A 144,179-nucleotide genomic window follows, 5' to 3' on the forward strand; every position below is an offset into this window, starting at 1 on the left:
CCGGAACTAAGTCGGGGTCATGGCGAATTGCCTGCAACTCCTCATAGGAAGGTTAAAAACACATAGAATGAAATTCCCCTCCGAGTCCCCTGACCTGCCCAACTGCCCCAGAGACAATGCACCAAAACCTAAGTGTGCAAACATGCCTGAGAATGAGGAAATTCATGGTTTCATATAATCCTCACATTCGAGCAGCAACGTGGACTGGCACCAGGCTCTCCCCCATGTCACAGATGCAGAACCCGAGGCCTTGGAGAGGGGAAGCAGCCTGTGGAATATCCCCTGGCTGGGCCAGGACTGCGATGGGGTTTATGGGGTGGGGTGGGGGGGTGGCGGGGGCCGGGGGCGTAGGGCCCAGGCGTGGCTCTTGATTCTACTGAACAGTGCTGGGCTGGAGCCTCTAGTAACTTGCCAGACAGACCCCCATGGTTCTGGAGACTCTGGCCACAGCCCTTTATCTTTCCTCCCCATGACCTGTGCAGATCTGATGGCTCTCGTTCTGAAAGATCTGGACTCTAGAACTCAGCTAAGAGCTGGTGGGACAATGGAAATGTGGGCTTTGGAATGTATCTAAACAACCCACAGCCCTGTCCCCTCCTCCCCAAAGACTGACCAATGACCCCTAAACCCCTGGATTGTTCCTAAGAAACCTAGTGTGGCTTTGGCAACTGCCTGGATTGTCACCATTTCCACCCTTCAGTGCTGGAGTATCTTCATCTTAGCCTGTACTGCCATGTAAAAGAAAACGCAACCGAATCTGGAGTAAGTTAGGTTGTAGAGCTAATCATGTGGAGAGTCACCTTCTTATGACATTAAGACCTCCAGGAGAGCCACTGAAAAGTCTTGTGAGGTCTGCTAATTCCTCTGCCAGTGAGGAATGTGTTTATTCTTCCAAGGGGCAAAGATCCCCCACTCAAAGTGACGCTGCCACATTGTGTAACCAGGAACACGGGTTGTTGCTGATGTAAACAGCGGCCGGGGGCAGACCTGCCGGGAGCCTGGGCTCCTTTTCCCAGAGGTGTTTCTTATGAATGGTTGTGTCCAGTGAAGCAATTTCCTGCCTTGTAAATTTCTGCCCAGCAAACCACATCTCCTATCTATCTGCTGCCTGGCTCTGGGTCATAAAACAATTCCCCAGAGACCAATCAGAGCCCGATCAGGAGTCCTTGAGTAACAGGAAAATTACCCTCCACCTGCAGACGTAATGACACTCTGCAAGCTAGTGGCTTTGCAGTTTCTGAACGTAAACATCACATGCCTTATGCCATGCCTTACCTCTGCTCATCTGAAATGGGGGGCCCACATATTTGATTCTCAGGCCCTGGTTCACTCCTCAGAGGCACTGGCTGGCTAGTGACCCATTACCTTGACCTGAGGACCCTGCAGCCTGGAGAACATATTTCACTGTGTCAGATCACGATTTGCAGAGCCGGGGCAAGAGAAGTTCAGGCAGGGGGTCTCAGGCACAGAGGGGACAGAAGATTTGGGCTGAAACTACATTGGAACCGATTTGGACATTCACTTGGCATTTTATGGGTCCTCAGCCTGGAATGTTTTCTCCCCACCCCCTCCCCCATCTGCCTGGTGAACTGACATTCATTCTTTCTATTTTATTTTATTTATTTATTTATTATTTGGCTGCTTTGGGTCTTTGTTGCTGCATGCGGGCTTTCTCTAGTTGTGTCGAGCAGGGGCTACTCTTCATTGCGGTGCGCAGGCTTCTCACTGCGGTGGCTTCTCTTGTTGTGGAGCACGGGCTCTAGGCGTGCGGGCTTCAGTAGTTGTGGCACGCAGGCTCAGTAGTTGTGGCTCGCGGGCTCTAGAGCGCAGGCTCAGTAGTTGTGGCACACGGGCTTAGTTGCTCCGCGGCATGTGGGATCTTCCCAGACCAGGGCTTGAACCCGTGTCCCCTGCATTGGCAGGTGGATTCTTAACCACTGCGCCACCAGGGAAGTCCCCTGACATTCATTCTTTGTGATGCAGTTCAAGTGTCCTCCAAGGAAACTTCTCTGACTTCCACCCAGACAGAATTTCCTCCACTGTCCTACCACTCTACCTTCTAACACCAACACAGCACATTCATTGCAATAACTTGCAAAATTTTCTGTCTCCCTGGCCAGGCTGGGAACTCCTTCAAGGCATCTTGGAATCCCCAGCACCCACCGCTGTGCCTGGCTCAAGTCAGTGTGCAAAAGAGGGTTGTTGAATAAATGAGTGAATGGGCATCTATTATGTGTCTCTCTACCACACTTAGATGCTTTGCATATGGAAAATGCACAATGGATATAGTCAAAGGGATGAAGCTCTGGGTTAGGCCAGTAAAGACAGACATAACCTAGGGCTCCTGTCCTGGAGAAGTCTGCAATCTGGTTATGTTTCTATGCGTGATAGGAATATTTGCAGACAGGGTATAAAGATCAGATTCACAGATAGACAGAAGCGGATTGTCTTTGTTGTTGGTTTTCCTTTCTGAGGGCCAGCTCAGAAGCCAGAATGGGTTCCAAGCTGGTCTATGTAACCCTAGTACTGCACTAGCCATAAAGAGATACCTAGGACCTCCATTTTCATCTCTTTCCTTTCTCCTTGTCCCCATTTATAGCAGATATAACAGTGACTTGCTCCTTCCTTTGAAGCTTGGGAGACCCCAGACAGAGGTGCTGAGGGTGGTGGTAGCAGGTGCACACTGGGGTCATTTTCCAGTTGTAAAACTAGTAAACTCCATGACACACATACACACATGCATTCACTCAAAAAATATTTACTGAGTGCCTAATATGTACCAGGTACTAGATGCTGGGGACAAAACAGTGAATAAAACTCCCAGGTCCCTGCTCTCATAGAACTTACACTCCAGTTGGGGGCAGGCACTCAGTGATGGCGGGGATGGGGCCCATCATGTTCTCTCTCACATAGTCCAAAAAAACTGGACGCAAATAACTAATATTTAGTGCACACTTTCTCATGTACCTGGTGAAGGACTTGATCCACCTTGTATCTCATTTAATCCTTACAACAGCCCCATTTTCAGAGAAGGAAACAGGCTCAGAGAGGTTAAGTATCCTTCCCAAGATCACACAGCTAGTAAGTGGTAGAGCCAGGATTTGAACTTCGATTTGCCTGACTCCCCCCAGCCTGAGCTCCTCACCGTGACTCTGTATGGCAGCAGTAAATATTTACCAGGTGAACAAAGGGGTGGATGAATGGTTAACCGTCACTACAGTTGCAGCCTGTTGTTTTGCTTCCATGATACAAACGTGAGCACCACGTTTAAGTTTTTCATTTACTTATTGATTCAAGCTTTTCCAAAGTGTGGCTCCCATAGAGAGTAGATTTCATAAAGATGAAGAAACAAGCATCTTTCTTGTTATCATCTGTGTTTCCCGGGCAAGGCAACCTATTTTACACAAATAATCATGAATTATCATTGAAAAAGTTATGCCAAAGAAACTATCACCTTCAGTTCTCTTTTCTGGGTTTGTGGTAAAGTCTGTATTAGGCTGCATAACGACCCCCAAAGATAGCAGGTCTGAATCCTTGGAAGCTGTCAACCATTATCTTAAAAGGAAAGAGACTTTGCAGATGTGATGAAGGAAGAATGTCCTGGATAATCTGGGTGGGCCCTAAATGCAATGACATGGATCCTTATGAGGAGGAAGAAGAGGGAGATTTGACACAGGAGAGAAGGCAATGACACCAGGAAGGCAGGGATTGGAGTGATGTGGCCACAAGCTAGGGAACCTGGAAGCCACCAGGAGCTGGAGGATGCAAGGAGCAGATTCTCCCCTATAACCTGCGGAGGGAGTGTGGCCCTGCTGACCCCTGGCTTGGGCTCAGTGATACTGACTTTGGACTTCTGGCCCCCAGAACTGTGAGAGTATATATTTCTGGTGTTTTAAGCCACTGAGCTTGTGGAAATTTCTTATAGCAGCCACGGGAAACTAATACAGTCTTCTACAGAAGGAGGCAGCAGGGAGAACAAGTCTTTGACCACCAGCGTAGGTGATTCAGAAATACACTCTCTTTTAAAACTAAAAATAGAATTACCATATGACCCAGCAATCCCACTCTTGAGCACACATCCAGACAAAACTCTAATCCAAAAAGATACGTGCACCCCTACATTCATAGCAGCACTATAAACAGTAGCCAAGACATGGAAACAACCTAAATGTCCATCGACAGACAAATGGATAAAGAAGATGTGGTACATATATACAATGGAATACTACTCAGATATAAAAAGAATGAAATAATGCCATTTGCAGCAACATGGATGCAACTAGAGATTATCATATTAAGTGAAATAAGTCAGAAAGAGAAATACAAATACCATATGGTACACTCATATGTGGAATCTAAAATATGACACAAATGAACCTATCTATGAAACAGAAACAGACTCACAGACATAGAGAATAGACTTCTGGTTGTCAAGGGGGGGGGTTGGGGGAGGGATGGAGTGGGAGGTTGGGATTAGCAGATGTAAGCTTTTATATATAATAGAACGGATAAACAACAAGGCCCTACTGTATAGCACAGAGAACTATACTCAGTATCTGACGATAAGTCGTAATGGAAAAGAATACAAAAAAAGAATGTATATATAAGTATAACTGAATCACTTTGCTGTACAGTAGAAATCAACACAACATTGTAAGTCAACTATACTTCAATTAAAAAAAAAAAAAGAAATGCATTCTTTTTTTAGTCAGGATGCCCCCAAGAAATCCCACCTTGGAAAGCAAGGGGATCCCCCTACAAAAATGAATCCACCTCCTTCCCAGCTCCCATCCCCTCTCTTGGCTTTGTGTTTCTTTCCATTGCCTGTCAATCAATGCCCGGCATACTGTATATTTGTTTATTTCGTTATTGTTGGCTCCCTCCCAGTTGAATGTAAACTCCATGGGAAGAGTAACATTTTTTAAACTGCTTTTCTTTCCATACCTAGAAGTGTATGTAGCACATAGTAAGCACTCAATAAACACTTGTTGGATGAATGATCAAATGTCAGGTTACTGCCACCTGGAGAGTCCTGACATCATATCAGGGACATGATAACAGCAGACATCACAGCATGACATACTACCCAGATGCTTCCTAAAGTACCACTTTACAAGATGCCTGAGATAAGAGTCTTTGCCCAGGTAATATCGTTTTCCATTTTCGATAACATCAATTTCTATTTCCTGATTTGTCCAGGCCTCAGACCTTGGAATCCTCTTTGATGCCACATCTAAACTATCGGAAAACCCTCGTGCCTTCAAATCCTCTCCCTTTAAAACCACATCCACGATCAGACAGCCTCTCGTCACCTCCACCCCCACCCCCTGGTCTCAGGCTCTGATGATGTATATCGCTTCCTGATGGTCTCTTTGCCGTCACTTTTGGCGCCTCCCTACAACTCAGCAGTCAGAGGGATTCTGTTAAAGCGTAAGCCAGATCTTGCCCCTGCTCTGCTCACAACTTTCTGATGGCCTCTAGCTCCCTCAGAATAAAAGTCCTTCCAGTAGCTTATAGCAGTCCTTACAATGGTGACCAGGTCCTTGTCATCTGTCATCACCTCCCCGCACTCTGCTCACACCCTGACTCCCACACTCCCGCTCACTCAGCTCTATAGCTACTTGAGCCTCCCTGCCGAATTTTTCATAGATTTAAAAAGATCATCTGACATGCACATACACACGTTCACACATTTACTACCCATCTCCTTAACCAGAATGTAAAGCTCACGAGGGCAAGGATTTTTATCTATTTGATTCACTGATGTATCTTCAGTGTCTAGAACAATGGTGCCTGGCACACAGTAGGTGTCAGTATTTCTTGAATAAATAAATGGGAAATATTATTTTGGACTAGATGATATTTCCAAAAGCAAAGGGATATACAGAAGGCTAAGGCCTTTTGGCTCAGGAAATCAGGCATGCTTTCCTTAGAGTGCGTTTTTTTTTTTTTTTTTGTCTTTTGAGAACTAGCTTTGGACTTCCCTGGCAGTCCAGTCGTTAAGACTCCACGCTTCCACTGCAGGGGGCACGGGTTCAATCCCTGGTCAGGGAATTAAGATCTTGCATGCCGTGCAGTGAAGCCAAAAAAAAAAAAAAAAGAAAGAAAAGAATACTAGCTTTATATTTTTATCTCTTTCATAATTAATTGGGAATCATTTAATATAATTGGTTTATTAAGGATGTCTGGACAATTGGCCACAGGAAGGAAACCTGCCTTTGGGGACTATAACAGTATGTATCTATTGAGAAAATTAAATGTGTGGAAATGGAGAAGAAATTTCGGGTGATCTGTTGGAATAAACATATTTATACATATGCAGACTGCATGAAACCTGCTCTGAGGATTTCTGCTTTTGATGTTGTCTCCCCTCATGTTTGTTCTGCTCATTCTTCCTTAGAAAGTATTTCCTCTATATACATGCAGATACCATTTTATATACACCAGGAAAAAAATGGTCATCCAGGTGTGTGAGAAGCCCTGCATGCCCCAAAGATTCATTTATAAAATACTGTCATGTTATAAATCTTGGCTGACAATCTAGTATTTGCCCAGCTGGAATGACCTCTGTACGAAAGAGAGACAGAGACAGGGAAAGAAAGGGAGGGAGGGAGACAGGGAGGGGCTTTATAGGCATTTGGTTTAGCTGATTGCAACTTCTCGTGAATATTCAGTCTGTTTGATACAACTGGGATGTGTTTAAAGTATTAAAAAACATGGATTTGTTATATGCCACTATGTGGTCCATTACTGGCAATCTCTTATTTTCCAGAACAGATTTCAATGGCATTTATTTGAATTACTTCCTCATTCAAAGGGGACGCATCAGCTCTGATTGTGCTTGGGAAGAAGTTCACTCCTGCCTCTTCCTGACCCACCCCCTTCCTTGCTCTCTGTATTCCTCCTCCATGACCGCCCCCTCCCCAACCTTTAGGGACATGAAGCCACCTTTAGTCCCAGCCACCTGGCTCTCTGTGGTCCTCCCACTCATCACCACATTTTTTTTTTTTTTTTTTTTGCAGTACGCGGGCCTCTCACTGTTGTGGCCTCTCCCGTTGCGGAGCACAGGCTTCAGACGCGCAGGCTCAGCGGCCATGGCTCACGGGCCCAGCCGCTCCGCGGCATGTGGGATCTTCCCAGACCCGGGCACGAACCCGTGTCCCCTGCATCGGCAGGCGGACTCTCAACCACTGCGCCACCAGGGAAGCCCCATCATCACATTTTACCTTCTTCTTTCCCTAAGGACACAGACTCCCCAGTCAAGCCTTTCCGTTCTCCTCAGACCTCTCCTCCCTGACTCACCTTCGGTTCACTGCTTGATTGGTCATATACCATAGACATGAGCAAAATCATTTCACCAGCGATTGGCAGTTTTCTTTACCAAGCGTCACGCTGGTGATGAGGGTGTCTGGAAAGATCAACCAAGTCCAGAAGACTGCATGAGGAGGCACTCTGGGATGAGAGGATGCTAACACACACGCTCTCACAACGTACCAGGCCCACGTCTAAGCGTTTAACATATATGAACTCAATCACTCCTGTGTACAGTAGGTACTACTATCACCCAGTGTTATGTAGGCAGACAGTGAAGTTGGAGATTCTAATCAAGGCACTCTGGCTCCAAAATGAATATCAAAGACCTGCCCCCCAGGCTTCCCTGGTGGCGCAGTGGTTGAGAGTCCGCCTGCCGATGCAGGGAACACGGGTTCGTGCCCCGGTCCAGGAAGATCCCACATGCCGCGGAGCGGCTGGGCCCGTGAGCCATGGCCGCTGAGCCTGCGCGTCCGGAGCCTGTGCTCTGCAACGGGAGAGGCCACAAGAGTGAGAGGCCCGCGTACCGCAAGAGGAAAAAAAAAAAGACCTGCCCCCAACCCAAAAGCTCAGTTCCCTGGCTGTCTACGCTGTGTTCTTATCCACCTGAATCCAGTAGCTAACACTCCAGTTATTTCTGCCTTCGCGGGGAGATAATCCACTGTTTGGCATGGACAAGTCAATCCATTTTAAGGTAGGTTTTCATTACCGATTTCATTTCTTATCCACGGGTGTGAAAATGAAATCTGCCTTCCTCGGATCTCACCCTAGAAGACGGAGGCAGATCATGGTAAAAACAGAACCATCTGTCTGTTAGCCTAGGCTCAGGGTGTAAAGAGAGACCCCGGAAATGTTGGTCCATAACATGCTGGAGGAAGGTATGCGGAGGTTTTAGTTGCAAATGAATCTTCAGAGTGGGTAATGCCTGCCTGAATGCACACGCAGTGAGCCTCCTTGCCCCTCAGAGCCAGTGGGAAGGGAGATTTGATTTAGAAGGGAGGTGCTCTCAGCTGTCAGGGTCACCTTCTACAAGTCTTGGATCACGTAGGGTTTGGTAAAGAAAACTCCCTAGAGATTTCCCCCTACCTGCCCACCCCCCAACTCCCAGATGGCCTCTTGGATGGTTAAGACCTTCTGGATTCTCAGGGTTATTGCAATAACACAAGATCTAAAATCTATCAAATGCAGATACTAGCTGTCCCAGAAACAACGTGAGTCCAAACACAGGGCTTCAGTTGAGGCTTGAGCTCGAGACCTATATTCCCTTCCTCTTCCTGGAACTCACAGGAGCCAACCAACAGGACATCTCAACCAGAGACAGCAAATCTTGGCCTCTCTTGATACATGGTGCTCGGCCTTGGCCCCAGTCCTTTTCAACCCAACCATGAATTTTCTCTTGACCACTTTAGCCCAAATTACATTGTCTGGGGGAGCCAGGAGCCAAAGGAGGTCAGCGTTTCCAAACCTACCCATCCCTGCCCTGGGGACTCAGTACATTTGCCCGGCTCACTAAGAATTACGTCTTCCACTACACTGAGATTTTGAAAAACCTGTTGCTTGGGGCCTCGTTGGCATGATGCCCTTGCTTACACCCAGCTTGGGAACTGCTCTGTCTAGAAGCCAGAAACCACATGCTGGTAGGTCTACGCTGCACGTAAGAGGAGACAGCAAAGAGGACAGGTCCAGCCTCCTTCTTCCTGGAGTCAACACTGGATCATCTGTGGCAAAGTCCCTGCTGGCAGAGTGTTCAGGCCTCTTTTGGCTTTTCACCTTCCTGCCTGGGAAGGAAGAGCCATTCTCCTGACTAACAGCCCTATGGAAGGGAAGAGAGCTGGAGTTAACACTTAAAAGGAGGTTGAAAATGTTACCCACGGGGATTCCACTTTTCCTACTTTTTCTCTGTTCCTGTGACCAACAGTCACCAAGAGTTCGCTCCATGTCTACTTCTGTGAGTCGCAGAAAGACAAAGGTATTGGAGTCTGACTGGGGTTACAGCCTTTTCTTACCTTAGCGGTAAAGCCGGCCTGAAGACACTGGGGCATGCAGCAGCGAGCCTGGTGGAGTAAGTGGAAAATTCCAAGGAGACCATGGGCCGGGGGTTCTTGGAGGAACCGTGGCAGGGGAAGAGTCAGAGACAGACAGAAATATGAGACTCTGGGCAGTGACAAAATAAATTGTTTTAATGGGAGGTTTTTGGAAAGGGCAACTTTTCTTTGTGCTATCAAACAGCCAGTGTCCCTGTCTTGGGGTTTCCTGGGGAGGTACTGGCTGATCCCCCAACCCCACCGGAAGCGAGGACGTTACTCTGACACTATGCTCAGCCCTTCCAGGGATCCAGAGGTGTGTCTTAACATCAGGAGATTGGAGTGAGCTAGCAGACAGTCCAAAATACACAGTCCCTGTGTGTGCCCGGGCCCGAGGAAGGGGGCAGGGGCTTCACTTCCACCTTAGATATTTCTCCGTGGGGGAAGACAGAGGGGGCAAATCACTTTGAAAATTCAACTCTGACCTTTACGAAGAAAACGGATAGACACTTTAGTATTATACACAGGGCAGAGGGGAGAGGAAGTAGAGGGGAAATTGCACTTAATTACAGTAGTTTATAGTTTACATCCATTGGACAAATTTACTTCTTTAAAAGAATCTCCAGATCAGCCGGGAGCGGGGGGGGGGGGGGGGGGGGGGGGGGGGGGGGGGGGGAGGTGGCTGATGTTTACAGTGCGTTTGGCTCAGTTCAATAGCACGTGTCCTCCTCGCCTCATGTCAGTAACAGATTCAAGTCTTCACATCAGTTTGTTCGATGAAGGAGCATAATGTAGACGCTCCGGCTTTCTCTCTTCCTCTTCCTCGGTTTCTCATCTCCCGCCTTTAGGACAGACCAGACGGGAGAGCTTGACGTCTTGGGAGAGGCATCGTGACAATACTGCATAGAAGGGAAGCTGGGCTCCGGGCCGCGCCTCTCAGAGCGGATTGTCCGAGGCGCTGGCAGGACGTCAGGTGAGCAGGGACCTCTCGCAGGTGCTGCTTGTCAGGTCACTGCGCTTTTCCGCGACAGCTGCCTGGAGGGTGATGGTGTGGAAAATAGGGTCCTTGTTGCTGTGCACAAAGTAAGTGATGTGTGGGCATCACCAGGCTTGGAGAGGACACTGCAGAGAGAGAGGAGAGACAGCTCAGCTGTGTACATCTGCTGGGACCTGGGCCATTAGTCTGGCTTCTCTGGGGGAGCTGAGACCCAACTCAGCAAAGAGCTGAGGCTGGAGGCCTGGGGACCCCGTGCCTGCTGAGCCTGAAACACGCTCCCTTTAGGAAGACCTAGGTGCCGGCTTCCCTGGCTACTTCAGAAGAGAGAAGTGAATTGCCGCCGACCTTGAAATAGTCATAACTCGCCGACCTTTATCCTGAAGTCGGGCTCCTCTTCCTGTGAGTTTATAAATAAACTGCTCAGTTTGGTGGCAATGGCAGCTGGATGGGGAGCTCTTGCTTCTGGTGGAAATAAGGATCTCTTCCTAAGTCCACTAAGAGCAGGGGTTCCCCTAGACCCCTTCCCAAACTGTAATGGACCCGTGAGTAGCAGAGATCCTGTTAAAATGTACTGATAGATTCTGATTCAGTGGACCTGGGGTAGGCCTAAGAACCTGCATTTCTAATCAGCTCCCAGCTTGGGTGGATGCTGCTGATATATTTTGAGCCACGGGGCCATAAAGCGCATGAGAAAATCACCACGTACTCACAAACGATCCATCAGGGAAGAAGCATGGGGAATTGCAAAGTGCTTTCTACAACATTTGTTACCGTCAGGACAAGAGCTCAGAGGACCAGGATCTAAGGGCTGAAGGCCTCTGACGCCAGGCTTCCCGGTGCATCGGGGCAGGAGACCTACCCAGCATGGAGGAGCCTTTGAGAGGAGCCAGACCCCCATCCGAGGCAGCCTCTGCTCCCAGAGCCCTGGGCCTTGCTCATCTCAGCTGTCTTGGAACACCACTGCTCGCCCTTGCCTTCCAGGGAGTCCCTTTTCTCCTCTCTCTGTCTCCTTCTTCTCTTTCCCCTTTGTTGTCATCTCAGGGGAAGGTTCTGCCCTTTGGCTTCGTGGCTTATTTTCTCAAGACCTCACCCAATACACACACGTGCCGCGCGCGCGCGCGCACGTGCGCGCGCACATACACGCACACCTCCCACTACTATTAAAGGCCTATTATCCCACTGTTATCTCATTAATCAGTGCTCCCAGCCATAGCCTTGTATGAGGCTGCCATTATGTCCATTTTACAGGTGAGGAAAACAAGGTCAAAGAGAGTCCGTGGATTGTCCAAGGTTTCAGACCTAGGAGAGTGTGGGGATTCAAACCAGTTCTGGGAGACCTCCCAGCCTGCGTTCTTTCTATTACGCTGAGGTTAGGAGCCTTCTACTAGCTTTCTTCTTGGTCAGTCTCCTTTCTCTGAGCCTTGGTTTCTCCACCTATAAGATGAAGGTCGTTGGGGGATCAGAGGGGCTGCTCTGTGTGCAGTACTCCGCACGGTGCTTGGTGTAACTGTCCTTGGTGACACTGGGCTGCCCGGGGTGCCCCCTTCCAGAGCTCCTCGGAGCAGGACTGAGCTGTGCGTCCGTGGGAGGAGACAGCTTGCTGGCCCTTCTTCATTCTTGAGACCCTGGTCAGGGTCCTTTGATACCCTTTGCCTCCTCTTCCTTCCCCCACCCACCCCCACTCTCGAGTTTCTTTACTCCCCACTATCAGCCTTTTTCCAATTTTCAGATTTCAGGTGGAGGAGAGAGAAAATGGCTTGTGACCTTGCAGGTTTCAATAGAAGAGCAAACACCAAGAGCAGATAAGGAGACGCCAGCAAGATTCTATGACCTGTCATTAGGGATGGGCTTCCCAGCTATCAAATGTTTGCTCACATAATAAAATGGTGGCAGAGCCCTAAATGTTGTCAAAGGAACTAGGGTTATTTGCCCCCTTCAGAGTCTAAACACAAACATCTGATAAGGGGTGCACTGTGCTCCCTCAGAACGGAGGCCTGGCTCACCCAGCGGCGCGGGGGCCTTGCCCGAGGACCTCTGAGTGACTACAGAGCCCTCGTCTGGAGGGTGTAGTGGCCGGGGGATTGTTAAGGACGTCCTCACCCTAAGAAGATTTGATCCGTAATGGGGAAGAGCTGACACTTATTGAGGTCCTACTGTGTGCCGGGCTGCACCGCTAAGTAAGGGCTTGACACGCATCATGGCATTGAATGCTCACGTCAAGCCTCTGAGGTAGGTAATTCATTCATTTCACACGGTTTGGAGGTCCTTCCATATCCTTAGCCCTTTTTTAGGCACTGGGTGTGTGTGCAGTTGTGAACAAGACCCTGTCCCCATCCCCACTGAGATTAAATTCTAGTGAGGGTTTTGAACAATGAATGAGTAAAACAAAATGCATAACATAAAAGTTTAGGAGGAGACGAACACTCTAGAAAAATAAGCGTGGTAAGAGGTTTCAGTGACTGGAGGGAAGAGGCAATAAATTAGGGAAGGGGATCGGAAGGTGATCCCCCCACTCTTTGAGGTGGTGATGTTTGAACTGAATGAAATGAACACAGGTAAAGATATGCATTAAAGAATATTCCAGGCAGAGGATACCACAGAAGCAGAAGTCCTGTGGTAGGATTGCTTCAGCTCTGGTTCAGCTGAGGCTGAGTGACAGAGGGAGAAAGGGCCGTGGTCTGACCACATAGGGCCTTGGAGGTCCCTGTTTCAGTCTGGTTGCAACGGGAAGCTAGTGGAGCATTTTGACAGGGGAGCGACATGATGGATTTCCCTTTTCCAGAGATCACTCTGGCTGCTGTGTGGTGAACAAAGCACACCCACCCCTGTGGGGCAAGACCGGAAGTGGGAAGTTAGGGGCCGCTGCAGGAGCGAAAGACTGATGGGGTGGTGAGAAGCGGTCAGACTGAGGATGCATTTTGAAGGACCCCTAGCAGAACTTATTGATGGACTGGATGTGGGATGCGGGGTATGAAATGATCAAGGGTACACTCAGGAATCTCACTGGAAGAACCGGTATCATGTTTGGAAATGGAGAAGCCCAAGGAGGAAGCAATTTGGGTCAGGAGGAATTGGGACAAAATGAAGAGCTGCAGGTTCACTTTGAGAGGCTTGTCAGGTATGTTAGGTATGCATCTGTATGTGCCAAAGATGCATCAGGTTTGTGAATGGACCCTCAGGGGAGAGGTCTGTACTGGAGACAGAATGATAGGATCCATCTTTGTGTACACTTGATCCAAAGCCCTGGGACTGGAGATGGCCCAGGGACAAACATGGAAGAGAAGAGGCCAAAGAGTGAGTCCCAGGGCCCTTTGACAAGTAAATGTCGCAAAGACGAGTTGCCAGCCAAGGAAAGGAGGAGTGGCCAGTGTCATAGGAGGAGAACCAGGAATGGGTAATGTCCTAAAATCCAAGTGAAAAAAGGAGGGAGTGATTCGCTGTGTCAGAGATAGAGCTTGAGAGATAACCACTGGATTTGGTGACAAGGAGGTATTAGTGAGCTGGCCAAGAGGGGTTTCAGGAACGTGGGGACAAAAGCCAGACTGAAATGTTCTCAAGAGAGGTATATATACAATGGGGGGGGGTATATATGCAATGGAGTACTCCTCAGCCATCAAAAAGAATGAAATTTCACCATTTGCAGCAACATGGATGGATTTGGAGGGTATTATGCTTAGTGAAAGAAGTCAGACAGCGAAAGACAAATACCGTATGATATCACTTATATGTGGAATCTAAAAAATACAACAAATGAGTGAATATAATAAAAAAAGTAACAGATTCACTAGAGAACAGACCAGCGATTACCAGTGGGGAGACGGAAGGTGGGTGGAAAAAGAAAGGAGATTAAGAGGTACAAACTACTATGAATAAAATAGATAAGCCACAAAGATCTGTTGTACAGCACAGATATTGGAATACAGCCATTATTTTATAATAACTATAATGGAGTATAACCTTTAAAAATTGTGAATCGCTATGTTGAAACTTATAGAATATTGTAAGCCAACTATACCTCAGTTAAAAGAAAAGAAAGAAAAGAGAACTGGGGGTGAGGAAGTAGAGACAATGAGTACAGATTATTATTAAGTTAGATTAATTATAGCTCTATTAATTACAAGTAAAGATCATACTTCCAGTTTTGTAGATGAGGGAACTGAGGCTTACAGAGATTTTAAGTGACGTGCGCAGGGTCTCAGAACAGAAAATTCTGTGCTCTTACCCACTACGTAAGTTTACTGCCTTTTCTGCGAATATTCTCGCTGTTCTGATTTTGTAATAATCAGGGCAGGCTAAACATTCACTATATTAAGACCATGCAAGTGTCCCCAGACCTAGTTCTTTTCCTAGGTCTGGTTTTATAAATGCTGGTGATAAACCAAGTCTGATTTATGTGATGAATCTTATGTGGGAAATGTCTGTGACTCTAGGTATCCAATCAACTTTGAGAAATGGTAGCACAGCTAGTGTAATAACTTTTGAAGATAACCATTGCTAATTTGATGATTACCCGTTGCCATTAAATGAATTGTAAAATTTTAAAAAAAGAAAGATTACTGCCTTTTATCTTGAGTGGGACACCAGGGAGAAATAAATGCCCTTTGCCATTCAAAATCCTCCTTCCTAAGCTCGAGAGACACTCAAGGTTACCAGCAGGGAAAGCCAAGATTGACCCAGCTGCCACGGACTGGGTGTTTCCAGCCAAGCGCTGAGCTGAGTGTTTTACAAGTTTTATTGTGTTTTGTCCTTTCAATGATCCACGAAGGAGGAATTGTTATCTTCATATTAAAGGTGAGGAAACTGAATTTCAGAGACGCTAGACTTTTCTCTTTGGTCACACAGGTAGACAATGGTGGAATCTTGAGCCCGGGTCTGCCTCGCGCCCACGTCGGCTCTTCATCAGCCCACACTGCCAGTGGGGAAGGTCGGGAGGGTGGGGGGCAGCTGCAGGGCATTTATGACGATGAGGCTGCCCACCTCCTTCTCGTCAGCACCCCTGACAGTGACTGCTCCGGGGGTCCTCTCCTGACCTCTCTCTACGTAAACTAGGAAGTGGAGCGGTGGGTAGAGAAGTTGTGGAAATAGGAGTGGGCTCACAGCCTGCCCACACTTGTTCTAGCCAAGGTTGGTGCTTGCTGTGGTCTGGTTTCCAGGCTGGCAGGCTGTCGTTTTGCAGGAGGCTCAGGCAGAGACCCACTTAGGTGGTAACTCTCCAGCCCCCCAGGGTTGAGAAGGGGGGGATGGGGCATAAGCTCTGGAAAGGACAGAGGGCAGTAGCTGCCAAGGATTCCCAGCAAGAAAGTTCCAGCCTGAGGTTCCCAAAACATGATCCACGAGGCCCTGGGGCATGTCTGTCTTGACAATGGAAAACACTGGGATCAGACAGCTTCAAGGTCAAATGCTGGCTTTAGCCTTATACTGGCATAACCTTGGGTCATTTCTATGAGTACTTTAAAAATGGATCTTAGGACTTCCCTAGCAGTCCAGTGGTTAAGACTCCATGCTCCCAACACAGGGGGCACGGGTTCGATCCCTGGTCGGGGAAGATCCCCGCATGCCGTGTGACATGGCACAGCCAAAAAAAAATTAAATGTTAAAAAAATGGATCTTAGAAGGTGAGTGTTGTTTAATGGATGTGGAGTGAGAAGAACCAAAGTCTGGAACTCCAACTCCAGATTTACCATCATGTGAGTTTGGGCAGATTCTTCCCCATCTTTGAAATTCAGGTTTTTGCTCTATAAATCAGGTATACAAATTTCTACCTCGCAGGAAGGATGGGAGGATTAGCCAGGAAATTAAGATGGACAAGCCTCTGGAGTGCTGTGTGGCAAATGGGAGGCAGTCAAAAAATGCTAGATCTGAATTCATTCATTCATTCATTCATTCATATTTACTGAACATCTACTAAAGCCCAGGCATTTGGCTACACACAAAGGGCTTGGGTGCTTTGAGAGGCCCTGAACTATTTGCTTTTCTCCTGGGAGATGGGTGAGAGGGCATCCTTGTGCCAGCAGGAGAATGGGAAGCAGGGATCTGGAGCCTGGGCCCAAGAGGCAGGATGCGCTGGAGAGACGGTCCTAACCCTGAGAAATGTTATTGTCAGAACCTCCTGTGATCACATGCAGACCAAGCAGTGAGTTAGATATTGAAGGAGCTAATGGAAGGTGTCTCCTAAAGGATCACAGACGGAAAGGGGCAGGGACGGGGAGGGAGCTATCACTCCGAGCACGTGACTCTGTACTACGCATGGTCTTCAGACACTTTGAATATTCTGTAAGAGGGAGGTGGGATTTTCCCCTTTAGAGATGAAGAAACTTCGTCTCACAGCCATGAATTAACTGCCCAAGGTCGTGTAGCAGGGGTGAAGGAGCTGGGATTGGCTCAGGCCTGTTGGCTTTTCCTAGCATTCTACGATGTCTCTAAAGCAGCATTGCCCGGGATGGGTCTCTATTCACTGCCCACATGAGCACAGGAAAGATTCTGAGATGCCCTGCCCTGTGGGATTTCTGTTTAGCCCAGCTGTTTCCCCAACAAATTTGACCATGGAATCTCCTCCTCATGCCATGGGCCCCTGATTCCTAGCAATAGCCTTGAAACTCTTTTTGGAAAATACTACTTTAAAACAACAAAAAAGCAGAATTGCCACCAATTCTCTTCCAGAACTTCTGACCCTTTGCCTTTGGAACAGAGTTTGTACAACTTTTCTTCACCTTGGGTTCCTTCTGCTGCCAGGAGACAGCATCTTTACCCTCTTTTTACTTCATTCTGTCTTTCCTATTTCCTCTTCTCCTGTAGTTTGCAGGAAGAAAGTTTCCTGACTGGAATACAGTAGGTGGGCTTAATTTTTACTCATGTTCCTGACCGGTAAAGACCACAAGAGCAGCGATTACCACGGGTGTTTTAAAGATGGGTATTGGAAGACAAGTATTATTTAAGTGCAAAGAGTCCAGGATTTAGAATCAAAGACCAAAGTCCGGAAGTTTGGCTCCAGAATATCACCTGTGTGACTTTGGGCAGATGACCCTGCATCTCTGAGCCTCAGTTCATTTCTTTGTACTTCTTAGGAGGTTTTGGTAAAAAAGAAAATGGTGAGATAATATTCATGAGAAGTATCAGTGTAAACTATAAAGTGCTATATGAAGTTTTATCCTTACTAAATGTTATCATCAACCTAGAAGTGAGTCCATCATAGACTCCTGAAATGTCCAGGGACTCGGAAACAACTTCACAGTAGTTCTAGAGGGCCGTCCGTGCGGCTTCAAGGTTGGCTGGCCACTCTGTCCGATGGAGGGGAGAAGCCGGCTGGGGGCCGGTGCAGAGTCTCAGAGAGCATCTCGAAGCATTTTGATTAAGAGACCATTTCCTGAATTCAGAGGACTTGTTTTAACAAGCAAGCATCAAAGTCAACTTGGGAAAGACAGGAATCATTAATCACAGCCCCATCTAGGGCTGACCAAGCGGCAGATGGATTGATAAACCTTTCAAAGGGGAAGGTATTCCCAAGCAGGGCTGCTGCGCCTGGCTGCCCCCCTGACTGAGATTTGTGAGCACAGATAAATGTTTTCCCTGCTCGCTACAAAGAGTGGGAAATCACATGGGAGTCGAAGGGCAGGGCGATGGGGGCTGTCCTTTCATCTTCCAATGGGTGAGAGAAGGGTAGCAAGGCAGGTCCCACACACTTCTCCCTCCCCAACACCCCCAATTCCAGAGCCTGGATGCCTAAGTTGTATTCAGCATCCAAGATGTGCCAGGCGCTTAATCTACATGACATCATCAAATCCTCAGAACAAGCAGATGTTATGACTTGTTTTAGAGATGAAGAAAGTGAAGGCTCACCGAGGTCAAGGTCACCAAGCAAGTGGCAAAGCCAGGAATTGAACCCACCTGTTTGACGCTGGCGGGCCAGGAGGAGATGGGGGCAAAGGAAGAACAGAGAAGGCTGAGCCCGTGAAAGAACTTGCTCAGAAACACATGGCGCTGGATGAGGTGGGATTTGAGGGAAAAAAAGACCGTCAACAGGACCAAACCCTGCCGAGAGCATCTGACATGAAGTTCAAGGTTGTCACCTACTTATCTAGCAATCAATAAAGGCCAAACAGTTCCCACACTGCACAGACCCCAGCTACTAAAAGGTCCTATTGTGTTCCTCTGGAATTGTGACCTGTGTTCAGACATCTTGTCCTGTTCTCTAACTCTCGGCATCTCATTCCAGTCCAGCTGTCCAAGCTGCAGCCTCAATGTGGGTCATCTTTACTCTCCATCCCCTCTGTGTGGACGTGGGCATTAGTCATCAACTGACGTGGTGACTAAGCCTCTGGATTCCCCACTTTCAATGCCCCAGGAAGTTGATTCTAAGTTTCTCTGTAAAACACCAAGTAAATGCAGGTTCCTGGCAAGGCCAGGCTGTCTACTGGGGAGTCCCCATGGGCTGGCAGAATTGCATCATTCTCTAGAGCTTACAGCGTTGGGGGTCCAACATGGGTCCTGGACTGGGTGAATCAGCCTGAGGACTCACTGGTCACTTTCTCTATTGGTGGGAAATCCTCAGTGATCCTTCTTGCAAAGCAGGGAACGCCGCAGGGGGTCTGACTTTCTGAGCCCTCCTTGGAAATACCTTTGCTGTGGCTCACTGATCAATCCATTGGAGATACTCAAGCTCAGTGCCTACAGGCTCTGTGTAATCCAGTCTCTAGCAACTGATCAAACTTCAGTACTCTAGCGCTCTTGTCAGGGATGCTGGGGGGAGCAATAAGTCCCTCCCCTTCGGGCTGTGGCCCATCTTCTTTGCCCTGTGACCTCAGGGATTCCTTTAGCAAGTACCAGGGGAGCCTCAGAAGGATCACGCTTGTGGCTGAGTCCACACTTGCCGCAGTCTCTGCACATGAGTAGCCATAGTCATCCCTCCCCTCCCCCCACATCTTCTTGCCGGCATTACCTGTTTACTGGAAGACATGTTGGTGAGCGTACTGATGCTGCTGGTATCTGTGACCACCATTGCCGATGGAAACCGGGAGGTGTGGGAATACTGGGGGGGTTCCTGCTTGTGTGCATACACTAGAGAGACAGAGTGAAGACAAAATCAAGGTGTAGATCACACAGGGGTGAGCATAGCTACAGACCCCCGCCACCTCCAGCCCACACCACTGCTCCTGCTTCCCCAGGCAGATAAAAGGAAGGTGGTGGTGGTGGTTATGTCTGTCAAGGCAGTGCAATGTGATAGAAAGAACGGCCATGCGTTTAAATCCTGGCTCCTTAATCAACTCAGTTAGCCTCAGTTTCCTTACCTCTAAAATGGGAATGATACAGGATTAGAAGAGTTTGTGTTTAAAGCACTTCATACCAAATAGATCAACAGCTTTGCACAGTGCCTCGTATGCAGTGGTGGATGGCACTTCTGGGGTGGGAGCACTTCTTTCCCCCTGACTTTCAACGAAGTATTAGACTCCTGGGCATCAACAAGTGATCCTTAGGCATATGTGGTACATCTGAGAACTTAGGGCAAAAAAAAGCTCTAACTAGCTGGCAAAATGAAGGAGCTGGCCTGTTTGCCTACTGTTTCTGCCATGACTCAAGTACCAGGTCTCGTGCTAGCAACTGTAGATTAATTAATAATTGTAAATGGACACGGATGTCATTACTTGTATAATTCTGGGCTGTTCCAGTTTGCACTAGAATGCCTTATGACATCACACAAATATGAAGGCTGATGGACAAAATGAGACTAGATACCAAGAAAACCTCCAGGAGCATGTGGCTCACTTTTTGTTTTTCTAGCATGTGTCCACCTAGTCTGGAACCTTTGACTCATGCTAGTTCATCCATAAGAGTCATGGAAATTCCAGGTCACGTGACCAACCCAGAAAGCATGTGGATGTTTGGCCTTGAGGGAGGGACCAGCTTGTTCTACCAAGGAGTCCTCCAGTTGGGAACGGGGGTGAAGGTCACAGCCCGACGCTTCAGCCTGCCCTTCCCTTGGAGGGGGGCTGGTTATTTCCTGGCCTGGGGCAACCGTGAGCTATCTCTTCAGAGCCAGCCAGGCCAGCTGGGCCATGGCAGTCCACAGGTCACTGGTGACCACTCTCCGACTGTCATACCCGGGCCTCGCCACTGAGGAATCCTGCCCAGGTGAGGGGCGGGGGCAAGTGGGGAGCATATTGGCCCTGGACGGAAGGGCAGTGGTACACCTGTGGTCCCAGACTCTGCTACAGGCTGTGGTAGATTTTTTTAAAGCCTCGAAAATGTGATTGGAATGTGAGATGGTACTTAGAAACCAGCTCCACAGGCCTGGGAATAGAGCCCCGAGCATAGAAGAAGGCTGAACTTGGCTGGTCTCCCTCAGACCCACAGCTCTGCCTGAGGCAGCCGGAGGAGAAACTGAAACCCTCTTTCCCATCCCTGCCTCCTTCTATTAAGGAGTCCCGTAATAAATAATCACTTGCATTTTTACAACTCTTAAAGCTTACCAAACACAGTTCATACCTATTTTTGTTTCATTTCCCTAATCACTCTACGTGCACACTATTTCCATTTTACGAGGACGACACTGAAGCTGAGGAGTAGCTAGGGAACTTAACAATGGCTCCCTAGCCGGTAAGGCTCAGAGCCAGGATTTAATCAGACAGCTAGGTCTGTCTGACCCTAAGGCTATCACTCTATTCCACAGACGTCCCTGGTGTCCCTGTGGTAACTGTGCTTGAAGCAGGGAAGCCATCCTTTCCATGATTTCTCCCCAAACTCAGAGGCCAGGGACTACAGCCTGACGTGGCCAGAGGACTGGGGGTCTGGGGCTCAGGAGGGGGTAGGGGGAGAGACACGGGGGCTGGGGGTAGGTGGGAACTAAATGGTTGAAAGGTAGACTTGGGGTAGGTGTAGAAATTGGAGGCGGGAAGCAGCCTCTGTGTGGTGGGCAGAAACTCTAGTATTCCTTGTGCAGGGTGATGTGCAGGCGGTATTTTCTGCCCATGTTCATGGTTCTTGATTGGAGATGTTTGGGGGTGTGGAAACTGGAGGGTGTGGGGACTCTGGAAGATTTTTCAGTTTCAGAGAAGGCAAATAGGAGGCAAATTATATGCCAAGTCTGATCATTTGGTAACAGCTGCCTGGAACTTTGAACTGAAAAGGCTAAGTTGAGGCTCGTTGGGAAAAGGGGCTGTGCTTGATTGGGGGTCTCTTCCACGGGGGCCAGGGTGGGAAAGGGGGCATGAGTTCGTTCCACATCTAAGCTACCCTTACTCTCTATCTCCAGCTCCCCTTTCCATATAGGCCTTAATTGTCTTCATCAAATCTTCCCCCAGGAATCCTGGGGGTAGAGAAGAGGACCAGAAAAGGCACAGCACTGCATAAGAGTTATGCTTGAGATACTGGCTTTGTTGATCACAGGTAGGGAAAAGTGACCAGACCAATAAGCTTCCAAGAAACTTCAGACCCATAGAGGGAAGAGCTCGGCTGCTGAGGTCCCTTTGGGCTCCCTCCCCGACTTGCCCGTGTCCTTACTGTGTGAGTTCTGCAGCTGCGTCACAGCGGCCATGAAGGGCTGCTGGGCCATGTGGCTGCCCGGGCTCTGCTGCATGAGGGGCTGCTGGTGAGAGCTGTGCAGCTGCTGGGAGAACTGGACGGGCTGCAGGGCTGCCAGGCTGCCGGCCACGCTGTTGATGACAGGGACGCTCTGAGCTTGGGAGGAGTTGAGGCCTGTGTGAACAAGAGGGAAGATTAGAGATGGCTTCAGGGAGGAGGACAGGTGAACAGATGTGAATGGTCATCAACGGAGGCCCTGCTATTTGCCAGGCACTGGGCTGAGGCTGTTACGTAAGAGACTGCACAGAAAGCAATTTTATAGACCCATCTTATAGACCAAAAAACTGAGGCTTAGAGAGATTAAGTTGACTTGCTCAAATTCCACAGCGAGTTGTGGATGCAAATGGGCTTTCAACAGATCTGATGGAGACCTGAGAGTCTCCCAAAGTTGTCCTGTGACCTCCCAAACTTAGCTCCCTTGAGGTTGCAGGGCCCTGTGCTTGCCTGCTCCATCCACGCCTGGCTCTGAGGGAGCAGGGTTAAAGGCATCCACACTAAGGTGCAGATTACTGCCCAGATATATCTGTCCAGCAGGGGGCAGGAGTGTTCAGGGACCCACATTTGGATAAAAAGCAAAACCCCCTCCACAGTCCTGGAGGTATGGAGCCTGAAGCCCCTCATTTAGCGGGCTGTGCAAAACCCGAAAGAGGTCAGATGCTCATTCTCTTGCCTGGAACAGAGAGGGGATAAAACACTGCAACTCAATCAGTCCATGAAAAGGGTATATCTTATCTGACAGCACAGGGCTGGTGGCCTCAAAAGGACCAGGTATTGGAAGGAGTAAGTAGTAAGTTGAAGGTTGGCAGTTCCAGTAGGTGTTGCTTTCTGTTCTGGAAGGATGAGGGCCTCCGTGGTTCTGTACTGTGTCTGTATCCTAAGGTCTCTTTAGAACTGGGGCCAGCACTGCAAAGATCAGGTCCCTGGTACCCACCCTCCATCGCCTCCCTGGGCGGGACTCTGGGGAAGGCACCTGAGGCAGGGTGGGAGTGGGGATGTGAGGATCAGGGGAAAGACACCCCGACCTCTTTCCTGGAACTGCCAAGGTTCCTTTGACCTTGCTTTCTGGGAAGTGGGGGAAAGAATGCGATGAAGAAGGAATCCCAGAGAAAGGTCTCTTTTAGGCAAATGTGGAAAAGACACCTAGAGAGCCTTTCCTGAGATGGAGAGGGTTCCATAAGCAGGTTCACAGGAGGAGGCAGTCCTCCATGGAGATAGCACAAAGACCTCAACGATTGCCTGCTCAGAACCCAGCTGATACTGTTATCAGAAACCTAAAAGGTGAGACCCATGAGCAGAAGGGAAGAGGAATAAGCCCCCTCCTGGCTCTCCTGGCTGGGACTGGGGAGGTGGGGTCCTCTGAGCGCTCAGAATAGTGCTATCTCCAATTCCCCAGGGGTTCAGCTTCTCCTCTAGGCAGTGTCTCACCCGATACCATGATCTCCTGTTTCCCTTTCCTACCTTCTACGTAAGGTCTCAGTACCCGAGGAAGCCCCATGGATTTGCTGTTGTCTCCCCGAGCCCATTGCCACTGCTCTTTCTGGGAAATCTCTGCCCAGAAAAGCAAATTATGCTGTCTAGAGTGGATGACAGTGGAGGGCATACTTCTGCAACCTGCCTGTGTTTTAGAATCATCCTGGGGAGCACTTTAAGAAATATACATTCCTCGGCCTCACCCATGACTTAATGAGTCAGACACTTTAGAGGTGAGGCCCAGGAATTTTATTTTCAACACAGCCTGTGACCCTGATGTGCCTCAATTCCAGGATGGAGAGCCACTGATGTCATTCGAGCTCCTGCGAAGTGTGACTCTTGGCCTTTCCATCTGTTTTCTGGACACTGGTTCCTGCTTAAGAAGCATGTTATCCAGTCCAGTAGGTGAGTAGAGAACGAGGAATTGGCACTGCTGGGTAATCTGTTATCACATTCTCCTTGGGCCTCGGCAGTCGCCAGGCAGGGCCCACATACTCAACAGGACAGGAGTCGGCTATTCCTTGCCCCAAAACTCATCTCTCGGTTTATTGGCCTGTCGTGTGGAGAGCAGTACAAGCTTGGACTCGTAACTGATTCTTCATCCTGACACTCCATGGGGTAGGACCACTGCATCTCAGCCACGTTTTCTGGTGACCCTCATCATGCTTCAAGTACACACACACACACACACACACACACACACACACACACACACACGCCCTTCTAAGGTCAACGTACTCTGGTGTTGGCTGTCTGCAGTAGGAGATTATTGTAAGAAGGTAGAGAAGTATGGGTGAGAAAAATTAGGAGGAACAAAACAGAAAAATATGTAATAGCTCCAGGGAAAGTTTTAATTCAGATAGTGCCTAAGAAAATATATAACTGTGTGTGTCAGCCAAAGCTGGACGTGTGAAGAGAGAAGGTAAGTGGGACAGTTTGTGTATCATTTTGGTTGTAAAAATATAGGTGGGATATCTTATCCGTAGGCCTTTTCAAATCTTCTAGAAGGTAAGCAAGCTGGTTTCAGTTATCCTATCTCATTCTCAAACCCTGGTGTTAGCGTGGTTACCATATTGCTGGAGAGGGCCCCGTGAAAAGGCAGCAAATTTTAAATACTTTATTTTGTGAGTCCTCTAAAGGCTTCTCCTTTCCCACTTGGCTTTACAGAACTCAGTGGGGAGGGCATCAATCTCCCAGTTGCTGAGGACAGAGAGCGCCACACTGATTCATTCAGTAAACTCCTGTGTCTCCTAGGGGCCTAGCCCTGTTTTGCCCTCAAGGAGAGCACAAGTCCTTCTCTTCAGAAGTGATCTGAGTTGCTACCCTGACTAGAGATGGTTTAGGAAGAGAGGCGATCCCCAGGGTGAAAGAAAGATAAGCAATGTACTGCCCTTAGATCTTTCCCGAGACTTCTCAGGGATGCTTCCCTGGGTCACAAGGAAGACTTGGCCGGAGCTGTTACCGTAAGGCTGAAATATGCTGAATACACATCAACATTATTACTCTGCGAGAGACATCCACTGGCACAGCCGTGTCAGCCTTCCTGTGCCCTGAAATGGCCCATCTGTGATGGACGGGGACGGACTCTCTGTGGGATGCGAGCTGCTGGGGCTGGAAGGACCTGACCCCTCTCCCTGTCTTCAGTCCTGGGCATACACAACCTATTTCTCCTTAAATCTGTCAAGGCTCAGAGATGCTGTGACAGTTTCCTGCAGAGTCCCTTCTCAGTATGTTTTCACCGTGGGCCAAGGAGGTCTCGTTCGACCACACAAAATTCCCCTTTAAGAAGGAAGCCCCTCATGTCTTGCTCCATCTTGGCCAACACAAAGAAACATCAACACGACCCAACCTCCTGGAAAATCCACCACATACTTAGGGATAGGAATGAACACCAGACAAAAGTATAAGCTACAATATTATACATACTCATGCTTTATCAATTTACAGGCATGTCTACACACACGGTCATTGGATTGCCAACCCATTTTACAGATGAGAAGACTGACCCTCATAAAGCTTCAATGATTTGACCCACAATGTACAGCTGGTGAGCTGTGACCAAGATTCAACTCCGTTCCATAATTTTCTCTTATTTTAGGCTAAACAATCCAAATCTTGTTGAGGAGAGAAATAAGGAACGAAACGAGTTGAATCAAACCTACAAGTGTTGGGTGAGTTTTAAGGGGATCTTCTTTAGTTCTTCTGTTTTTGTTTTTTTAAAATCAGGTTGACTCATTTCCCATGCTGCTTCTCCCTGCCCCCAAGTTTTCTGACCAAGAACAGAGCTTACTTTGTGCAATGGCCATGACTCCAGAGAGGGGGGTCATGATGAGGTTTTGAGATTGCTGGGGATTGTGGTGGGACAGGCTGTGGATATTCGTCAAGGTGCTGACCGGGGGCAAACCTCCTCCTGAGACTGAGATCTGCTGGAGAGAAAAAAAACAAGAGCAGCATGAGTAGAATCAGGGTTGCAAAGAGCAGTGTCCAAAATGACGTGGCTCAGCAATTCCTTGGCACGGCTAATTCACTGGTTCATTCATTCATTCATCCATTCAGGAACAATTATTAAGCACCAAGTGAGGGATAGGCACCATTCTAGGTACAGAGGATGGAGTGGTAAGTAATATTGACCATAATCCCTTCCCTCATGTGCCTCTGTTTGTTGACTACCTTTGCATCACTAGCTTGCCTTAGAGATTCCTCAGCCCATGTGTATTATATGATCGTCTCTGGCTCATGTTGAAAGTATCCTCTGTTCTGCTCTATGCCCTCTATATTATTGGTGCTAAAGACATGTGATGGCTAAAAATAGTAGCTGAAGAAATGCCCTGGGATTCCCTAGCGTAGCAGATTAGGGCCCAGGCAGGAGCACAGGGAAGCTTTCACTGAGCACAGGTTCTAGGAAGCACTGCTCATGCATTAACTCACAAACCTCACTCGAGCCACGAGGCAGATACTTCCGCCATTTCCACTTCACGGGTAACAAAACTGAGGCTCAGAGCAGTTGTGCATATTGCCCGAGATCCGACAACTAGTAAATGGTAACTCTCGTATTCAAGCCCACGTCTGTCTGACTCTAAAATTCAAGTTCTTACTTTTTACAGAGGACTTTTACCCGATAATTATTACTAAGGTTTTTCTGGGGGAGATCAGCCATTATTGGGCTTCTCTACTTTTCCCAAATCTCTACTATACATTAAAAAAAAAATTTTTTTTTTTTTGGCAGGAGGCTACTATTGTAATGACAAAGCTACTAAATGAGGCTTGGCTCCAGGTACCCCTACTCTGTTTCACCATTATATTTTAATGACAGATTAGTAAGAGAAACCTACTGACTTGTGTGTATTTTTGTCCAAGGCCACTCTGAGTCCTTCTATTTATTCCTAATAGTGTCTTTTCCTTATTGATTTTCTTCATTTTCCCAAGTGTATATATAACGGCATCACAGGCCTATAATGCTAATTGGGTCTCTTCCTTGCTGGTGCTAATACGTCTACATGTCATATTGCATTGGTTAGAATCTTCCCAGTAGTATTAACCAGTAACAGAGGTAATAGATGTACTTACTTTGATTCTGTATTATCAGAAATGCTTCCAATGTTTCCCCATTAATTATAAGGAGTTCTCAGTTTTACACACACATACACACACACACACAAAACACACATACACACAACAAACTTTTATTCATGATAAAGTAGCTTACTATTTATAGTTTTAAAATAATATTTAAAAGTATTACTAAGAAAGGACTGTCCCCGCTCACTCTGAAATAACTCAGACATTCTTGATGGCATCAGGAATGCTGACAGGTGGGTTAGGGTTGGGATACATACATCGGATGTTTGAGTCGCCCTCTCCTTCTTCCTTCCCTTGTGACCCAGAGCTCCTTAGACTATAGGTCTCACACCAGCACCCAGGGGGGAAGACACTCTCTCTTGCCTGCCCTTCTGATCAACCCCATAGCTTCCAAGGTGAATTTGAAAAAGAAAGAAAGAAAAAACCAAACAGGTTTGTTTGTGTTTTTAAAATGAGCATCAAGACATGAGTTAGGGGTCACATGACCAAGAAGGAATTCTGACCACATCAAACAAGAGAGAACCAGCTTGTTTGCTGGACTTGTTTTTCAAAATGTCAGAGTCATTAAAAAAAAAAAAAAAAAAAAATCAGTGACCTGCCTTCAGACTTGCCCTGAGTAATGCAGTCCTTTGGAGAAAGTCAATGGAGTGACAGTAATCTGCCATTTCAATGTCTGGTTTTAACGGTGAAAGAGAAAGGTGGGTGCTAATGATAAAAACAATTTAAATGTGTATGGCTTTCGCGCTTGTAAAGTGCTTTCACTGATTGTTCTCAATAGTTAATGGCACACATAGGGAAGGCGTTATGATTATTGCTCTATAGTACAGATTAAGAAACTGAACCTTTCTCAATGTCTTGTAATAACCTACAATGGAAGAGAATGTGAAAAAATATATATATATATTTATATATGTATAACTGAATCACTTTGCTGTACATCTGAAACTAACACAACATTGTAAATCAACTATATTTCAATAAAAATTTTTAAAAAAAGAGAAAGAAAGTGAGCCTCAGAAGAGTTGAGAGAGCAGCTCTGTGTCACCTGACTAGTAAGCGAGGAAGCCAGGATTCAAACCCAGTGCTGCTGGGCTTTAAATCCCATCCACTTACTATTTTGGGGGGCACCTTGGTCAAGCTCCTTCCCACTCTAAAATGCAACCATCATCTTCTCTTTGCCTTCAGGACTGATGGAAGTCAGGGAGCTGCCAAGAATATCCGTCATGATCCTCACAGGATAATCCAGAGAGTTTGAATGGTATCAACGCTGCCTTTTACAGTCCTTTGCTTCGTGCTTCACATACCTACCATCTACAAGGTTGGTACTATTAACTCTCCTTGGCAGACAAGACGACGGAAGTTTGGAGAAGTTAAGAAATGTGCCCAAGTGGTACAGTGGCCATGAAGAGCAGGCGATCTGCCTCCAGGCCTGAGCTTTGCACTATTAAGCTCTGCTACTTTGATACTGTGGAAGTATCCAGCATGTGCTTTTCTAAAACACAAGGTTCAACAGACACAGACTGCAATCTGAAACCTGGCCAGCTCTTTGTGGACGCATGCCATTTGGGCATGGGGTGGGGGCCAAATAGAACAAAAGAAAGCTCAAATGGATCACCATTATTTCCAAAACCAATCCCTGTGGGAAGATTTCAAATGCACATCCTACCACAGGTCAGCACACGGAGACTGTCATTCCCTGGATGGGTCTTATCCCCAAAACAGCAGAGTTACAGGCAAGCCTTACACCACCCTGGTGATGCAGGCGTTGTTATCCCCCATTTTCCAGATGAGGAAACTGAAGTTAAGCAACGTCCATCCTATGGCTGATAAACAACAGAACCCAAGACGTGGACACACTAGTTCCCTTGCTGCGTTATTTTAAACCATACTCCACTCCTGTCTTTGGTGGACCAGGATCTGTGATGGGCTTGTTATATATTAACCGAAAACAGACTCTTGAATTTGGGCATCCAGTGATAGTGACATAACATATGAGCCAGGGTGTTGGAAACTAGAGAAAAGCTGGTCCCTGCAAACAAGCTTCCAGGTGTTTGCTAACGTTGAGGTGTGCTGTCTTGGTCAATCATCAATCCAATAACATACTGCTCATTAGGGCGCTGCCGAGCAGAAGAGGAAGAAAAAAGCGTCTCCTGCGGCTGCCTTTGGAGCGCCCCGGCCTCGGTGAGGCAGTTTGCTTGTTAGGAGGAAGGGCGGGAGGGCTCACAGGGAAACCCCAAGGACCTTCAAGCAATAGGAGAGGAGACCTGTTTCCTCCGCTGGGAAGCCAAGATCTCTCCCGCAAGCCCCGCCCCGCTCCTCCAGGGAAGTCTGGGCAATCCTTTAACTTATTTGGGTCTCACAAGGCAGCCAAAGAAGAAGCTTAAGGGATGAGAGGTGGGCAAGGGGGCTGCAAAAGGGCTCCCCTAGGAGCATCTTTCGTTTCCTTTTGCAGAGATCACTACCAGGGAGCGATCAGCTCAAGTCCCCAAACTAGAGTTGGCCAGGCCTGGCACTCCCCTCGGATATTACACTTTGTTTTTTCCTCCAGGGAGCTGGGGACTCAGTCACCTGTGACTCACCATTCCTGTGTTGCCTACACGGCACACACGTCAAGGTCTAGAATGGCATCGGCTCCCTGCCCGCCACCCCCCCCCCCCCCCCCCACCCCCCACCCCCGCCTCTAGGTCAGACACCTTGAAGGAAGGCATACGGCTCCACCTTGAGCTTGGAAGCCAGGAACCCATGGCTCCTCCCTCCTGTGAAACACAGAGCATGACCCAAAGAATCAAGTTTTCCACGTTCTACCCTTCCTAGTGTCGTCATGCTGTGTTCTCTTGGAAGCCGCCCTCCCCTGCAGCACTTGTGTTGCTTGAGGATTAGAACGTCGAAAATTCAACATCAACTAGTCTATTCCTCACCGGGCGGGGCTGCTCAACTGACATCTGGGGCTGGGCTGTGGTTATGGGTATAGACAACTTCATTTAGGGAGAATAATACTGACATTCACCTAACAACAACCGCGTTGTCGTTCATTGAATATTTACCGTCCCCAACACCGTGCCTCTCGTGTTATCACCTTTGTTCCGCCAACAACCTAGTGTTATTACTTTTTATAGATGAGAAAGAAAGAGCTAGAACCTGCCCAAGGCTACACAGCTATTAAGTGCCGAGCTGGGATTTGAACCCGGGTCACTGTAACTTCAAAGTTGGTGTTTCCCACTCACCCTGTAAGCACCGCCCCACCCCACCTGCCATTTTGTGCTGTGATCTTCACTGCCGTCCAGTGTCCTTCAAAACCCCCGTGCCAGAAGCTTCCCCACCTCTCGCCATCCACTCAATCCTGACTTAACTACCCTCCTTGCCAGGACCAGGGGCGTGTGAAGAGGAAGAGGGGGCTTGTTTCAAAGTGAGGTGCTCTCTGGGTTAAAAAACTGGCTTTGGAGGCCCTGGGTTGGGGGGGATGAATGAGCATTTTATCAACTCAAATGTCACTGGCAGCCCCAAAACAAACAGTGTCCCACCCGCTTTGCTCCTTTATGAGGCATTCAATCAATAAAACGAGAGCAGGGCTCTGTCAGATTTATTGGCTGGGTTCAAACCGAACACCTCTTCCACCCGCCAAAGGCTGGGTCACCGGTTCTACCTTTCCGTTCCAACTCTGGACAGCCCCCATTTTCCCCTGTGAGGCTACAATGGTTCATTGTTTGAGGCAGGCCTTGTGAGAAGTTGTGTTTGTTTTGCCTCTTATCTTATCAGCTCCAGAGCTACAATGGCCCAGGTGTACTCACCATTTTACCATCAGGTGAGAGGAGATTGTGGCCCGGGTCCAGGCTGGCTGGAGAGACTTGCTGTAAAACAGACTGGCTAGTCACCATGGCGCTGTTGCCATGGTGACTGATTGTTGAGGAGGAAGTGACCTCATTGTTTCCCTGCTGGCTGTAGCGCACTCCTGCAAAACAAGGCAGACCCAACAGCGAATATTAGTGCCACCTGACCCGAGAACGCTTGCTTTCTAGGGTGGATGACAAGGAAGAAAAGCTGCCTTCTATCCGCTGTCTTTCTCTAGGGTAGAGGTTGCATGGCCTCTGCTTGAATTCTAGAATGTAATCTCCATGAGGGCAGGATGTTTTTATCTGTTTTGTTTTGTTCATTGCTGTATTCCCTCGGTAGCCACTCAATAAGTATCTGTCAAATGAATGAACGAACGAATGAACAAATGAATGGATTCTGACTCTTGTTGCTTCAGCATAGTTCGTTTAGGATTTAGGGGCTTCTCTTTCTGGCTGGCATATTTCTTTTGTTCTTCAAAATGCCTTCTAGAAATGTTTCCCTGGCATCGCTTGGCCAAGTAAGGCTTCAAAGCATGAGTTGATGGATTTTACAGAGAGGGACTGGCCCAGCGACCATTATAAGGGCCACAACAAAATGCACCAGACTCTGTGCACCACCATTTGGGCCAAGCCCAAGAGGCCAGGGGGACACAGGCGGAGCAGGGTCAGGATGGGGCTGAAGCTAGGAGTCTTTGGTTCTGGAACTCACATTCCTTTGGTGGGGTCCCATTTGGCTGACTTCCAGGGCCCAGGGGAAGGCGTGTCTGCTGGGAGGTGGGGCAGGCAGCATGCACAGGCAGGAGGTGGATGCCTAGTAAACCACTGCAGTTTGGTCTGCAAGGGAGGGGAGAACCAAGCATGTGTACAACGTCACTGCTCTGACCCTCCCTCTCGCTCGGGAACCAAAGCGCAGGTCTGTGCTCAGGAAAGGGACAGTGCTGGGCAGAGACCAGGCGGCTGAAGGGAGCTGAAGGGGGAAGAGAACCTGGGCCCAGTGTGCGGAGTCCAAGTCCTGCTTGATGTGCCCGTGAAACAGCCAAAGACGAAGCCAGGGGTAGCTGGGGCATCTCACCCTCAGCTCAAAGCTGAGAAAGACAGTGTTCTGGTTTATGCTTTGGATTGGACAGAAAGGTTCGGGGGACCCTGTTCCTACCTGCAAGGGATGGAGACCAAATGCCTTAGGCATGGAATTATTTGGAGAGGAGGGCCAGCTTCTCCTTCGTTTTCCCTTTTGCCCAGGTCCCCAGGATCAAACACCACTGTATCAAGTACCCGAGTTCTGTTGGTCCGCTTGCCCCCTGCCCCACCTGGAGCCCCACCTGCTCGAGGAGCCTACAGAAGTCCCCCTCCGCACCCCCGGGAGCCAGGCAAGCTGCCCTAACCAGCAGCCTCTTAATCACGAAGACAAAGCTTGCCAAGAGGAGATCCAAGCTGGTTTTCCTTGAATTGTGCAAAGGACGTTCCCCAAGGCTGATATGACCTAGAGCTTAAGAGGGCTGGGGAGAAAACAAACAAATGCTAGGGCAGGGTTCTAACCTTCAGGAGCAACTTGTTTGACTACGAAGTGGCTTGATGCATGCTCTGTGGGCTTCTTCTATTGGTTGTTTCCCCATCCTTTGATTCAAGGGGCTGCTGGGGGTGGGGGTGTTGGCAGAGGGCCAGCACTGGAGTTTGGTAGTTATAGGTCTGGAGCACTATATTTTGGTGGTGGTGGTGAACAGGAACTATGAAGCTAACAGGAAGAAAGACTTCCACGTCTCCAAGCCCACACCGCCTGCCCAGTCCTGTCTGTCTTCCTCTGCACCTACCTGTAGCCCCTAGGTCTCCTCTTTACCACCCTCTACTCCATCCCGTTGGGTTAAATTAGGTCCTTTTTCTCCACTCATATTTGCCACCGGGTTCCCAGCAAGATGCTTATTTAGGAGAAGAGAGATCTGGAACTTGTGAGCTCAGAAGGCAGCTGGGTCCAGTAGAAAAGGGGGAGACGGATTTCAGATCAATTAAACGAAGGACCTTCTAACAAGGAGGGCTAACGGGAAGATTGTGTGCTCTGGAGCTGGACAAACAAGGGTTCCAATCCTGACTTTGCTCTTAACAGATGCGTGATCTTGGGAAAAATCACTCTCTCCCTCTGTGGCTGTTTCCTCTCATAAAGTGAAGAGGACGCTTCCTTAATAGGGCTAGTTTGGATTAGAGATAACATCTATAAAGCTCTCAGCAGAATGCCAAATAAATGGCAAACACGGCTAGGGATGCTGCAGGAAGGGAGCTGGTGTAGGGATGGAGCCCAAGATATTTGCCCTAAGACTCTAGAATTCTGGACAATGAACAGTAGGTTCCAAGTACTGGATGGAATTACCTTTCCACGGAGAATCATTTCCAAAGAATCCAGCTCTGCTGTAACCACTGATGCTTTGTCCTGGAAGCAACTTGGGAGGGAGGCCTGGCCCCTGGCCCTCTTGTTCTCTCCTTTTGGAGAAACTGGACTTCACCCTGTTTTTCTCCTGCTTCCTCTGACTCCCTGACCAGCTATTTACCTCCCCAAGATGCTCTGCTCCTGAGAGAGCAGTGATAACGCTGGGAGTCAGGTGTGTTTTCACCTCCCAGCTTGTCCCCATCATTGATTCAGTCTCAAGTCAAACAGACGCTCGTTTTCGCCTATTTAATTTGGCTGAAGGAAGAGGGCCAGTCCTCTGGTGATCGAATATGGGTCGTGGGGAGACTTCTCCCCTACCTCAGGCTACATAATTATTTATTTAAAAATAATTAACCAAAGATATCCGCAGGAAACAAAAGCCTTCTTCACAAGGGAGCCTGGCAGGAGGGAGGCAGGAGCCATTTGTTAGAATCTCGGCAGCATAGCCCAAGGCTGCTGTGCTTTGTAAACCTTGTTTTCTCCCCCAGTGGAACTTCATTATATGAGAAATATAATGATGGAGCTGCTCTCTTCAAAGACAGATGGGCCGAGACCTCTGCACCTCCCTTTAAGGACCTCTGGTTGAGAGATAGTGTCTGGGATCCCTGTTTTGAACTCAGCTCGGCCATCAGTGTATTGGGTGAGCTCTAGCTCCCTCAGCTCTCAGTCAGAGGAGTGCTTGAGAGTGGGGAGGGGGCTATCATCACCACACTATTCTCACCAGAGTGTGGTGAGAGCTGGGCACGAGGCTGCTCATCCGCTGCAGGTGCACCTGTAGCTTTTCCCACTGACACTCCTCTCACCAGGAATTTGGCAATCACTCAGGCTCCTGAGAGGGTGGCTGTAATCAGCCAGCCGCCTTAAAAGGGGGTGCGGAGGTGGAGGGTGTATCACAAGATCTCTGCCGGCGAGACCAGAAATCGGTGTTCTCGTTAGAGGAAGGAGAGGCCAGGTCCTTGTGTATTTCACAAACTCAGAAGAGCGCTTGAAAGGAGAACCAAAGTAGAATAAGCTCTGGTGCCAGGTGACATGGGTTTAAATCCTGGCTCTACCACATAATAGCTGTGTGACCTTGGGGGAATTACTTAACCTCCCTGAGCTTCAGTTTCTTTATTGTTAATGATTTCCATCCCTTTGGTCATTGGATGAGTTATGGGCGTGAAATTACTCAGGCCACGCTTGGCACACAGCAGTTACTCGAGACACATCTGTTCCTCCTATTTGGGGATTGTCTTTGTTTAAAAGACATTTTTAGGAAGGCTGAGTTCACAAAACTTCATTGAGCACCTATCCTGTGCTAGGCATTGTGGCAGGGAGCCTGTAAGAAGTGGAATGGCATCTTCCCTTCTCCCTTCACCATTGCAGGCTCTGAAAACGAACATACGACGAGGGCTCTGGTTTAATAGTGACTGACTGAAGATGCCAGGCTAATAGCCACAGAGGTCCCGCAGGAGAAATGACAAGCCCAGAAGGTGGTCATGTACTTTCCACTCACTTCCTGGCTCAAGTCACTAATTGGCCACATCCTATCAGCAGCCCTAAGAACCACAGCAAGTATGTCCAGCAGCAAAGGCATCTTAGCTGGAATCTAGAGACACCCCTGAGGCCTTGGAGAGGAGGTGTCTACTCTCACCTGTTCCCAGGTCTCGGCATCATGGGTGATGATGCCATTTCTGAACTCCTGGCAGCATGTGGGACAGAGACAAATCATTTGGTTTCTATCCAACATGACTGGTCAGAAGTGACAAAACATGAAGGAAGCTTACGGTTCCAGAAGCCAGCCTCTCCATACGCTGCCTTCCTGTACCAGCACCCAATCCAGGGCACTCTTCACACTACTGCAGGCTGGGATTTCTTTCTAGAACAAAATTGCACCACATCACTGCACTCTTTGGAAACCTAACGCTGCTCCTCACTGCCTTCTGGAAAAGCCCCAACACCTCAACGGCAGAATTGGGCCGTTGTGACTCCAGTCTGCCTTATTGGTATCATCTGTCACCACATCCCATACAGCCATGTCAGAGCCCTGCCACTCCTCAGCCAGACCCTGCCATCTCCTGCCTTTGTGCCTTTGCTTATGCTGTTCCCTGTGCCTGGAGAGCTCTTCCCTTCTTCTCCATGTCCCATCATTTAAAAGGGCTAAATGTCACCTCTTCTGTGAAGCTCTCCTTGATTCATCCTGGTAGTTATCTGTTCCATTCTTTGTATTTAACATACAGTAGAGACTCTTACAGCAGGAGCTGGTCACCCTGCACTAAAATGCTCTGAGGATATGTTTCCTCCTCTCTCCCTCTTAAAGAGATGGCTTTTTACTCACTAGTGCATCCTCAGAGCCTAGCAGAGGGGCTGATGTGTGAATATTCATTGAATGAGGGAATAAGCCCTCAGGTGCTTTGAGGATCCTTGCCCCAGAGAACAAGGGAGCATCCCTTCTGGCAGAAGGAGAAAATACAGTCAGTTCTGCGGTCAGATTGGTATTAACAGTGTGGATCGGTTCCAATTCTATTGATATATTAGGGAATAACTTGAGTACAACATGAATTTCATATTTGAGGGATTCAGAAATCTGCACCCAGCTGAATGGAGCCACATAGGAATATACTACAATTGCTTTTTTTTTTTTTAGTTTTTTAAAAAATTGAAGTATAGTTGATTTACAGCATTGTGTTAGTTTCTGCTGTACAGCAAAGTGGTTCAGTTATACACATATATACATTCTTCTTTATATTCTTTTCCATTATGGTTTATCCCAGGATATTGAATATAGTTCCCTGTGCTGCACACACACACACACACACACACACACACACACTCTCACACTCTTCAAACATCTACCAGCTACCATTAGTTCACTGCATGTACCGTAAGCCACATCCGTCCCCCACCTCACAATAACTCACCAGCTGCAGCCCTTCCGATGCTCACTTCAATGGGCAAACTTTAGGCCTTTTTCAAGGTAAAGTGCCATATTTATTGTTGTACAGTGTTTATGTATTTTTTAGGCATTTAACAGGTGTAAAACTCTGCTAATGTTTTAATTAGATTCTTATCTTTTTTAAAAGGTGTCAATGACAAAGCTTTTGAGTATTGTGCCCTTAACCCCATTTTTTTCCCATAAGCCCTGTGGTTTTTATTGTGTGACCTTGCAAAGCACAGTGGTTTTTATGATGGGTATGTTGGGTTCTATAGGACTGACTGTGCCCCTGTGTTCAAAGGTGGAAGCAACTGCCTCCCAGGAGGATCCCAGAGAGGAGCCATCCAGGGTGTAATTAACTACAGAAACTTTTCATAAACCTGTGCTTCAGGGGCTTGGACTACCCCATAGAGCCCTGGGTATCTAATCCGGCTCTCTACGAGCTTCAAATATCAGTTTAGGAATTTGGGATTAACATATACACACTATTATGGGACTTCCCTGGTGGTCCAGTGGCTAAGACTCCACATTTCCAATGCAGGGGGCCCGGGTTGGATCCCTGGTCAGGGAACTAGATCCCACATGCCGCAACTAAGAGTTCAGCGTGCCACAACTAAAGATCCCGCACAAGGCAATGAAGATCCCATGTGCCGCGTCTGAGACCCGGTGCAGCCAAACAAATAAATAAATATTTTTTAAAAATACACACTACTATATATAAAAGAGATAAACAACAAGGACCTATTGTATAGCACAGGGAACTATACTCAATATTTTGTAATAACCTATAAGGGAAAAGAATCTGAAAAAGAATATATATGTATAACCGAATCACTTTGCTGTACACCTGAAACTAACACAACATTGTAAATTAACTACACTTCAGTTTTAAAAAATGGTTTAAAAAAAACAGCTGAGGGGGTTCCCTGGCTGTCCAGCGGTTAGGACTCGGCGCTTTCACTGCCGTGGCCCGGGTTCAATCCCTGGTTGGTGAGCTAAGATCCCGCAAGCCATGTGGTGCGGCTAAAAAAAAAAAAAAAAAACAGCTGAGAGCCCAATGCCACAACTCCAGAAATCAACTGGGCACCAGTGTCCAGCCACTTTAAATTCATACTCTCTCATCTCTCTGCTTTGACTCTCTGATGATTCTGGGCCAGTCAACTTCTGGGCCTTGGCATTTTTATCTGTAAAATGGGCATACAGATCTCCCTTCCTCGGAAGCCAGAATAATGAATGAATAAAATAAGGTTAGAGAAGCACTGGGTTCTCCTGAGAAAGAAAATGCTGGGCAAACAGAACAGCAGCGTCAGCCCAGAAAGCATGACCAGAATTGCTTTTTTAGGAAGAAGCAAAGAGGGAGGTAGGGGTCTCCTGGGCAGTGGGAGGCTCAGCTTGACCTCACGTGGCCTTTGAGCCCGAAGCCTGGGGGTCCCTTTCACTGGGGTCTGTGAGCTGCACCCAGAATCTGGTGGGCTGCCTTTCACTCTTGACATTTCAAAGCCAATCTCCCATCCCTGATAATGCAGGAATGTTCCTCTGGCTGGTGGACCGCTGCCAGCTCGAGTGAGCGTCCCAGCCACCAACAGAGTAAACATTACTCAACCGGCCGGGGCTCTGTCACACACATTCTTCCCCTGTGTTCCTAACCTCACGCAGAGTGCAGCCCAGCACTGTTGGGTCTGGAAACTGGGAATTTAAAATCAGGCAGGAGGGAGAGTGCAGAGGAGAAAGCTCTCCCAAAAAGGAAACAACCGTGTCCATCAATTATAAGTAGACAGAGCTGTCTTTCTTATGAAGCCAAAACAGAGGTTTGGGGGTAGGGGCACCAGGAGGAATTCGGCCAGTCTTGATGGGTCCAGTACAGCATCCTTATAAACCCACTCCCCCTTTTCCCCAAAACGAGTCACTTTCTTGAGTGAACTTCTTAAGATACTCATTTAGGATAAAAGAATGTGAACAATTCCCCCAGCTTGAAACTGGGAACTCCAAAAATGAAAGCTTTCAAATTAGCTGGCACTGCTGCCTCAGTTTCCTCATTGGTCACGCAGGACTATTGCCGGTTCTTATTAATATTTCCTTCTCTCTGAGGATAAAGATGAATGTTTGCCAAGAGTTGAGGAGATTAAAAATCTGAACGTCTGGGAGGAAAAATCTGAAGCAAGATGAAAGCAGTTTAAACATGGGGCTGGTTTCAATTCCAGATCTCTTTCTATCCGAGATGGCTTAGTTAGGAGCCCAATTCATAAGAGGAGAAACACAGACAGGCCTGTGGGGACGGTAAACACTCTTGAACTCAAGGAGTAAAAGTTGAGTGATACTTGAGGGAAGCCCACAAACTGGTTTTCTTATAAAAATCAAAGCAAATGTAACCAAGAAAAGACAAAGGCTTCCATCAAAAGCATCTTGGCTGAGAACAGAAATGAATGTGCACCTGAAAAAATGGCACACATGAGGAGGTAGAAAGGGCTGCCTGTCCTTCCCACTAAGCCCATCTCGGCTACCACGCCTGCTCCTTAGCAGAGAGCTGGTTTCTGCAGGCAAACAAGAGAGGGTTTGCAATGAACACTTCATCCGGGAGATGCTGCTACAGGTGAAAGAAACCCAGCCAACCCTCGAGTACTTGAGAGGGCCTCACCTCTGTAAGTGTTTTACACAGTCTCCTTCTCAATGTGTCCCAGATGCCCATTTGACAGAGTGGAACACTGAGGTTCAGAGAGGAAGAAGTCATTTCCACCATCTCTTGCTAAGGGTCTCCCAGCGAAGCAGTAGTATCCCGAAGCTGGCCCCTCTCGCTCTTCCCCGATAGCCCCACATTGACTCCACATATCCTGAGCCTCCCATCGTGATGCACTAATAGTTTGAAATGATTTCATTTGTTTTCTTGGCGGCATCTCTCACTGGAATGTAAGCCCAGTGAGGGCAGGACCTCATCTGTCTTCTCCATGATCCCCTTCCCCAGCACCTTGTACAGACTATGCTCTGCCCCCTCGATAAGAGCATGTGATGAATGAATGAATGAATGGCCTGCACTTCAACTCGAAGTGACAATGGTATAATTTATTCGCTGATCTCCCAGGTTTTCTGAGGTTGACGGGAGGCATGTATTTTTAAGGAGGAGTAGCAGAGAAGGAGAGAGGAGAAAGAGAGATTAACATCTAATCAAAATGAAGAGATATCATGGATGCATTTCAGCAACATCATGTTGGAAGGTACGAGGTGGAGGTGGTGAGGAGTAAGTATGACGTCGCAGCTCTTCCTTTCCGCACCAGACACCTTGGACAGTGCTTTATCCAGAGTGCAAAGGGCCAGTGGGATGCCTGCAAGGACCTACCCATTCCCTACTTCTTGAGGCCTAAGAACATACCCGTTACCTAGGGTCCTGATGGGCTGACCATTTCTAAAGGGTTTGGGCTGCTGGTGGGAGCCCCAAATTTAGACTTGCCGTGTTAGAACCCAGTTTTAGGCCCCTTGGGTTTATTTGGGGGTCAGTAGGATCAATTACTGGGGATTTACTGTGGCAACCTGAGTAACTCAAACGCCTTTCTCCAAAGGAATCTAGGGTAAAACTAAGAAGGGTTAATGATGGACATCGTTAGGCCGAAAGTCTGTGCAGGCAGACACAGCCCTGCCACCGTCTGGCTCCTGGGGTGTCTTTTCTGAGAGGCTGCCTTTGCAGGCAGGGGTAATGCGGCTGCAACAAAGGCCCCTAGGCTTGGCTGACGAGGAGAATGATGATGCTCCTAGTGGGTCTGGGGAACGGGGAAGGCTATAAAGTCATCAGCAGACTGAGCCACTGGGTGTCCACATAAAAGTGAGGTCCCATAAACAGACATCTGTATTGTGACTGAAGGGCTAATAAAGTCGCCTTAGAAGAGCGTGGTTTTCCACTGCGACCTATTCACCAGCAGGACCCCGCTGGGAAGTGGTACCCGGGGAGAAGACCCTTGGGGGCCTGGCAAGCGTCAGAGCTCACTACGGGCGCTTGCCCGGCCACACCTCAGCCTCTTCATCACCGTTGCGGAGGGCAGCTCCAGCACCGTTATCATCATCACCACCATCATCACGACAGATACACCCGGCAGGCTCATGGATGCGGGTCGCAGGGAGCAGCAGGTGTTGGGCACTGATACCTTGGAAGGTGGATGATCACTGGCTTCCACTGACCAGGAGCACCAGTAACGTGCTTGGGGGGTCACCCCAGAGACCCGGTGGCAGCCCAGAGTTGGGGAGTTTCCTTCCCGTTTCTCCAAATGACTGATTTGCAATAAGTCCAATCCCTTTTCTAGTCCTCAGTTGCTCAATAGAAACTCAGGAAGAGTAATTCTTGCTCTTTGCTTGCCCAAGGGATGCTGGTAAGAGATTATAAAAGGAAGTAATCTCGAGTGAAGTAAGTCAGACAGAGAAGGACAAATATATGATATCACTTAGGTGTGGAATCTAATAAAAGGGTACAAATGAACTCATCTACAAAACAGATAAGAAACAAAACTTATGTAGAAAATAAACTTATGGTCACCAGGGGGTAAGGGAGGGAGAGGAGGGATAAATTGGGAGATTGGAATTGACATATACACAGTACTATATATAGAATAGATAACTAATAAGGACCTACTGTATAGCACAGGGAACTCTACTCAATACTCCATAATGGCCTATATGGGAAAAGAATCTAAAAAGAGTGGATATATGTGTATATATAACTGATTCACTTTGCTGTACACCTGAAACCAACACAACCTTGTAAATCAACCATACTCCAATAAAAACTTTTTCTAAAAAAGGAAGTAATCTAGTAGAACTAAACTGAACGAGTAATCTAAACTCAGCTAATACACTAAACAAGGAGAAGCTAAATTAGTAGAATACAAGGGAGAAAAAATAATAACATGTTCCTTGAAAACTTCCTGGTAGAATTTAACGTTGAGGGATTTTTTTGGTGAACTGTATAGTTTAGTTAAGCAGTATTCACGGAGGTGGAACTGAATGACTTGTTTCTAGAAAGGGGAGAATATGCTTTACATAATAATATGTACATACGTTATGTAGAATGAAACTAATTCCATGCTCAGCTTGAAAGTGAATAACACACTTATAAAGCAGGGGATTTATGCATGAAGCTTTTGGACAGGAAGCCCTCTGCAAGAGAGGTTGTCATTCCACACATATATGAAAGGTCTACCATGTGACAGGCACAGGGCTTTGGGCTAGAGACTCAGTGGTGAAAAAAGCCAAAAATAAAAAGTCATAGGGAGCTGGATTTGTAGAGACTTCAGGGACTACCTTTTTCATGGTGAGAATAAGACTTTCTTCGTTTTTTTTCTCTGTCTTTGACAGGTAGGGATGCAAACCCTAAACTCTACCTGGCAGTGGGATTCTCAAGACGACGGAGGAGAAGGCTCATTTCTGTTTTCATCCGTAAGACATCTTGAGATAAATTAAGCACCTATTTTGTGCTCACCATGCAAACTGATGCTCTCCAAATGGGAGATGCTGTTCAGAGGTTTCCCATCCTTGCTGAGCAAGGACTCACTGGACTTCGTTGCCAGCCTGATCCAACAGGTGCCGACTGGAGAGAGGCACCCTGTGGTGGGCAGGCCTGGGCAGTCAGGCTGCCACTCAAAGGCCCTGAAAGTGTTAACCTCCAGCAGTTATAGGTGCCTCGTTTATACCCATTTTAAATCTGTTTATTGTGACTGGCCCCACCCAATCTGCTGGTGCTGTAAAGCTCTAATGGTCCCTAATAAAGGTGGAAGGCACACAGTTCCTGAAATGGGGAAGAAGTGAGGGAGCGAAGGAGACCAGGAGGGAGAGAGATGGATGATGAGCTTAACAATAAAGTATCACAATGGCAAAGCTCCCTCTGCCACTTCAAACAGCAGAGCCCTGGGCCCCAGTGTCCAAATAATAACCTGCCAGAGCTGAAAGGTCTCATTTGCCAGACTCCCGGAGGAATTAAGTGATTTGCCCAAGGTCACCCCTGCCCCTCAGTGCCTCAGGGCTCCTGGATCCGAGTCTGGGGCCCTCAGCCCAGCTGCCTCATCTCTTTTACTTCAGCAGGGGACCATCACGACTGTCGCCAACCCCTTGAGACTCTAGCCTTCTCTCATCTAGCCTATGATGTCCAGCCTTGATTGTATATCCACATCTCTTAGGGAGTTTGTTGAAACTTCCCATGCCTGACCCCTTGTTCCAAATCCTGATTCTAAAAGGTGTGGATGGGGGAGACATGGGTACTTTTAATAAACTCCCCAGATGCCTTACATGTGGCCTGGGAAGGAGATCTGAGAACCACAGATCTTGTCAATACTTGGGTTTCACTGTTCCTGATGTCTCAAATGAAAAGCAGGGTTCATAAAAAGGGGAACTCTTCCAGGGTGAAACTGCAAACCACAGCCCTGTCAAGAACCCAGGAAGAACCAAAGCTCTTCCTCTCTCTTGACGCCCTGAGGGTTCCTGAGTCAACCTAATAACCCCTTCTGGGTCAGGCACTGTGTGGGGCACTGGGTGCACTTTATCACCTTTAAGCCCCTCAGTAGTCTGAAGGAGATAGGTATTACGATCCCTATTTTATGGATGAAGAAACTGAGGCTCAAAGAGGCTAAGTAACTTGTTTGAGGCCACACTGCCAGACAGGGACAGAACCACAATTCAAGCCCAAGCCTGTTTGGGGTGCTACACCTTGCTACCCAGACACACCCATCTGAGTGTGGTCCTGGCAATGGACTGCCTGTGACCAGCTCGCCTGGGGGATGTGGATTTCCCTTGGGAAAGTCATTAAATGCTAAAGATCATCTGCATGCATGGTGTGTCTCCAACTTGGGAGGGACATGCAGTGTACACGTCCTGAGAAATGTCTTGACTTCCTGAGAGCACTAGAGAGACTGAGCCTCGCTGGTCAGCTCCTCCGTGGCTGAACTCACACAGGTGTGCTTTGGGCGGGGCTGCTGAAGCCAGAACAGAGGGTACTGGGGAGGTATCTTAAGCAGATGCCTGCTCTCAGGTACAGGAATGTCGCTTCCAGAAAATCAGCCCTCAGGAGCATCTGAGGTTTCCTGCGTTCACTGCAGGAATCGTGTCTACCCCACCCCTTCTTACTGCTCTTTTGCGTGAAGTTTGGGGGAGCTTCCTTCCTAAGAACAAAGGTCATGAAGCTTCTCAGATTTGGCCTCCACCAGGAAAGTACCACACCCTCTCTAAGTGGCAGGTTCTCAGGGCTAACTACCGACAAGCAGGGGTACTCACACCTCCTTTCATTAAAGGCGAGAAATGCCTTATTAGGTACAGGAAATTCAGGGTCATCTTACGTACCTGACCTTGCTACACGGTCATGACCTGCCATCCCCTCCACCATCCACGGTTCCTCCCAGCTTTCTCTCACTGTTTAGTGTCTTTGCACTGAAAGCCTATGGCACTGGACATGGCACTTGCAAATGCCTTATGGATGTCACAGAGCAGTCCTTCCTGGAAGCATGAGAGCCTGCCTGAGTTACTGAGTAAACTCAGTTACTACAAGAAGCCAGCCTGAGTCTACTGCAAACACCAAGATGAGTATCTAGTAGACCTACTCAAATTGTCTCAAAATTGAGGTTGAAATAAACCTATAAGAGGAACAGAGGGAAAGAGGAAAAAGAAACCCAAACCACTGGGCTCCACAAGGTATGGTAATAGGTACCATTTATGAGAGCCTGCTACATCTGGGGTGCTTTGCATATGTTATCTCATTTAATCTTTCCCACATCTGCATGAGCGGGTGTCTCCATTTTATGCACTGAGAAACTGAGGCTCAGAGTCCAGAGTCACACAGCTGATCAGTGGCCAATTTGAGGTTGGGATTCATGTCGACCTCCATACCCATGACTTTGTCGCTACGCCCACTTGGATTTATAACAGCATTTCTCCAGAGTATCTTTAGCATATATTAAATGTCGGTATTGTTGACGGTCAGGCATCTATGGTACAGCCCAGGCACTGGGATTTTTGGAAGTCTCCCAGTTGATTCTAAGATGTGGCGAGATTTAGGAACCTCTAGTTGTCCTAGAGCACGGGTCAGCAAACTGTGATCGGCAGGCCAAGCAGCCTGTTTTTGTATGACCCACGAGCTCAGAATGGTTTTCACATTTTTAAATAGTTTTTAAAAATAAAAAAAGAATATTTTGTGATATGCAAAAATCATAGGAAATTCAAATTTCAATCCCCATCAATGAAGTTTACTAGAAGACAGCCATGTGCATTCGTTCACATACAGTCCATGGCTGGTGTGTTCTCCAAAGGCAGAGCTGAGTAGCTGCGACTGAGACAGTATGGCCTGAAAAGCCTAAAATAGTCACTATCTAGCTCTTTACAGAAAGTTTGCCATCCCCTGTACTACAGTTCTTATGCACAGCTAGGATGATAACCAGGATTGAATGTATTTGACTTTATTTTGGGGCTAGGTTTCATATATACATATGCTTCATATATATTTATTTTTATGTTTCATATATACATATTTTTTTCCCCTCTCCCCATTTGTGTTTGATCTTGTGGCTTCCCGGCCAGCAGTTAGCTTCATAGACCCTTGCATAGCTCTCTGCCTCTCTCCCTCTGCTTAATTCTCTCCCAGTTCTTGTCAGTTTCCATCAAACCTTCAACAAACAGACTCCAAGGACACTTCTCCCGTAACTTGCGGGCTGGGGCAATGTGCTTGCAGGCAGCTTCCTTCCTCCTCGGATCGGACAGGAGGCATCAAGGAGTCCTTGAATTCTCTAAGGGTCCTTCAGGGGGATTAGGCACGCAGGTAGGGCTGCCTTCAGTGATAGAAACCGGTATCTCCTTGGCCCCTTTGTGAGGAGGCTGGAGTCCCACCAGCCCGGGCAGCCGGGGTTCTTTGTATGCAGACCAGGGTTGGTCCGCTATCAGGGGGAGGCTGCCAGCAGAATGCTCTGAAGGCTGGGCCTCTTAAGCTCATTAGTATCCTGATTGTCTTGCCCAATCTAGTGGCAGCCGATGGGGTGGTACCCGCAAGATAAAATGACCTTCGAATTCAACAGATAAAATGGCAGTCCGATAAAGTCCCTACAAGGAGAACATTGGAGCCGTGGCCGCCACGGAACTCCACATCAGTATAAATGTGTTTTCTACAATAGCAGATGACTCAAGGCAGGATCTGTTTCTCTTCTGAACTCAAAGAACCTACTACTTAGGGACAATGGGGCTTATTTACTGTGGGGATCTTTGCTGTGGAGATGAATATTTTTACAACTGCACTCATAAACCCCCTCCACTCGTCTGCTGCCCAGGGAGTGGGCGGGGCTCCAGAGGTGAGCTGAGGTGCCTGCACTGTCTCAGAAGCCCCATTAAGTTGTTAAGGCATTTAGTGCCCCAGACAGTGCCGACTGCAAGGGCAGTTCAAATCCCCACCCAGATGGGGATGGGGTTGTGAAAGAGGGGGCTTTGATTTCTTCCCTGGGCAGGGCACAGAATCCACCTTGGTCAGGGGCAACAGTTGGTGGCGGGGTGGGGGGAGGCTGAGAGGGAGGCGGAAGCAGCAAACTAGCCAGACTGGGAGACCCCACCCTTAACCCACCTCGCAAAGCCCCTTTGTCATTCAGAGGGGAACAGTAAGAATATAGGAGAAGAAGGAACTGTGGGAGGATTGTGTGTGTGTGTGTGTGTGTGTGTGTGTGTGTGTGTTGATTTCCACGCCTGAAAGTCCTTAGCATCTGCATAAAGCAAAGTGAAAGTCAGTGTGTAACAGCTCAAAACCTGTCTCTGCCACTTACAAACTATATGAACTTGGGCAAATTACTGACATACGAAATATCTCACCTTCCTTGATTGTAAAATAAGGGGTAAGGTTATGGATGGTGTCTACCCTACAAAGTTGTGAGGATTAAATAAGATGATGCATGTACTCAGCCCAGGGCCTGGTACCCAGGAAGCACTCGATCAGCACTAGCTGTTCTCATTATTCAGATTTACTCACGACCCTGCCACTGGGCACTTTTGAGATTTCCTTGGGTTCTGCAGATTTCAGTGTCAGGGAAAACCACAGTGACCACATGATATCCTGGCCCAGAGTCTCGTTTGTCTAAGACCCAGAGTTAGATTTCTGCAGGCAAGTTAGGAGGAGATGTAAGAGGGGTTCGGGGGGAGGCAGGAGGCTGGATTCTCAGGTCCTCAAGCTCTGATCTGACCATGGGGGCAATCACAGCCCCTGGGCTTGGAGAGGCAGGAGTAAAATTTGAAGGGAGTGAGGAGAAAGCAGCCACAGAAATAAACGTCTCCTCTTCTTGGGTAAAGAGGCTGTGTGGCTCAGGACATCCAAAGGTTATCCTGGTAGGGCTTGTTCTCGCCTCTGGGCCTCACTTTCTTACTAGGAGAATGAGCCTCTATCTCCTTCTCGAAAGATGATACAAGAGGGAGGACATTAGGTGTGGGGTGAATGAAGGCTGATGAAGACCTCTGTCCCTCTCTTGCTGTCGCAAGGCGGCCGGGTGAGTTTGCTGGAGGCGACCAGGCGAGTCTGCCACAGACTGGAGCAAAGGGGACAGTACGCAAGGCCACCACAGATGGTGCAGCCGATCCCAGGGCTTGGGCCGAGGCTAGCCCAGCTTCCATCCCGTGCCAACTTCCTCCTCCTTGGGCTGATCAATACAGGCACCAGTCTCCAACCAGTCTGCTTCCTGGCCACAGCCCTGCTCTCTGACCTTTGGGGGGCCTTTCTCTTGATTCCGCTCCAGAATGGAGGTCGGGGCCATCACTCCGGGCCTGCTCAATGGCCTCAGAATAGGCTGTCACAGGGCCTATAACCAGGGACAGCTCCTGCTGGCGAGAGCTGGGATGGGGGGTGCAGATAAAGGCCTTCCCGGCTGAAGATAAATGGCTGCCCACAGCCTGCTACAGTAACTCCAGGCCCCCAAGAAGAGCAAACAAAGGGTGCCCCTGTGACACTCACTGGAAAGATGAAGCCCCATCAGAGGCAGCCAGGCTGGTTCAAAGACTCAACTTAATTGTCAATTAAGCATGCATGAGGAAGACAAAGCCATGACAACCCTGGGCTGCATGCTGGCGTGTGATTGTAAAGTCGGGAGGGGCAACGCTGAAAACAGCTGATTCTGCTGACAGTGTGTTTGTAGGGCACCTTGTAACCAATCAGCCTCTGCTGACAGAGGCAAAGGGCTCCTTCTGCCACTCCTATTGTGCTGGACATTCCAGGACCAGGGTCACACTGTGGTCACCGTGGGCAAGTGGGCCACAGCACTGTAAGCGTGGCTGGGAGGGAAGGGGCTCAGGTACAGGAGGGATGCTTTCCTCTCCAGGAAGAGGGGTCAAGGGAAAGATTTGTCTTAAAGGTGCCTCCTGTCCTCCTGGCTCAGAGACTGGTGTTTGGAGGGGAAAGTGGGGAGGGGGTGGGGACCTCATCTCCCCAGCTCAGCCTTAGAGGCTGCTGGTGCTGACTCGGGCTGTTGGTTTCTCCTCGGCCACCACAGAGCCCTTTTCTGCATCCAAGTAGGTTTGGGGCTTGGTTAGAGACCATACCTTGGTTGTAGGGACCGTGATGGGAAATATATCGTGAGAAGTTCAGATCAAACCCTCCCTGCCGTCAGGCTGGCCCTGGTTGCACTCCCTAGGAGCCTGTCACAACCCATGTGCTGCCTCCACCAGCAGTCTGCGAGGGGGCCAGGGCCTGATCGCAGCATTTGCACCCCAGCCCCAGAACACACCTCACTGCCTCTTAGGAACAACGCTCGTGTATGAAATTGAAAAGGAAATAGATTTCTACTGCCCGTCACTCTTTCCACTGCCGCTTGTTTAGCCTTCTGTGATAATAATAATGATAATAGTAGTTATGGTTTATTGGGAAAGATGGTGTTTACACACTCTCTCGTTTAATTCTCACATGGCCCCTATGAGGTAGGTGCTATATCTCCATTTTACAGACAGGAAACTCAGACTCAGAGAAGTTATGTGAATTGACCACACTGCAGTTATGGGAATTAGAACCAGGTTAGAATCAGGATTCAAAACTAAGTCCAGAGAATCAGTCCCTGGACTATTTTGATGAACCCTGAATGAAAATTAAGGGAGAAGGGAAGGTAGCCACTGAAAATACACAGTGGCCCATAATTATTGCTCCATAAATAGCTAGAAAGATGCACAAACTCCCCAAAGATAACCTTGATCCCCAGCCAGTTCTAGGGACTCTACGCCAGCAGGAGGTCTTCCCAACTAGACCATAAGCCCCCAGGGGCAGAGACGCGTGCGTGTCTTACTCATCACCAACGTGGTGCCCAGACTCAGCGCCTGTCTGTGCTGCGGGAAAGTACAGGGTGGGAATCGGCAGGCCTGGGTTCTAGCCCTTGTTTTGCTACCGTCGCCCTGTGGAACTCTGCAAAGTCACTACCTCTTTCTGGGCCTCAGTTTCCTTCTTCCAAGTTCCTCCCGGTTCTAATATTCACTGATTTATAAAAAGGCTGCGACTTCCGGGGACCCTAGAGAATCCACTTCCAGTGGGATACGCCTCCTCAGAGGGCTCGGTGGTGTCTCAGGGCCGTGTTTCCCGCCCGACCGCTGCCCTGTCCCTAGTACCTGCTCCAGCCCCTCCAGCCCCGCCTCTCTGGGTCTCCTGTCACCATACAGAATGCCTAAGCCAACAACCGCCTGGTGACCTCACCACAACCCCAGCTTGTCAGAAAGCTGCCGGGCCTTTGTTTGGCTTGCAGGCTCCCTGACTTTGGTGTGGAGATCACAGGTCCCAGCACAATAGCCATTGTCTTCTCAGTAACGCCCCTAACCCCAGCCACGCCCCCCGGGAGCTCCCCGCTCCAGATCCAGGGATTACTACTGCACAGGGGTAGTTACTTTGCCAGTGTCAGGCCAGTGTTCATCTGGAGGTTTGTCTCCCTCTCAAGAGTAACCCCAACTTTCTTCTCATGTGGCTGAGCCCTCCCCTTCCGTGGCAATGGGACCCAGAGAAGCTCCCCTCCCTGGCCCCCCAGGCTTCGCACTGGACAGTAGCAGCCTCCCAGAGACACTTGAAGGGGTCATGCTGGGCGGATGGGGTGCAGTGTGGAACAGATGCTTGGAGACGGCCCAGCTGCTGGCTCTGAGCCTGTGCCCCCAGCACTTAGGTCAGCGCCCAGGTCTCAGGCCTGTCCCATCGGAAGGGCAACCAGCAGGCGAGGGGCCAAGCAGTTTCAGAACCGGCCCCCGAGTTAGAAATGGTGCTTGGCTCTCCTGCAAACCCGTCCCCAGAGCAGGCAGCAGGCTGTGCCGCAGTCTGTCTACACAGGCACCAAACTGACCTCAGCAAACACATCCACTCCGGGGAGCCGGCTTCCCAGGGGAAGACGTACTCATCCCATCCCCAGCCTATGCCCGCCGCAGCCCTCAGCCTAGGGGGGTGCTTTCCCACCAGGAAGGTGTAGGATTCCATCCTGACAAGCCCACAGCCCAGAGCAGAGGCACCTAATCCCGGCCGGGGGCCTGGCGCACGGCAGCACACATAGGTACTCAACCAATTTTGGCCAACTCATCACCACCAAGATTTCAAGTGACCCGCCCCGCCCTAACTCTGGTGGAGCACAGACGCCAACAAGCAGAGTGGCCCTTCCCCGGAGGGCCCTGGGCTCCTCCCGCTGCAGCTGGACAGAGCCCTGGGGGTGCACCTGGATGTGGCGGAGGGGCGACCCCTCTGCCTGCGGCGTGGACCGGGCACACCCGCGAGGCAGCCTGCTCCGTCTCATCCGGTGGTGGCCCTGACCCGCTGAGTCAGCAGCCGCAAGGGCAGGAGAGAGGAGCCTGCAGAAGAACGAGGCGGGCGGAGGGCTCCCCGGAGGCCGAGCGAGGAGTTAGAGCAAACCCAGCTAGAGCCACACGCTCTTCTCACGAGAATATTCCAGCAGCAGGAGGAGGCCAGCCCTAGGACCATCCAAAAGCACTGCCTCCTCTGAGACACGCTGAGAGCCGTGGGGAGAAGCCGGAGGGTCTGGTCGCCGAGGCGTTGGGGCCCGGCTTACCTGGCAGCTTGTTGGGAGGGGAGGTGCTGGGCTGGTGCGGGGGGGAGCCGTGGGAGAGCAGCGGGTTCAGGCCATGCGTCTGGCTGGAGCTGTAGGCGTCCATGGCCAGCTTCTGCCGGAATGCCTCCTCCTTCCTGCGGTTTGCAAACCAGTTGTAGACGCGGACCTCAGTGACCAGGTTGGAGCCCAGGCCGTGAGCCTTGGAGGGGGAGACTCCCCGCTGCAAACATTCCGCCCTGAGAACAGGAGGGAGGGTAGGTGGTGAGCAAGGGCGGCCCGGGGCCGGCCCGCCGGCGTCTGGCCCCAGACGCACAATCACGGGGGGCCTTGGCAAGGAGGGCGAAGAGGCCACGGATAGAGCGGGGGAAAGCCTGTCCTGAGAAAAGGCCAGCCCATGTAGTTATCTGATGAGACGGCAGGAGTGGGGCGGAACACAGGTATGGAGCAGGCTCGCTGCCCCGGGAGTCAGGGGTGCAGCCTCTGGTGTGGCTCCTGAAAAAGAGAGGAAGCCGTGGGGCAGGCAGCTCAGGGAGAAGGTCCAGGTGGGCCTCCTGACTCCTCCTGATGTGGTTATTCTTCCCACTCTACAAAAGGCAAGCTCCCAGCTCTGTCTAAGCCCTTCCAAAGCACCCTGAAATGACTTCTGGTCTTCTGGGGTTTGGACATCGCACACAGGTACCAGGGAAGCGAGATTCCTTATTCACACAGCAGAACCCCCTCCAAGGGGCAGGCTAGGTGAGGTATAAATGAAGCCATGCAAAAGGCGGCTGGTCTCTAGTTTTATCAACTGCTGATGAAACCCCAGGGCCAGGCGTGAGAGAGATTCTTAGACACCAGTGGATACTGGGGGGTCCTTCTCATCAGCAGGGGGCCAGAGCACAGCTGAGGACGCTGTGACATGTATGGGCGGATCGTTTCACCTCCCCACTCCCCAGCCTGACCTCCCTGGCTGTATCCTCCCACTGCCAGAGCCAGTCCAGCCCAGAGAGAGGTCTTAACCAGAGCAAAGAGCAGATTTTTTAAAAGTCAAGGTTGGAGTCAGGGCGGATGGGGCAGGAATGAAGCAAAAAGATATCTTGAGGATTTCTAATAGTTTTCTTTAAAATTCCATGTCATTAAGAACAAATGAACTCTACAAAAAGGACTCTGATCAGTGTGGGCAGAGTGGAGGGAAGATCTGAATAATTCTTGCTCTCCTGCTAAGTTTCCTTTGAACCAATGTGTGTAACATTTGGTCAAGGCCAAAGCCAGTCTGTGGCTAAGGGATAGCTTTTCCCTGGTCTGTAAGGGAGGTCAAACACATGATTCTCCCTTCATTGGCATTATATTTTAGACCAGCATTCTCCAGCATTCTCTGGGATAATAGTTCATAGGGGTATACCACAGAGAGACCTCCCATGGTTAACAACCAATTCAGCAAAGTGAAGTGGGTTTCTTGACTGCAGGACTTCTCAGAGCAGCCTTTAAAATATTAATGTATGTCATAACTCCCTAAGAGGAAGTATGCAGAATGATGCTTCTCAAACTGATTTATTAATGGCTTGAAATGAGGGTTCTGTGGAACACACTTTGGGAAACCATGACTTGGCCCCTTATCTGGATAACTAATGTCTCAACATTCCAGGACTGAGGGGATGGAGCTCGGGTCCACGTGCTTGCCTGCCTGCTCGGGTGAGCTTCTGGTGGTGTTACCTGTTGCACTCCTCCACTAAGGCCTCCCTCTCTTCCTTGCTGGGGTTCTTTTGCCGGTCGTAGGCCTGGTACAAGATTTGCTGGGACGCGGGCCCCCATTTGAATCGGTTGCGACGCATCTTCTTGTTGGTGGGCTCAGAGCAGGCATCATCGGACTGCCCAGGCCCCTGGCTCTGTTGACTGAACTCTGGAAAGAGAAACAGCAGCTGATCCTGACTGCTTTTGTCTGTCAAATTTCCAGAACTCTGGACTGTCTGGTTGAATTCTGAAAAGAGAAAGGAGTAGATTTGATAGGGTCTGTAGCCTTCACTCAGCAGACACACAGACAGATAGACCAACGGAAAAAAACACCTTTATTCCTCTCCCCTGAGCTTTGGGATCTGCTGTTACTGTGGGTGGGGGTGCAGGGGGGAGGCTCGGCTCAGGCCCCTCACTGCCCACTTCTGATGGCTCCACCAAATCCACCCCTTTCCTTTCTTTGGAGGAGCTCAAACGTGGCCGACCATTGTTTGCAGGACAATTTATTATTATTATTATTTCATTGGCTCACTGGCTCTCAGACATGAAGCAACGCTCTGAATCCTGAACTCTTGTGTTTTGACGTCAAGGAGATGAACTCCATCAAGTCTCAGGTCTAGGGGAAAAAATGCTCAAAAGTACAATCTGCGCTTAGACAAAGTGTTTAGAGGCTGCAAATAGCTCCCCCCACCACTCTCCTCATAATTCCTAGGGATCAACATTATAATGTTATGCTCTTTGAAAAACCCCAAACCCCAAATCTTTTGACTACTGCTTTGAAATAATATAACTGGACCTTTGTATTGGAAAGAGAAGAAGCTCTTTAGAGCTCAGATCATTTCGGAGGCAATGGTGTGTGTGTGTGTGTGTGTGTGTGTGTGTGTGTGTGTCCAGGGGTCCATTTAGGAGGGAAACAGCCCAAGAGGGAAAGGTCTTACAGACCTGCCCTCACATTTGAAAGATGGGAAATGCAGGAGGTAGCAAACACAGGACCTTCCTGGGAGTGGCATTTAATGAGTTGGAGAAAGGTAAATATAGATGGCATGATGCCCCTTGTCAGTCCAATTCCCAGGACCCAGGCACACTGTGACCCTCAATATATTTTGGTTGAATGAATGAATGGAAGACGGCAGTTTGCCTGGTGGTGATTTCCTAGCCTTTATGGTTGCAATGAGATTTGATATTTACTCATGGAAGAGGCAGCCTCGTTGTCCTCTTCCTCACATGTGTGTGAAAAAGGGTTCATCAGGGTGATTAATTCCATTTTACAGATGAACAAGCATAGAGGCCAAGGACCCTGCTGAACAAGGACACGTAACAGATTCATCTCCTAACTCCTGGTCCCTGGGTTCTGGACCTTGATGTTTTTCTTTCTTGTTTCCTGGAGTCATCCCCACAGGTCTCAGAAAATCCTCAAGGTCCAAAGTCAGGCCACTACTTAGTGCTTGAATCCCGTCCACAACACCCTACCACGTGGCCTTCCAGCCCATCCACCTCCAGCAATGTGAAACTTACTACCATCTAAGGATCCACTTCCATTTTGGTCCATCACAAGGAGCAGTGGGCCCCTAACAAGCCTGTACCCCAGACGCAGGTGGTGTTGGCCTTTGTTTAACCAGTTGCCGATCGGCCAAGTTAACGAGCTGTCTCCCAGGTAGATGGACTGAACGAGTCACTGGGACCTTTGATTTGGGCCCCGCCCACTTTGGATGATTCTCAGGCCACTTAGGGCTCTGTTTTCACTGGTTCCCAACAATCCCTTTAGATACCTGAGAATGTCTCTGCCAAATTTACTGGCAGGAAGTTACTGACTCAACGAAATAATGTAGGGTCCCAACCAAGTTCCTTAATTCCTGGTCCCTCAGCTTTCCCGCCTGTGGAATGGGACTGGGTGAAGACCTACGGGCACTAAATAGTCTTTTAGAACATCTGCTCCTAGTCAGGATAACAGTGATGATAATGATGATCACCCAAGTTCCTACGGAAGTTATACTTTTCAAAGTGCTTTTACACTTCCTGTATTATTTGGTCTTCATAGCAGCCATCTAAGTACAGTGACTTTGGGGAGGATCATAGTGGGAGAAGGAAGTCCCCTGCTCAGTGGGTGTCTGTCTCAGTGACTCCTCTCCTCCCTGTGGCCCTGTGGAGTTACCATGAATAATAGCCAAAGCCAGTATGGGTGATCCCAAGGACCCAGGATCAGCATGAGGTTCCTCATTTGCTGTGAACAGATGTCATCACAGGGAACATTTACTGAACCATTTCTACAGTGAGGTATTATACAAAATCCTCCAAATGTATCCCTTCATCTAATTCTCACACCTGTCTGTGCAAGAAGTATTGTTATCCCCATTTTACAGATGAAGAAATTAAGGTTCAGACCAGTTAAAGTTTCATGGGCTTGAGGCGGGAGCCAGGACGTGAACCCAACCTGTAGACGCTAAACTCATAACCATTGCATCACCATGCATATGCATGGTGATGCACCATATGCATCACCTCTCGCTTGAAACAAAACCCAAACAACACACCCACAAAACCTTCCAATCGGCCTTGGGTGGAGGTAACTGAACTGACTCCTGAAGTTCTGCCTATGGTGGGTGCGAGACACGCCCGCAGTTGCCCACGCTGTGGGGGCTGCCTCTGGCTGCTGGCTGCCTGTTTTGAAGAACTAGACTCCCCCATGTCCTCCATCCACCACCAACTCTCCCCCACTTCCTTCCAGATTAACTGGGGGAGGGGCACAGAAAATGTTCATTGCCCATAAAAATTAACTTGAAGCAGTTGGCTTTGGCAACCTCTTTACAGGCTCAGGAGCCAGCCTGGACAAAGAGATTCTATCTGCATAGATGGGTTCATGAATATTACCATTTATTATTTTTAGTTTCTCAAGAAAATTTATCATGTGTCGTCTTTTTTTATCTTCCCCACTCTCACCACTTGCCACGTTCACTTGTGTCCCTCTTTTATTTATCTCACTTCCTATATTTTATCCCATGCGTGCATGTCTTATATTCATCCTTTAAGAATTGGTTGAAATGTCGCCTCCTCTAGGAAGCCCTCCGTGATGTCTCTAGGCAATTTAGCAATTCCTCTGCTGCCCCTTGTGTATACTTTTATAACAACTCTTAGAAAGCAGCTGTCATTATTTTTTCAAACATCTCATCTCCCTCATTAGCTTGTAAATCCCTGGAGAAAAGGACGTGTGTATCTCACAGCCCAGCAAGTGCTTGGCACCTCATAGGTGCTCATATAATATTTACAGAATGAAGGGGTGCTTCGTAAGCTTTATGTCTCATGGGACTTTAAAACAATAATAATAATTTTAAAATCCTTTGCAGAGACTGTCATACATTTTTGCAAAATGTCATTCTCAAGCATCTTGAGAAACTTTTGGGGACTTTTGTCTTTTTAGAAGCTTCCGGCTGTCCTCCTCCTTTCTGAGGGAAATCCCATGGCATGCAGAGAGGAAGCTCAAACTGGAGATGCTGCCTGAGGCTTGTATTGGAGTGAGGGCGTGTCCCAAGGGTTCTCTGGCCTTTGGAGACTATGGCTCCTGAAAAATTTTCTTACGCTTTCCAGGAATTACAGGGAGTTGCTTCATGTCAGACACACAAATTCTTAAAGACCTAGTCACCATGGATGGTGGATCACCCCAGAGTTAAAAAGGGGCCTCTTCCCCTCAGTAGCAAAGAGCTCTCACTTTGCTTATTCTAACCTACCCATCTAATGCTTCCAACAAAAGAGCAAACCACGACAATAAGAGATGAACCCTTAAACCCTTTCCCTCCACCTTGAAGTCCTTTCCAGCCCACAGACATTGAGACAATAAATACTGAAACAATCACTTCAGGTCAGTGTGTGACAGAAAACAAGAGTGATTTTAAAAAGTAGGCCTCCAGTGAGAGGGGAAAAACCCAGCCCAGAAAGTGGTAGAAACTCATATCTTGACAGAGAAGCCCACCGCCCAGAGGATAGTGTGTGGGAGGAGTGAAAGCTCATATAAATTTTTCCTAGAAAAAGGGCTGGATCGAAATAATCAAAGTGTAATGTAAAAGTATACCTTCCTAAAGTAAAAACAGTAGGTCACTGATACTCTTATCATTGAAAGGCAGTTCAAACTTCCCTAGACTTCAAAACAAAAATCTTTGTGTTATTGGGTAGAAGAAATCTTGGGACAAAAAGGAAATTGGGGAATGACAATGGGAATGACAAGAATTCACGGGTCAGGGTTGCCAATGCAGATAGATGATTTTAGTGTGTCCTGCTTTAGCCAGAAGCAGCTTCTTCCTCCGTCCGATAGGCTCACCGGCTGGGGGTCTCAAAACTCCACCGATTTTGGTAAACGTGAGCAAGCAAGCATCTTAAGTTGCTTCAGAACTCAGTTGCACCCCCCTACCCAACCCCCCCAAATAACAGGATCAGGTTCTGAATATATCTATATATACAAATGCCTTCTATTTTTTATACTCTTTTCAGAGGAGGAAAATAACGATAATAGTGATCAATGTTATTGATTGCTACTAAATGTCTTCCTTGGAAACTGACCCATGGTCATGTATCAAGGGGAGATGCTTGGCTTACTTTGGGGACGATACTCCACTGTTACCTACTTGGTTTCAAAGAGAAAGATGTTGGAAGCAGGGACCAAAATATTCAAGGTGCACTGCACACACTGAAGGGCTTGTCAAAGCAACTGGCTGGGTACTAGGGGATCGTGGGAGAAGAAAATGATATAAGTCAACCCATTGTACAGCAGCGCTGAAGGCCAAATCCACATGCCAGCTTCCTTATATTTGCCAAGCGCTACGCAGACCTTGTTGAGGAAGAGGAAACTGAGGCATTCCACAGGGGTCAGAGTTAGGGCAAAGGTCACTCCTGGTTGAGGCAGAGGCAGGATGAAAGCACTTACGTCGGAGGATCTCCCGTTGCTTTCGGACGTACCAGGTGTACAGGGCGGCGCGCTTCTGGGTCTTCATAGGGGTGCCCTTGTTGAGATGCTGGGAGAGGTGTGACTGGTTCAGGCCGGTGACATCGACCACCTCCCTCTGGGGGATGTTGTGTTGCTGCATGTAGCCCTTGATCATTTTGGCAGCCCTCCAAGGGTCCTCGCTAGACAGATAAACAGATGGTTAGGAAGGATGCTGGTAGAAGAGGTCGGGGAGAAATACCCTCTTTCTAGAGGTTTTACCTAAACTCTGTGTAAAACTCTGACCTTCCCCTGTTTCTCCTCCTGTCCCAGTTACATCCTGGGGAGAGGCCAAAATAGAACCTAAACAAAAGAGGAGATGAAAGCTCCTATATAGTGTACTCCATCCCTTTCATCTGAGATTAGGAGGGCAAAGAGGAAGATGATTTCCCTGCTTCAGGAATGGGAAAGCACCCCAGCACTCTCTCTGGGGAAGCAGAAAGAGAAGTTCATGCTTTATCTTGCTTTCCTTCACTTTCCTGGAATGTGAGAGACTTAAACAACGGCAAGAGGCCCACTGGACAGTGGAGGTGCCATTAGCTTGGGGCTGGGCTGGCTGATCCGACAATGACAGAGGGCAGAATCTCTAAATTCACCTGGACTGCCCCCCCATTATTTTCCTTCAGAATGGGCGTCTCCGTTTCTTGTCTTCTAAAACAGGAGTAAAACTTTTGTGTCCACCTCCTGAGAAGCAAGGAGGACTTCTTAGCCAAATGTTAAACAGTTTTCAGAGTTTCAGAAAAGTTTTAAGAAATGATGTTCCTCCCTGGGGCTGAAGAATCACTGCACTGAGGTGAGGCCAGTAAAGTTAAAAAAAAAAAAAAAAAATCTTCACAGCCCCGCCTCTCAAATAAGACCAAAAGGAGGGAGAATAATTTCAATTTCTGAATAAGATATGAATGATTCCAAATGCCATGTTTTCCTGTATTCTTACATTTCTCCTCTGACAGGGTAAGAGTGTCTGGAAGTTAATCTTTCTCATAAATTTTAAGCTTGGGATAAGAGCTTACATTTCTCATAAACACAGGTAATGCAAAAAGCTTCTTTAGAACACTGTATTAGTGCCTTTGAATTTATTCCAAATGTTTTCAACTTTGCCAATATCTTTTCTTGCTTATTGAATAGGTGACTTAAAAGTGAGAGATATAATTGAAAACAGAAATTAAGAAAACAGTGCACAGTATAGAACAAAAATATTCAAGAAACAATACATCCACATATACTATTTGTTTAATGCAGCTACATATTTAACTTAAAAAAAACCCAGCATCCCTTTACTGTATGTTGATGTATATAATAGCCTGAAAGAACATGAAAAAAAGTGAAGGGAAAAAGTAGTTTCAGAGGTAATAAAAAACAATGCTGAAAAGCAACATTTACAGTGTTGCAAATGAAATAACCGATTTATTTCTAAATGGTATCTATAACATGTCAACTAAAGTTATGTTTGTGTCATGAAGTTTTAAAAATCCAGTAATTAAACTGAGATTTTTGTAATCATTTGAAAAATTGTGATCATTTTAGCAAGTCTTTAATATTAAATTTATGAAAACACAGGCTTTGATAGACATGTTTTGAGAAATACAAACAAAAGATTAATTACCTATAGCTTAATATATTTCTCAAGTATTTATAAAGGTACTTCCATGTAATACAAAATAATGAACTAACAACAGGAACAAAAAATGAGGAACCGCGTCCCAGTTTCAAGCATGGAGAATTCACCTTGAGTAAGAGGAAAGTAATGTAACATTTTGCACATACCCGTGTAAACATCAGAGTTCATTTAAAATCTTATTTCTGGTGAATATTTCCACAGATATTTTCAGGGTAGAAAAACACCTTCAACGGATACGAACAATAGCTTCAAAAGTTAGAAAAAGTATTTGGATTTTAAAAGTTAATGCTGCTTCGACAGATTCTTTGACTTTTTTAGTTTTGCTTAATATTTTTTTACTTGTATTTATTTCGTGTGTCTAAGAAACCTAACTGAAATTGTGTAATGTTCTAAAAGCGAATGATTCCGTTGTTAAGAGTGAATTAGCTTAACAATTGGGAAGGTTTAAAAAAAAAAAAACCAAACCAGTAAAACCTTATAAACCATAGCAAATCTTTCAGCCCGCATTGAAGGACCAGAGTTGGGGATAAGATGGCGTAGTTACACCTTTACAGCTCTGACCACAGAATTCTCATGCATTCACCGGATAGAGCCCCGAGAGTCGGTTACGTTTTGAAATTTGAAAATACAGCCCGTGATCAGGGGTTCCCAACCCCGATAAACACACAGAACGGGAGAAGCGCGCCCGGGCATTGTGCTCAGGACGCAGGTGTCAAGCGCCCGACCTCGGCGCCCGCCTGGCCAGCCCAGCACGCTCCTTTCCAAACAATGCCTCGGCCGCCCACAAGCAGAGAGGTCCTGGACCCCGTCTCAGATCGCTGTGATTCTTCTTTAAGAAGCCTCAAGCCCGGCCTCTTGGGAGCAACCAACTTTCCAACTTTCCACCGCGCGCCAGCCTAGAGCTGGGGCCGGGGACACGGCAGCGCGCAGCCCCCGGCCTGCTTTTCTCGCCTTTCTCTTCCAGGAGATGGAAAGAGCGGCCGGGCGCTCCCCAGAGTGACTTGCCCCGTTCTTTTCTTTCCGCCTTAGGGGAGCGAGGTGGGCCAAAAAGGGAGTGCGTGCGTCTGGCGGTCAGCAGCCGACTGTGCAGTGACCTGGGGACCGCTAGCGATTTCTTGAAAAATTACTTTAATCAAGTCTGACCACTCCCGAAGTTGGGGGAGGGAAGGCAGCAACCGCTGGGGAAAGGGAGCGAAACCTTGGGGTCTGTCCTGCGTCCCCCCGCCTCAGCGGGGGTCTCGGACCCCCTAGCCTCGCTCCCCGCCCCCTGGAGCCGGGGGCTCTGCTCAGCGAAGAGCGCTGAGGTCCAGGGCTCCGGGCCGGGCCTGGCTCTCTGCCCGCCGGGCCTGCGGCGTCGGCGGCCCTGGGGCAGCCCGGGTCTGGCGCCAGGTCTCCGGGCGGCGCGGGGGCTCGGCTGGGAGGGCCCAGCAGCGCGGTGCGTGTGCTCGGGCAGCAGCGAGCGGCCCCGCGTCCGCGTTCTGCTTTCCTTCCCCCTCGAAGCCGCCGCGTTTACAACTTCACCAATGAATAACCCGCCTCTCCGTTCAACCTAATCACGACTTTTTGTGTATCTTTCTGTTGATGATTTATAGAAATAAATTAATAACACCCGAACTCCACGTGCTGCAGTTTATATTACATCTCTGCCGCGTCCAGACCGGCGTGGGGCTGGGTGCCGAGGGGCGCCCCAGGTCGCCTCGGGCTTCCCACGTCCTTCCAAATCCCAGCTGGAAAGCGGGCGCCTGCGGCCAGGCAGATGGGCCTAGGTACCGGGGCGGGGGTGGGGGTGGGCCCGCCGGTGGGCGGCGGGAGATCGGTCGGTCCGCCGGGCCCGGGTCAACCTCCGGGCCGCCCTGGCGCCCCAGCCGCTCCTCTTCAGACCCCTCTCACCTTCCTGCACCCTAACCCCGGCTGGGGAGAAACCGCCGCCACGGGCGAAACCGCGAGGGAAGAACCTCAAACCTCAGAACTGTAGCAACATAATTTCCGGAAGTAAAAAAAAATCTAGAAATTCCCCTGACTGTTTTGCTAGAGAGTAAGCCGCCGGGTCCTCAGGTAGCAAATTCAAATGCAAGGTCATATCCCATCCCAAACTGCCACTGCGGGCGGGTGACCGAGGCTGCCCGAGTCCCTGGAGCGACTTTGGTCCTGGCCCTGTCTAGAGACCGCGGCTCTGAAGGGTCCGAGGCCAAGCGAGGGGCTTGGTCCTAAAGCAGAGTGGCCGGGAGCGACGTGCGGTCTAAGGGGACCGCTCGGCTCCTTGGATAATTAGTAACCAGCTGTCAAAGCCCTGGGCCGCTCGGGGAGTTTTAGCAAAAGACCCGGGGCCGGGAGATAGACCTCCCGCCAGCCTGCTTGGATTCCCCAGGGACGCCGGGGTGTCGGCGGCGAGATCCGGAAACGCCCTCCTTTCTCCCACCAAATCCGCTGCGAATTGGGGTCTTGGCCGCATTTTCCCCTCGCTTGCTTAGTGACGTGGTTTCTTTTGCCGCTTGAGGATCCACCCTAACCTGACAACGTGCAAACATTTCCTTTCGCGAATCTAAACGGGCTTTGGGGATTTCGGATAGCCCTGGGGTCTTGCACGGGCGCTGTAAATGGGAGCGCACTCCAGATAAGTCGCCCCCCAGATCCCGGCCCGGGTGCCGCCTGTCCCTCTGCCAAGAGCGGCAGGACGCCGTGTCCCAGGCCGGCGGCGTTTCCCCGGACCGCGGAGTTGGTACCTCAGGAGAAAGGCTTGGCCTGGGGCTGATGCGGGCCCGAGCCTGGTCTCCTGGGAATCGCAGCGGCTTCACTGCGCCCACTCGCACCTTCCGCCGCGTGGGCAAACCTCTGGGCAAAGGGCCCCGCAGCTCGGGTTCTCCCAGGCCGAGCCCCAGCCCGGCCGGGAGGGCCCCGCGGGTCCCGGGCGCTGGCCTGGGCAGGCGTTCCTGAAGCCTCGGGGCTCGGGCCGTCCAGTTGAGGGACTTGGAGGGTTCCAGGTGTTGGGAGAGAAGCGGAGCGCCCCCCGGGGGACTTCTCTGGTGGGAACCAGGCTTGGCAAGAGCGGTCGCGCGCAGTGTCGCTCAGGCACAAGGCCGGGGGCTCAAGGGGCTCGGGCGCACACTCCGCACCTCGGTCCGCGCCTACCTGAGCATCCGGTCCACCTCCGCCCGCTGCTCCGCCGCCTCCTCGGTGTTGAGGGCTTGCAGCTCCTTGAGGATGGGAGGGGTGTCATAGTCGTCCCCGTCCTCGGAGCCCTCGTCCCCGGACAGACGGCCCTTGGCGTGGCCGTTCGTGAGAGTATGGAAGACCGGCTTGGTGTCCGGCTCGGCCCCGCTCCCAGGGGACAGGGGCAGCGTCTCCAGCTTCACCCCGAAACTCGGGGATGGCAGCAACTCCTCCAAGGCCTGGACCAGCACCTCCTTGGTGACCCCGGAGCTCAGCAGGGCGCTCAGGAGTTCTTGCTGGAGCGACGTGAGCTTGGACACCATTTTCCAAGGACAGAAAAAGAAGGGGGCGAGGGGGTGAGGGGGTGGGTGGGTGCGAGAGAGGAGGGTGGAGGGGAGTTTCACAAGCGAACCCCAAGTCCAGGAACCCCCCCACCCTTCAGCCTCCAAACACCTGTTATTCCCCGGGGTCCGGAGTCTCCTCCGAGAGGAGTCAGAAAACTTCTAACTTGCCATGATCGCCACCATTAGGCCATATAAGATATGCAAATTAGTGGGGAGGGCCCGGCTTTCGGCCCGATGCAAATGGTCGTGGGGAGGGGGGAAAACCGAGAGAGGGAGAGCGTGAGGGGCAGACGGGGAGAGCAAGAGACCCGGGCCGGGAGCGGGGCTGCCAGGGTCCATTGTACTCACGCCAGGGGGCCGAAGAGATTCTTGTCCTTGTTCTGTTTATCAGCCAAACTTTAGCTGACCTTTGGACTTGTTAAACAAGTAGCTTGCAGCCTAGTGTGGAAGGCTCCGGGACTTTTCCACCGGCTGCGGGTCCGGCTTTAGTCCGGAGAGAAGAAACTGCGCTTCGGGGGTTCAGGTGAGAGCTGGAGGAAGCTGGGGCGCTCTTGGAAGACGGAGATGGAGGAGGATGCGAAGAGCAGAGACCCTCCGACGCGTCCCAACCGACGCAGGCGATGGGCCGGGAGAGCCAGGCGGGCGGAGGATAAACTGACCGCAGGGGAATGGACGCGGAGACCTGGGGGAAATGGGGCGTATTAGGTGGGGTGAGTGTGGATTGCGGGGGCGGTGGTCCCATTTACTTCTACCTGAGTTACCGCTCTGCGGACCCCAGGCCCTCACCAGCTGGGTCTAGCGGTTTGGATTTGCACAACTGCCGGCCCGAGAGCGTAGGCCAGCGGGAAGGAGGTCCGGAGAACACTTGGGAGGAGGCACCGACTAATTTATGACCAGAGGGAGTAGCCAAAGTTGAGCTCCCCCAGCAGCGGGGCTGCACCAGCACCCAGCCTGGCCGAGCCGCGGAAAGCTGGACGCCTGGGCCACTGGGTTCCCCGGTTTAAACCAGGACTATCAAAGCGCCTCCGCTTTCGGGGCAAAACTAGGATTGCTGGGCCTCCTTTCTGGCAGTGAAAGCAAAGCTTGGCCTGCAGCTGGATGGACAGTTGGAGCTGCACGTTCTCTGGGCCCACTGATTTCTGGTTTATTCGCAGCTCCAGGACACAGCGGTTCCCGGGGCCAGGGGCGGTGTTCTGCAGAGGCGAGGTCAAGGTGGCCCTGTCAGGCGTCTCCCACGCCAAGTTGGGAAGGCGCGGACTAAGCCGCCGGGGGAAAGAAGTATTTTTCCACGCCGGCCTGGCCCAGGAAGGAAGCCGGGGACCTTTCAGCACTATTGGAGTTTCACCTGCCTCTCCCTGAGGCGCCCAGGGGAAGGAAGGATGCAGGAGTCGCACCCAGACCTACAGGCTGGACTGGACCTGCAGAAGAACAGGGGCTTTTTAGGATCCATCGCTCACAGTCCCATAGTTCCTGGGGCAGAGAACAACCCCTTCCCCTCTCTAGGCCTCAGGTTCACCATCTGTGCAGTACTGAAACCTAGAGTGCAGGGGGGGGGATGGGGCATTGTACGCAATGAATGAGACCACCTGTGAAACCCTGCGGTCTAACGATAGTGTTCACGCTTTTCCTTCCGGGAAGGTAGGAAGCCAGCTTCCAGTAGTAAAATCTAGCCCCTCTGGAGGTTTAGGATTCTCAGAATCAGGCAGATCCAGTGCTGGGGTTGGAGGGACCGGGAGATGCAGAATGAGCAGGGAATTTGCAAAGGAGCTTCTAAGCAAATTCTCCTCCCTTCCCACCTTTAAAAGACAATTAGGAGGAAGGGGTAATTTCAGCATGGGTTGGGGTGCGGAGGGTCTGCAGCCCTGTCTGCTTGTTTCCGGATCAAATCTCCCAGGTGTGTGAGGGCTGAAACTCCAGATGTCAGGCTGCTAAGGAGCTAGGCTGCCTCTTAAATACGGGGACTCTCCTGGGCCACCCATGAGAAAGGGGTGGTTGTATGCACAGAGCTCTGGGGGACCTTTACACCGTCTCAGTGTCTTTCCCGGAGAAAGGGGTAATAAGTTCATAGAAACAAGGGCTCTTCATTTCACCTTATTGTCTTCTAGTTTGTTGTGACATACGGCAGATCCTTGCCCCTCACAATTCAGCCCAACGGGAGAACATTTTCTGCCAACCCAGCTCCCCTCAACAGGGATAATGAAGTGTTCAGAGTAAACGTCCCTGGAGAACAATCGCTTTTTCTCTGTCTCTCACTGACTATCAGGATAGAAGCAGTCAAGTGTAATGAAGATCAGATTCTGTGTTTAGCTGGAAAACCCATTAAAAAACCAGCCATCACTTCCCTTTTAACAAAAAAGCTTTGATTTGTAGTTCCAACTGCTGTGTGCCCCGTCCGACTCTCAAGCTTCCTTACCTCTCAAAATTCAGGTGTCAGAAAACCCATTCTTCCCCCTACCCCAAGCCAACTATGGGAATGTACAGGAAGTTGCACAGAGTACAGGGAAACTTCCTATGCGTGTCCAGATAATCTGGCTATTAATATCCAGCAACTTCCTGTAACCCTCCTGTCCAGATCTACCTCGTATATACCACCTGATGCAATATGGGTGCTCACCAACCAAGTAACTGCAACTATGGATCTGTGAGCAGATCCAATATCTACCCCTTCATATGGAAATTTAAAAAGAAAAGTGTAAGTATCCCACTTCTCTTTTTAAGGATGCGGGTCACAAATGCTAACCAAATGAGCTATCGCAGTAAACCCTTTGGTTAAGCTTCCCCTAAACAGAGGAAGCCAGAGTACAGCTGAAAAGCCCTTGTTTATGCTTCACACAGGATAAAGTAGTGACGGGCTGATATAGTAGCCCCATTTTAAAGAAATGGGAAAAGAAGACATAGGACATTTTAAGGAGGTGGCTTGGAGCTACTGTAATAAGTTAATGGAAGGGTTGAGATTGGGGCTCAGGACTCTTGAGCAGGGCTTTAGGATGAAAGAGGAAGGGCTCCAGTTTCACTGCTTTGGGAGATGGGAAGTTAAAAGGGGGAATTCTGCTGTGATTCCACGGCAGAGAATAGACAGCAGATGTTGGAGTCAAACAGACCTAAATTTGGGTTCTCCAATCTGCTTAGCCAGCTGTGCCACTCGGGTACACTATATAATCTTTCTGAGCCTCAGTTTCCTTAGGTGGAAAATAATGATAATACTCTACTGTGTTTTTGTGGAGATTAAATGAGTTCGTAGCTGCAGGTTCCTGGATATCACATGTTTAGAAAGAGGCAGCACATCATGAAAACATGCCAAGAAGAGAGGCGGCCGATCTCTTTGGTCTCTTTTATTCCCAGCTTGTTCTTTTAAGAGTTACTGAATTCGAAGAGACCGCGTTAGGTTCTTCTACTCAAACAATGAATTCGCTGCTCAAATCCCAAGATTTTCTATGGGAAATGTCGTCCCTGATCCAAGATAATTTAAAATCCAGATGGCTCATTACTGTATGAAGGTTTTCTGGGCACCATCTTGGAAGTTTCACAGGATGGCAAGTGTGACTGCCATGGACTCAGTCTCTCCCGTAACTTCACGGCATAAAGGATATTTCTTTCCTGCTCTTGCGCACACAATCTTCCCCCTACTTTCCAGGCTTACCCTGATTTGCTTACAGCAGGGAGAGCCTGGTCCCCTCTGCTGCTCTACTCTCCAAGGCTTTCACATTGATTTGGGAGAGTCTCTAGAAGGCCTCAAAATGAAATCGTCTCTAGAGTAAAACATGAATACTGCCCTATCCTAGTCTGAAGGAGGCTGGGAGCCTTACTGTTAGAGAGCAGTGTTGCAGCCTAGAGAACATTTTAGACTGTGGTGTTAGAGTCTGAGTTTCCAGCTCTGGATACAACACTCTTTTCGGGATAACTCTTCACCTCCAAAGGCTTGGCTGAGTACCTTTTCTGATTCTGCTTTTGAAAAATGGCCAGTTGGTCTGGATGACCATTTAAGTTCCCTAACTTTTCTATGATTTGAAATTCCGGAATTACCAGGGTGTCCATTTCCAGGCCTTTGGGCTGATGATCCATGAGCTCAGGCCAGGACTCTGGGTAGTGCCGACATGGGACTGTTGACTAGCCTGTGAGAAAAGACACCACAGACAGTAAGCTCCAAGAAGGCAGGGACCATCTCATGCCTTACTCCTCAATGCCCGGAGAGGTGCCTGATCCATAAAAGATGCTCAGTGAAACCCTTGTTGAATAAATGAAAAAGTGATCATCCCTGCATGATGCCATTAAGGGTGATTTTTGTGTGTTTGTGTGGTACGCGGGCCCCTCTCACTGCTGTGGCCTCTCCCGTTGCGGAGCACAGGCTCCGGACGCGCAGGCTCAGCGGCCATGGCTCACGGGCCCAGCCGCTCCACGGCATGTGGGATCCTCCCGGACCAGGGCACGAACCCGTGTCCCCTGCATCGGCAGGTGGACTCTCAACCACTGCGCCACCAGGGAAGCCCTAAGGGTGATTTTTGTGTCCTTATTTATACTTCTCAATTTTCCAAGTTGTCAGCAATGAAGCTGTAGTTTAAATACCTTTCCCAGACACGAAAGGGTATACACTGTGTGATTCCATTTATATGAAGTTAAAAAGCAGGAAAAACTAATCCATGGTGATAGAGGGTAAATTTGAGGTTATTGGGGGATGTATGCACAGGGATGGGTAATGAGGGAGCTTTCTGGGGTGCTGAAAAAGTTCTGTATCTTGATCAGAATGGTGGATACACCATCAGGCTACACATTTAGGATTTGTGCATGTTGCTGTACATGATAACTTAGTAAAAAGTAAATAAGCAATTCCAAAGTGTAAATTGTAAACATTGGCAGCCACCTCCTTACTGCCCCTTCTGTTTACAGGTGATGTGTGGCCCTGTACATTCTTTCCCATTCTCCATATGTAGTTTATCACTATTGAAACTTACAGACTAGCATATTCCAGGGGTGGGCAAACTTTTTTTACGAAGGGCTAGATAGTATTTTAGGCTTTGTGGGCTTATACTCTGTCACAACTACTCAACTCTGCTCTCACAGACAATACGTAAATGATTCGTATGGCTGTGTGCCAATAAAACCATTTTTAAAAACAGCTGGGTGGCTGGATTTGGCCTGTGGGCCACCGTTTGTCAACCCTTGGATAAAGCACCGGTGTAGGTAGAGATCCATATATCTGAAAGAGACCTGAGAGGCATCTCACTTCACTTCTTCATTGTTGGGATGAAGAAGCAGATTCAGGGAGGAGAAATGACTTTCCCAAGAGATATCAATATTAGCACAGGGCACTGGGGAGATCCTGGCTTTGGAGTCAAATAGAGCAGTTGTTTGTGGGTGTGGCTTTGGGCAAGTTACTTAGCTTGAGTCTTTATATTATCACCATGCATCAATAATAATGGAATTTCTATCTCCTAGGGTTATTGGAAGGATTAAATTAGGTAACACAGCAAAACACCTTGTAGGGGGGCTGGCACAAGCTGGACTTGGTTTCAAATCAAGTGCTTTCTCAATCATAGCACACGGCTCACGGGCTCCCTCCCGCCTCCCTTCCTTCCCTCCTCCTAAAGGCAAGACTTCTGGTGTAAGTTCACTGACAAACACCACTGGGTGTGTACTACCTGTGAAGCCCTTCAGGGACAGCTACAAGCTTGTGACAAATGGATACAGGAAGATCTCAAGTACTACCACCCCAGCCCTCAACTTCCTTTCTAGAAATCCCTTCCAGCTCTGCGCTTTTATTTCCCAAACAAGCTGCTATCAGATGATCTTTGCCAGAAAAACTCCTAAGGGTAGAGGAGATTTCTCTCATTTTGATTCAACAACCTACCTCCTTCTGCCGGTTCAGTTTTAGAAATAGGGTGTTCCCAGGAGCTTGTAAAAGATTAAATTAAAAATGAGAGACCTAGTATGATATTAAACTAATAAATACTACACCTGGCATAGACAGCCTTCACTCTGGAGCAATAATCTAGCCCTTCTACTACTACACACATGAAAAGTGAGATTGGCAGGGGCCCAGCATACACCAGGGGCTCCATAAGTGTTTATTGAATCAACGATACGGGCCAGGCTAGTGTTCAGAAAAGAAAGAAAAGCCACACTCTTTACTAAGATTTCCTGGGCTCTGCTTTCGGATTAACATTCAAAGAAGTGTTAGCGAGGTGTCTTTGCTATACTCTCCCCTGTATACCTCCCACAAACCTGTGAGCTGGGCAGCGTCAGCCCCGCTTTAATGATGACGAAATAGAGGCTCCAAAAGCGTAAGGATTGGCCCAAGGACCCACAAACAGTTAAGGAGTGGACCTTGGCCTTGAACTGAGGACCCCCTAATTCCATATTAAGTGCCTTCCTTCTGGCTCTTTTGCATCTTCCAAACCCAAACAGAGGGGGGAGCATATAGAAGCACCCTGAACAGCCTCAGTGCAGAGAAATCTCGTGATTGTGTGCGTGTGTCTCTGTGTATGTGTGTGTGTGTGTCTCTGTGTATGTGTGTGTGTGTGTGTGTGTGAGAGAGAGAGAGAGAGAGAGAGAGAGAGAGAGAGAGAGAGATCAAAGTCTTCTTTCCTGTCTGAGGACATACCAACCACGTAAAAAGCTATAACATTTGCACAGCATTTTATGATGTGCAAAGAGCTTCCTCCTCATTTGATCCTCAGAATAATCTTGCAAAGAAGGCAAGGCAGGCATTAGTATTCACATTTCACAGACGAGGAAACTGAGATTCAGAAAGGAAAAAGGACCCACTGAAGATTCCAGAACCACCCTCTATTTTTTTAAAAAATAAACTTATTTATTTATTTAATTTTATTTTTGGCTGCGTTGGGTCTTCGTTGCTGCGCACAGGCTTTCTCCAGTTGCCATGAGCGGGGGCTACTCTTCATTGTGGTGCGCAGGCTTCTCATTGTGGTGCCTTCTCTTGTTGCGGAGCACGGTCTCTAGGTGCATGGGCTTCAGTAGTTGCGGCACGTGGGCTTCAGTAGTTGTGGCTCGTGGGCTCTAGAGCGCAGGCTCAGTAGTTGTGGCGCCCGGGCTGAGTTGCTCTGTGGCATGTGGGATCTTCCCGGACCAGGGGTCGAACCCGTGTCCCCTACATTGGCAGGCGGATTCTTAACCACTGCACCACCAGGGAAGCCCTAGAACCACCCTCTACTGACCCAAGTCTTCTGAAGTTGTACTCCACTGTCCTCTCTACAATATTGTGTTTGTACAATAACAAGATTAGTACAAGGCACAGCCCAGGAACAGATACAATCTCTAAGAATTAGACAAAATAAGATACCCCAATTCTAGTCCCAAGGTCATGCTCAAGCAATGGATAGCCTGAAAGATGCCAGGAAAGAAACTGGGTCCACTCCACGAGTTAGGAACCATTGCCCACTTGGTGTCACCCTGTGCCTCCCCACCTGCATCTCCTCTCCCCTCATGGTGGACCCGCCCCTGCTCTGCTTAGTGCTGTCTGGTCAGGAGTGCTGTCTGTGACATGCACTTGGGCGTGAGAGTGGCCCCTGGGCCTCAGGTAAGGGAGGACCAAGGTCTTCTTTAATGCTCTGGTGACTAGACACAGACCCTGCTCCCAGCCCTGGGGGTGAAGAGCGTGCAGGGCTGCTGAGACAAAGCAGCAAACATTTACTGAGCACCTACTGGGTGCTAGGCACTGCGGTAGGTGTCTAGCACTGCTGGGATGAATGTGATTTAATTCCTGCTCTGAAGGAGTTGGTTTTAGAGGGGGAGAGATAGACACATATACACTCACTTCTATTGCTAGACAGGATGGAGCAGCCTTTACAATAAGCGCGGTGCTGATTGCTTCACATAAAGCATCTCATTTATTCATAACAGCCCCATGAGACAGTACTATTATTCTACTTTTAGTTTTCTTAATTTATGCTCAGAAAGCTCAAGGTTTACATTGAGATTTAGTGCTGTCTGGCTTCAAACATTTTCTGTACCTGGCGAGAGGCGGAAATGACAGGGGACTCAGTGTGGGACTTGGAGTCAGGATGATCTGGGTTTGCAACCTGTCTCTGCTGCTTCCTAGATGTGACCTTGGGCAAGTTCCCACTCTGAATGTCAATTTCTTCAGTGGTAAAAAGGAAAACAGTGTAGAATTTGGCAGGAAAGATAATATATGTAAATCGCCTGGCACAATAAATAATTAGAAGCATGTGCTAATAATAGCAGCGGAACCAGCCAAGTTCTATGGGGGCTCAGATGCCTTGAAGGGTAAGTAGGATTTTGACAACAAGAACTCAGAGAACATTTCAGGCAGAGAAAAGCATTGAGCAGAGGCTTGGAGGCATGAAAGTAGGTGAGGAGGTGATGGGGGCAGAGGGCAAGCTGAGTTGTCTGGACCATGGAGGGATCTTGCTCGTGATGATGCTGGGAAGTTAGCTCAGGGCTGATCATGAGCAAACATTGGATGCCAGGCCTGGGACTCTGAACTTCTCTCCTTAGGCAATGAGGAGTCTTGGAAAGTTTTCAAAGGGGTGTGTGTGTGTGTGTGTGTGTGTGTGTGTGTGTGTGTGTGTGCGCCGTTATTTATTGATAATTTCTTGTTTAGAATGCTTATAACAACAACAGTAGTACTGCTATTTATTAAGTGCCTACCTCACTGTGCTAAATGATTTCCACTATTGTACCGTATAATCGTCACAATTATCTGAGGTTACTCTCATTACCTCCATTTTACAGATAAGACAATTAATTGAGTGAAGTAATTAAATATGAGGCTCTGGAGCCAGAGTGCCAGGATTCAGATTTTGAGTTCACAACTCACAAACTGTGTGCCCACGGGCAAATTCCTAAACCTCCCCGTGCCTCAGTGTTCCCATCTTTAAAATGGGGATAGAGATGACATCTACCCAACGGGGAAGTTGTAAAGAGTAAATGAGTCAATACATGTAAAGTGCTTAGAAAAGGAGTAGCTGTCAATAGCTCTCAATAATTCTTAGCTGTGATGATTATTATCGTCCAAAGTGACACACCTAGGGAGAACGCAGCCCTGTGTGTTCCCTGATGGATTCCCTTCAGGGAGCCTTTGCCCTTCTCCAGGCAGGTGAGTGATGGTCTGTAGTGGGGCAGGAGCAGAGGGGATAGAAACCAGGGCACCGAGGAGGGTTGCCATAGAAGGAGCCTCTTCAAAGATGCTAATGGTGCATCCACCGAAGCGTCCATCCACCGGGGCCTCAGGAGGGGCCAGGCACCGCACAGCACACAGGAGGAGGCCAAGAAGTCCAGCATCTTACCAGAACCCACAGTGGAGCAAAGGGAAAGTTCAGAAATAATCAGAGTAAGATTGAGACACCCCCATCCTCAACCCCCTTACCCTGCCAGTACCTTGTTAATTTCCACTTCTGTACCTTCTCACCTGCCGTTTCCTCCACCTGGAAGGGTGCCTTCCAGCCAAACCAGATTCTACAAACTTCCCTGAAAACTTGGTTTAAAATTCATGAGCTACAGGACTCTTTCCTGATTACTTCTGTCCCTTCTAATAATTATTTTCCCCTGTGACCTTCTGGGATCAGCTGAGGGTTCAACTCCCCTTAGGAAGGCCCCACCCAACCCCAGGTTGAGCTCAGAGGTTCTCAGCTGAGGGTGGTTTGGCCCCTTGGGGAGACTTGCCAATGACTGGCAGGACTAGCTTCATGGGTGCGCTTGAAGTTTAATGCTCTGTAGTTGCCATCTTGAATTCTTAATAATTTTATTTTTGCACTTTTGTTCATCAGGGCAGCCTGATGGGAAAATGGAGCATGCGTGGGGGGCTTGGCCCCTCAGCTCAAGAGGCCCCACCTCCCGCTGCCTCCTTGACTTTCTGGGGTGGGTTTGGGGCTCCAGCTCCTGGCCCCACCAGGCCTGTTTCTCCCTAACTCCCATCCAGCCACCACTGCTGCCCTCTGCACCCTTAAGGGGCCTGGTGTGGGCACAGGGAGCTTGGGATAGGGCGCTGGACTCCCAAGGCATCTCAGGGACATGACGGTGGCCATCCCTGATCCAAGCTGGAAGTGTCTGTCTGCCATGGGCTGGAGCAGCAGCCCTGGGAAGGGGAGATGCCTGACCTGACTTCCATGCCCTCAGCTGGGGCACAATGCATTGGTCCAGTGGCTGGTCAAGGGGGAAACTGGCAGCTGGTGGGCTGGGTGCCCATGTGTGTACTGAATCACAGGGCGGGGTCCCCAGACACTAACCCTGTTAGTATCTCCATTCCCCAGGGAATGCGGCATTAAATAGAAAATTTAAAAACAGGGAGAGGAAGAGAGAGAGAGGGAGAGAAAACAAGAGAGGGAGGATAGACCACAAAAGAAATGAAAAATCTTTGTATTTTAGATCTTTAATGACACTTTTTTTCCTGTTTTTTGAATAAGGGAGCCTCACATTTTCATTTTACACTGGGCCTCACAACTTATGTAGTTGCTCCTAACGTCTGGAGACACTATGTATCGTCATGGCTGGGGGTGGTTACGGCATCCAGTGGGTAGAGGCCAGGGATGCTGCTAAATGTCCTACAATGCACAGGACATTCCCCAGAGAACAGAGGAAGATCTGGTCCAAAGTGTCAGTAGGGCCGAGCTTGAGAAACCCAGGCTATTTGTTCTTCCTTTCTGCTCCCAGCATCCTCTGTGTTCATCTCTGCCCCAGCTCTTTGCCCGTGTTGTTGAAATGACCTCACCATCTGTCTAGACCAGAAGCCCCTCCAAAGCAGGGCTGCGTGTTCACTAATCTTTGTGTTTCCAGGACCAAATGCAGCGTCGGCACAGGGTAGGTCCTCAATACTCACGGGCGGGACCCGCTGGCAGGGCCTACAAACCTACCTGATCACATTTTAACCTGTTATTTTGTGTCTGTTGGAAGCACGAATCCACTTATAGCTATTCTAAATCATTATGTGATTGTATGTTTTCTCTCCCCTAAGTGGATTGTAAATCTCTACAGCACAGGAAATAAACTTTCCACATTTTCTGTTTTGCTCAGTGGTGCTTAGAACAGTACACAGCAGGCCACAGGCACTCTGCAAGTGCTTGCTTAGTAACTCCATGTGCTCGGTGCTCCCTCCACCTCTCTGCGTGTCCAAGGCCCAGAAGACACTCACTTATTCATTCATTCAACAAACATTTATTAAGCATTTACCATATGTGACATGCTTGGGATTTACAGATGTTAAAGATACAATTCCTACCGTCAAGAAGTTCAGTCAGGCCAGGGAGTCAGAGGGTGTTTTAACTCAGCATAATTAAGCATCACGGTGGCTATGAAATTAGCCTTTGGAAGGCAAAGGATAAAAAAGAGAAGATCCAGGGACTTCCCTGGTGGTCCAGTGGATAAGACTCTGTGCTCCCAATGCAGGGGGCCCGGGTTTGATCCCTGGTCAGGGAACTAGATCCCACATGCCGCAACTAAACATCCCACACGCGGCAACGAAGATCCTGTGTGTGGCAACTAAGACCCAAAGCAGCCAAGTAAATAAATAAATATTAAAAAAATAGTAAAATGCCGTTTTTCAAAAAAAGAAAAAAGAGAAGATCCAGTGACCCCATTTCCAAGGAATCCCCTTAAGCCATGTTTGGTCTAACTCAGTCATTTTCAGCCCTTGGTTTCTTGGCTCATTGAGTACCTATCTGTGTCAGGCATGATTCTCGATACTGGAGATACAGCAGCAAACGAAACAGACGAAGGCCCTGTCTTCACAGACCTTTCACTGCAGCGAGGGCTGGGGACGGACAACCAAACCAATGAAGGAGGGAGTATATCGTATGTCGGGTGACAGTGTGCCATGGAGAAAAATCACAGGGCGGGGAAGGTGAAAGGGAGTCGGGGGGACAGTTGTAAGTGAGGGGTCTTCCCAGGGAAGACTTTCCAAATCAGTGACATAGGGCTGAGACTCAGACTCCATGTGGTCTGGTGACAACTACTTCTCGGGATGTCAAGCCTCAGCCCTCCTCACAGCTCAGGCCCTGTGTGTGCCTGGAAGCCCCCCTCTGAGTGTAGTCAAGGCACTGACTGTACATAGGGATGCACTGAACCAGGTATTATTAAATTTTAAGGGTCTTTTCTTTAAAACTGTAATCTGTAAATGTTTTCCCCGATTTCTCCTCTCAGTTAAAAAGGAAACAAGTTTGAGCCCCTCAATACCATTATTTCTATTAAGTAACTAACTTACCACATGTGCTACTGTACCGATATTTCATGCTCATTATAAACCAAAGACGAAAATAAATAAATAAATAAATAAAATAAATAAACCAAAGACGAAAATTAAAAGGCCATGGAGTTAACATAAATGTAAAAGTCAGATCCGGTATTTTCATCCTGTACCCACAATATATCACCTTGCACACTCCCCTTTGGGACCCCTGCTCTAACGTATGAAAGCAGTCCATCTTATTTTATTTTTTGATAAGCAGGAAACTGGCTACAGGTCAGCAGATATCTGCCTCTCCGGAATTAAGATTTGGAAAAAAGGGGAAATTGATTGGAGGTGCAGGATGAGAGAAAGGAGAAAAGGAAAAAAGAAAAGGGGAATAATGAGAAAAAGAGATAAGATTAATAAAATTTTAAAAGGGAAGGAAAGAAGGAAGGAAAAAGAGATGAAAGATAGGAAGGGAGAAAGGGTGAGAGAGAGAGAAAGAGAGAAAGGGACAGAGAGAGAGAGAGGCAAAGAGTAAGGGGAAATGTCCCCAAGATTCCCCTGAACTGAGGCAGTGTGCATTCTCCCTGCCGGCCTTTGCCCAGACCTCACAGCGTTGTAAGAGCGTTCCGTCACAGTCTGTAGGCTGGACCTTGGCCTCTTTCCACGCATTCAGAATCACCGGCTAATGAAGTGGATATTGTTTTCTGGTCCACCTCTCTCACCCTATGGCTAGTTCCCCTCCGTGGCCCTCGCTTAGCAGTGGTGTCAGGAGTGATGTAGAGGCTGACCGTTTCCCATCACTGTCCCGCACAGCTCATTAACCTCTCCTTGCAGCTGGAGGTGACCATTATGGATTAGAAACGCCGGCAAGCTCTTCAGAGAGCAGAGGGACCCACAGTTTCCCAGAAGTTCCTGACCCACGTGTTCTCTCCTGTAAGTCATGGGAGACAATCTTCTGGGTTATAGAGACGTTGGAAGAAAGCCATGTCTGCAGCTCTTAGAGAAACCTGAGCACTTTTTTTTTTCTTTTTAGAGACTTGCTTTAAAAACAAAGGAACAGATCTAAAACATACAACAACAAACTAGTGAATGTAACAAAAAAGAAGCAGATTCACTGATACAGAGAACAAACTAGTGGTTACCAGTGGAGAGAGGGAAGGGGGGAGGGGCACTAAATGGGTAGGGGATTGAGGAACAAACTATTAGGTATAAATTAATAATAAGAATCTTGTATAACACAGGGAATCTGGCATATATTTTGTAACAACTAAAAAAATGATTAAGATTGTAAATTTTAAGTTATGTATGCTTTACCACAATAAAAATTTAGAAAACAAAAAGGAATGAGACTAGGGTGCTTCAATGTAGAGCTAATTAGAGAATATAAAACAAAAGGATACAAAAATACTATACAAAACTATTCAAGAGGAAAACTCAAGCGTTGTTTGTTGAATGAAACGTCCCTATTTCAAATTTGATCTATAGCCCTGGGCCAGGAGGCATGTGATACGCCCAAGGTCACACAGTGAGGAAGCAGGTGGCAAAGTCCTGTCCTCCACTGTCACGGGGGGCACCTTTTCCAAGCAGTCCTTTTGTTTCCTTCGAGATCTGCCACTTGCCCAGAGGCTCTGGTGAAGTCATCTCTCGAGGGCAATGGGATTTAGAGCATCTATACTGACCACCTACAAGAAGACAGGTATGGTGCTGGGCACGGGCTGGGATGGAGGATTAGGCTGCCAAGCTGACCGTGCCCTCAGGGATGGCACAGCCCGACAGGTGTTCCTGGTGCCCACGACAACCCCACTGATCCTGAAGCACGTCATTTTCACCATTGTCTCCCGTGTCTCATTATTAACCATTTTTCTAATCTATGTGAGTATTCACTTAAAAAAGCTTTTGTGTTCTAAGTTACAAAACTAATAAACATCACCATATGATCCAGCAATTCCACTTTTTGGTACATACCCCAAAGAACTGAAAGCAGGGATATTTGCACACAAATGTTCACAGCAGCACTATTCACAATAGCTCAGGTGTGGAAGCAACCCAAGTGTCCACAACCCAAGTGTCCACAGCAACTCAAGTGTCCACAGATGGATAAGCAAAATGTGATCTCTACATACAGCGGAATATTTTTCAGCTTTAAGAAAGGAAGGAAACTCCAGCAAATGCTACAATATGGCTGAACCTTGAGGACATTATGCTAAGTGAAAGAAGTCAGTCACAAAAGGACAAATACTGTACGATTCCACTTACATGAGATACTGAGAACAATCAAATTTATATAAGAGAAAGTCGAGTGATGGTTGACGGGCAGGGGGAGTGGGGAATGGGGAGTTACTGTTTAATGGGTGCAGAGTTTCGGTTTTGCCAGATGAGAAAAGTTCTAGAGAAAGATAGTGGTGATGGTTGCACAACACCATGAACGCACTTAATACCACTGAGGTGTACATTTAAGAATGATTAACATGGTAAATTTTATGTTTGTTTTACCACAATTTTAAAAAACCTAACAAACTTTACAAAAAATTAAAATGATCAAAACTGGATAAAGAGTCTCCTTTCTCACCTATTTACTACCTGCTTCCCAATCCCCAACTGCCTCTTTCTCTAAGCATTTGCTATTCAGTTTATCTGTTTCCTTCCTGTATGCCCACACAGGTGTGTGTGTGTGTGTGTTGTACTTTAAAAAACCAAAACAGGATCCCTTGTTCCTTCTTTTCCATTGGAAGCCCACGGCAGTGGGACAGATTGCTGGGTCTGAATTTCCATTCCATCCCTTACCGACTGACACCAGGGGCTAGTGACTTAACCTCTCTAGATCTCAGTTTCCGCATCTGAAAATGGGTACACTATTATTGTTGGGACTTAATAAAAAGGAGAGTGGCAGAAGCTTGGCACGTGGGAAACATACCGTGAGGGCTGAGTGTGGTTGTTGTTCTCTGGAAGTTTCTTCCTTGACCTGGGCTCTGCGATCAATCAGGGTTCAGGGAAGTCTGCAGCCAGGGAGGGGAGGGAGGACCTTCTAGGAGGTGGCATGCGCATACTTGCAACACGTGTTTCATCTTTCTGCAGAGGGTCTAGCTAGGAACAAGTTATCTTTGTCTTTCTAGCAATTGAGAGCAGCTGTTACAATACAGCTATCCTTTTCAAAATAGTAGATCCCTGGAGTGAAAACTCAAAATGTAAACTTTAAGAAGAGGTGACAGAGCAGAATTCAGATAATATTTAGGACCCGGAGCATGTGGATTGGTAATTTTAGGAAGATACTTGGGGTAGTGGATTACGTGAAACACTTGGAGTCAAGATGCCCAAGTTCAAGTTCTACCTTACAGGAACATATAACCTTGAGTCATACATACTATGAACTTTGCAAGCCTCAGTTTCCTTGCTCAGAAAGTGGGCATCATATCATATAGGATTACTGTGAGGATTAAAGGGATATAGTACGCAAAAGTGCTTTTCAAACCATAAAGTGCTGAGCAGATGCAAATGATTATTTCTGACTTTTTGTGACAATGGATTTGTGTCAATGTCCTGCCACACAGGCCTGTGCAGTACCAAAATCTTTTTTTATTTTTTAAAAATGAAAGTAACTTTCTTGTTTTTTGTTCTCAGTAACATACAGTCATTGTAAAAAATTAAAGCAAAATGAGAAAGTGCAATTTTCCTTAATCGCAGCCGCCGTTGACACTTTGAAATCTTTATTTATTTAAAGAGATTTCTATATAGTAAATGAGGAAAAGGTTTCACACATTTTTATAGTATGATCCTAGTTATGGCTTATGAATTACTCCCAATCAAGCATCAGTGATGGGAAGAAACATGCAAGTTACTAACTAAGATCATACAAGCTTTTAAGACTTGTATAATCTGGAAATGCTACCAATCATTTATAAAGAGTCTTCATGTATTTAAATTAGAATAATGTACTAGTTAGGACCTAGGTTCTACATGGGTAAAAATGGAGATAACATAGTGTAAATTCATAGTTTGGGTGAAGATTAGAGAATGCACAGTGTTGTCACAGACTGAGCCTTCAGTAAATGTTGGTTGCTCTTATTGGCAATAATACTACATTATGGTTATTTTGTCCCCAGCTTCTGATGACAATTGAGTAGTTGATCTGACGAATCCATGATCAGCTGAGATGAACAAAGTAGATGAACTAGGATTCTCAATTTACAACGTTTGAAGGTAGAGCAGAAGTAAGGATGATTGTAGGAAGACTGTTTGAAGGTCAGGGAGTGATAGACGGTAACTGGTAGGTAGTCAGGCTAGGCAATGGTCCTGGGACTTCTAACATGTGGTTACCACCGTGGCTTCTTTGGTCTAAACTTTAACTACTATTACTGAGATTTCATGTGACTTTCTCCCCATCTCCCTGTCCAAAGCTTCTTTAGTGCTATTGCCAGATTTGCTAATGTGTGAGGGAACAGTACTTTTCTTCCCTCTGCCAAAGATGGGAAACTTGTTACAGGAACCATCTCGTAAGTCCAGAACAGAACATGTTTTTTTCCATTTAATCTAATTCTAAAGTCTTTCCCCTATCCCTACCAGATAGGGGTTATTAACACGTGGTACATGCAATGCCTGGGATAGAATGAGAGGCAGATGTTTTTTTTGAAGTTTAACAGTTGCTTTTTAAAACAGCATTTGCTACCACAGGGAATTTCTTCTGTATCACGGAAAACATACACACACACACTCCTCTCCCAGTTTTCAATGAATAGTGTAAATAATATTTGTGAATTTAACCACAACAAAGATGTGTCACCTTTTAGGTGGTCTTTGAGGTTTACCTTTTAAAAACTATTTCAAGGATCTAAGTTTTGGTTTTGCTTTTTTCCTCTGGTCACTGCTGACTAAGGACTCCAGGCTGTTTACACGGGAGAGCTTTAGATACGGTTATTTGTGTGGCATTGTATCAAGGCCTTCAAATATTTGCGGGGAGGTTTGGTGGAAAATGTCTAGGCCAGTGCAAATACTGCCGGCCCCAGAGAAATCCAGGAGGCTCAGAGGACCATTCCAGAACCCCTGCTCTGTCCTATTGCCCCTACGAGGAAACCCTCTGAATCTTTGTCAGACTGAATGAGCCCACTGAAGAGACTTATGTGGGTTCACGTCATGAGATGCTCCTGATTTAGCCACCACTGGATTTGATCATTCCACATTTATGAGAGGTACAGTGGAAAGCCATTGACCTCACAGTCAGGAACACTGAACACCAGTCCTCGATCTGCTACTCACTTGCTGGGCCACTTTGGCAAGTCACTGGCCCTCTCTGGGTTCTGATTTTCTTAATTTTAAAAGGAGATGATTGAGCAAAATGAGCTCTAAGATCCCTTTCTTTGATCCTACCTCTCTATAAAGTACCTCTTCGGTGTAGTCATTGGACCAGTCCGGCAGTGGCAGATACAAAGAAAAATAAGATAAGATCCTTTGTCTCAAGAAGTTTTGACTGGATGTTTAACCTCTTTTATTATTTCTCAGCTCCCAGCAGTTTCCTGGAAGCTCACAATCTCAGAGAGTATACACAGGGTGGCCACAGGCACATAATAAATTATTTATTAATATATTACAATGCCTGTTGAAATAATATTGTCTGTTTCCCTGAAATAATATTGTCTGGCCACCCTGAATTTTTGTACAGGTGACCACACACTCAGAAGGCCAACATATAAATAAGTAGACCTATAATAACAGTTACATTTATGTGTAATAATGGCCATAATTTATTGAGCACCTACTGTGTACCAAGCTCTTTGCTAGATGCTTTAACATTTTTATCTCAAGAATCCTCATGACAATCTTGTAAGGTAGGCTGTGTCATCTCCACTTTACACACGAGGAAACCAAGGCTTTTAAGAGGTTGAGAAACTAGCCCAACCTCTTATTTATAGTAAGAGGCTTCACATCCAGTTCTTTGTGGTTCCAGAGTCTGGTCTCCTAGCCCTGTACCTCTAGCTTTGGGTGTAATATTTTGCATTTTACAAAGTAATATTCTGCATTTTACATATATATATGTGTGTGTGTGTGTGCGCGCGCACACACACACGCGTGCGCATGTGTATACATATCTCTGCAAATTTTGAAGATAAGTAGATTCAAGCATAGAGAGCTTAAGTAACATGCCCCAAATCCCTCGGCTAAAGAGTGGCAAATACGGGACTCGAAACCAGGTGTTCTGACTCAGAAAACCAGAACTTTCCCCACCTCACAACATTGCTTGTGCAGCATTCTCTGGCTGACTTTCTTTTGTAAGATTTTTTGAACCACCCCCTTCAGGTGGGGCAGGCATGCCACATGTATCTCCCCCTTCCTACTGTTTATACACAGCTTCCTATTTCCTTCCTCAAACCTGCTTCTCCTGCAGTCTCTCCCAATTCTGTAAATGACAAACCCATCTTTCTACCTCCTTGTGCCTCCAAACAAGGAGGCATCCCTTTCGCTTATACCTGTATCTAACCCTTCAGCAAACCCTGCTGGATCTTCCTTCAAAATAAACCCAGAATCTGACCACTTCTTGGCACCTCCATCAACATCCTCTCAGTCACCCCAGGCATCTTTCCTATTGCCTAATCTTGTCCCTCTGCTTCTGCCCTTGCTCCCTAGAGTCTATTCTCTACAGAACAGCCAGAGGGATTTTGTTAAATCTAAAGTCAGATCATGTTCTTCTCTGCTTGCAAATATCCTGGTGGTGTCCCATCTCACTCAGAGCAAAAGCCTGCTGTGAGGTACTTGACTCCAGCCATAGGGTCTCCTTGCTGTTCCTGGAACCCACCAGACACATTCCTGCCTCAGGGCCTTTGCACTTGCCGTTTCCCTGCCCTGGGGCACTTCTCCCCAGATATCTCCCTCAAGTCTCTACTAATTTGTCATCTTCTCCGTGATGCCCACCTTTATTAAAACTGTAGCCCACCCCCTGCTTGATATTCTTGAGCCCTATTCCCTTGCCTTTTCTCTTCTTCTTCAAAGCATTAATCATCACCTGACGACCTATGTATTGAACAACTTAATTCTGTTTATTGTCTGTTTCCTCAACTAGCTATAAGCCCCGGGAAGGCAGGGCTTCTATTTTGGGGGTGGGGGACAGCAAGGTCTGGTTCATTCACTGCCATAATCCCAGAATCTAGAACAATGCCTGGCACTTATTGGTTCCCAATAAGTGTTTTTTGAATGAATGAATGAAAGAATGGAACTCCCCTGGTGTTTGAATTTCAGCCCTGCTGGGTCTCATCTTTTCATGATCTGCGGAGCAGATCATTTTTATCTCAGTCACATGGCCACTTCCAAGGTATGGTTCATTTATCACTGCCTCTTCACCTGAGCCCAGCTCCTACCCAAGAAGCTCTCCGAAGAGACTTGGGTGACGCGCCGCAGTCATGGGAGTTTCCGACCTAATCCACGTTCTGTGACTGTAACAAGGGACATGGACTCAGGTGCCGTCCTAGACTCCTCCATGAGATGCTGCCTTCTCCTACAACACTCTCATTTTTAGGAGTCACTCAGCTGCTGAAGGTCAACCATTCAGCTTATTGAATATTAATTATTCAAATGTGCCTGGTCGTATGGGAAATGTTCAGCCAGCAATGACATGAGGGTGAATCAGGGAGAGAAAGAAAGCTCATATTAATACCCATCTTTTTCCCCCTCTCTAAAGGGGTAAATGCCCTCGAAAGAGCCCCTGTGTTTCTGAACGGAAGAGAGGGCAGGAGCACAGGAGGAGAGGCAAGGCTATTCATTTTGTAATTTGTGAAAAAGGAGTCAGTTATGCAAGTTTCTGCTTGAGATATTGAATGATGGAGTTGCCATTCAAAGTTTCTTTCGGGGTAACATTGCCGATTGAAAATGAAGCACGTGCTACCATTTTGTGAATGAGGAAACAGACATCAAGGGACAGTTGTATTTGCCTCCATCTACCTGAAGTGCCCCAGACTGGCTCTGGAGGGGGTGTGTCATTATGAAATTACCCAGCAGTGAGAGAAAGAGGGAGAAGTGAAACTCCCTACTCAAGCCCCCCCACAGTGTGGAGTCAGGGGTGGCAGCAGAGAAGGCAGGGCTGGGAAGAACCTTAGAAGTGACATCAGAGACCCAGCTGGAATGGTCCCTAGAGCAACCTTAGAGGTCATTTGCCCATGTAGAAGCTGGGGGGCAGAGAGGATGACTCTGGGTCCTGGTCACACAGGGAGTTCGTAACTGGAGAGGAGCCAGAATTCTGCTACCTTCAGGCTCCACATGGAGCCATGTCCAGGGTCCTCAAATGACCTTGGTGACCAGCTGGTCTCATATCCTCATTTTCCAGATGATGAAACAGAGGCCAGTAAGGCAGAAAGAGCAGTGAGGCCGAGAAGGATATTTAAAATGGACCTTTGCCCCTCTGGGTTCTCCTGAGTTTATGTAAGCAGGACTTGCAGTTCTTTCTGTCCTTCAGTGTCAGAGTAACTGATACATCAATTCTGTCTAGTCCCCGAAGAAACGGTCTTGAACTTGAAAAACAAACGCCTAAATTCACTGGACCAAGTTAGTCTCTTGTACTGTCCCTTCTGTTCCACGTCAGTGTTTCTGTCCAGAAGTGGGGTCGGTTTGGTCACAGCAGGGGAAGGAGGTACAATGGACCCCCCAGAGCCATCGCTTAGCAATGAGGAAAGAAGGACACCTAGGACAGTCTCCCCAGAGTGGACTACCCCAGTGTTCTGGGCACACAGCAAATGCTTACAGACGATTGTTGGAACGCCTTGTTAGATGCCATGGTGGAAAACTTGTAAGCTATCAGTCTCACAACTGACCAACAGATGGGTTCACTGATCACCCAAATACTCTATGTGCGGAATTGTGTAATAGTCAAGAGAGATATGTGTGTTTTTATTCCTACCCTCAGGGGCCTGGAAATCTTGTCCGGAAGTCAGTTCTGTCACACGTGACACAAATTGAGCGAAATATAAGACAGTTCCCACGTAAGACCATATAACTGACAGGACTGGGGGAGTGGATGTAAAAGCAATTTCTCTATCATTGTGCTGATGTAATAGTAATCATAGTAATAATAACGGCTGTCTTTCTCTGAGCAGTCACTGAAGTTACCATCTGCACTTTACAGATACTGTCTCATCTAATCTGTACAACAACCCTACCAGTTTAGTACTAATGTTACCCCCCTCGTCTGAGGTCTCATGGCTCCGGGATGAAGCTAGAATTTGAACCCAGATCCATCTTGCTCCAAAGCCACCTTCTCGGTTGGCGTTGACACCCACAGCAAGTACTCAGCCTTCAGTACATACTTTACGCCTCTGTGTGTGTGTGTGGCTTCTTTAAATATGACTCTGAGACCTTTTAAACCCTCTCCTCATCCTCTGGCCACCATGTCTTTCCACACCACTGGTTCTCAAACTCCCATATTAGGGTCCAGACGAGTGAGAAAGAAATGGGAACTGCTCATAACCTGGGGCCCACTTGCTTCCACCCCAGCTGGCAGTGAGGGGCGCGAGTGAACACTGTCCCAGTGTTACCTGTCAGGTGGAACATCACCCCTACTGCTGTGTTCCCGCTTTGCCCCTGCCCTTCCTGCTTTCCTCTGTGCAAGCTTGCTCTCATGAAGTCTGCCTTAAATGCTAGGAATAAAATTGTCTCTAAAATGGTCTCTGTTCCTAACCCACGTGTGTTTCCCTGGGGGGTTCAGACACTGTGGGTCCTGAGTCACTGCTCCCCTCTATGGTTGTGCCTGGGAACTGGAGCTCTCCTATTCCATTCTCAGGGCCTCCAGTATTTAGGTGCTGGGTTTCTTTCTTTCTTTTTTTGTTTTTTGGCTGAGCCGCGCGCGGCATGTGGGTTTTCAGTTCCCCGACCAGGGATCAAACCCACACTCCCTGCGGTGGAAGCACAGAGTCTTAACCACTGGACCGCCAGGGAAGTCCCTAGGTGCTGGGTTTCAATTCCACCCTCTCCCACTCCTGTACTCACTCAGTCTCCAGGTTAATGTGGAAGTACACCAAGTTGACAAACCCATTTGACCTCCTCAAATTACTGCCTTGGCTTCTGGGTACACTGAAATTAAAATCACCCTGATATTACTACTACCACTACTATCACCATTACTACTATCACCATTACTACTATCACCATTACTACTACTACTACCACTACTGTTACTACCACTATTAGTACTACCACTACTACCACTATCACCACTACAGCTACTGCCACTATTACCACTATACTATCACTATTGTCTCTGTTAGCACTGCTACTACTACCGCTATCAGTAGTCACTATAGCTACAACCACTATTAATACCAGCACCACCACTCCTCCTCCTCCTCCTGCCATCACTACCACTACTACCACCATTAGTACCTCCACTACTACTACAGTTACTACTACTGCCCCTGCTACGGCTGCTGCTGCTGCCGCAAACGACTTGCTGTGTGCTTGGCTCACGGTATTTTACTTAAATTGTCTCATTCCATTCTCACAACAATCCTTGAGGTGGGAAATACTCCCATCCCTATTTTACAGATAAGCTAACTAAGCCTTGAAGAGACCCATGAGTTGTCAGAATTTCCACTGCTGCTAAGAGTCGAGTCAGGCTCTGAATCCAAACTGTCTGACTTTCAGAGCCCATGCACTTAACCCCTATGCTCAGTGGTCTGCCATGTAAGGAGGTGACATTGGCTTTGGAGTCAGGGCGGCCTGGGTTAGACTCCCCACTTAGCTGGGTAACAGGCAAGTTAGTCTTATCTGTAAAATGGGGCTTTCACTGACACGTATAGAGTTCTTTTGAGGATTAAATGAGAGGATGTATATAAAACACGTAACAGAGAAGCTGCACGTAATCTACGCTGACTCCCAGGGAGCCTAAGAGACCTTCTGTCTGTGACTGTCCTCCCACAGCCAACAACAGGTCCTCTGCAAACGTCTGCAGAATGACTCACTCTCCACTCAGGCCATACAGACTACACGTTAATCATTCATTCTTTCATTCACTCATTCACTCATTTATCACACAATTATTGAGCACCTACTGTATGCCAGGTACAGTGCTCAGGCCATGGGGGATAAGAAGGTGAGGAAAGGAGATATAGTCACTGCCCTTGCAGACTGTACCCTAGTGGAATTTTCTCTGTACAGACTCCAGGGTACGCAAAGGACAGTGTGGACAGGCAAGGCACATAGATGCTAGTGGGTTGGGAAAGATAGGTAAAATAAGGCCATCCAGATGAAGAGGACATCACAGTGAAGATTAAGATAAACGTCTTAAGACGTTTATCTTAATAGATAAATCATAGATAATAGATAAATCAACAAATGGGGAATAGAGAGCTGAAAGGGAGAGAACTCCCATCAAAGGAAAGAGAAATTCCACTGGTGGATGGATCAGGGAAAGTTTGTGAAGGGGAAGGAAGGGGCCAAAGGTAGAAGGCTGGAGGTGCATGCCAGGTGATTGCTGCCTTATTATTGAGGATAGTAACCAACTCTTCTCTCCTAGCAGTTTCACTGAAGAGGGGCCACTGAGACAGTAGAGGTTCCTGTAGACTCAGTAAGGGACAGATTACTAACCAAGTGAAAATACTCCCATCCCAGGCCAGGCACTGGACTGGACTCCAATCCTAACCACTTGTGAGTGGGCCCCCACTTCACAGATGAGAACATGGAGGCTTACAGACGTTCAGTCACTTGAATTCAAGTTACCGAATGGGGGAGTCAGCATGCAGACCTGGATCCATTTCGTTCCAAAGGCCACACTCTTTCCATCATAGGACACATTGCCTCTTTCTTTTACTGAAAAGGCAGGAAGCTCAGTGAACTTTCTCACTCAGGTCTGATAGCTCAGGGGAGGGGGGTCTGAGGCAGTGTTTCCCGTGATCTAAAGGAATGGCAGTGTCTTCCAAATGAAGGAGGCAGTACCTGGTGCCACACAGGGTCATTGACAGGAAGGGGTCAAGGCCGTGGGGCAGTGTGGCATAGTGAGAGACTGCAGAGAACAGGTTGCTGTCAGGCGGACCTGGGCCTGAATCTCAGCTGGGCAAGGTTTTTTTTAAACTCTTTAAGCCTCAGTTTGCTCATCTGTAAAGTACAAGGTAAACCAGTAGTGCTTACCATAGGATTGAATCAGTTAATACAAGAGGAGCTCCAGCAGATGCATGTATATGGTGGGCAGCCAGTGCGTATTACTAGCGATCAGCGTTCTTTTACTAGAAGGTTGTAGGACAGTGCTAAGTCCTCAGGATGCAGCTACTCTGCTTCCTTTTTTCCAGAGCCTGACAACATCCTGGCCACCATACCCCGAACCCGTGAGTCAAGTGGGTGCTTCATGAGCTTATGAATTTTTATAAGGTTCTATTTTTGCAATTTCATGTAATGCTCCAGTGCCATTGGACACGTCAGCTCCTGACCTTTCAGCCGGTGGAGCGCTTCCCATAAACAGAGCCATAAAAGCCCACTGGTTTTCTCCTTGGCATGTGAGTGTGTTTGGTGCTCTCCCTCTCTCCTTCACTATTTGAATAGTGATGTCATATTCCAATATCCTCTCACCTCTACTGAAAAAGCCCTCCGCGTGATTCCCTGCTAAGCGCTCAGCAATCCCCAGAGGGGAGGTTGTGGTTTCAACAAGGTGCAGGCATCATGAAACCGAGAGAGAACTGGCAGGGTGGAGAAGTTACTCAAAGGTAGGAGGCAGAGAAAAACACCCACGTGGTTTATAAATCTCCAGTCAGTGGCCAGTGGCCGAGTCAGGTTTTTTTTTTTTTTTTTTTTAAGGCTTGTTAAGACGCTGGCATAACAACATTTAAGGACATATAAATAGAATAAAGCATCCACCCACTTCCTCCCCTAAATGCGAGCCCAACTAGTTTCCTCTGTGACTGCTTTCAGTTTTTCACATATCTTTATGAACTTTATAATCAAGCTGTGGGTTTAATTTGGAGTCCTTCTCTGGTCTCTTAATGTCCTTTCAGGAGGGATTCTTCTGCATTTGCTGCAACATCTCCACACTCATCGCGGAGGCTGTGGTGTCCAGCTTCATTCCTGAGACTCACTCACTCGCTCCAGCGTCTTGGTCCTAAGCAATCCTAGGCACGAGTGGAATAAAGTCTTTGGTTCAAGCCTTGGTTCTGCCATACTAGCCATTTAGTGACTGCCTAGTGCTCCGAGCCTTGGTTTCCACATCTGTGACAGAGCTGCTGTGAGGTTTTGAAGCATATCCAGACCTGTCAGAGAATTGCTTCAACAAATGGTAGCTATTAATAGAGATGTGCCGTGGTTTACCTGTTGTTGGATAGTTCTAAGCAACACCACGATGGACATCTTTAATAAATTTTCTTTTCCTTTTGACTTTTCTTTTATTTGGCCCAAGGGTACAGACATCTTTGTGGCTTTTGATATGCAATGTCAGTTTGCCTTCTAGAAAGCTGATACCAATTCACAGAGTTGGCAGTGTAACCTGCATTTGATCCAAAGCTAGCAGCAAAGGAAGGTGCAGGGACTAGTAACGTTAGTAATGCAGCTCAACAATAGGCAGGTTCTTTAGGGACCAAGATGCAGCAGTTAGTGGAACTTTTGTGCTGGAAGCCAGCAATTGGCAAGACAGTGTGGAGGTCGTGGAAGTTAGGCTGGGCATAGTTACAGACCAACCAAAGGCAGACATTTATTTTCTGGGTGTTTGTTAAATCAGGTACCCCAGTAGGGCTCAAGTCTTTGATATTAAAATGTGACTCTTACCAAATATATTTCTGGCGTAAAGCCTAAACAAAACTTCTGCTTAAATCTTGCCTTTACGGTTAACTCTCTTCCTCTAATTGCTGCATCTCTAGTTCTTTCCATGGGGAGTTAATTAACCTGTTAAATAGAAATTGCTCCATTTATCTATTCTTGATTTTTGTAATACATTGAAGCTATTGCTTTGCTGGTTTTTATATTCCACTTAGCTAGACTGTAAACCTCAGTGCACAAATACTGTTTTCCCATTTGTGGGGTGGGAAGGTCAGTGCTATGATATTTTCATTTATGCTTTACGACTTAACACTATACCTCTTCAGTGGGGTGGAGAGAGCACTGAGTTGAGAATTGTTTGATCCGGGTTCAGGGCCCTGTTCTCTCATTACCTTATAGTGTAATTTGGGGCAATCACTTCCTCTTCCCCAAATTCTGATGCTTCCTTCCATGGAGACTCCCTGCTGTGGGGGCCATGTTACAGGTGACTGGTGGGAATATAGCCCTTTGACCAGAGTCTCCTTAAATTATTTTTCATTTCTGGGACTTCCCTGGTGGTCCAGTGGTTAAGACTCTGCGCCTCCAGTGCAGGGGGCGTGGGTTCGATCCCTGGTGGGGGAACTAAGATCCCACATGCCGGTGCAGTGCGGCCAAATAAATGAATAAAATTATTTTTCATTTCTAAGTGTTAAGATGATCTGAATTCCTAAGTTCAAGGGCATGGTTTCCTTGACTCTGTCCTGTCCATCATCCACCTATAATGTTCTACAGCCCCATGGGAACTGCTGCAAGAATTCAAACCTTTAAATTGAAGACACTGAACTAGGTAATATTGAAGGTCTCCATCTAGCCCTTATTTCCAAAAAAGATTTAGAAAATGTTGGAATTGACCCAGGAAAAACAGTGAAAAGTACTAAGGTCATTATTCCTTTTCTTAAGTTTGATTTACAAAGGTGATAACTGGAAACAAACCTAATGTCCAACACTAGGGGATGGTTAAGCAAACTGTGGCACATTCACATCATGCAATGTTTTGGGGGCCATTAAAAATATGAGTTTGAAAGAACATGGAAAAAGACTTCTGGGATAATGTTCAGTTAATAAAATCAAGTATGACGTCAACTAAGTACTAAAAACATGGCTGTGTAGAGGAAAAACAAAAACTGGAAGGAAATATCCAAAGTGCCTATAATGATTTTTTTCTGGGTATTCAGATTTTGAATGATTTTATTTTTTCAACTTTTCTATATTTTACCAAATTTTATATAATTTATTTCTATTTTTTTAATAACCAGAAAAAAATTTTACTCATGTGTTATAAAATTTTTGAGACTACTTTAATCTAACCAGGAATCAAATTACCCCAAGGTTTAAAACTTTCTAGTATTAGAAAGTAAGGTCAGGGCTTCCCTGGTGGCGCAGTGGTTAAGAATCCTCCTGCCAGTGCAGGTGACAAGGGTTCAAGCCCTGGTCCAGGAAGTTCCCACATGCCACGGAGCAACGAAGCCCGTGAGCCACAACTACTGAGCCCTTGCACCACAGCTACTGAAACCCGCGCGCCTAGAGCCCGTGCTCCTCAACAAGAGAAGCCAATGCAATAAGAAGCCCATGCACTGCAACGAAGAGTAGCCCCTGTTCGCCGCAACTAGAGAAAGCACGCATGCAGCAAGGAAGACCCAACACAGCCAAAAATAAATAAATAAAATTAATTAATTAATTAAAAAAAAAGTAAGGTCAGAACAGTCAATTACGACATTAAAATAAAAATGCGAATGAGAAAAACGGGCAAAATTTCCTGCTTTTTACAAAAATAAAACTACTCAGCATGATATATAAAAGTGTTTTGGGCTTCCCTGGTGGCACAGTGGTTGAGAGCCCGCCTGCCGATGCAGGGGACACGGGTTCGTGCTCCGGTCCGGGAAGATCCCACATGCCGCGGAGCGGCTGGGCCCGTGAGCCATGGCCGCTGAGCCTGCGCGTCCGGAGCCTGTGCTCCGCAGCCGGAGAGGCCGCAACAGTGAGAGGCCGCAACAGTGAGAGGCCCGCGTACCACAAAAAACAAAACAAAAACTGTTTTGAATATGAGTCAGAGAACATGGGTTCAAATCCCAATAGAATTCTGGCTGAATGACTTTGGGCATAATTAATATTTCTGTCAGTTTCATCTGGGCCATAAAATGTACCTCTCAGGGTTGCTGTAAAATCAAATGAGACAACGTCTGTAGAACTCTTCTGTAAAATGTTAAGTTTAATAGGGGAGGCTAATAACTGGGAGAAAAAAGGGAAGCGGCACTTCTCTGCTTTCATTTGAAGGAATAGAGCAAGATTTTTCAAACCGTGGGTCCTGACCCATTTAATGGGTTATAAAATCAATTTATTGGTTCACAAACAGAAAGCAGTTATTTTATTTTATTTTTTTTGTGGTACGTGGGCCTCTCACTGTTGCGGCCTCTCCCGTTGCGGAGCACAGGCTCTGGACGCGCAGACTCAGCGGCCATGGCTCACGGGCCCAGCTGCTCCGTGGCATGTGGGATCCTCCCAGACCGGGGCACGAACCCGTGTCCCCTGCATCGGCAGGTGGACTCTCAACCACTGCGCCACCAGGGAAGCCCGAAAGCAGTTAATTTTAAAAGAATATGATTGTATGGCAGAGTAATGGCATTGTTTTGTGAAGTGTACACATCAGATGATAATGTAAAACATGTGTCTTACTGCCCTGAGGACCTAAGGTGACTGCATAGGGCTGGAGAGTCTTTGGCTTTGAGGTCAATACCCATGGGGAAACCAGAATAGCAAAGGCCCCTTTCTCATGTTTGCTGCCTGAAACTCAACGGAATTAATGTCTGGTGGCTCGTGAGTTAGTTTCAGGAGGAGAGGGGAAGTTAAAGAGGGGGATGGTTTACTCTACTGCCTGACAGTAAAGTATTTACATTTGTAACATGCTCTGCCATTTGTAAATATTTTAGTGCATAGGATCCATCCTTCTTTCCTTCTTCCCCCGCCCGCCCCAAAAAAACCCCCCACTTATTAGGCACTCAGTGTTGTGGACTGAATTATGTCCCCCTCGAATTCACATGCTGAAGTTCTAAGACCCAATTGGACTGTAATTGGAGATACGAACTTTAAAGAGATAATTAAAATTAAATGAGGTCATAAGAGTGGAGCCCTAATCCAGTATAATTGGTGTCCTTTTAAGATGACGAAGAGAAACCAGGGGTATACACATACAGAGAAAAGGCCTTGTGAAGACATAGTGAGAAGGTGGCCATCTACAAGCCAAGGAGAGAGGCCTCAGGAGAAACCAAACCTGCTGATATCTTGATCTTGGACTTCCAGCCTCCAGAACTGTGAGAAAATAAATTTCTGTTGCTTAAGCCACTCAGTCAGTGATATTTTGTTAAAAGCTCTAGCAAACTTATACAAACTTATACACTACTATGTGCCACATTTGGTCCTAGGTCCTGGGGGATCCAGAGGTGAAAAGATCAGGCCCCTGTCTTCCTGGAGACAGATACACAAATAAGTACTTAAAACACAATATATTAATTGCAGTATGATGCTAAATGCTGCTCAAGGTTCAAAGGGGCTCAGAGGTAGCTGTCTCTAAGTCTTCCCAAGGGAGTCAGAGGAGGAAATTCTAGAGGCTTTTTCATTCATCGTATTTTCTGACACTGTTAATACCAGATCAAAGTACAGGTTCCTGATTTGGATACCTTTATTTCTAATCTCTGACTATACCTATAGCAGACACAGGGTCTCAGATTGTAGGTATACCTGTGACACCTACACAGGAACTGCAGTGGTCTTAAAGGGACATGTGGAGGGGACCACCAAAAGCTCTAATGGAGGGACATTCAGGGCTAATGTAGGTTGCTGAATGCATGGAAGGCCCAGAAGTGACAGAGATAGCTCACAAAGACACGGTTCTGACTCTCTCCGCACAGGGAATTAATCCTTGCCCTCTCCACACATGGTCCCCTGTAAGCCTGTAGAGAATTTTCTTCATGAGTGATGTGTCTCCCCCCTACCCCCCCTTGGAAGTTTCTACCTTTAGATGGCAAAGCCTGGGATCACTTCCAACATCCTACTCCAAACCTTTATTCTCTACGTGAAGGGCCTGCAAGCTCTTTCTGTAAAGGGCAAGATGGTAAATACTTTTGGCTCCGAGTACCATATAGTCTGTCCAACTGCTGGACTCAACCATTGTAGTATAAAAGTGGCCATGGTTAATATGTAAACAAACTAATGTGGCTGTGTACTAACAAGATTTTACTTATCGACACTGAAATTTGAATCTCATATAATTTTCGCATGTCATGAAATGTAATTTTTTGTTTGTTTTCTTTTCAACCATTCAAAAATGTACAAACCATTCTCAATGCATGGGTATTCAAAACAGGGGGCTGTAGTTTTCCCACCCCTGACTCACATGGTCACATATATTTTTCATGAATTTGATGCTTTTTTTTCCCCCAAGTGAATCCAGAGAATCCTAATAGTATCAAGAAGAAAGTTAAGGATGGTTGAGTTTGCTTTACAGCTTTTGAGTTTTCATAAGTCAGTTCTGAAGTTCTCTATGACAATAGGCCAAGGGAATTTTAATAAAAGAACTTATCCCTATATTTTAATAAATTCATTTAAAATACCCTAGGGGGGGAAAATAATAATAAAATAAGATACCCTAGAGGGGGAATTTCCTGGTGGCGCAGTGGTTAAGAATCCACCTGCTGGGCTTCCCTGGTGGCGCAGTGGTTGAGAGTCCGCCTGCCGATGTAGGGGATGTGGGTTCGTGCCCCGGTCTGGGAAGATCCCACATGCCGCGGAACGGCTGGGCCCGTGAGCTGTGGTCGCTGAGCCTGCGCGTCCGGAGCCTGTGCTCCGCAACGGGAGAGGCCACAACAGTGAGAGGCCCGCGTACTGCAAAAAAAAAAAAAAAAAAAGAATCCACCTGCCAATGAAGGGGAAACGGGTTCGATCCCTGGTCCGGGAAGATCCCACAGGCCACGGAACAACTAAGCGCGTGCGCCACAATGACTGAGCCTGCGCCCTAGAGCCCGTGAGCCACAACTACTGAGCACACGTGCCACAACTACTGAAGCTAGCGCGTCCACAACTACTGAAGCTAGCGCGTCTAGAGCCCATGCTCTGCAACAAAAGAAGCCACCGCAATGAGAAGCCCGCACACCACAAGGAAGAGTAGCTCTTGCTCGCTGCAACTAGAGAAAGCCCGTGTGCAGCAAGAAGACCCAATGCAGCCAAAAATAAATAAATTTATTCAAACAAACAAACAAACTATAAAATACCCTAGGGGTATTTGCATAGTGACTTGGGGCAACTCTTCCCCTGGCTGGGCCTTGGTTTCCCCATTTTTAAACAAAGGGGCTGATTTAGGCAACTGCTCAGGCCCCTCCCTCTCCAAAATTCCAGTGTCCTGGAAAGAGCTACCCCACTCCCATCCCATGCTAATGTTGAGGCTTGCCACCATCCTTGTGCTCTACCTCTGAACATGCGCTTGGGGTCTGTGGACTTTGAGGCATTCTGCTCAGTTTAGCTCCCTTTCCCCTGTTAATCTTTAAGAAAGAAAGGATTAAATACACAGAATTGGAGAGCTGGGCCCTTTGCATCTTTCTTGGCAACAACACTTGGGTGGCCCCTTCGAGGAACTTACTTCCTCATCTTTTTTCTCTTTCCCAGCCTATTTCAAAGAACCCTTTGGAGAACTTGCTGTCAGATTTGGCATGCCCATCCCCATGGGGAACGGGACAGACTCTGGGTACCCATGCAGCTCTGGGTTGGCTCAGGGGACCCCATCTCAGTTTCTCTTGCAGGAAGTGATTATGGCCTGAGGGCCCTAGACACTGTTTATTGGCCACAATCATTGCCAGTGAAAGAAAAATGCCCAGGGCAATGTAATTAAATGTAAATGAGATTATTACTGGAACAAGGTTTTTTTTTTTGCTTTTGTGTTTTTCCTTCTTTAAGAAAAAAACCCCAGCAGGTTCATGGAGTCAGAGTGGCAGGGTTAAGGGCCTCTCACTCTAGAAGAACGCCAGCTACACACATATGAAAACGAATAGGCAGATGGCCACCCTTTATTGTCACAATTACTCCCTCTTCCTACCATCATACTAAGAAGTCAGGCGTTCACAGCCTGTCTAGGATGGTTTCTCAAAACCAGGTGGGCTCAGATGACCCAGAGAGGCTGAAGTCTGGGTCAATATAATCTGATTAAATGACCTGGTCTAGTTATGGCCCCAGTACTGCAGCAGCGCTGGGGGTACTGGAGAGGATGGGGTCCCTGGGCCCATGAGTATGCATGCCTGAAGGAGGCTGCCTTGGTACACTTATGCCTGAAGACTCAGAAAAAAAATATTGTTGGCATTAGTCACTAGAGAGGGAAGTGACTGCCCTGCAAGGAAATACATTGACGTTTCCTGTGGTTAACCCAGGGAAATAGTTGGTTCTTCCTTCTCCCGTCACCTAGGATACTATGAACAGACTTTCACCATAACCACACATATTTCCTGTCTGTATTTTCCTGTAGCCTTTGAGCTCTAAGCTTTGACAGTCTGGGTCTTTCTTTTTTAAACTTTGTTGCTCTTTTCCAACCTCTTACCACCAACCCACATGGCCTGTGTCCATAGCACGGTATCTGTCTTGCATTAGACCTTTGCTAGTCAGAGTGTAGTCTGTGGACCAGCAGCACTGGCGTCACTGGGGAGTCTGTTAAAAATGCAGAACCTCATGGGCTTCCCTGGTGGCGCAGTGGTTGAGAGTCCGCCTGCCGATGCAGGGGACGCGGGTTCGTGCCCCGGCCCAGGAAGATCCCACATGCCGCGGAGCGGCTGGGCCCGTGAGCCATGGCCGCTGAGCCTGCGCGTCCGGGGCCTGTGCTCCGCAACAGGAGAGGCCACAACAGTGAGATGCTCGCGTAGCACAAAAAAAAAAAGGAAAAAAGCAGAACCTCAGGCCCCACCCTAGACCTCCTTAATTAGGACCTGCGTTTAAAAAATCTCCCTGAGTGATTTCTGGTGCATTAAAGCCTGAGAAGCACTGAATTAGAGAACAGGTGTTTGCTGAGTGTATAATGATGACATGGTGTTGCTGTCACTCTCTTTGCCACTCTCTTGGTGTTGTTTTTTTTTTCTTAATGGCCGGCGCATGCTGTGTGGCATGCGGGATCCTAGTTCCCTAACCAGATATCAAACCCGCGCCCCCTGCACTGGAAGTGCTGTGGAATCTTAACCACTGGACCACCAGGGAATTCCCCCACTGGTGTGCAATTTTTAGCAATTGGGCCTCAACAGCCTTTGGACTAGATCAAATCAGACAAAAGCAATGTTTTAAGCAGAACTTCACAGAACTATAAGATGAACCAGGCATGAGCCTTGCCCTCAAGAGGTTTCGATTCCAGTGATGGAGATGAGACAAATATGCAAGTAGTGATAATACAGGGTGAAAAGTGGCAGGTGTCCCGAGAGAAGTACAGAGAAGGGGCTCTGGGCTTCAGAGAAAGAGGAGGCTCCTGCTACCTCGTTCTACAATTCTGCCCTTCTGTGGCTTCAAAGGAAAAATGAATTTGATGTGGAAGGGCTGGTTAAGACACCTCACACTTTACAAGCTGCTGTGAAGTAAGGTCCACAAACGCTGCTGCCACTGTTCAGGAGGAAGGGGAATTGTTTAGGAGGAATGTCAAAGATTCTAAGTAGGCGAATAAATGAAAATAAAAAGAAAAATAAGAAAAAACCACAGAAAAGTTTCTATTTCCCATCCATGTTCAATATCACCCAGGCTGTGAGATTTAGAGATCAGGGGCCTCGTCCTATTTTTCTCTGTGTCCCCAGGGTGTAGCACAGTGTGTGAGCCACAGTGAGAGCTCGATAAACATTTGTAGGACTGAACCGAACTGCAATGATTTTCATGGGCAAGACGAACACACCTTTGGGATGGAGGAACACAGTCTTCTCTTGGGTGGTTTCAAGGCAGTGTGAACAAAATCCTGCAGTGTAGCAAGTTATTATCCTGTCTTCGTTCTAGAAAGGCAGATTGTAGAAAGTATTTCCTTTAGTTGCTCAGGCTTGAGTGGGAATTTTCTGAGGACCATGTTTCAGCCTTCTTCCAATAAGCCTTGTGCATTTCTAATGCCCATGAAGAAGAGCTTATCAGTGATGTGCCTTGACATTTGACTGTTAGCATTGATGGGAATAAATCTCAATACACAGAAAGCTCTTTAGAACAATTCTTTAGCTCTTCTAATACTCCACAAGTTGGGTCAATAGAATTGCTTCCATTTTAAATAACAAAGAAGCTAGGCATATTTTCTGTTCATTGTCACCAAATATAACTGGGAGAGAACTTTGGTTTACGGGTTAAAACATGTGTCCGCTGGAGTCACTGGACCCTGTGTCTATTTCCATAGAAAGAGAGAGGAAAGATAGACAAGGTTCTTGGATTTCTATTTCTGATGTCAAGTTTCTCCTTTGAGTACATTTATTTATTTATTTATTTATTTTGCAGTACGCAGGCCTCTCACTGTTGTGGCCTCTCCCGTTGCGCAGCACAGGCTCCGGATGCACAGGCTCAGCGGCCATGGCTCACGGGCCCAGCCGCTCTGCGGCATGCGGGATCTTCCCGGACCGGGACATGAACCCACGTCCCCTGCATCGGCAGGTGGACTCTCAACCACTGCGCCACCAGGGAAGCCCTTGAGTACATTTAAAACTACAGACTTTATAACCTGGAATCTTGGATATCATTCATTCATTCATCATAAAGAAATTTCTGGAGACATCTGGTTAATGAGACAGACTGACATGGGCTTGCTTCTCTACAAATTCATAGAAAATCTGGATTAAGTAGAACAAAAAAAATTTTTTTCCCCAAATACATTGTTGAGCTTGTAAGAAATAAATAAAGAGAAGGGTTCAAAGCTAGAGTAGCAAGTAGGCACCGAGACCATGATGCTTGACCGGGGTCTCAGATTCAGAGATAGGTTTTAGGTTCTGGAGAGTCTAAGTTTCAATATTAAGTGAAGGCATAGAAGAGAAACCCTGAGGATAAGGAGAGGTGAGGAAGTGGGGTGAATTCTAAGGGCTCCCCTGTATACGAATGGGAACTGGAGAGCTGCTCACCAGCCTAGGGAATTTACAAGGAATCTTAATACCCACCTGGGACTCTGGATGGAAGAATAGACACTCATGAGAAATTGTAAACCAAAGCCTGTGTCATATGTCAGTGTGGAGTTTGAATTTATAATATCCAGGTGGGGCAGTGTAAGAACGAGTTCAAACCAGTACAACCACTAGGGCCCTACAAGAGGCCTATGTGAGACTTCACAAAAGATAATTTCTGCTGAAGAAGAGCCCATGATAAAAACTTACAAATTACACAAGGAACCAAAGCAACATGAGTGAGAGTTAACAGAGACAGTAAGTAGGAGCATTTGTATCCACAAAACTATCGATAATAGAACATTCAGAAAAGATTATAAAATGTGTGTGTTTAAAATATTTAAAGAGGTAAGGGCTTCCCTGGTGGCGCAGCGGTTGAGAGTCCGCCTGCCGATGCGGGGGACGTGGGTTCGTGCCCCGATCCGGGAGGATCCCACATGCCACGGAGCGGCTGGGCCCATGAGCCATGGCCGCTGAGCCTGCGCGTCTGGAGCCTGTGCTCCGCAACGGGAGAGGCCACAACAGTGAGAGGCCTGCGTACCGAAAAAAAAAAAAATTTAAAGAGGTAAAAGGCTAAGAATGGGATACTAAGAAATAATCAGGATATCTGAAAAAGTTGAATTTTTTAAAATGAAAAATATAGGTCATTGAAACCAAAAACTTAATGGATTGGCTAGATGATAGAACAGCTACAAATGAAGAGAAAATCAGTGATATTAAATATGGATCTAAGGAAGTTACCCAAAATGAAAAATGGATAAGTAAAGAGATGTATGTTATGGAAGGAGGTTAAGAGACATGAAATATAGAATGAGAAGGTCCAACATACTCTTAATAGAGATTCTAAAAGAGAGCCTAGAGAAAATGTAGAAATGGCAATATTTAAAGAGACACTGGCTTCCAAATTTGAAAAAAAGATATGAGTCCTTGGGTTAAGGGAGTATACTGAGTCCCATGCAGGATAAGTAAAAGCAACTATACACTTAGGCACATCAGCATAATGAAGCTGCGAAAATAATACAGACCAAAACAAAACAGAACATAAAAATGTTAAAAGCTACCAGAGATAAATACAAACACATTTCCTATACAGGAATGTCAGTTAGATTGAAACAAGACCTCTCATCAGCCACCAAAGGTACCAGAACACAGTGGAAATAATCTTCAAAGAGCAAAGGAAGAATAACCATTGGTGTAGAAATTTATAACCAGCTGAAGTATCATTTGAGAGAGATGGCAAAATAATGATATTTTCAGGCAAAGACAGAGTTTATCATCACAAACCCTCACTGAAAGGACTACTAAAGGATGCACTTCAAGAAGAAGAGGACTGAGTCCAGATAGAAGGAGTGGTATTGCAAGAAGCAATATGAGCAAAAATAAAGTATCCATGTAAGCATACTGCTATATCTAAATAATCATCGGCTATAAAATTTTTTAAAAGTAATTTGAGTGAGTTTAAAAATAAAATGAAACTAAAATAGCAAGGTACAGGATTTAGGAAGAACAAATTATTCTAAAGTTTTTCTATTGGGGGAGATACTGGTTAACTTTATAGTCAGTAAGAGAAGAATTTATGTTAAAATTTTAAAGGTTCCTACCAAAAGAATGGAAATAAAATACAAAACTTCCAAACCAAACAGAAGAAAATACAGTCAATTTGGTAGAATGCAAAAAAAAAAAAAAAAAAAAAAAGATCAAAAGAAAACACAAAACAAAATGGTAGAAATAAGTTCACAAATATCGGTAATCACAATGACTCTAATTGGATGAAACTTAAAATTTCTGAACACACACTTGATGCCAGGCACTGTTCTATGCACTGGGGATATGAAAATAGATAAACTACAGCTTCTGTCTTCAAGAAGCTCACAGTCTGGTGGGTGGGGGTGTGGGGACAAATGAAGCAATAATAACAATGGACTAAGTGTTATGATAAAGGAGAACACAGAGTGCTGTGGGGCTAAAAGGAGGGGCACCTAACTCAGCCTGTAGGGAGAGGGTTGGCGAAGACTTCCTGAAGATGGTGACCCTTCAGCTGCGTCCTGAAGGATGAGTAAGAAGGCACAGGGGATAGGAGGGGTGTACCAGGCAAAGGTAACAGCATATGCCGAGGCACAGAAGTGTGAGAGAGCATGGCACGTTCTGGCCCAACCTTCTTTTGTTATGGATGAGGAAACTGAACCTCAGAAAAGGTAAAGAGACTATCCCAAGGTCACCCAGCTGATTAGTAACAGAACCAGGATTTGGACCCAAGACCCCCACCTCCTCACACACCCCCCTTCTACTGTACCACGGTGTCTTAGATGTGTAGCAGGAGGTTTGGGGACTGCATGTTACTGAGACGCCAGCCGACTTTGAAAAAGAGCTGCCTTTGGGTATGGGTGCTGGCTGTGTCTCTGGCCTATCCTGGGCTGGGGTAGAGCCAGGAGCTTGGCAGTTTCCAGAGCTGAGCAGCCCAACTCACCCCAAGGAAGCCATGGCACCGATGCCCAGTTTAATCATTAACTCCAAGTTCACAGGGCTGGAGCTGGAATGCACGGGACCTGGGGAGCAGTCCGGGTCTCCAGGGAGCTAAGGAAAGATGGCTCTTGAGATGGGAAGGGACCCAAGTTTAGAATGGGGTCTTTTGTTCCTGATTGGGTCTATACCCTGGGCTCAGGAATAAGGGCTTTTGCTGTTCCTCTCAATTTTGTTGGAGTTTACCCATCATGTTGTTAGCTTGATTTCAGGATCCCTGTCAATGTTCACAATATATCGTACTTGCCTCTACCTCAGCCCTTACCCTGCATGGTAAGTCTTTACTCATCCATCTACCCCGATAAACTGTGACCTCAGTCTTATCTCAGCACCCTCGGGCAGGACTCAGTCTTTTATCTCAGCACCCTCGGCGCTTGGCACAGCCTGGCACGTTGTAGGTGCTCATTAAATGTTTGCTGAATGGTTGAATAAATGAGACCCTAACTCTGCATAAAGGTATTCCAAAGCACATGCCTTTTTTTTTTAATTAAAAGAAATGAAGAGTGATTTTGCATAAAGAGTTCAACAGAGGTTCACGAACATCTCTTGAGATGTTCTGTGGTGTCTTAAAACATCATAGAGCCAAGATGAGGTCCACTGGTCTAAATGGGATGGAGATGAGTCTTCTCCTCTTTCTCCTTTAGTGTTTGGATGACAGCAGGGCATACTGAAGGTTGCTTGGGCACGCATGGGAGAGGGGTGCTCTTCAAGCATGAGGTGACATTTTATTGAGGAAACAAGAGCCCCATAGAGGGCAAATTCCACCAGCATAATAAAGCTAACTGCTGCTTATAATTTCTGAAAGCCTGCAGCCTGCAGTTGAAAAGACTGTTAGTAGTAGCATTACCAAACCTTGAGAACACAACTTTAAAGAGAACAGAAGATTCCACAGAAGAAAACTTCCACTGGAGGGTGAGGTGCAGGTGTTGGCAAAATTTTTGTTTCTTTCTGGTGAATCTGATTTTCCTGATCTGCAAAGTAGAGGCAGTCATCTTTTCTTCACAAGGCACTTGTCTGGATTAAATGGAATAATGGCAAAAGGGCCTTGGTACCTAGAAGATGCTCAGTCGTGGTGCAGACATTTCCGCTCTCTCTCTCTCTCTCTCTCTCTCTCTCTCTCTCTCTCTCTCTCTCTCTCAAGAATACTGAACCTATACAGAAACAGAGATGTGGAAATAAATTCTGCTCTTAAGGCCATGTGACTGGTACCCAGGGATTCAGCAGCCCTGTCTGGAAGGGACAGAGTCACTCTGCTGACTCCTGGCTTCCAGTGAAAATATTTGCTGGTAGTGTTGTATAGTCAGCCCTGGAGGATGCTGGGAGAAGAAACGTTCCTTGTAGGAATAGTCACTCTCCTGGAAAAGCCAGCTTGCCTGGTTGGAGTTGAGCCAGAAAAGCTGTCTCACCCTAGCAAATTCTCTATCACTCCAAGGTCCCGGATACTCTGGGAAGACTGCCCAACGTCAGGGAGCCTCCTTCTGTACCAGCCTCTTGGTCCTTGCTGGTTGGTGGCATACAAACCAACCAGTTTGCATGTACCTCTTTCCATCACCTGTAAGTTCTCAGAGATCTGTAAGTTCTTCAGAGTTCTAGCACTCAGTGATTGTTACATGAGTTAATTCAGGAAAGACCCAGGCTTGAATTCCTCCAGCTTCCCACCTGCCCTGGGTCCCAGCACATCTAGAGCAAGTCACTGAGCTGCCCTGGTTACCTGATTTCTTTCCCCTTGGCCTTTCCGTTTCTCTCCCTTGCCCCAAGGAACTGATATAAAATGAGAAGTAAACAGCCAAAGGAGATCCTCTCCTGGGGCAAATTTCCTGTCTTGGCTTAGGGGCACAGAGACCCTGAGTGGGGAGGCCAGTGCCGGGCACTCTTCTAGAACCAGCCCTGGGGTGACAGGTGCAGGCAGCATCCACCCTTTCATGGCAGGGCGGGGGTGGTTAAAAAGGGAAGGAGGAAAAAGAAAGACTGTGTAGGAGACCCCAAGGCTGCCCCTATTCCTCCAACCCTGCCCCATCCCGAAACTGTCAGTCTCCACCAAGTCTCAGCAAGAGAGAGAGAGAGAGAGAAAGAGTGAGAGAGAGACAGAGAGAAAGTGGGGGTGGGGGAGAAAGAGACGGAGGGGGGAAATCAAAGAAAATTGCAAAAGTCAATGGCCTGGAACAAGAGGCAGCCTCAGCAACTGCAGTGTGACTTTGATTCCCCTATCATAACCCTGAATTAAAAATTCAGGCAATTATCTGCATGGCTTCCTTCTGATTAGAACGAGCCGGAGCCTCATTAATGCATCGGCACAGAGGAAAGCCATTAGGGTCTGTGAAATGGAATGTTTCTCTGAGAACAGGTTCCGCTTGATGTAGAATACCCAGCAAAAAGAAATTTCACACATTTTTGAGCTCAGAGTCACAGGACGGTACCCTGCTTCGGGGCTGCAGACCCCGCCACGGTCATCCCCTCTCAGCTGGGTCTGGGTGAAAGCCACCTTTGTTTCCCAGCCTCTCTCTGGTACCTCCATCTGCTGGAGTTGAGTGGAGGGAGGGTGAGGGAGTTGAGGGGCCAGAAGGGACTTCCTGGCCATCCTAAGACACCGAGTCAGCCTGGATGCCTGATCTCAAAGTCCTCAAGCCACGAGGAGCACCGGAACTTTTGGGGAATTCACTGCCCTCCTTTGCTAGAAGAACCAGAAGCCAGCTTGTCGGGGACAGAGAAGGTCCGAGACTCCAGAAAAGATCAGAGTATCTGCATGTTCCCAAGAGTCTTGGTGCTTTCCTGACCCATGTAGTTACTTGGGCATCCCAAGGTGGCCCAAGCAGGATCTGGTGGAGCTGAGCCAGCCGTGGGGGCTTGTTGCTTAGAAAGGGGTGAAGGGTTGGAGGTAAGGAGGGCACCCTTTATTCATCTCTTATTCTGTGAGCTCAGAGCTTCCAGAGATGCAAATCTACCACTCCGTGCCTAAGGGGGTAAACATCCACACGATATCTGGCATTCGGAAGTTCTCGTGCACCCCTCTTTGGGATTTCTAGGGTGAAGCTTTCTTCTTCAAATGACTGTGTATCGCTTACAGGGGAACCCAAAAGCAGTTTTCCAAAATAACCACCCTTGCAGTCCTGGTAAGTTCATCTCTTGGGCTTGACCCTACTCCATCTAGATTTTCCTCAAGCCAGTGGATGGCGCTTGGGTTCTCTCAATTCAGACAGCTCCACATTCCTCTAATACAGTGATTCTGGGGACACCAAACATTGATCCTTGGGATAAGTCACATAAATAACCTCTTTAGGAGAAAAGCCAATCTGACATGGTGAGAACTGGAAACCACAGAAAAGTTTTTGTAGGAAGAGAACTAGTTACAGTCAATAGGGTGCCAACCAGGAAAGCGTTATCCTTCAGTGTTTGAGCAAAGCTACATTCTTCTCCTGGCACACCTGTCCCCTATTCAGTGTTAAAAACCAGGGCCAAGTGTCTGCAAAGCTGTAAACACAGCCAGACCGTAATCAGAATAATGGAGTCAATGTGTAGCTGACACAATTTGTACCAATGGCGCCCCCTAATGGACAGAAGCAACCCTAGGCAATCCTAGGCAACCCTAGTGGTCGTTCAGGTTTTCAGAATGTTTCCAGTCCCGTCCCACGTTGGAAGGGACATTCCTGGTCACCAGGGAGTTTTTCTGCAGCATGTTTTCAATACTGCAGACAGTTTTATGGATGAAGGATCCTAGAGGTTACTTCACCCTCTAACACAAACAAGATGCTTGGTGATTCAACCAAGTTCTTTGTAGGCTCTGAGGGTCCGATTTTTCTAACACTTCACTCCCTTTGGATCAACACTCACCAGAGTCAAATGCAATTGAGAATGACTTGTGACTACAGATGATCCCTGTGTAAAGGGCTGACCTAAAGGCACTTGGAGTCTTGGGTGGGTGGAGGTTGTCTCTCAAGCTTCACCGGCTGGTATGAGAGTAAAAGGGGCCAAAGGTCAGGAATGTGGGCCTTCTGGAGAGGGAAGCCACCACACCAGCTCCACAGCTGAGCTCTTCTCTCTGCTGTTGGAAAGGATCAAATCTCAGCCTTTGTACCTTAGCCCTATCCACTGCATTCCTCAATATTTTAAACATAGACCCTCTCCTTAGTCAGACTATCCCTTTCTTCCCAAGATAACCCAGTTTCTACCTTTGCACCTTGTCACGCCTTATTCGTTCAACAAATATTTTTTGGACAACTCTTATGTTCCAGACATTGTTCTAGGAAGGGGAGCTATAGCACTGAACACTGTGGAGCAGACATTCTCGTTGGAGAAACAATTATAGGAAGACAAGTGTGTGTCAGTGGTGTAAGTGCCACGAATAAGCCAAGCTGGGAGAGGGGGATAGAGGGGGGGAAGCTACTTTTTTGGGGGGAGCGGGTCTCTAAAAAGCCCTTCGGAAAAGCTTCGTGCTCCATCCACCCTGGTGAGGATCTATCTGCTTTCTCTCCTTCAAAACTGGGATTGCCTCTTCCATAAAACCTCCCCAGTTCACTTTCCCTCTCCAGTGACATTCCCTTCAGCACATCTCTGCTCAAGCTTCTTCATCCTTAGAAAGATGTTCAGTTATATCTTGGATTATCATCTCCTGGAGAATAAGGGTCCTGGTCCCGTCTTCTATTTCTCTGCTTTGCTACCAAAGCAGGAGGGTGGGGGAGGCGGGGAGGAGACAAGCATGTCTACTTTGTGCTAGAAACAGTCACACATTCCTTCATCTAATCCCCGCAAAACTCCTGCAAACTCTGGTTTATTGTCCCCATTTTATAAGCAAGTAAAGTGAGGCTTCATTTATCCAAGAGCACACAACCACTGAGTGGGGGAACTGGGGTCTGAACCCTGATCTATCTAGCATCGTGGTCTGTACTATTCCCACCCCGGAGCCTAGAGTACTTGTGAAGTGTTGTCAGTGAGTGATGAGTACAAGGAAGGGATGAGCTTTGTTTCTCGGTGAATGGCGGTGCAAAAGAAGTGAGGAAACTCCCCCTGTCTGCTGGATTGCAGATCCTTCCTTTGCTGCATTATAACCAGGTAACCACAGGCACCTCACTTCCCCTTCCAGGGGCTCATAACCCTTCTCTGTAAATTGAGGCTAGACCACACGACCTCCCAGGTCCTTTCCAGCTCTGACATTCTAAGGAACATCATCTCCTGCAAGGAATGGGAGAGGATGGAGTGTGGGGAGAAGTCAAGTGACTTTCCTGCATCGAATCTGATTTTGTTAAGAGACAGATGATGAGATACAACAGTTTGTTCATTCAATTAAAATTCAATATATACTGAATACCTACTATGTGCCAGACCCTGGTGTGTGCTGAGGATACAGAACTAAACTTTTTTTTTTTTTTTTTTTTGCAGTACGGTACGCGGGCCTGTCACTGTTGTGGCCTCTTCCGTTGCGGAGCACAGGCTCCGGACGCGCAGGCTCAGCGGCCATGGCTCACGGGCCCAGCCGCTCCGCGGCATGTGGGATCTTCCCGGACCGGGGCACGAACCCGTGTCCCCTCCATCGGCAGGCGGACTCTCATCCACTGCGCCACCAGGGAAGCCCAGAACTAAACTTTTAAAACATTGTCCTTACCTTGGCATATATGTAAAGGGAAAGACAAATAGGACACGAAATTATCACGATGATAATAACGGCTAACATGGCACCCACCCTTGGCCAGAAATTGTTCTGAGCACTTGAAATCTTTGAACTCATTTTAATCTTCCCAACCATCTTCGAGGTGAGTACTATTATTATTTCTACTTTACAAGTGAGTAAACCGAGGCACAGAGAGGGGTGTATGCCAAAGAAGTACTGTGAACATTAATAATACACAAATAGTGCTTATTTTCAGGGCCTGAGACGTCGAGATGAGGACAGGCCGCTATGCTGCGGTTATCAACACTGATTTTGTCCACCTGATATCGCAGTTATTCCTCTCTTGACCCTGTGCCTCTTGGAATCAGCCACACACGTCCGGTTGGAGGGAAGGGCTTTTCTGGAGTGAGCAGAGAAGGCCTTAGTTTTTGAAACTCAAAACCCATGGCTGTGAAATAACTCAGGACATGGAATAAAGCGGGTGAGTTAGAGCCAGTTTCCTGCCTGCCGGGAAGAGGAGAGGGGGAGGGGGAAAGAGGCAGGTATGGATCCCCTGGGAAGTGGAGTACTAGCCCCTGTGCCCACCTGAGCCAGATATCCAGCGGGTCCTGGGGATCAGGCCCCGGACCAGGAGTGGCTGGTGTGCAAGTTAGATGTGCCTGATGGCCCCTGTGCAGGCGTTCCCTGGGCACTGACGTGGCGGGAGCAACAGTGCCCTGGGCTCGAGAGCAGTTGGAAGAAGAAGTCTTAGCCCTGCAAGGGTCCCTCTGGCCAGCACAGTGTACAGAGCAGAACGAGTGTCTGTCTTCCTAGGAGATGCGTGGAAGGAAAAAGAGGGTCGCTGGACCCAGAGCCCTCTAGAGTGGGAACCGGGGGAAATGCTGCCCCAGGACCAAGTGAGGAGTGGATGTCTCATGGCTGCTGAAAAGAGGCAGTGGGGTATAGAGGCCAGGATGGGGGCTCCTCGAGGGCAGGGGGCTCTGTTTGCTTTGCTTACTGCTCCATCCTGAGGGCCTGGGTCAGGTAACAATGATCCATAAACATTCGTTAAACGGATGACCTTGGGTGGGCTGCCTCTAAAATCAGTCTGTTGGGTTTCAAACCTCAGCTCTGCCTTTTACTAGTTATGCCATCCTTGCGTAAGTCTCTTCCCCTCTCTGCGCCCCATGTGTAAAATGGGGATAAAAATAGTGCCGATCAATGCTGATCTGAGATAAACAGAGAGAATGCATCCGAAGCGCTTAGTGTCTAGTGTAGCACAAGGGCTCAAGGAGTATTTGCTCTCAGTAACAGATGCCACTGCCCCACCCTTGCCCTGCACCTTAGCACCCCACCCTCACCCCCAATGCCACCCTGAACTTATACACAACCTTGAAGAAAAGAGTAGGACTCCAGAATTGGCTAAGATCAAGTTCCCACCACCACAGTACAATGGAGACTTCTAATACTCCTAATGGAAATGAAGCTAAGTGCTTAAAAAGAAGTTATTTTTCTTGCACAATGAATTTTGTAGCCTGATAATCATATTCAAGAAGAATGCAAGCCTGTGAAAGTCAGGTGTCCCTCGGACAGCCCTGCTACCATCTCAGTTAAACAGCTTTCTCCCTCACAGGTATGTCTACTCACAGAGCAACCTACCTCTCACCGTACTTGTCTTTCTAGAAAAAGCACGGTCCTCCAGGTGAGTTATCGTCTGCATGTGCTGCTAACAGAACTTTAAGGCAAAGAGGTCAGGTCTAGGAAACAGAACTCTGTCCTTCCCCCCCAAAAGAGCGCTGAACTTTCCTGAAGAAATTCAGTACCAAGGGTTTTATTTCTTATTAAGATATGCTCTCCTGGGCTTCTCTGGTGGCGCAGTGGTTAAGAATCCACCTGCCAATGCAGGGGACACGGGTTCCAGCCCTGGTCCAGGAATATTCCACAACTAAGCCCGCGTGCCACAACTACTGAAGCCCACACACATAGAGCCCATGCTCCGCAACAAGAGAAGTCAACACAATGAGAAGCCCGCACACCACAATGAAGAGTAGCCCCCGCTCGCCACAACTAGAGGAAGTCTGCGCACAGCAACGAAGACCCAATGTAGCCAAAAATAAATAAATTAAATAAATAAATAAAAAAGATATGCTCTCCTGAAGGTGAGTGTTAGATATTATCATTAATTTTTTTATTAAAAAAAACCTATCTGTATTTACCTGGCTTCACACTTACCTAACTGCCAATAGGTGACGAACTGTCTTCTTTGCCCAGATTGTATGAGTTTTAACACTGAAAGCTTCATAGCCCGGGAAAGCCTCTCAGTCCCAGACAAACAAAAATTCTCTAAATGTCCCAGATAATCCCTAAATGCCAATGACAAATCAGGTGGACTTGTCAGCCCAAGGGAGTGTCTGCAGATTTTTTTTTTTTTTAAATGGGCAAGGAAATTTACTCGTTTCAAATCAGAAGAGCTCACCTCACAGAGGAAAAACAAAACTGATCCCCTGGGGGCACCTTCCACTCTGCTGAGTATTGGCAAGCCTGGCCCTGGAGACCCTGCAAAGGAAGATGCAGCCTGCCTGACTTGACGTTGAGGAAATGGGAGGGCAGAGAGAAGACTGTTTCAAATGGGGCCACCGGACAAGGCTGCAAAGCCTCATCTTGGCATCCTTCCCATAAAGTCCCTCGTTTTTGGTCAGGCTCTCGACCCCTCAATGAATCCCAGCCACTGGTTAGAACAGTTCCCACATCTCCAAGTCACTGTCAAGCCTGTTTGCCTGTGCAGAGCCCCGTGGTTTGTCCACATGCAAGAGTAACCCAGGCATGGCAGTTCCCCTCAGGACACATGGAGTGGCTGCCCCAAGCCTCTGTGTGCGTCCCTTTCCCTCAGACCAAGTGTCTTTTGCTGTTTTTCTGGTGTCCTCAGACCTGATGGAATTGGTCCACTGTATACAGATCGAGTTTCTGGTCACAGAGAACGTGGCACAGCCTATTTCTGCACCTTGTGGGTGAGTGTAAGGGCCCATCAGGATTGTGGATGTTTGGCTCCGAGGTTGGATTACTGAGGCTGCAGTGCTCATTCTATGGGTCAGGGTGTCTCATGAAATTGCAGTCAAGATGTTGGCAGGGCTGCATCATCTGAAGGCTTGACCAGGGCCGGAGGGTCTGCTTTCAAGACCATGTGGCTGTTGGCTAGAGGCGTAAGTTCTTCGCCATAACATCTCTTCATAATAAGGCTGCCTGGCATAATTAGCTTCCCCCAAAGTGAGCGATCCAAGAGAGAGAAAGCAAGAGGGAAGCCACAGTGCCTTTTAAGACCCAATCATGCACCATCATTTCCTCCATATTCTATTTGTTGGAAGAAAGTCACGAAGTCCAGCCCCACTCAAGGGGAGGGGAATTAGGGAGGGAAGAGTATCAAAGGATTTGTGTACATAGTTAAAAACCACTGTTTCCCCAAACATTAAAGGGTTGGACCATGGACGAATTCCCACAAACGTTGGTTCTGGTAGTAACATAGTAGGAAAAGCACAGGCTTCAAGTCAAATCCGAGTTTGATACAAGGCTTTGCTTCTTTCCAGTTTGTGGGATCTGGGGCAAAATGATCATCTCTAAACCCTTAGTTTCTTTATCTGTAAAATGAAGATAACAATAGTAATTCTTTCACTGAGTTACTATGATAATTAAATGAGATGACCTATGAAGGGACAGATCCAAATTGTACAGGGCACCATGCTTTTATAAACTGGCAGGGCCCTCTTAAGAAAAGAGAGTGCAAAATTACAATCAGAAGTTAGGTACAAAATGGACATTTACGTAGAATTAGAAATGACCAAAAAACCCCACATTTTAAAAGCTGATAAATACCACAAATATCACAAAACCCGGAAAAAAATGACAATTAAAAAATTTAACTACCTAAACATACCTCTTTAAAATACCTTCTTCATTGTCAGTGTATAGGAATGCAAGAGATTTCCGTGTATTAATTTTGTATCATGCTCATGCAGCTCAATATCAAAAGAACAAACAACCCAAATCCAAAAACTGGGCCGAAGACCTAAATAGACATTTCTCCAAAGAAGATATACAGATGGCCAAGAAGCACATGAAAAGATGCTCAACATCACTAATCATTAGAGAAATGCAAATCAAAACTACAGTGAGGTACCACCACACACTGGTCAGAATGGCCATCATCAAAAAATCTACAAACAATAAATGGTGGTGAGGGAACCCTCTTGCACTGTTGGTGGGAATGTAAATTGATACAGCCACTGTGGAGAACAGTATGGAGGTTCCTTAAAAAACTAAAAATAGAACTACCATACGACCCAGCAATCCCACTACTGGGCATATACCCTGAGAAAACCATAATTCAAAAAGACACACGCACCCCAATGTTCACTGCAGCACTATTTACAACAGCCAGGTCATGGAAGCAACCTAAATGTCCATCGACAGAGGAACGGATAAAGATGATGTGGTACATATATATAATGGGATATTACTAAGCAATAAAAAATAACAAAATATTGCCATTTGCAGCAACGTGTATGGACTTAGAGATTGTCATACTGAGTAAAGTAAGTCATACACAGAAAGACAAATATGATATTGCTTATATGTGGAATCTAAAAAAAGGGGTATAAGTGAACTTATTTACAAAACAGAAATAGAGTCACAGATGTAAAAAACAAACTTACGGTTACCAGGGGAAAAGGGGGCGAGGCATAAATTGGGAGATTGGGATTGACATATACACACCACCATATATAAAATAGATAACTAATGAGGACCTACTGTATAGCACAGGGAACTCTACTCAATACTCTGCATGGCCCATATGGGAAAAGAATCTAAAAAAAAAAAAAGAGTGAATACATGTATATGTATAACTGATTCACTTTGCTGTACAGTAGAAACTAACAACACTGTAAAGCAATTATACTCCAATAAAATTAATTTTTTAAAAAACCCTGTCTTTCCTACATTTTGACTGCACATTTTTTGATCACGCCTCAGCATGACAAAGATTTTGTAATATTTTATATAGTCAGAAGACAATGATAATTCAGTCTTTCCTTAGCATGGCTGATTAAAATTTGGTTTTTATTATTGAGAGTTTATTATTCAGCTTCACAACTCATTGTTCGTAACATCACGCACTTCTTCAGGGTTGTTGTCAAATTTGGAAAACTTCTATCACGTTTCTTCTACAGAGGAGCTCAGGGTATTTCAAGGTGTCCTGTGTAGTGAATTGATGGCACCCATTACCCAGGGCCATTAGAGGGGTCTGCACAAGGGAGGGCCTTAAAGCTTTAGCTTCCCTGTAAATCTTCCCCTAGAAGCAGGTATGCGTGTAGCCGGAAGACTGGCATAAACTAGGTGCTCAGGAAATGGGAGAAGCATGGAGACAACCCTTATCTTCCCTCTCCATTGCTCCAGGAAGTCAGGGACTTCTCATCCTTGATTTCATCTTCCTCCTTCTCCAGTAGACCCTCCAGGGACCTTCAGAAGGCAGGGACAAAAATACACCCCTTGATATGATGCAGTGGAAAGAACACTGGACTCAGAATGAAAAGACCTGGGTTTGAGTCCTCACTTTGTCACTTACCAGCTGTGTGACTTTGGCAAATTACCCAACCTCTCTGTGTCTCAGTTTCCTCATCTCTGAGATGGGCATCGCTATGCCAGCCTCATGGGTTGTAGAGATTAACGGCAGGATATAAGTAAAGGGGCTTTGTAAATTGTAAGCAATTTTACTAATGTAAAGTGTTTTATTTGGACGTCTGGAAGTTACTGAGGAGCCATTTTGGACACTACCCCATGCCTATGAACATCTTGAATTCTTTGTTCTCTGTGGCCTAATGGAATTGGAAATTCAAATTGGACTTTAATCAAACTTGGCATAAAGACCAGGATAACAAAATAGTCCACTCTTTCCACAGAAAGGTACTGGGTCCCAGTTATTGCCATAATTTGTGCTAGAGATGAGAATTCAAAGATAGTCAAGACACGATCCTGGCCGTTTGTAGATGGGCAGATGGAATCCCGCACGGACATCTGCAGTTTACAGCCTCGGCCTCCCTGTGTCTTAGTGCCTCCTTCTGCCAAGGGGCGTGGCTAAATGCCTGAGAAACAAATGGGTGAAAGTCTGCATATCACGGAGAATCCTTGCGCAGGTGTCCGGCAGAGCCATTAGAGGTCTGCACGAAGCCCCGCCGAGACTGACTGTTCTCCTTGGAGAATTTTCAAGAAGCTTTGAAGTGCCGCCAGGGCAAGGGAGGCTGCCCCATCCTGGAGGTGCATTCACTTGTAATTTACTCCTCCACGTGGGCTCTGGAGCTCCAGTCTCAAAAATACATCACCCACGCAGCCCTGCCCTGTGTAAAGGAAGATGGAGAGAGGAAGGGGGGCCAGGGGAGAGGAATCCCTAAATTAAGGAGGTCCCTGGGAGTGACTGGCCTACAGACACGACTGAGTCTCCCGAGTTTCTCTCCTTGACGCATAAATACTTCCAACTAAGATCACAGACGCCCTTGTCATAAAATCAATGAAACCACACGGGAAAATGACCTCCCGCTTGACTGCACCAGAGATATCTTAAATGGAGTCATTTCCCCTCCCGCAGAAGCAAGTGTGCTGGGGCTCAGGAACCGACATCCAGGCTCTGCTGTGGAGAATTTGAGGTGAAAAGGAAATCAGGTGGGTTGGGTGCTTGTCTATCTTGTTTTACTTGCTACGTTTTGTGATGGCTTCTGAGCAACCTCTTCTGCAACAGGGAACTTTTTCCTGGAGTCAGACCTGGGTCCAAGCTCCAGCTCCTCTAATTTCTGGCTGGGTGTCTTTGGGCAAAGTAGAATCTCATCCCAGTTTCCTTATCTAGTAAAAAGAGGATGATACCGTAAGGTCTGACTGCCCTACAAGAGAGGTGACAAGATCAAGAGGTCTGTCTATGCAAATGCTTTGTAAACCATAAAGTTCTTGATAAATAACAGGTTTTATTATTAAAAGATAAAAGCACCAATCCAGCTAGTGTACCTGATAGAACTTCTTACACTGCAAGTGACAGAGAACCTAACTCAAATTGGTTTAAACCACATGGGGCTATTTCTCAACTTTCATAACTGAAAAGGTCTGAGGTAGGATTGATTCAGGTGAAGATTAGATTCTAACAACGTCACCAAGGGCCAGCTCCTCCCCATCTCCCCCAGTGACCACAAGCCTCACATCTTAAGATGCCATCCAGAGGAAGGGAGGTCCTCTTTCCAGTAACTTCTGTTGAAGAGAGATGGAGAGAGAACAGTGAGGGGCTCTTCTCTTTCCATACTTAGCATAGGTATCACATTTCATTGGCTCTCTTTATATAGCCAGGGGATAAGACACACTGGCCGAAGAGGATCAAGGCCCATCTCTAGATGTGGGGGGCAGGATCATGATGCCAACCAAACCACATTTGAAGGAGGTTTTTTCTTTTTCTTTTTTTTTTACATCTTTATTGGAGTATAATTGCTTTATGAAGGAGTTATTTTATCAGAAGAAAAGTGAGTGGATACTGAGTTGCATAAACAACATCTATCCAGTACAGTCCACCCTCTTTACCTACTCAATATCCACTCTCACCTATATCCCCATAAATATACCTTCAAAAATACCCACTCTCGGGCTTCCCTGGTGGCACAGTTGAGAGTCCGCCTGCCGATGCGGGGGACACAGGTTCGTGCCCTGGTCCAGGAGGATCCCACGTGCCGCGGAGCGGCTGGGCCCATGAGCCATGGCCGCTGAGCCTGCGCGTCCAGAGCCTGTGTTCCGCAATGGGAGAGGCCACAACAGTGAGAGGCCCGCGTACCGCAAAAACAAAACAAAACAAAACAAAACAAAAACAAAAACCCACTCTCTACATAAACACGGGCAACCTCTTTTCCCAAAATGACAAGCCACAGTTTTACCCAGTCTGGTTCTCTGGAATAGAACCTTGTAAATGGAGTTCTTTGGGTCATATGTGGTCCAGTGAGGCTAAATGGTAAATTTAATCACTGTTATGCACTCAGTAAACTGTAATGGAGAGAGACAGGGTAATTGCAGTAAAAACTCTCATTTGGAAAAGAAAAGAACAGGAAACAACTCTCAATGGTCATCTGTCCATACATAGTACATGTCATATTCTGCCAGAAACTACATGGATGACCTGCTCCAGTAGCAAGTATATATCTTCCCCAGTTCTTCCCTCTGGAAGGCTCCCCTTTGCCCTTTGCCCTCTGTGGCTCCTGCTTGTCTCTTCCGTGAATTGTCCTTCATGGACCGTATGACATGTACATCGTGGAGGATGCCTCTTCTGGGGGCTGCACTGCTTTAGCACCTCTCTTCCTGTGATGTGAGTTTGGGGGCCTGGAGATAACTCTCACAGACCACTGTAGGCCAGCTTTGAGGTTTCTTTGGCAAAATGATGCCCTTAAAAAGTTAATAGTCTGAAAACTATAAGACAGTGATGAAAGAAATTGAAGATGACATAAACAGATGGAAAGATATACTGTGTTCTTGGATTAGAAGACTCAATATTGTTAAAATGACCGTACTACCCAAGGCAATCTATAGATTCAATGCAATCCCTATCAAATTACCAATGGCATTTTTCACAGAACTAGGACAAAAAAAGTTTTTAATTTGTATGGAAACACAAAATACCCCCAATAGCCAAAGCAATCTTGAGAAAGAAGAATGGAGCTGGAGGAATCAGGCTCCCTGACTTCAGGCTATACTACAAAGCTACAGTCGTCAAAACAGTATGGTACTGGCACAAAACCAGACATACTGATCAATGGAATAGGATAGAAAGCCCAGAAATAAACCCATACACTTACGGTCAATTTATCTATGACAAAGGAGGAAAGAATATACAATGGAGACAAGACAGTCTTTTCAACAAGTGGTGCTGGGAACACTGGACAGCTACACTTAAAAGAATGAAATTAGAACATTCTCTAACACCATATACAAAAATAAACTCAAAATGGATTAAAGACCTAAATGTAAGACCAGATACCATAAAACTCCTAGAGGAAAACAGGACACTCTTTGACATAAATCACAGCAATATTTCCTATTCCTAGAGTAATGGAAATAAAAACAAAAATAAAGAAATCAGACCTAATTAAACTTAAAAGCCTTTGCACAGCAAAGGAAACCATTAACAAAATGAAGACAACCTATAGAATGGAACAAAATATTTACAAATCATGTTACTAACAAGGGATTTTAATTTCCAAAATGTACAAATAGCTCATACAGCTCAATATCAAACAAACAAACCAACCCAACCCAGTCAAAAAACGGGCAGAAGATTTAAATAGACATTTCTCCAAAGAAGATATACAGATGACCAACAGGCACATGAAAAGATGCTCAACATCACTAATTATTACAGAAATGCAAATCAAAACTACAATGAGATATCACTTCACACCAGTCAGAATGGCCATCATCAAAAGTCTACAAATAATAAATGCTGGAGAGGGTGTGGAGAAAAGGGAACCCTCCTACACTGTTGGTGGGAATGTAAATTGGTGCAGCCACTATGGAGAACAGTATGAAGTTTCCTTAAAAACCTAAAAATAGAGTAACCATATGATCCAGCAATCCCACTCCTAGGCATATATATCTGGAGAAAAACATAATTTGGAAAGATACATGCACCCTAATACTCACTGCAGCACTATTACAATAGCCAAGAATGGAAGCAACCTAAGCATCCATCAACAGATAAGTGGATAAAGAAGACGTGGTATATATACACAATGGAATATTACTCAGCCATAAAAAAGAATGAAATAATGACATTTGCAGCAACATGGATGGACCTAGAGATCAACATACTAAGTAAACCAGAGAAAGACAAATATCATATGATATCACTTATATGTGGAATCTAAAAGAATGCTACAAATGAACTTACTTACAAAACAGAAAGAGACTCACAGACATAGAAAACAAACTTATGGTTACCTAAGGGAAAGGGGCGGGGGAGGGATAAATTAGGAGTTTGGGATTAACAGATACACACTACTATATATAAAATAGATAAACAACAAGGATCTACTGTATAGCACAGGGAACTATATTCAATAACTTATAATGACCTAAAATGGAAAAGAATCTAAAAAAGAATATATATGTCTAACTGAATCACTTTTTTATACACCTGAAACTAACACAACATTGTAAATCAACTGTATTTCAATAAAAAATTTTTTTAAAAGTTAATGGGGTTCTGGTTTATTTGCTTTTGGCTAATGCCATGGATAGTAGCGACAGTTAGAGATATTCCCTCTTTTACTTGTGGGTGGATTAATCTGATCTTTCTTGGAAGATCTTGCTAAAGAGGTTATCAGAGCACTCCAAAATCTGAAATTTTCTTACAGTATTCTTAATGCTGAAGCCTCAGGAAGCACACAGTCTGAATCTCAAGGCTTAATAGGCAACAGGTTACATAGTAACCAGCTGTTTACTATGGACATAAAAAAGAATTACTAAATTCTCATATAAACTCTTTCCCTTCACCCAAATATCTCCCTGTAGCCTTGCAATATCCTACTTCTGGCATTAGATTCTGTATCAGTTAGAAATCTTTTTGTTGAAGCTCAAACCAACTTAAGCAGAAAAGAAATTTGAAGGAGACTGGGAATCATGGCTGGGAAACCTCAGCAGTGACCCCCTCGGAGGAGCTGCCCAGTCAGTGCTGGCCAAGGTGGAGATGGTGCTGCAGCCATTCCCTGCTTATTTGCTCTCTGCTGAAAATCCCAATCCCAGGGTAAAAACATCAGATCGGTCAAGCTTGGGTCACCTGCTCACCTCATAGCTAGGAGTAGGTAGGACCCACCAAACTACGCTTGGTGCAGAAGAGATGATTCCAATAAAGGAAACTAGGGTGATGTTAGGGAGGAGAAGTGATGCAGAGCAGTCCAAATCCAACAAGCTCCCCTTGTACCTAGCAACACCAATCATATGGCACTGCAGCTGTTATTCCAATTCAGTCATAACAGTTGGATCAAACTGAGAACAAGTTGGACAGAGGCTTAGAGGAAATCAAATGGCAGTTAGGTGAATGTCAAGGACCAGGACTTCTCCCAACCAACACTTATCCTTTGATGTCATCTTCAGGGACAAAATTCTACGTTGGATCTGAGTTATTGTGGTAAGACTCAGGCTCTCAGGGGTTAAAATGTAACAAAAAAAATTTGCTTCGATTGATGTTTATTTTTTACTTCAGATGTTTGTATCTAAGGGACAAATACAAATGTATTTAGCTGTCAGCATATAATTATGCTCTCAGAAGCTAGTGATTCACTCTCTTACTTATTCACTTATTTAACAAATCACTTAATAGATATTTACTGAGCAGTTTCTTAGTCCTGGGCACTGTCTAGGAGCTAAGGAGATACAAACATGGATGATATAATCTCTGTCCTCAGAGGCTTAATATATGTGTGGTGATACAAGTAGTAGAAATACTTCAGTCTACTTGGAAGGAATGGTTCAATGTGAAGGCTCTTAAGTCAGACATGGAAAAGTGCAGCATTCGGTTTAAATTCCGGCCATGTGATCTTGGGCAAGTTACTTAAGCTCTCCAAACCTCAGTTTTCTCATCTCTATAATGGGGATAATAATAGTTCCTAATTCAAAGGGTTGCTATTCTCTCATTGATTAATACATTCAATGCAATTCCAATCAGAATTCCAGCCAGCATTTTAAAATGGAAATTGATAAGCAGAGTGAGTCTGAAATATATATGGAATACAAAGAGCCAAGAATAGCTAAGACAATCTTGAAGAAGAACAGAGCAGGAAGGATCACACTACCGTGTAACATGCCCGATTGTAAATCTACAGTAACTCAGACAGTGTGGTATTTTGGCCCAAGGATAGACAAATAGACTAATATAATAGAATAGTCTAAAACCAGACCAACACATATAGGTCACTTAATTTATTAATTTATGACAAAGATAATATTACAGAGCAGTGGGGAGAGGATTTTATTTTTTAGTAACAATATTTGCTCTTTTGTTATCTTCATTCCTTCTTAAGGCTGAATAATAATATTCCATTGTGTGTATTACCACATTTTGTTTATCCATTCATCTGTTGATGGATACTGGGTTGTTTCCACCTTTTGGGTATTATGAATAATGCTGCTTTGAACTTCAGTGTACAAATATCTGTTCAAGTTCCAGCTTTCAATTCTTTTGAGTGTATACTCTGAAGTGGTCTTGCTGGATCATATGCTAATTTTATGTTTGATTTTTTGAGGAACTGCCATCCATTTTCCACAGTAGCTACACCATTTCACATTCCCATCAGCACTGCACAAGGTTTACAATTTCTCCATATCCTTGCCAACACTTATCTTCTAGCTTTGTTTGTATTTGTTTTTGATTATGGCTATCTTAATGGGTATGGCCCATTTTTTTAAAATTTACTTTTTGTACTGCTAAATGAGTGTCTCACTTTGATTCATCATGGTCACTGGTCACTATTTATACTATGAAATTTAACAATTAACATTTAATGGGTGGGGACTTCCCTGGTGGCACAGTGGTTAGAATCCGTCTGCCAATGCAGGGGACACGGGTTCGATTCCTGGTCCAGGAAGATCCTACGTGCCGTGGAGCAACTAAGCCCATGCGCCACAACTACTGAGCCTGAGCTCTAGAGCCCATGAGCCACTACTACTGAGCCCATGCACCACAACTACTGAAGCCCGTGTGCCTATAGCCCATGCTCTGCAACAAGAGAAGCCACCGCAATGAGAAGCCCGCGCACCGCAGCCAAGAGTAGCCCCTGCTCACTGCAACTAGAGAAAGCGAGCGCACAGCAACGAAGACCCAACACAGCCAAAATAAATAAATAAATAGATTACTGCTAATAAAAAAAAAAATTAACGGGTGCATGTCATAGGCACTGAACTGAGTTCTTTAATTTATTATCTTATCTAATCCCTACAACAATTCTTTAGCAAAGTTTTAATTGAAATATAACATATATAGAGGAAACTGAACAAATCATAAATGTACAGATTGGTGAATTTTTACAAAGTGAATACAGCTATGTCACCAGCACCTAGATCAAAAGCTAAAACATTACCAGCATCCCAGGAATCCCCTCGGTGCCCTCTCCCAGTTTTATCCAGTCCCTTACTATCCACCCACCCCAATAGAAAGCAATGATAACTAATATATTGACTTTTAAAAACCCATAGATTAGTTTTGCCTGTTTTTGAATTTTTTATAAAGGGAATCATAGAATATAAAATCTTTGGTGTATTGCTTCTTTTACTAAGTATATGTTTAAGAGGTTCATTCATGTTTCAGACATAACAATAGTTCATTTATTCTCTGTTAACGTAAAACAATAAAACAGCTAGTTATTTTACCAGCAAAACAGGTTTATTCAAGAGCAGCAAAGAATTGCAATTTGGGACATGTAACTATGGCAAACCACATGCAAGTCCAATAAAGCAGAGGAAACTCTTTTATAGAGGAAAAGGGGGCAGCTGGGAGGTGTCTGTTATAAACAAAAAGTCCATTGGAGGAAACTGGGAGTTCAAAGTATAATGGCTTTTCATTGGCTGGGCTGTGACAATCTCTCACTGGCAGAGCTGTTGCAAGTCAAGGAGAAAATCTTTCCTTCTCCTGCTGGCGGTAGTAAATTAGTGTCAACTTCCTGCTGAAGATGCAAAATACACCCCTTCCTGTTGGGATCTGTATTGACGTGGAGAGGTATGTAGGTGAAGCCTCCCCTTCTGGCTTCCTGACTCCACTTTTGTGAGGTTTCCCTTTATTAATTTTCACATTTTATTGCTACATAGTATTCCATTTTATGACTATGTTACAGTTTATTTATCCATTCTACTGTTGAGGGATATTTTGGTAGTTTCCCATTTTAGGCTATTACTAATAGTTCTGCTGTGAGCATTCTTTTGGTAAATGTCTTTTGATGAACATCGTCAAAAGAACATATATACACAATTCCCCTGGGTATTTACCCAGGAGTGAAATTGCTAAGTCAAAGGATATGCGTATGCTTAGCTTTAGTGGCTATTTACAAAGGGGTTGATAAGTATACATAACCACCACAGACTATGAGAGCCTGAGAAACTCCAAACACTTGCCCACATTTGGTATCATTTCTCTTTTCCATTTTAGCCATTTTGGTAAGTGCTATGGTCTGAATGTTTGTGTCTCCCCAAAATTCATATGTTGAAACCTAATCCCCCAGTGTGATGGTGTTTAGAGGTGGGGCCGTTAGGAGGTGATTAGGTCATGGGGGCAGAGTGCTCATGAATGGGATTAGTGCCCTTATAAAAGAGGCCCCAGAGATATTCTTCTTCTCTTCCATCATGTGAGGTTATAGCTGGAAAGCACAGTCCATGGACCAGAAAGTGGGTCATCATCGGACACCAAATCTGTGCCTACATTGTGGGACTTCCCAGCCTCCAGAACTGTGAGAAAAACACTTCTGTGGTTTATTAGCCACTCAGTCTACGGTATTTTGTTACAGCAGCCCAAACAGACTAAGACTGAATGCATAGTCGTACTGCATTATGTTTTAGTTTGCATTTCTTTGATGAATAGTGAAATTGAGCATTATTTTCATGTTTATTGGCCACGTGGGTAACTTCTTTAGTGCAGTGCCTGTTCAAGCCTTTTGCGCATTTTTCTATTGAGTTGTCTTCCTTTTTTCTTATTAAATGTGAAAGTTCTTTGTACATTCTAAAGATGAGTCCTTTGTGTATTGTATATCGCAAATATCTTTTCTCACTTGCCTTTTCACTCTCTTAATGGTGTCTTTTAATGAACAGAAGTTTTAAATTTTAATCTAGTCCAGTTTATTGTTTTATTTTAATGGATAGTACTTTTTGTGTCCTGTTTAAGAATCCTCCAAGGGACTTCCCTGGTGGTGTAGTGGTTAAGAATCCACCTACCAAAGCAGGGGACATGGGTTAGAGCCCTGGTCCGGGAAGATCCCACATGCCGCAGAGCAACTAAGCCCGTGCACCACAACTACTGAGCCTGTGCTCTAGAGCCTGTGAGCCACAACTACTGAGCACTCGTGCCACAGCTACTGAAGCCCGTGCACCTAGAACCCGTGCTCCACAACAAGAGAAGCCACCACAGTGAGAAGACCACGCACCGCAACAAAGAGTAGCATAGCCCCTGCTCACCGCAACTAGAGAAAGCCCACACTCAGCAACGAAGACCCAACACAGACAAAAATAAAAATATAATTAAAAAAAAAAAAGAATCCTCCAAGGCCATGAAGACAGTTTGTTTTATTCTAGAATATTTATCAGTTTTTCTTTTATATTTAGATTTATAAGCCACCTGAATAAGTTTTTCTGTATTGTATGAGGTAGGACTTAGAGATTCATTTTTTTCCCATATACATAGCCAACTGAAAATGAATTAGATTGCAAATGTGGCCTAGTCCAAACACTTAGCTCCTTTCTAAAATATTCCCACAGAATCCTAGTTAGAATCAACTAATTAATCATTTTAAATTAATCTGTTTTGCACATCTAGTATTTGCTAGTTTAGCTAGGTTTGTAAGGGAAGGCCTCTCAGAGCTGACATTTGAGATCAGACCTGATTAATGAAGTGATGCCAGCCATGAGCAGAGTTGGGGAGAAAATTCCAGGAAGAGGGAACAAGTCATAGGTGGCTTGATATGTGCAAGGAACGACAAGAAGGCCGGTAGAGCTGAAGTATAATGCTCAAGAGGATGAGAAGCACAAGCTCACTCTTTCGAATGTGAGATCAAAGGAAAGAAACAGACTGCAATCATCACGAGACAGTGGAGCAATGCCTGAAAGTTCTGAGGGAAATTCTCTCTATCAAGAGTGAGGGCGCGGGCTTCCCTGGCGGCGCAGTGGTTGAGAATCCGCCTGCCAGTGCAGGGGACACAGGTTCGAGCCCTGGTCTGGGAGGATCCCACATGCCGCGGAGCAACTGGGCCCTTGAGCCACAACTACTGAGCCTGCGTGTCTGGAGCCTGTGCTCTGCAACAAGAGAGGCCACGACAGTGAGAGGCCGCACACCGCGATGAAGAGTGGCCCCCACTTGCTGCAACTAGAGAAAGCCCTCGCACAGAAACGAAGACCCAACACAGCCAAAAATAAATAAATAAATAAAATTTTTATAAAAACAAAAAGAGTGAGGGCACAATAAAGACATTTCGAACTCACAAGAACTCAGAAATTTTACCTATAAAGCAAGTTTTCTTAGGATTTTTACACAGCAGTCTACTCCAACAAGGTGAGGACAAGAAGAGGACGACAGGAGCCGACCCAGGAAGACCATGGAGGGACACCCCACCGTGAGAGCAGTGCGACTTCCCTGGAGAACACTCTGCAGACCCCAGCAGCTTTGAAAAAGGTTTGTGAGTATTTGTAGCTTCTGCCTGTGCCCCTTCCAATCTGTGATCCACAATGTTGCCCAAGTAAACTTGGTACAGTTCTAGATTCCCTCCCCACCTCAGTTTAAAACCCTCCAATGGTTTCCCATAAGTTTCAGAATAAAATCCAACTTTCGGTGTGATAGGAAAGTCCCTTTGTTATTGACCCCTGCCCATCACTCACCAAGCTGGATGGCTGCTCATACCCTCTGCTCCAATCATTGACTGTTTACAGACTTCTTACAGCTACCAATATTTGCCACTTTGGAGCCCTTGTATCTGCTGCTCTCTCTCTGCAAGGAAACCCTTCTTCCCCTCCTTTCCCTGGTAGATTCGTCCTTGTTTCTCAAACCTCATTATCTTGGGGGGAACTTCCTTGACCACCTTGTGTTCCCCTCCTCCCACCACTGGTTTAAGTCCCCTCGGTTTTACCCCAGGGTTTCTCTGTGTTACTCACCTGTGGTACAAATCTGTGTCTATTTAATTTTTTGTTTATTTACTGTTCTCCTCACTATAGTCTCCTTGAGAGTAGGAGATTATTTTAATCATTGCATTTTAATCGTTGTTGAAGTTTCTGTAATGGCTTCCCTGTAGTCAGCTTGCTTCTGTTAAAATTTCTGCTGCATCACTTGCTATGTTGTCTTGGGAACTCGAGTCTCAGTTTCCTCACTTGCCAAGCGATATGGTATTTTTATTTGCAGCACCTGGCACACAGAAGGTGCTCAGTAAGGTGTGTGGAATGAATCCAGGAAGATGGGCAGAGTTCCGGGGTCGGAGGAGCCTCTCAGCAGGGGAGTAAGGGTGACTCACTCCAGTCAATCTTGACTCCTCCTTTCCCCTCCCCCGGAGGAGTGCTCAGCTTCCTCTCCAGGACCCTTATGCCCTGAGGGTTGTGAAGAAAATCTGAAAAATGCAGGCTCTTTTCCTGTTCACCCTTATCCATGTGTTGACCTAAGGAATTCAGGATATCTCCCATACGTGTCACTGTCTGACCATTCCCATGAGGCTGTTTAAATATGGTGTTACTTTAGGACCCAAATTTCACTAGATGTGGATGTCTTAATGAGGGGCTGCTGGGAGGAAGCAAAGGGATCATGTACCCGTTCTGCAGATGGAAAACCTCATGGTCTTCTCCAAACTTCTCAGAGCCCATGAGCTCACATAAGTTGTCAGGAATCTACCAAGAAGAGGTCCCTGGCCCCCGGGGGTCCCCTCTCCTCCAGCTAAATGAATATTCTCTTTTTGTTCTTATGGTGGAGGCAACATCTCCATGGGACTGCTCTACTTTGAATGAGTTTCTAGAAACAAGAGAGAGTTGACCCTTCTCAATGTTTCACAAGATCTGGAGCAGAGTCAAGAATGGATTGTGAACTGGTACATGAAGGGTCATAGCAGCATTATTCACAATAGCCCCAAAGTGGAAACAACCTGAATGCCCATCAATGGATGAATGGATAAATAAAATAAAAGCAGAAAAAGGAATGAAGTACTAACACATGCTACAACATGGAGGAACCTTGAGGACACTATGCTAAGTGAAAGAAACCAACACAAAAAACCACACATTATATGACTCCCCTTATATGAAATTTGTAGAGACAGAAAGTAGATTAATGGTTGCTTAGGGCTGGGGGTGGGAAGTGGGAGCAGTGGTGAGAGACTGCTAATGGGTAGGGGGTTTCTTTCTGGGGTGATGAGAATATTCTAATAGTGATTGTGATGATGGTTATACAACTTTGTGAATATATTAAATACCATTGAATTGTACACTTTAAATATGTGAATTGTATCTCAATAAAGCTGTTCAAAGGAAATAGATCTAGGCAAGTGTTGGGGGGGGTGATGGGAAAAAAAGGATGGCTTGTGTCACCTATATGCTCTCCCATGTATCTACGCCTGCAAGCAATCCTCTTGCAAGGGAAGAAACTAGATCCTAAGAGTGGGTGTGAGACAGATTTCTGACCATCAGCTCTTCCTCTCCCCCTCAGCAGAGAGCAGTCAGATATCAGAGTGGGCTGGAGCTGGGGAGCCTTTAAGGTTCACTTTTGCAAACTCGAGCTTCTCCATTTCCTTCCTTCTTTCTTCTTTGCAGGGACCCAATTGCTGTGCAGGGAGACCGGGTGGACCACAGCTTGGATTACACAACTGGGACAACCAGTCTGTCTGGAAAGTGCATTGAGTGCAACAGTGATTCAGGGGACTTCAAGTGCATGTGTATTCAAGGTTGCCCTTCAGCTTTTCTCTATGCAGGATGCTATAAAGATGGTCCCTGCCTGTAGAAAGCTTGTGGTCAAGCAGGGAGATTGGCCAATTTGTGTCAAGAAAGAACTCAGAATGCAGGTAAAGTGCCTGCTTTCTTCGCGATGAGGCATCAAACTTGAGGCTGGCCAAGGGAGGTCTGCTATGGGCACTAAACTTTTCATGTTTGCCACCAAATTGTTCAACTTGTAAAACTTGCTTTTCTTACAAATGACAAACACCATTCTCTGTCAAATTGAACACTGAGATTGTGTGCCTCAAAGTAATGTAGGTCCAACTTAATTTAAAAGCTAGGAGGCATAGGGTAAGGCTGCATTCAAGCCAAAGAAAGCAACGGACTTTGCTGGAGTATTCCAGAAGTTTGCCTTGATTACATGAGAGGTGTGACAGGGCAGGAACAGCTGGATGCATACAATGACATGGGGCAAGTCAGGGAGCTGAGGGTTAACCATTAGGGCTTTGGACCCTGAAGACAGTGTCACACTATAGGTGTTGAGATTGTGTTGTAATAGTTGCTGGCTTGTTTCATGTTGCTTTGAGTCTCTTGATCCCTTCAGGTATGCCACCAAAAATTCTAGTATCTGACGAAGCTGAGAGCCACAGATTATCTACTTACTCCCTCAAGTCCCTTCTGATTAAGATGGCCAGGTAAAATACAGGCAATCCAGTTAAATTTCAATTTCAGAGAAACAACGAATAATTTTTTAGTGTAAGTGTGTCCCATGCAATAGTTGTTTACCTGAAATTCAAGTTTAACTGGGAGTCTTCTATTTTTATTTGCTAAATCTGGCAACCTTACCTCTGATTCCCTTCTGGTCACTGCAAAAATGATAAATGCAGCCCTGCTTCCAGGCTAATATTTTGTAATGTGCACCATCTAGTGGTTACATGAACAAAGAGGAAACCCAGAACCGTCCCCAAGAAACAACTTGAAAACAGCAATCCAGAAAGCTGAAAAGAAACAACTAGGCTTTAATTTTAAAAATTCTTTAAAAATTTTTTTTGACTTACTTCTTTGGATGTGGTGTCTGTGATCAGGTCAACAGCTTAGAGTGTCCAGTGAATATCTGAAATCCCTGGTAGATCAGCCAGTGTTTAAATGGCAGCCCTCACTGGGCTGAGGCCTTGGGCTCCTCCATTAACACCTAAAGGCGAATACACAGCCTTGTCCTTGATCTGTTGTGGCTCCCAGCGTTCCTAGTGATGCTTCACAATAAGCATGTGGCATCCAGCCATATCTATCAAGTACAATAAATGTCAGGCTGGGGCAATTTTATTAAACCCAACCAGGCCTGTACGGAGACTCGAGGAAGCAAGTATTTCCTGTTTACTATTTTACCAAGAGGGTATAGGGTAAGTGCCAAAGGGAATTGGCCCCATCCAATGGGCCTCTGGCTGCACATTGCAATCACCTGGGGTGTTTTTAAAAGCACCAATGCCTGTCCTTTCCCCCTTCCTCCTCTTTCTCTCCCTCCCCCTCCCCCTCCCCCTTCTCTTCTTCTCCTGTTTAAATCATGTGAGTTTATACAACCACATGGTATTACTTTAAAGGAGTGCAATAGGCAATGCTGAAGACGATAAGAGATGGTCACTGAAATCAGATTTCACCTTAAAACTTGAGATATTTTATGGACAAAACCTCTCATCCTCAGAATATCCACTGAGGCTGTGTTTGTGTTTTTGTTTTACAGGCAAGGCTAAAAGGCAGAGGAGCTTCCCTGTCTCCAATTCAGTGTCCGTGGTTCTGTAATTTCATCATAAATACTCACTATGAAGCGGTATAGAAACTCCATTGGCAGTTTAGCCCAGGAGAAAATTCCAGAGCTCAGTCTGTTCTTTGAATAGGTTTTAGAATAAACTGGAAGGTGAGAGGGAGTTTGGGGATGGAAATTTTTCAAATACCCTCCAAATTGACAAGGTGTCTCTATATAACATAATTGTATAAACAATGAAAAATAATACCTGCAATTTGTTGAGGGACTTTTATTGACCAGGATGCTTTGCAAACACTATCCTTTTTAACTCTCAGAGCAACCCAAGGTGGCTGGGGACTATATCGCCATATTACACACGAGCAAACTGAGCTCAGGATTTGTACTAGGTTGGCCAAAAAGTTCACTCGGGTTTTTCCTAAGAGGACACAGCTGGTGAGCGGCACGGCTGTTTTTCACACCCAGCTTTGTCTGACTGCAAATCCTGTGCTCCTCCGGCTCTGATATTCTGCCAAGGCTACAGTGCATAGTTCTGCAGATTTCCTTCCCCGCTGGTCAGGCCTGTGACGGAGAGCTGTCTGCCAAGTCACTCACATGTCAATGACACTCCACTGCCAGCCTCAGCCGCCCAGTATTAAGGCACTTGAAACCAGACTTTCAAAAATATTCACTTCCTTCTGGCTGGCTCAAGAAAGTCAAAAGGCAGTTTTCATTTTTTATGGCACTTACCTTTGGGTAGCTGAGTCACGTTGGGGGTCTTATGGGGGCTTTGGTGATGATATTAAAGGCTATCTCTAAGGATCTATGAAGCCCTCCTTGGAAGGAGGAACAGGAAAACAAACAACCATTTGTGAAAGGTAGAGTGGAGATATACCGACCCAGAAACCACGTTTCAGAATCAATCCATTCCTCGTGTTTCAAGGCTCCTCATGCTGAAATGTCACCTCCTCTGGGAAGCCTTTGGGGACCTGCCTCTGCCCCAGGCTCATGAACTGCTCCCCCTACTGCCATTGGCACTGGCCTCTGTTCTCCTTCTCAGCACACAGCAATCAGAAGCAGAGTGTGTGCATATACACCTCTTTCTCTAAACTGTGAGCTCCTTGAGCAGAGCAGAGCTGGTCTAGACCGGTTCAGGCTTCTCCAAGTCTGTGGTATCCAGAGGAAGGGGTCCCAGGGAGAAGGAGTAGGCAGTGGGCTGGAAGGAGGCACCTTTGTCAGACTTTGCTTGGTGAGTCAGGGTCACATGGATTAGTCACAGGGGAGGGCTTTGAAAATCTTTATGGTGTCCTGGGACGGTCAACCTTGTCCACGTCACAGCCTGTGGATTTTCTGAGCACCCTGGATTTTTCTGAGCACCTTTAGCGTCTCCTCTGTGACCTTGTAACCGTCGTAGGACTTCACACACTCAATCTTTCATTCAGTAAGTACTTCTTGAGAGCCTGTTAGGGGCCAGGCACTGTGCTGGGTGCTGGGATCAGTAGTAAACAAAACTATCACAGCTCCTGTCCCGTGCAGCTTATAGACAAGGGGAAAGGCTTACATTTGCCTGGACCGAAACAGTGTCCCCCAGCACACCGGGAGCTCCTTGAAGGAAGAGACTAAGTTGTATTGACTTTTTAACATTTTCATTTTATGTTTTAGTTTATTATGTAATTCACACCATAAAATTCACCCTTTTAAAGGGGACAGTTCAGTGGTTTTAGTATATTTGCAAGGTTGTGCAGCCATCACCACCATCTAATCGCAGATCATTTTCATCAGCCCCGCAATAAACTCCTTGCCTATTAGCAGTCATTTGCCACCTCCCCTGCCCCCAATCCCTGGAAAACACTAGTCTACTTTCTGTCCTGCGGTTTTGCCTTTTCTAGACATTTCACACAAATGGGATCACGCAGTAACGTGGCCTCTTCTGTGTCTGGCTTTTTTCACTTAGCGTGATATTTCCAAGGTGCATCCACAGTGTAGCAATGATCAGGGCTCCATTCGTTTTTATGGCCAATAATACTCCACTCTGAATGTACCACCTTCTGTGTGTGCAGTCATTGGTGGCTGGATGGTTACAGTTACTTTTGTAGTTTGTACCTTGATGTCTTCCTCCTCCGTGTCACCTTGTCTTCTTGCTCTGTCTCTCCTCTGTCCATCCCTCCCTCCCTGTTCCTGCTTTCCTCTCTCAGATGCTTGTTATTCCACACCTACCACGTTATGGGCACTGTGATTAAACATCTCATAAATGTTCCAGTCTGAGGTAAATCAAAAGGCACTATTTAAAAATTTTTAAATAAATGCCTTATTTTAAAAGTTTTACATGTATAGAAAAGTTGCTGAGATAGTAGAGAATTCCCATACGTCCATCCCCCAGTTTCCCCCATTGTTAACATCTTACCTACTGTGGTACATTTGTTCCAACTAAGGAGCCAGCACTGTTACCTTCCTATTAACTAAACTCTACACTTTATTCAGATTTCACTACTTTTTCCCTAACGTCCTTTTCCTGTCCCAGGATCCCATCCAGGACACTTCATTGCATTCAATTATCATTGTCTCCTTAGGCCCCTCCGACCTGTGATGGTGTCTCAGGCTTCCCCTGTTTCTGATGACCTTGACAGTTTGGAGGACTGGTCAGGTTCTTGATAGAATGGCCCTAAGTTGGGGTTTGTCTGATGTTTTTCTCATGGTTAGACGGGGATTATGGGTTTTCTGGGGATGACCACTGAGGTGAATAAAGCCATCATTTTTAAATTGCTGAAAAGCCCTGGAACTAAGAAGTGAGACCAGATTTTTCAGGATTATTCAGAAAAACCAGGGAAACTTTACTTTGGAGACCTTCAAATGGTACAAGTGGTGTATGGAAGGATTCCCTGGTCTTTTCTCCAAAGAGAGTGGTATGCTGCCTATCCTCACGGTGGTGAAGAAATGAGCCTTTATCTGACAAACAAGCACAGCTTGACATGTGTTCTTTCTCTCCTGTTGGCTCTAAAGTGGGACCTTTGGTGAGTCAAGCCCTCTCTCTTGGTGTCTGTAGGATTAGGAAGTTGCGACTGATGACCTCCAGGGCCTCTTCCCACTGTGACGGTTTATACTCTAAGAGGTGACCCGTAAGTTCCCTGAACATCCATCAAATCCCTAGGTTTGGCTCCCCATTCTTCCATATCAGTCCCAGCCTGTTGTATTCAGGTGGCATTTGTCTCCAGAGGATATACCCACCCCAACCCCATTTTAAAAACCTTCCTTGCAGACAAACATACTGGACAAACAAACCCCAGCCCTTTGCTGTGCGGATCTCCACTTTGAGGGGCTGGGGGAGCGTTCCAGAGCAGCAGTGCCCAGAGTGGGACCCTGGCCTCCCTGTTCCCCTGCTGACACAGCACAAGGCCCAGAGTGAGGAGGGTCACAGGCAGAGCTACACACCGCACGACGCTGGACACTCTTCACCCCAAGAGGCTGTTTTGGTTCAGCAGCTCCTGTGGCTCGAGTAAGTTAATCACTGATGCCGAGAGATTAATTTGTAACTGGACAGCAGACAAGATAGTTCAGGCTCCGGTGGGGCGGCACTGAACTGTGGCATGGGCATTTCTCAGAAGACGCCTGCTCCACAGCTTGGCGCGGACGCTGAGAACTTCAGATCCACACCGGTTCCTACGGGCCACCTCCCTTTCCCTCCAAAGTGGGGGGAAATGTGCCCAGGACTCTCCCTTCCTCTCTGCAGCATATTCGCTGGTCTTAGAAAACCTGTCCAGGCAACAGCCAGCCTCAGTAGAAAAGTCCAGTCTAAAAAGTCCACTTAAGGGGGAGCACGTGCCTGCCAGCCCAGCCGAGGCCTGTGGACCAAACCGTGCAGGAGGGGAGAAGAGGACGGAACGAGCGAGAAGAGAGGAGGCAGTGGAAAGATGTGGAAGGATGGATGGGAGCCCAGGGTGGGGGTGAGAGATGCTTCCTACAGCCTGAAGCCCCCCGCTCATGGATTGCGGCCACTCCAGGAAGGGCAGGTCATTGAGGGTCTGCCCTCCCATCCCATGTGCATCCCCTCCGTCATTTCCAGTCTTAGCCCACCGCCCCCATTCTGGGTCCAGGAAAGACAGGTGAATCATGATGTGCAGGTCCCCCTGCGGCCTGACCCTCATGCTCCAGTCATCACTTCTTTATCAAGTAAAATGACCCTTTGTTGCCATACTGGACACCCATGGCCACAGCTGTTGGCTGCGGATGCCGCCATTTTGTCAGCTTCAGCAATCTCTTATTTCTAGCCAGGACAACTTGGAGTTCTTAAGTCAAGCCTATTTATCAAGGAAGGCCCTGGCAATACTGCCCTCACGGCACTGGGCTCAGAAGGCTATTCTATAAGGCCACAGTCTCCATAGAGAAAGAAGATAAGGAAAGAAGGTAAATGGAACCAAAAATAGGAATAGGGCCTGCATTAAAAGAGGGTGCAGGGCTTCCCTGGTGGCGCAGTGGTTGAGAGTCTGCCTGCTGATGCAGGGGACACGGGTTCGTGCCCCGGTCCGGGAAGATCCCACATGCCGCAGAGCGGCTGGGCCTGTGAGCCGCGGCCGCTGAGCCTCCGCGTCCAGAGCCTGTGCTGCGCAACGGGAGAGGCCACAACAGTGAGAGGCCCGCGTACCACAAAAAAAAAAAAAAAAAAAGGGGGGTGCAGAAGAACTTCTCTGTGGGTTGCTGAAATGTGGGCTCCCCACCCAGAAGTTTCTGGGAGCCCAGTTAAGTAGTGGGTGATTTGTGCTTGGTTTTCTACCAGGAGCCCGAATTCTTGTCATTTTGGTTCAATCATACTGCCCTTACCCATGAGTGTGCCTCACGCAGTCTCCGGTCTCTGTTTTTGTTCATGCTGTTCCTTTGACCCAGAAGCCTTTCTCTCCTTTCTCCATGTCACTCACTTTGATCAAGACCTGGTTGAGGTGTCATTTCCACCAGAAAACCTTCCGTGAGCCTTCAGGTGGGCCCTCGGCTCCTGCGCTTTGGTATCTTCGGTTCCTTACACCTATTGGCAACAACACCTATGGATTCTCAACCCTAATAGGCAGCTTGGCATCACCTGGGGCACCTTGTTAAACATACAAATCCTAGATGCCCAAGTCTCTTGGGGTGAACTTGTAAAGCTGTATTTTTATTGGTCTTCATGTGTGTTTTGGATGCCAGGCCAGGGTTGGGTGTATCTTCTCTAGTCTCTGGCCCCTAGGCCTGGGCACAGGGCTTAAGTCATGGAGATTGCATGTCTCTGAGCCCAAACAGGAAGGGCTGCAAAAGTGCAAGACCCCTGCCCTTTCATTCACACAATTTCCATCCTTTTTCTGTTCCTGCTTTGTGCCCCGGACGCTGTGCTGGCGATCCAAGAGCAAAGCCCAACACAATCTGCCTCGTACAGCTGACGGCCTGGCCGGGGAGACAGAGGTGAATCAAATCACTTACACACATCTCATTGCAAAGTGCCACATGAACCTTATAGAGGAAAAACAAAGCTGTTCTGAGAACTTACAACAGGGGCTCTGGCATCAGCTGGGAGGTCAGGGAAGCCTGGGCTGAGCCCTAAATGAGGGTTAGTGGAGGACAGGGGTAGTGGGGAGCAGTCTCACTGGGTTCTTTCAAGTGCTCTTTTGGAAGCCGACTGCGAGGCATTGGGGGTCCATGCCCCTCCAGACACTAAGATGGTCTCCAGAAGGAGCTTCTCCTCACACCCACCCCAGGACCCCACCTTCACTTCCGCTTTTCTGCTGTCTCCTCTTGCCATGAGCCTCTGGAAGATGATGTATTCTAAGCAGAGGAAAGGCCTATTTCTCCAGGCTGGGGGCTGTCTGCTAGCATCAACGCTGCCATTGCTGAATTCCCAAGAGGTGCGCCTCCCTTTGACCTGACATAATCTCATACTGGGCACGTGGCTTGGCTAGTGGAGGGCAGGCTCCCCTCCAACGTCCCTCCCCTCTCAACAGTGGAGCACCTTGTGCAGTGAACAATGTGGACAACCTTCTGTGGTGGCCTTGCTGCCGTCTCGAGCAGGACGTTCTGGCTTCTTGGTTCTCCCTCGTAGCTGGAAGATTCCTTTATCCCACAAGGAGATAATTACATCTTCTGTGGCCATAACTCTGTTTGGACATTTAGACAAAAATTTATATGTATTTTCTGGAGGACTGGGTGTTTCTCTTACCTAAATTGAAAAGAGGCTTCTTTTAAATAGGATCCAAGAGAGTTCTTTCATATGGTAATTCACATACACTTTGGCTGATAAGCCCTAGACTTGGCAGAAGGTTCAAAGTAGAAATTGTGTTCAGATGAGGCACATGGATGCTTTTTGATCTGATTTGCTTTTAGCCGCTGACGTTGGGATAATTTTGGCCTCAAAAACCTGGTAAAATGAGATCTTTTTTAAACAAAGTCTGAACCACCTAGAGTGAGTGGAGGCGTCCTTATACATTGGGAGCTGGGAAAAGAAGCATCTTCTGATGGAAGATAACCCTCATCACATGAAGGCCACGCTGAAGTGGCCCTGGAGGGGCACCTCATCCAGATCCTTCCTTTTACCAGTGGGGAAACTGAGGCTCAGAGAGAGAATGTGGACTGGCTTAGGTCACACAGTGAGTGGCAGAGCCAGGCTGACCCCTGACAGGCACTTCTTTCTGCACCTGAACCTTGTTGATGGCCAGCAGTGACCAGTGTGAGGATGGAAGGAGCTATGTGGGTGACCGTGTGTATGGAAAAGTGAGAAGGGGACATGTGGGCTGGAAGACAGGGTGTCTCACCAAGTCCAGTGCGGTCCCTCCTCTTTCAGATATGGGAAGCTGCTTTTCCTACGTAAGAAGGGTTAGGGCTAAGCATCACCTACAGGAGAGAGCGCTAGGAATACAGTGGGAACTGGGAAGGAAAAGAGAAAGAGGGAAGTTCATCTTACAGACACCAGAGAGTATACAAGTGAACCACGTGCCATGCCACTGTTTCACAAATGACCGTAATACTGGTTTGGGTTGGGGGAGGGTTGGGTGTCAAAGTGACATCCTACCTCGGGTACCATATCTCTCCATGTCTGACATGTGTGAAAACACTTTCAGTTGTAAAGATAAGTTGAACTTACTGAGCACCCACTAGCTGAGCAACCTAGTGGGTGCTCAGTAAATGGTAGCATCTCTCAGTAGAGATCCTGCTAAGGAAAGGGACAGAGGAACATGTTTTCTCCTTCAATTCCCTTAACAATGCCTTCAAGAGGTATGATTCTCCCCACCTAACAGATGAGGAAACAGAAAGGATAAGTTTCCTGCCCAAGTCACACAGCCCAAGAGCAGTGAAACTCGGCTCCCCTGGTTGTGAGCTATTTCCACCAGCGTAACTCCCATCAGCTTCAGTTGACAATTCCTCCCCTTGCCTCCAGGCCCTGCCACCTCTCCCTGGTGGACATGTAGCAGATATGGTCCCTAAATTCGAGTGCGTTCGAGTAGAGGTGTGGTGCCTTGTGCATAAGCTTTGATTTGGGGGGGACGTGTGTTGGTGGCTCAAGCATTTGAGAATGCTGGAAATGGGAGTCTTTCCCAAAAATGCAAGATCAGTGGACATTGTGGGACATACCTGGGTTTGTTTTTTATTCCAAGACCAGCTTGTTTTCCATAGGCCCAAGCTCCATCAGCAGGCCAGGACCGTGTTCTGATTCAGACTTAGAAAGTCAGCACACACGTCTGCGGTCGAGGCTGCTCCTGCTTTTGCGCCTGAGAAATCCTGGGATCCCCTTTCCTCCTCTTGTCTCCCGGTTCCTCTGCTTCTGGTGATGAGGCAGGGACAGCTTGGAACAAAGACCTTCATCATTTCTGTTGTGAAACTGTCCTAAGATTAGGCAACTGTGAATTTTTCATCAATATTCATTTCTCTAGTGGATTTCAACAAGATTAACTCTAAAAAATAAAAATTAACATTTCCATTCCCCGTGAAGGGTACTGGTGAATATGGAAAGAAAAATTCTTTTTTTAAAAATTACTTTATTTATTTGGCTGTGTCGGATCTTAGTTGTAGCACATGGGATCTTCGTTGCGGCATGTGGGATCTTTCGCTGTGGGTGCGCAGGCTTAGTTGCCCTGTGGCATGTGGGATCTTAGTTCCCCAACCAGGGATCGAACCCATGTCCCCTGCATTGGAAGGCAGATTCTTAACCACTGGACCACCAGGGAAGTCCCGGAAAGAAAAATTCTAAAGGTGAAATTGTCTAACTCTGAAGGGCACATGCAGGAGCCCTGACCAGGCTGGGAATGAGGAGACCTACATTTTGGTCCTGACTCCCTCCTGCTGCCTGTGTGTCTTGGGCAAGTTGCTTAACCTCTCTGGGCCTCCATGCTTGTTAAGGACTCTTTCAGTGCAAATATTTTATGGTTATAAACAGGGAGAGAATCATCTCAATAACGTAGTTCCTTTGTAGTACTGACTTTTACACATTCACCATGGAGGATGATACTTGATGAGTTTAGAATTTTCTCTTGGTTGGAACAGGGACTTGAGTTCTTTCCAACTGTGGCCCTAAGTCTGTGGGTTTGGTAGGCCCATCAGGCTGTAGAGTCACATGCATTTTACATTGTAAAAATATTTCTCGTTTGCTTAAAATAAAATCCTGGAGGTGAAATGGTGTTTCCAAATTCCACTGAATTGTAGCCTCAGAACTAGAGCTGGACCATGTGGTCCAAACTCCTCAGTTTATAAGTGTGAAGGCCCAGAGTCAAGGAGGAAGTACCCCAGGATTCCTGGAGAATTTAAACAGAACTGGAGCTAGAACCTGGGTACCATCACACCCAATCCAGTGCTTTGCTTGTGTCCTCTCTGTATGCATAAAATTGAATAAAAACCAGTTGGAAGAGTAAAGGATTATAAATATCAGACCATAATCTTTTTTTTTTTTTTTTTTTTTTGCGGTACGCGGGCCTCTCACTGTTGTGGCCTCTCCCGTTGCGGAGCACAGGCTCCAGACGCGCAGGCTCAGCAGCCATGGCTCACGGGCCCAGCTGCTCCAAGGCATGTGGGATCTTCCCGGACCGGGGCACGATTCCGTGTCCCCTGCATCGGCAGGCGGACTCTCAACCACTGGGCCACCAGAGAAGCCCCAGACCATAATCTTAAGAACAACTTTAATCCATGTAAATACAGGCACAGAGATTTTTATTTATATTTTCATTTTAACATGCATCAAAACCCTGCAGTCTTCGAACACCACTATGGACATTCTATTTGCATTTCCTGAAGCCACCCCAGTGAGCAACTCTGAAATAAATTAAAAAGAGTGGTCAAGCCTGAATGCACACCGAGGTTTCCATGTGCTCAGCTCAGCAGATTCAGGTATGACCCCTACAGAGCTTGGACTCTGAACTGGCACTAACATTCTCTACGCTCAATGACCATTTCACACAATGAATTCATCTGTGTAATTGTGCTTAGCTGTCCCAAGATTAACTCCATGTTTGCATGAAGATCAAAATGCTTACTTTAAAAAGTTTGGTTTTCTTCCATTTCTGTCTTATCTGGGGAGGTATGCATGCTTGGAATTTCTTGGGCTTTTCTTTTTCAGATCTATTCTAGGGATTGAGAATGTGAGGGCAAGTGTGTGTGTGTGTGTGTGTGGTGGTGGGGTGACTTACCTTTTATTGTTCTGTTTTTGAAACAACAATCGGCAATCATTCTTCACTGTTTTGATGTCCTCTTGTCAAAGGCAACCCAGAACATTGGGATCTTAAAGTGGGTAACAGCATTCTTGATTGCCCCCATGCCTAGATCCTACATTAGTTAGGATTCTAGAATTCTGCTTTATTAAAATTTTTATCCTGGGTTACAATTTACGTAAAGAGAACACATCAGAAGTATGCATCTTGGTACACTCTTATATATGCATATACTTCTGCTTTGCTTATACCTTCAGTTATTGTTTGGTACCCATTGGTAGTGAAATATCCATTGAGTTTTTCCAAAGACTGCTGCATCCACCTGGGGAGGAGGCTGACATTTGGAGCTGCTGGAAGGTGGTGGTGTGACTGGAATCAAGAGGATTTGCTTTCCACTGTTTCACCTCACTTGCACTCCAGCCACAAGTTCTGGGAGGAATATTGGAAGGCACACTGCACTTTCTCTCGCAATGGGGATCAGCAGGGAAGAGGGAGACGTTTGAATGGGGTCGGGTGTTTCCACTTAATCATTACCACCGCTGACATCAATGAAAACTAAGTAATGCAGATCATCCGCATGGGCACCTACAATGAGTGGAAAGGAGGCCAGATTCTTAGTAAGTGTTACAGTGAGGTAGGGGATGGATAGAATACAAAACTGAGTGGGGGAAGCAGGGTGGCTTGCATTTCAGCTTCAGTATACAATTGATTTTTGTGGTGGAAGGGTCCAAATTGCCCTGGCTATTTCAAAACAACGTCAGGAGAGGAGCAGTTGTGTTTTCCAGCACCCCAGTGGTTGCCCAGGACACGAGGCAGCCTTGAGGACAAATACGTCCCTCCCTGAAATAGGAAGCCAACTATTTACTTATACAAATAACACTATAAAAGGGCTTTAGAAGTTGAGCTGCAGCTCCTGAGCTTTGACCAGCCCCTAGATTTGTCTCAAAAGGCTCCTTCCGGAGGAAGGAAAGTCCTGAGGCTCTCAGGTCGAGCACTGGCTCAAACAACAATTTAAATCAAGCAGAGCCTCCACTGTCTCCAAGTTGAACCTGCCCAAGCAAACACCCTCGAGACAGCTTCCAAACAAAGATGACAATATTACCATCTCAACCTGAACGTGCATCACAACTCGGTTTCAAAATTCATTGTGTGAAATTTAAAAAAAAAAGTTTTTATAATAAAATTCACGTTTAAATCCTATGATTTTTCATCGTATTCACTTCCTTACATCCCCTCAATTCTCATCCCCTTCCTTCATCACACTCCTTTGGCAATATCACAACCCTGGTTAGATCTGACTCTCCGCTCACTTAGCACCTGACCCCATGTACCTGAATAAGTTCGAGAAAAATGCTCAGCTAGGCTGGCAGCTCACACTTTAGATTCATGACCTCAAACCTTGATGGCTCCTTAGTGCTGCCAGGCAATCATATATTGGCATATCCCACTCATCAGTATTTGTTGAATGAATGCATTAAACAAATGAATTTTATTTAGGGTCCCATGGATGCTACAGTTCTCCTTGTCCAAGTTTAAAAGAGAATTTTATTTTAAAAACATTTTTTTTAAAGTGAGCACTGACCTTGGACGCAGAAGACTTGTATTCCAGGCCTAGCCCTGCTGCTTACTAGCTGGGCGACCCTAAGCAAGTTACCCTTCCTCTCGGGGACTCAGTCTCCTCTATGAGTGAGGCAGCTGGACCAGGACACTAGCAGATGGAGAGTCTCTCTAGATGTCGGTTGAGTGAGATGAGGTCCCTTCCTTCTGCCAAAGTTCACAGATCCATGATTCTTCCTTGAGCCAAGCAAGCCCACAGCTGGGTGTCAATCAGGAGAGGGAGAAGTGAGGTCACTGACATTTAATTAGGAAGCAAGGAGAAACACTTGCAGGAGGACCCTTCTCTTCTTTATTGGTCTCTGATTTTAGTTTCTGGTCCTGCAGCTGGAAAGAGATTCCAAAGTAAGCAAACCTCTCATGATAAAAGCAAACAGTGACTTTGGTTCTGAGCAAACTTCAGATGGAGTGCAGCAGAGAGGTGACACTGGACTGGGATTCGGGGACCCGGATGTAACCCAACTCTGTCACTGGTCATGGGTCCCACCCTCCTCTTGGGCCTCAGTTTCCTCTCTGTATAATGAGTGAATTTAAGTGTCCTAAGCTTTTATCTGGCCTCCACCATTTCCGAGCACTGGTGGCATCTTTTCGCCCTTTTAAACTTGCCTGGCCTGTTTCAGATCAGAACTGGCACAGTATCAGCAAGTTTATGGTTTTATAAGCCGCGAAACATGCTTTGCAAATAAATGATGAAGGCATTGGAGTATTGCATGGAAACACCAAAGTCTTGAACAAGGTAGGACTTTGGAATTGTAAGAGGAATGGAAAGGCGTTCATGGTAGAAACACCTGTCCTTGACCTTAAAACCAGATGGACAAGTGGCCACAGACTGAGGGAGATCCACTGGTGCTAGGAATACTGTCTGGCACTTTCCCCCAGGATGTGGTATAGTGGGCAGTTTGGGTGCTAGCTGGGCAAATCATTAAAAACAAATCAAAGTCTCCAGTGAGAAGATCACTTCAATTATCTTTCAATCTTTCTGATTCATGGGGTCTGTTGATGAGCTAGGACATTTTAATGACTCTCAAAACTTTGCTAATCTGTCCCTTTCTCCCTGACAACACTTTCCCCTCTGCCCCCACTTTTTATTAAACAGAGAGAAAAAAGGGCTCAAGCTCAGAATCTTTACCAGTCTAGAATTTGGTAATTTGTTTTGCTTTATTGTATTTATTTTTATGGTTAGGTCTCATGAATAGAAAGTGGTATTATTTTTTAATTTTAGAGTAGTTAAAATTTTATCTTAAAATACATGTAGTTAAGTTTAAAAAACTGAGTTAGTTTCTATAAAATTGTTAAGGAATAATGTGTGTTCTACACAGATACTACAACATAGGGCAGGTGGTCCCTGGGGTTTGGTGGGTGGCATTCCCCAGTCCAAACTGGCATCATTCAGATAGGGGAAGTTCTTCTGGACACCACAATAGTGCTTATAATGCCATTTATATTTACTGGGTAACTCAGTTTTTGGTCTTTTTGTTTTCTTTTTAAATAAATGTGTACTTTTTCCTGATCACTTTGTGTAAAACTTGGAACTACACAAAAACATGTAGAATAAAAGGACAAAATATTTTTTTAAATATATGGAATAGAATGAAAAATCACTCGTCTCTCTACTCAGAAATAACCACTCCTAATACACTGGAAAATTTTTCTTCCTTAGTGTACCAACAGAGCTGTTATTAAAACATATGCATTAAATTTTTGTAGCCTATTTTATTTCCTTAACATTATAACATAAATGTGTCCCCACACCATTCAAAACTCTTCATAAACATTTTAAATGGTTGTAAGGTCTTTAACATAGAGAGGTCCCATAGTGGATTTAACCATTGCCCAGCTGTTTTACATCTGGGTTATTTCCAGTTCTGTCCATTAAAATGTTGTGATGGATAGCTTTATGCATCTCTATTTGCCTGCATTTTGTTTTTTTTTATTTCTTTGTTTAATTTTTATTAGAGTATAGTTGATTTACAATGTTGTGTTAGTTTCAGGTGTACAGCAAAGTGAATCAGTTATACATAAAGATATATCCACTCTTTTTTCTTTTCTTTTTTTGCGGTATGTGGGCCTCTCACTGTTGTGGCCTCTCCCGTTGCGGAGCACAGGCTCCGGACGCGCAGGCTCAATGGCCATGGCTCATGGGCCCAGCGGCTCCGCGGCACGTGGCATCTTCCCGGACCAGGGGCACAAATCCGTGTCCCCTGCATCGGCAGGCGGACTCTCAACCACTGCGCCACCAGGGAAGCCCTCCACTCTTTTTTAGATTCTTTTCCCATACAGCTTATTACAGAGCATCGAGTAGAGTCCTCTGTGCTATACAGTAGGTGTTGCCTGCATTTTGGATGGTTTCCTTACAATAATTCCAGAAGTGGCATTCCTAGGTGGGAAGATTTTTAAGGCTTTTGGGATACATATTGCTAAACTTTTTCCAAAAGTGTGGGGACCTGAAGGTACTCCGATCTGAACCCATGTGATGGGACACACTTGGGTTTGTGTATGTAAGGTGGGCTTGTTACTGGAAAGAGCTCAGACTCCGCCACTTTGGGCCAGTTACCTAACTTCACCACCTCCTGCTGGTGCGGGTCTGACCAGTCCCTCCCTGACCAAGAGCAAGTGTTCTTTACATCTAGGCTCATGAGTGTTCGTATTTCAGCTCAAAAGGTACACATGTCATGAACTTCACCATATGTGATTCTCCCTTCATGTAAAGGATCAACAACCATTGATTTTTTGAGAAATCTCCATACTGTTTTCCATAGCGGTGGCACCAATTTACACTCCCACCAACAGTGAATGAAGGTTCCCTGTTCTCTACATCCTTGCCGACTCCTGGTATTTGTTGCCTTTTTGATGACAGCCACTCTGAGAGGTGTGAGGTGGTTTATCACTGTGGTTTTGATTTGCATTTCCCTGATGATTAGTAGTGTTGAACATCTTTTCATGTGTTTATTGGCCTTGTATATCTTTTTTTGGAAAAATGTCTATTCAGGTCCTCTGCCCATTTTTAAATTGGGTTGTTTGTTTCTATGATGTTGAGTTGTATGAGTTCTTTGTATATTTTGGATATTAACCCTTTGTCAGATATATTGTTTGCAAATATCTTCTCCCTTTCAGGAGGTGGACTCTTCATTTTGTTGATAGCTTCCTTTGCTGTGTAAAAGCTTTTTAGTTTGATGTAGTCCCACTTGTTTATTTTTGCTCTTGTTTCCCTTGCCTGAGGAGACATATCCAAAAAATACTGCCTTTATTTTCTTCTAGAAGTTTTATGGTTTCAGGTCTTACATTTAAGTCATTAATCTATTTTGAGTTTGTTTTTCTGCATGGTGTGAGAAAGTAGTCCAGTTTGATTACTTTGCAGGTAGCTGTCCAGTTTTCCCAACACCATTTATTGAAGAGGCTGTCTTTTCCCCATTGTATATTCTGGTCTCCTTTGTCATAGATTAATTACCCATATAAATGTGGGTTCATTTCTGGGCTGTCTATTTGGTTCCATTGATCTACGTACCTGGTTTTGTGCCAGTACCACACTGTTTTGATTACTGTAGCTTTGTAGCATAGTTTGAAATCAGGGAGCATGATACCTCCTGTTTTGTTTTTCTTTCTTAAGAATATTTTGGCTATTCAGGGTCTTTTTGTGGTTCCATACAAATTTTAGAATTATTTGTTCCAGTTCTGTGAAAAATGTCATTGGTATTTTGATAGGAATTGCACTGAATCTGTAGATTGCCTTGAGGAGCATCGTCATTTTAACAATATTAATCCTTCCAATCCATGAACACGGTATATCTTTCCATCTGCTTGCATCATCTTCAATTTCTTTCATCAATGTCTTATAGTTTTCCAAGTATGTTTTGTTTATTGCGTGATTACTACCTCAGTGGTGTAGACACCTGGCTGACTGCTTGGGAGGGCACACAGTTACACCTCTGCCTCACATCACACATCCTGATAAAATTCTAACATCTATGAAAGAGTGCATATAAATCAACAAACAATTGGAAAACCATGTCCCATAGAGAACTGGATAAATTACGGAATACTGATACTATGGACTATTATCAAATCATTAAAGTCATGTTTTAGAAGAGTATTTAGTGCTCATGATACATTGTTAAGTAAAATAGCAGGCTACAAGAAAGTATACAGGTTATGATCGCAATTTTGTAGACTAATTTCCCACAGTATATCTGGAAGAGTGTTCGTGTGCACACACACATAACTGAAGTGTGTGTGAGTCCACATAGTGTATACACATACATAGACATGTATCATGAAACATATCAAAATGATAATAGTGATTATCTCAAGTCATTCTTACTTACATATATTGTTTTGTTTTTTCCTAAAGTTCCACAATGAAGATTCATTACTTGTACAATATGGAAAATCAATAAATGTTATTTAGAAAATGAATCTATGATGGTTCTAATATTAAAATAATTTAAACACTTTGGTGAAAGAAAGTGGAAAAAAATTGGGGGAGCCTGCACCATGAAGGCTGGGAATCCGGTTGCCTGAGCAGCTCTACTTTTTCCTGATGCCCTTCCATGGAATGACCAAACACGACTATAAACTTCTGGAACCCGACACCATGTGTAGGCTATGTTTCTCTGACGAGGGAACCTGCTGGCCAGTCTTGGGAACCTTGCTCTTGTGTTACACAAGACAGGCTAGGGGTGGCCCGGGGCATCTCTCCATTTCCAGGGGAAAAATTAAGTTCATGGTTAGTGTTTTCTCAATTAAAATTTTTCTCCTATAAAATTTTCTTAAACATTTGATGCCTGAAGTTACTCTGATATATCAGAATCTAGTCTGAGACTATATCAGATTTAGTCCTGATTATATATGTAACTGTCTTAAGATGATACATCAACATTTCAATATGCACTGGTTCTCCAAAGAATGAAGACTACAACAGTCTGGGTACTTGTTTTCACAAGTTCTCCAGGTGATTCTGAAACATGCCAGCTTGAGACCGCCTGTTGGTGTGTGTTCTAAAGTAGTGGGTCTGAAACTTTGCTGTAATTAGAATCATTTGTGCAGATTTTAAACCTCCCAATGGCAAAAGTACCCCCGACCACTAAACTCAGAATCGGTATTTTTTTTTTAAGTTCCCCAAGTAATGCCAACGTGCAGCCAGGTTTAAGAAACACTGCTCTAACGAGAGCAACCTGAAATTCAGGTGCTGCAGCTCCCGAGCTTGAGAATCACAGCTTTGGTAAGAGCCCTGTCTGAATCATTTTGTGTTCTCTGTCTCCATCTGCTGGCCATCCTGCTACATAGCTATAGTTTACAACTTGAGTTTCCAAGACATGCTGCAGCTTGTATGTAATTTTAAGAATGTTCGCCAACTTGTGAATATAACAAAGAAACAGATTCACAGATATACAGAACAAACTAGCGGTTACCAGTTGGGAGAAGAAGGGGGGAGGGGCAAAATAGGAACAGGAGATTAAGAGGCACAAACGACTATGTATAAAATAAGTAAGCCACAAGGATATATTGTACAGCACAAGGAATATAGCCAATATTTTATAATAACTATAAATGCAGTATAACCTTTAAAAATTGTGAATCACGATGCTGTACACCTAAAACTTATATAATATTGTACATCAACAATATCTCAATTTAAAAAAATGTTTGGGACTTCCCTGGTGGCCCAGTGGTTGGGAATCTGCCTGCCAATGCAGGGGACATGGGTTTGAGCCCTGGTCTGGGAAGGTCCCACGTGCCACGGAGCAACTAAGCCTGTGCACCACAACTACTGAACCTGCGCTCTAGAGCCCGGGAGCTACAACTAATGAGCCCACATGCCACAACTACTGAAGCCCACGCACCTAGAGCCCGTGCTCCGCAACAAGAGAAGCCACTGCAATAAGAAGCCCGCGCATCGCAACAAAGAGTAGCCCCTGCTTGCCACAAACAGAGAAACCCCACGCGCAGCAACGAAGACCCAAGGCAGCCAAAAATAAATAAAAAATAAAATTAAAAAAAGTTTGCCAAAAGAATCAGAGAACCAAAAAGATTTTAAATGTTTAAGTAATAGAAATAGCTACAAAATATATTCTTGTTTATAATAGGATGGTTTAAGTGTTAGAAATGCATTAACATAATGCATCTAGGATCATTTTTGTGCTTGGCAAATAAAAAGCAGCCAATAAATGTTGATTATTACCGTTATAATTAGGCATAAGATAAACCCCCATCTCTTAAAATATATTTAAAAAATATATTTAGTGCTACTATACCTGGCACACAGTTGGCTATGTGTACCCAATGGTACAAAGACACAGTCTATACAGTGAGAAAGAGAGATCAAGAGAGTGTGTGTGTGTGTATGTGTGTGTGTGTGAGAGAGAGAGATTTTTTAAATTATAGATGTTTGGGGGAGTATTCTGTACTATGCGTTCTGTCACGTGCATAGATTTATGTAACTACCACCACAGTCAGGACTCCAAACAGTTCCATCATCACTCCAAAACTCCCTCATGCTTCCCTGTAGTCGAATCCTGCCCCCATCCCAATCCCTGCAAACCACTGATTTGTCTTCCATTCCTAAAGTTTTGCCTTTACCATAATGTCATGTAAATGGAATCACAGTTTGTAACATTTTGAGAGTGGCTTCTTTCACTCAGCATAATTTTCTTCCTTCTGCTTGCTCTAGGTTTTTCTCTTATTTTCCTAGTTAAGTTTGAAATTTAGGTGATTGTTTGAAACCTTTCTTCTTCTCTAAAATAAGTACCAAATATTATAAATTTCCATCAAAGCTTTGCTTTAGCTGCATCTATACATTTTGATATGTTATACATCAAATACTATTATATTTTCATTTTGTTCAGTTTCAAGTATTTTCTAAGTTCTCATTTTCCAATATCCTTTGAGACTTCCCCCTTTGACCTCCTATGGATTACTTAGAAGTATGTTATTTAATTTCAAGTAATTAGAGATGTTCTGGTGATTGATTTCTGGCTTAATTTCATTATGGTCAGAGATCATACTTGGTATGATTTCAATTCTTAAAAATCTGTTCAGTTTCATGATCCAGAATATGGTCTATTTGTCCTATTGGTTACTGAGAAAGGAGTGAGTGCTAAAAGTCTCCAACTGTTAATTGCTGACTTGCCATTTCTCCTTTCAGTTCTATCAGTCTTTGCTTCATGTGTTTTGAAGATGTGTTGTTAGGTTCATATCCATTTAGCATTGTTAGGTCTTCTCTGTGACTTGACACTGTTATCATTATGCAATTTCCATGTTTATGCCTGGTAAATTTTCTTGCTCTGAAGTCTATTTTGTCTGACAGTATACAGCTACTCCAAATTTCTTTTGATTAGTATTTGCATGGTATATTTTTCTTTCTCCTTTTATTTTTAACCTATACTACTTAAATGGGTTTCTTATAAAACGCATATAGCTGGGTCTTGGATATTTTTACATTCGGACAATCTCTGTCTTTTAATTAGTATACTTAGACCTTTTAAACTTAAT

General features: G+C 46.5%; 1 protein-coding gene, 1 long non-coding RNA gene and 1 other non-coding gene across 9 annotated transcripts in view; 1 reads left to right on the forward strand and 2 right to left on the reverse strand.

Annotated features, from left to right (window-relative positions):
- Positions 1 to 9,469: 9,469 nt before the first annotated feature.
- HNF1B (HNF1 homeobox B) lies at positions 9,470 to 62,351 on the reverse strand. 7 transcript variants are annotated; one of them, XM_029211303.1, is made up of 10 exons: positions 62,255 to 62,351; positions 61,542 to 61,873; positions 56,738 to 56,937; positions 51,808 to 52,072; positions 50,116 to 50,351; positions 30,744 to 30,904; positions 25,667 to 25,802; positions 21,826 to 22,020; positions 19,268 to 19,386; positions 9,470 to 10,457 (listed from the first exon to the last, which is right to left on the reverse strand). In XM_029211303.1, the coding sequence occupies exons 2-10, from the start codon at positions 61,547 to 61,549 to the stop codon at positions 10,437 to 10,439; spliced, it is 1,341 nt and encodes a 446-aa protein (XP_029067136.1). In that variant the 5' UTR covers positions 61,550 to 61,873; positions 62,255 to 62,351; the 3' UTR covers positions 9,470 to 10,436. The 7 variants fall into 7 exon arrangements, with proteins under 7 accessions (XP_029067136.1, XP_029067135.1, XP_029067132.1 ...); XM_029211302.1 differs by lacking the exon at positions 62,255 to 62,351 and having other exon boundaries at positions 25,667 to 25,799; positions 51,808 to 51,994; positions 61,542 to 62,081; XM_029211299.1 differs by lacking the exon at positions 62,255 to 62,351 and having other exon boundaries at positions 61,542 to 62,028.
- LOC114889881 lies at positions 14,580 to 14,711 on the forward strand. The gene has a single exon (XR_003792173.1). It is a non-coding gene; the product is annotated as a small nucleolar RNA SNORA72 (small nucleolar RNA).
- Positions 62,352 to 136,610: 74,259 nt separating the features above from the next.
- LOC114889240 overlaps positions 136,611 to 144,179 on the reverse strand; it is a 10,816-nt gene continuing 3,247 nt past the window's right edge. The window contains exon 3 of the long non-coding RNA XR_003791990.1: positions 136,611 to 137,018. This is a non-coding gene — a long non-coding RNA (uncharacterized LOC114889240). The remainder of the gene's footprint in view (positions 137,019 to 144,179) is intronic.

Source organism: Monodon monoceros, unplaced genomic scaffold, assembly GCF_005190385.1.
Source record: "Monodon monoceros isolate NGI ecotype Baffin Bay Population unplaced genomic scaffold, NGI_Narwhal_1 Super_Scaffold_9, whole genome shotgun sequence".
Classification (NCBI taxonomy): domain Eukaryota; kingdom Metazoa; phylum Chordata; class Mammalia; order Artiodactyla; family Monodontidae; genus Monodon; species Monodon monoceros.

Bases quoted from the DNA above. Each gene is read 5' to 3' on its own strand.
- HNF1B (XM_029211299.1), bottom strand. From the start codon at position 61,885: ATGGTGTCCAAGCTCACGTCGCTCCAGCAAGAACTCCTGAGCGCCCTG. The intron at 22,021-25,666 runs GTAAGCTCTGTT...TTGTTCACACAG, and splicing joins AGTCATGGCCATTGCACAAA to GCCTCAACTCCTCCCAAGCT. The intron at 19,387-21,825 runs GTAAGGACACGG...CTGTCTCTCTAG, and splicing joins GCAGCTGCAGAACTCACACA to TGTATGCACACAAGCAGGAA.